We start from the raw sequence: 130,134 nt of genomic DNA, 5'->3' as shown, positions 1-130,134 counted from the left end.
TGACTCGAGAGACGTTACGATGACAGGGTGTTAACGCACCCTCCTCGAGCCAGTTTCACCTATTTGTATACCGCGTGTTTATTCTTCATCCCTCCTATGAAGAGGAATTTCCTGTAATTTTTTATTGATCGTTAAAGGGAAAATTGGTTGTTGATACATTGTGCAGACAACTAGCGCAAGTTAGCTGACCAGCTCAGAATGAAGTATAAAAATTACGTTTGTACCGTTTGTCCGTATGGAGGTTTATAATGTCCGTTTTTTTTTTGTTACATTTATGCCCAAAGACGTGTTAGGTTGTGTATCCACCCATTCTAACCACTTCAACCAGTTCAGGGTCATGGAGGAGCCAGAGCTTATCCTGGCAAGCAACTGGCACCATGTAGGGTCCACCCTGGACAGGACGCCTGTCCCTCACACGACAAATATGCAAGCACGCACAACCAGGGTCAAGCCAGTTAACCCTGAACTGGGCCAGGGACCATCTGTCTTTGGACTGTGAGAGGAAAAACACACAAAGGCGGGAAGAACATCCAAACTCCACGCAGACAGCATCCCAGGAATTGAAGCCACGGCCCCAGAGCTGCACTACTTAAAGACGGCCAGTTGAAATTAATGATGTAGGGATTTTTCAAGTCTGTAAGGACATGTTAATTACTTCTTTAATTCTGAAGAAGTCTTCATGGTTGATGAGTCAGTGCCTTTGAGGATGCTGAATTCTTAAATTACATCCCTCATTGTACTCTTTATTCCAGACTAAAAAGATTCAGTTCTTTTATCTTTTATCCTGTCAGTATAAAACAATCATCTAAGCCCAAGAATGTATCAGGTTGGTTTTTGCTGGACAGATACCATAGAAACAGCAGCTTTTCTATAACATGGTGAGCAAAAGCACATGCAATATTCTGTTTGATTCATCTTTGACATAAAGAAAAATACACAAGTTACAAGTCCTACTGATTTAAGCTTGAAAACACTGCATTACTACAAAGTGTGAGGCTTAACAAAATTAACTACACTACTACCCTAATAATAGGTCTAATTGGACATTCGTCCCACACAGGTTGTATCATTTTACAAATTTGGTGTAAAGAATTGGGGAGATTAACATATTGATAATTCAATGTCTGTTATTATTGTAATCCTCAACACTTCTAGCTTTAGGTTTCATGAAAATAGCAGCCAAAAACGCAAATTTAGATTAAATTATAAATTAAATTATTCTAGGAGATTATTAAAAGAGGACTTTGATTTATTCTAAATAAATTGAATAAAAACAAAACAGAAGATTTACCCTTTTACATAAATAATCATCTTGTTTAACTCCCACCTATATACATTTTATTAGTAGGCTGCGGAATAGGTATCGTTGTCTTCTTTTCAAAGCAAATAAGGCCATACTGTGCCTAGCTGGTGTTATCTTCTTTAAGTTAATCATGTTGAATGTGTGTAGTGTGGTAGGTGGTCCAGTAGGTGGCGCTCTTCCATCTGGACCAGAATTTCCAAATCAATGGCCCAGTATGCTGTTTGGGGTGACATGAGGACACTGTGCTGTAGGAGGTGCCATCCTTTGGATGAGGTGTTAAACCAAGGCCTTAACTACTTGGTTATTAAAGATCCCATGGCCCTTTTTGATAGAGTGTTAACCTATCAAAACCCTACCTGGGGATGTGTTAACCCCAGTGTCTGCTGTAAAGTACAATATACTCTGGGATTGCAAAATCTAGCCTTGAGTTCCCCCTTAATTCAAATGGAGAAGCAATTTCACACTTCCCTGCCTGATCTATTGAGCAATGGGCCTGTTGTGCATCATCCAGGTGGATGCTGCCCTTCAGAGCTACAGTAGATGTGGGGTCAATGAGTTTCTCCTCTGTTCTGTATATATAATGCTTTGGGATCTTTTGAGATGAAAAGTGGTACAGAAATGCAAGGAATAATATTAATGATAACACTCGTCTTATATTAGAGTCAGCATAACTACACTCACATATTTATAATGGCTATCAAAAGTGTTCACCCCCCCTTGGAATTTGTCACATTTCACTGTGTTACAGTATAGAATCACAATGTACAGTATACATTTGGGTGTTTCTGCTATCAAGGGAAGGCTATAAGAAAATTTCCAAGGCATCACATATCCCCCAAAGCACAGTAAAGTCCACTATGAAGAAATGTAGAAAATATGTCACAGTTGTGAAACAATTTTAAAATTGCTGTTCACTTTTGCCATCCAACCTGAGGGACTTTCAGCAATTTTGCAAAGAAGAATGGGCAAGAATTGCAGTGTCCAATTGTGCAAAGCCGGTAGAAACTTATCCAGGAAGACTCATGACTGTAATTTCTGTCAAATGTGCCTCTACCACATATTGAACTACTACCGTTTGAATACGCCAATATCAAACGGTAGTAGTTCAAGAAGATAGCTGCGTCAGCATGCGTAGGCTGCAAAGGAACAAGTAATGGTCTATTCCATGCTGAAAAGAGAAGAAAAGAAACACAACATTTCGGCTGTGGAGCCTTCTTCGGGTGTGGGTAAGTTACAGTATGTAATCAGTTATTTTCTGTTTTATATTTATAATTAATGTAGGAAGATCTGTAGAATTTTGTCTCCACTTTGACATTCTAGAGTGTTTTGTGTCAATCAATGGCAAAAACTCCCAGTTAAATACATCATGATTCTGTATTGTAACACAACAAAATATAAAAAAGTCTGGGGGGTGTGGTGATACTTGTGATAGCCATTGTAATGCAGGAAATGACAGAGTGTGATCCACTGCTGTCCTGAACCTGAATCTGAACCTTATGAGAAACCAGTGCCTGAAGGCATCTGTTATTTTTTTTGCTGTGCTGGAGCACTAAAGTCCCAGTTTCTTTTCCCCTATAATAAAACCATGGGAACAGAGGCAATTGCAGGTGTGTTTTTGCACAACCCTTTCACTGACATTTGTCACATGGTCACAACTCCATTCCACAGTCTGCAAAAGCTGCACTCATAGGAATTCTCCACAGACAGGTGCGCAGCATCAGAAATGACAACTTCAGTCGGTGTCTTTAGCGTGCACTGTAACGCTGACGGCACCGTCATTTCTGTCTTGCTAAAAATCAAAATCAATTTGGCAAAAGAGAAACATAATTAATTCCACGATGCCTTTCAGTAACATGAGGCATGAACATAAGCGCGCTGTGGATATTTTTTGCCAGATATCTACTGGCTCATGGATTATAGAGCCGAGAGGCTTGAGTTGTTTTTGTAGGATGCTGTACCTGAGGAAGAAAAAGTCTCTGCTAAGCCTACCCAGTTCATATGACCTCTACACTGCACTTTATAAAGTAGGATAATGAAAATACCTGAGAAGTAAACACAGCATTCCCAGCCAGTTCTGATGTCTGCCTTAAGGTGTAACAGTACATAAGAAGATAAGAAAGGATACAAACGATACAGTAGGTCATTCAGCTCATCTAGCTTGTGTGATAGGAGTTAATTGATCCGAGGATCTCATCCAGGCGTTTCTTGAAGGAAGCCGGGGTTTCAGTTTCAATCACCTGGCTGGATATCCTGTTCCACACCACCACACCCCTTTGTGTAAACACATGCCTCTGGTTTCTGGTTTTAAATTCACTTCCATGTAGTCTCCACTTGTGTGCTCTGGTTAGTGTGTCACTGTTTATTCTGAAGAATTTCACTGGCTTTACCTTGTCAATGCAGTTGACAAAGTTTAGAATATTTGTATCAAGTCCATCTTCTCCTTAAGACCATATTAACACACGTTTCTGTAAAAAATCCAGGTTAACAAATATGAGATAGAAAAGACAAAAAGCTGTGGGAAATGCAACTACAGAATTTGATAGATAAGATGACAATGTTTTTTACTTAGAATCGCCAATTATTTTTGTTATACCTTTATAATAGCCTTTAGCGTTTCTTTCACATCTCGGCTCGCAGCTACAAACCTCTCTTGCGCTCACAGTATGCGTAGGCTCCTCTAACCACTCAAAGTGGCTGAAAAACATAAACCTGATTAAGAGTCTGTTACGCAGAAAATTGAATTGAAAGAATAATTCACAAGTCCTATATATTGGTATTTGTTACAGTGACAGTTTGCCTTAGAATTTTCACTTTTAACCTAAATATATATACAATATGTCAAATACAATATGTCAAAGCATCTGGTACATAATAGAATGTGCATTTCAAATCAACGCACATTCTATTAATAGCAGCAGCCATATCACCCTGCAACTCACAACTGGCAGCCCACTGTATCTAAGCAGGTGTGAGTCTGGTCAGTACCTGGACGGGAGACCTCCTGGGAAAAACTAAGGTTGCTGCTAGAAGAGGTGTTAGTGGGGCCAGCAGGGGGCGCTCACCCTGCGGTCTGTGTGGGTCCTAATGCCCCTATAGCGACTGTAAAAAGGTGCCGTCCTTTGGATGAAACATAAAACCGAGGTCCTGACTCTCTGTGGTCATTAAAAATCCCAGGGCATTTCTCAAAAAGAGTAGGGGTGTTATCCCGACGTTCTGGCCAAATTTCCCACTGGTCCTTACCCATCATGGCCTCCTAATAATCCCCATCTATGAACCGGCTTCATCACTCTGTTCTCCTCCAGGCTGATAGCTGATGGTTCTGGCGCACTATCTAGTATCAGCTAGGTGGTGGTGGTGGAGGGGAGTCCCTATTATGTGTAAAGCACTTTGAGTGGAGTGTCCAGAAAAGCACTATACTGTATAAGTATAAGGCCCCCTAGTGGGACTGAAGACACGCTGTTAACAACATTGCTCTCACAGGTGGGATTATTTATTTTGCTTGATAACTCACTACACGTTTCCTTGATCTTTCATTTAGTTGAAGGTTCACGGGGTAGAGGAGGAGTGATAAAGGGACAATACTGTACTGTAACCTCCCTTTGGAAGAGGGTTCATTCATTTTTCATGGTCTGCTAGTTTGAAAGAATCAACCTCTTGGACTGTAGGGGGAGCCAAAATTTAAAAAAAAAACTTTGCTGATCAGAAAATAGCAACTCCTATTCATACTCAAGAGCATTATACTAATTATATACATTTCTGAACAGAAAGAGACAGTTATATAGTGTTACATAAAAATAACCACAAATGTTCCTTTCAACCTAAGTACCAGTATTCTTTTTTCTCAAAGCTCTGTTTTTTATACTGTTCAGACCAAGATGCTTCTAAAACAGTACATGAATCATTCACAATTGCTTTGTGTCCAGAAAAGAGCAACCACATACATTCATAGTCTCAAAGGAATGTCCTGCACTGACAGACTGGAGGAGATTAACTTTTTAGTATTAAAGAAAACTATGAGAAGAACTGATTAGGGTATTCAGAATCCCCACAGGGATTGAGAATGTCCACCCAGGCACGTCTTTAGAATAAATAATGAAACAAGCACTAGATGACACAAACACAGGGAAGTGCATTTAAAATCAATAGCAGGAAGCACCTGAAAGTTGTGGGTGTAGTGAACAACCCGCCAATATCCTGACTTCTTTCGGGCTTGATGAGCTGAATGGTCTCTTGTGTGTACTGTAACTGTTCTTTTGTTATTCATTTTAGCTTGTCTGAAAATGTTCTACAATCAGTGTGAATGGGAGCCTTACACATTCTGGAGTACTGCACACCTTAAACCAACAACTGAAACATTGTGTTTTTCTTTTCAGCATGGAATCAACCTTTACTCGTTCCTTTGCAGCCTACGCATGCTGATGCTTCTGCCTACTTGAACTACTTAAACCAACAATGCCGGGATGTTTCCAGATTGACAGAGGCCAGGAAACAGTCACCTACACCTGGAAGGTTTGGTGACAACTGCTCTGCTCTGTGATGGACTCTGGGCAGCAATAATCTCAATAGCCCAGACCCATGCATGAGGTGAGGTGACAGCTAAGGAAGTAGGAGTGGAAAGACTGCATCACTCAGAACAGAAGCTAGGAGAATTGTGAAACTGGCGCTGTATCAGATAGTTCCCCTATGCATAGAGGAGAAGATATCTGTGAGGCAGACTCCAGTGGACAATGGGACCTTAGTGCTTTCGTTATGAGCACTACCCACATTTCCTTCTCCCTCTTCTTATTTGCACATTTCTTTTAAAGGGAGACATTAAATAAATGTGTAAAACCACATATGACTGAAGATCTTTGGTAGAATTTAGGATGTTTCAGGTAATATTTCTTTTTTGAGATCAGATTTTTCATATTCATTGATATCCTTTAAAGAAGAACATCAGCACGTAAGTTACAAAATCCTTAAGAACATCGAAAAATGTTACTCCCTCCCTCTCTTCTCCCCCACAGTGGTCTCTTCATCCCTCCCCAGACCCCAAGATAATCAAACCCCAGCCAGTCTTTCATTTATTCTAATCACAACATCTCTCCTGAGGAGAATCTGAATATTTGCTCTGGCAGTAGAAAGTTCTAGCATCACTATGTCCACTGTTATGACGACTGTTGCTGTGTCAGCAGGCTATGAGGAGGGAGCCGGCGCTGTGCAGTCATTTTGCCAGTGAGGTAAAGTTCCCCTTGACACCCCTTTATCTGACATCGTGAGCTCTCATTAAGCAGTGGCATGGCTGGATCCAGTGGAATGTTTCTTCAAATCATTCTGGACAATACAGATATCAGGTGACCTCAAGTACGATTAACTTCTGTTTAAACCTCCCAAAACATCAGCATAAAAGTGCCAGGTGTGTTGAGGGTCCAAAGTTTGCATAGAAGATCCGGAAGTTTCGGGAAATTTCTGATTTTGCCAAACACAAAATGGTGAAAGGTGACTGTTAGCTCAATCCACAAACAGTGCTCAATTTTGTCATTGATCTTTTCGGCGAATCTCAGTTCTGTACAGCATTTACTTCAACGCTAAGTTTCAGTCCCTTGGCACATTGGTGTGTTGACCCTCTACAAAACCATGGACAAACTTTCAACCAGGAGTTGAAGATTTCCCCGTCTTGAAGAATTTCACTGTCCTTAAAAAGCAGAGTGCAAGGCATAGTTTTTAAAAAGGTTTGCGTGGGCCAATAGAATTCAATGCAGACCTCATTTGTTCATTCACTGTAAATTGTAATTTCATTACCATTTATACATTTTCTCTGTTTTTAGAGAAGGATTTTGTGTCAGGGGCTGGATTTTAATGTTTGTGGACAACACAAAACGTGACTTCTGCGCTGAGATCCCCTAGATCACATGATATTGTGATACCAGGGTCTGTGGCACACTGTCTCACTGCTCCCACCAAGCAATATTAAAACACACAGACTCCCAGGGTTGTGGGAGCATGGAACAAGCTGCTCTGTCATGCTGTTGAAGCCGACACTTTGGCTTCCTTCAGAAAACAGCTGGATCTGGGATTCAATCAGATGCTATAACTACCAAATGGACCAGATAAGCAGAATGACTTCCTCTCATCTGTAATCATTCTTAACTTTCTTCTAAAACTGGAGACTGAGCTAAGTGCAGCTGAGTGCAGAGTAGCCACCTGCTCTTATAAAGAAGTCTTGCAGTGCTTCATGTTGCACATATGTCTCTTGAGTTTGCATGTCTCCTGCTTGTCCCTTAAAAAAGTGTATCGTTAGCAACTGCTACATGTGGCTTGAGAGCGCCCCAGGTGGAAAATGTACTGCTAATTGAAGAACTGTGTTAGCGGTTGGGTCCTGCAAAATTGCATCTCTGGATTTTACACTCATTTACAGTTGTAGAATTTCAACAAACCCAGACTGTGTGTGTTCAAACAATCATTGCACAATCCTAATGGTTAACATGCATGTGTTCTCTCATTCCCTGGCCGGTACAAGCGATCTTCACTTAATTATTTCAGGGTTGAATTTCTTGGCTTTGGCCACAGAGCCACTGCACCTCCTCCTAGAATTGGATGGATTGGATTGGTTAGGGTTAGGATTAAGCTTTCACCTATAATTTTGTGGGTTTTTTTGTGTTTCGTGTTTTCTCCATATCCAAAAACATTTTTTATGCAGTATATTTCTTTTAGTTGTATATCTTTGGCACATTCTTTGTCTAACAAATTCACTCAGAGTGAAAGGGCTGAATGAGAAGAAAGTGATTTAGGTTCGATGCTTGGCTCAGACTGCCTTCCTCTCTACATTCCATGTACAATGTTTCAGAACACCAGAGTTCGGAGTGTTTCCATCCCATTAAACACTAGCTTTTTTTTGGGATGTGTTTATCTGTGTGGTAGATAGTTTAGAGATGTACTCTTTTAACAAAGCTTTTCAACGTTTCTCATGAAAAGGGATGTGACTCTACTGTACAGAAACCCAAGCGGGTTTTACAGAACTAATTCCTGAACTACTGCCACACAGGTGTTCAAAGAAATTGAAGTAGCTCAAGGAATGCGAGTGGAAAGCAGAACATTGAACAAAAACCACATGCTGAACAAGCACACTTTTCTGCTTATTAAATGACAGCTTTGGAATAAGATAAAATTAAATGATAAACACACATTTGGGGAAATTCGTCAGTAGTTCTGCGCACATCTGTTTTATTTTTTTTTCTATGAAGGAAAGATTGAACGGTTTTGCTCATCCATAATGCCCTTCTCATCTGGGGACAAAAGGCAAAGGTTAGGCCATGTATCTAGAAACAGTCTTTGTTCAAGTCAAATTAATTTTAATTTATTTTATTTGCAGTCACCTGCTTCATATTCTAGGACATATGTGACATATTATTTGCACAGAAAATGCGAAAAAGTGATAGCTGTTCTTTTTATTTAAAAAAAAAATTGAGGAGCTGGGACTCAGAAAAAGACTCTGCACTGATCTGACACAGGTTGGCATTCTTCTCCGGCTATTTTGAGCTGGTACGCTGGTGGTGCCACATATTCTGTCCTGGCACATGTGAGTATCCCTTACAAGAACCGACAGAGGGGGAGCTGGGGGGAGCAGAGAGGGGGGCGAGGGGGGGGTCGCGGGTTGCTTTATTTGTTTGTGACAAAGAGGACAATTGCTCTCCAGAGCAGGACTGAGCACGAGGCAGGCTGCTCTGCGCCAATGATGCCAGCGGGCGCAGCTGGTTCAGGAGCAGAACACACTGGGCACACAGTGTTTGAGGGTGACCTCAACACTTATCTGGTACCTCTCCTCCAGAGAGGCTATCTGGACTCCTTAATCTTACTATTCCTGTGGATAGAGCTGCTTTGTTTCTAAATGTGTTCATTGATGTGGTGCTTATTAGAGATTTATTTAGCAATTAGTGGATGTATCTATTTTGTGGACGGAATGGATACAGTGGTTAGCTGGGGCCCTGGGTTTGATTCCTTGGGTGCTATCTGTGTGGAGTTTGTATGTTCTCCCCATGTTTACGTGGGTTTCCTCCTGGTGCTCTGCTTTATTCCTACAGTCCAAAACATACTGGTAGGTTAATTTGCTCCTGGAAAAATAAAGTGGTTAGAAAATGGATGCGTGCATGTAATTCATTTTCATTGAATGCTCTTGTTTTGCTGTTGTATGTTGCATATTTTTCCATTCCCAGTTCTGCATTATTTCAAACGTCTTGCACATTCACCTAGTACCAGTTTCTCCAGTCCTTTTCCTGAAGCCCCAAGTCCAGTTAATCTGAAATCACTAATTTCTTAAAAATCAGAATCACTGCGGGGTATGGAGCAAGTCGACACATAACCTGTTCATTTCTAAATTAGGAAAGTTCTAGTCCTCGTTGGCTGAATGGGACTCGGACTGTGGTCCTATTTTATTTCTATAAAACTTAATTCAACAAATCCCTGCCTAATTGAATATAATTTTGCATTTCTTTAGAAATAGCTCCTATTACACCTGCTGCACTGGGTCTCCAGGAGAAAGGTTGGACACAAAGGTCCGGCCTTGTAAAAAGAAAAAGATACAAAGTAAGTTGAATCCATATTCAAGTTTACTGGACCTGAGTTTCTCACATTTTCAGACTTTTCCCTTGAGTCTGTCACAGGTCCAGGATTGCTAGCATGCATTCCTTCAGTTGGGTTGACTGGAGTATCTTGCTCAATGGGAGCAGCATACTGTAGCATAGAGGCAGCCCACAGCTCAAAGGGTAGTGGCATAGCATAGAGGATTGGTCTTTGGGTTTATAATAGGTGAGTTCTAACAGACAGGAAAAGTGAAGCTTGCTACAGGCAACATAGCTCATTCTGCGCTTATTTACTATGCCATGGGACAATAATTGAACTTGCTTTTGTCTTTCTTTTCTCATTCAGAGAATAAAGGCAGCCTACAGGGCAGTGCCATAGCACAGAGGATTGGTCTTTGGGTTCATTAAGCGGTGGGTTGGAGGTTCAAGTCCCGGCTGTTGAACCCTCAGTGCAGTATTTTACCTCAGTTTTTCCAGTCCATGAGGAAATGGGGACCAGCCCTTTTATTCTGGGGGTAATTCCTGCGATGGACTGGTGTCCTATCCAGGAAGGAAGGGGGAGTAATGTGCACTGTAGTCCACAGACACCACCATAAGCCCGATGAGCTGATGGTCTTGGATACGAAAAGAATTACCCTGTTCAAGAGTGACACAGCATTGTCAACAGCAGATACTTAAACCCACAACCTTTCAGTTGAGAATCCACAGCAGAGATAAAAAATGGATAAGTGATTAGTGCTCTGGCCTTCCCTCTAGAAGGTTGTAGGTTCAAACTCCATATAGCACACTGCTATTGCTCCTTCTTGAGAAAAATATTTCCAAAAGGTTGTTTTTGGAAAATGCCATCTAGTCTAAATGGATACAAACCTAAGTGGGTTTGTAAAATACTGTCAATCCTGCCAAATAAACAAATGAACATTGCTGACCCCGATACAGTTGTCCGAAAATGTCCGCATCTTGTACCTTTTTTTTTTCTCTCCAAAGAGAAATGAATTGAAGGGGAGCCACGAAACCTTTAAATTGACCACAAAGAGGGGACTGTTTTAATCAGAAACATGGTCCATTCGTATTGTCCCATTCAATCACAACAAAGCTCTCTTCTGTACATGCAAAGCCTACTCACTGAAAACAAAGGGCGTAATGATTCGCTCTTCAGTTTTGTGTATCAAAACAAATTCAGACCAGGGCCAGTAACAGACAGTGCCCACTTCTGTTGTAAGTTTTACTTACTTATCATGAATTCCTGTAGCATGGCCGCAAATTTTAGCTATACCTAAATTCATACGCAGCTTGGTCTTTTCTTGGTGTTACAAGAGATTTGTACTTGTATCATCCGTTTCAATGATCTGTGAAACAAGTCAGCTGTGGACATTCTTTAGTGGTCCATCGCCGCTTAACATTATTAATTTCATTATCTGTTGAGCAGGCGAAGCTGACAGGGAAGAAAAGGCTCGGCGCAGAATAAAATTATATTTGTATATTCAATAGGAGGGAGAAAACAGAACGCAAAAAAACACACCACTTGTACACAAAGCCTCATTAAAATATGTATTGAGCTGGAGTGAATATCTGAGTTCTAACAGACAGCAAAAGTGCAGCTTGCTAATGGCAACACGGTTCATTTCTGCGCTTATTTACTATGCCCTGGGACAATAATTGAACTTGCTTTTGTCTTTCTTTTCTCATTCAGAGAATAAAGGCGGCCCACAGGGTAGTGGAGAGCCCTGCCGAAGCAAGTCGCTTATTAAAATTCAATGGGTCTTTAGCCAGCATCCCACAGCCACGCATGGTGCCTGAACACTCTATTCTTCTATAGGTCTCACATGAACTTGACCCACTGCAAAAAAAAAAGGATCTATTCAGATTAGATCATTTTTCTCTTCACTTTGTGCCTCAAAGTTGCCTGAATGATACTATACAGCATGGCGGCCTTGTGTATTTTCAACATATCTTGGAAAGTTACGGCTGGAGAAATATTTAACAGCTTAAGGTTAGCTTAAATCATTTTGCAATACTGGGTTATACTGCTCACTAACGTGCCTGTATTTGTACAGAAGGCAATGTACACAGACGCTGCTCAGCCCAGTGAAGAGGTGTCCGATGGAGGGGGAGCTCTGACACTGCCGCTGCATACAAATGTAGGAAAAATTTTGAAATGAATGACAGCAAAGGTACAGAAGGAGAAAGCAGAGGAGTTAATGCACTGATGAGAAAATAATTGAGCTGTGCATTATCTACCAGCTTAGAACAACGAGACTAGGTACGAATGCAAATATTAGCTAGGGAGGAAAGTGAGTGTAACAGAGATGGTCCACAGTCACTGAATAAAATGTGCGACAGAAAGGCGATCACAATGTTGTTTGGATGACAATATCCTACAGCAGCGGCCTGATAATTAAGGGACACGATCAGCCTGTGTAAAAGCACATAGGATTACAGAATCCATGAGCACTGTTTACTGCCAACCCTCCAGTACGTACTAGAACATCCACCTTCTTATCACTTCTTCCAGTTCAGAGTCAGGTAGGAGCAATGGGCGCAAGGCAGGGTACATCCTGGACAGGACGCCAGTCCATAGCAGGGCACACATAGACACCAACATGCTCCCACCAGGGCCAGTTTTCCCAGAAGCCAATTAACCCACCAGCACGTCTTCAGACTGTGGGAGGAAACCAGAGCACCCGGAGGAAACCCACACGAACAGGGAGAACATACAGGCTCCACACAGACAGCACCCGAGGGCCGCAGTGCTGCTTGGCAGCAATGCTAACCGCTCTGCCCCCATGCCGCCCGTTGCACTAGAACAATTTGTTATAAAATGAAAATGGCTGGAGATAACGTTGGATCAATTATTCAAGGCCTGCCCTGATGTTTTGTGGCTTTTTAAAAGAGGAACTAAAAGTGTGGTGCACTTCCTTTGTAGCCTCTGCAGATGACCCGTAAATCTATTATCATGAGTATGTTTCATTTCAGCATGGTACTTTTAATTTGATGCCGAAGCACGGCTAATTACTGGCAGAGCCTTGTAAAAGAGAGAAGTGGTTCTGAATTAATGGACGTGTGCGTTACTGGAACTGCACTGATGGGCTCAGTCAAAGGGTCTGAGTTGTTCTGCTGTCTTCCGTACAAGGCCTGCTGTCTTTCTTTATTCAAAAGATACTTTCACCAAACCGTTAATAAAGTTTGAAAGAGAAATATTGCGCAGGGCATTAAAATTAGAATACATTTTAAAATACTGGAAGGCAACAAGAGTTAGTTTGATTATTTCTCAAAAGGGCGGTGCACACACTGCAGCACAAAAAAAACATCACACCAAAAATATTCAGATTAGATCATTGTCTCTTATCTTTCTCCTATTCTCATTCCAGGTAAATCAGAAATGGTGTTGTGAAAGAAATTTCAAAGTTATTTTTGTCTTGGCTAAATAGTCTTGCAATAAAGTGACATCACCAAAATTAGTTTGTTATTCTATTGCTAATACGCGTGTCTTCTGACCTTCATTATTGTTTCTCCCTCCAAAAAATAAACCACTCACTAATGACAGAAATTTAGAATTCAATCATATAAATAGGCTTTGTTATTTTGGGATTGAAATGGTCTTTTTGAATTTCTGATTGTGTTCTTTTTTGTCTTATTTATAATTTGAATGGCGTGTAATGTTTTTGAACAAAACAATACAAACCGTGCTTTTAAAGCAAAAAAAAAAGTGATTTTTACCTTTGCCTAGTTTTAAAGCGAGTTCGAAAGTTGAAATGGAACATCTTGGAAACAAAATATTTACTTTTGCATAGTAATTGTTGCTATTTTTGTCAGTTGTGCCTTTTATAGAGATGCTGTCTTTTTTACCCCTCCCAGAAGCAGAAGCACGAACTCCCCCCCTGCCTTCGATTGCCCAATCGAGCGCCAGTAGAGCACCACCTTCTCCGGCAGGCCTTATCTGAGCTCAGCTGGCGGTCATATCGGCTGCCGCCTCCCAGTCGTGTATGAACTCCCTCTGCCACACTTCCCTTTTCTCCGTGCGCTTCGGCAGGAAATGATCGCCGCAATGTGATCCAAGCAGCAGCCGGTTATTTCAGCAATTATCTCGAGAGCATGGTGCAGAATACGCAGCAAGCCAAGGCCTGCCTGGGTGACTTTAGGGTTTGGAACTGCAGACTCTATAATAGAGCAGACAGAGACCTCCCCGGGGGCGGCGAAGCGCGCTGCAAAGCAAAAAGAAACGACGTCTCCTCTCCATTCCAAGAAGAGTCAGGATGACAAATGTTACGCGCACGTTTCGTGCCATTCGCTTGCGCCAACGAGAAAAAGAAGGAAACACATTTTGATTCAGGAGGGTTTTTGGGAGGCATTCAGGCAGCTTGGTTTTAATTTTTCATTTCGTTTAACGTTGAAAGCTAAAAGTCCTCAGAAATGATCTGGTAACTGCGTTATTTCAGAAAGATATTTAAATAAACACATCGAACCACCTAAAAGAAGTGAAGTTCAACAACAACTAGGTGGTGTTTCAAATTATTATTTGCTTATTACCGTTAACATCATTTGAAATAAGTTATGAAAGGCAAACTTACTTCGCTCTGTATTTTTAGGTAATCAATAAAAAACACAGTCTGTAGAACTACTGAAATTTGGTTTTCACTTTCCCTTAACCAGTTGTTCCTAACCCTGGCCTTGGAGGAATAGATATTGTATCTTTCCAAATGTAATAAAAAACTATAGCTGGTATCTTACTAGTTGTATACCAGGAAATGAGAAGTTATCCACACGTCAGTGATGCAACTCTTCCAACAGTCACTCAAGACAGAGGTAGTACCCATGGGCTGGAGATTTGTTCATATCAGAAAGGTGACAGAGCCAAGTAATTACACATGAATACTTCTGATTCATGTTACAAATGAAACAATTAGAACAAAATTAAAGGATAATCTATATGGAAAAATGGGGAAAGTGGCAGCATGCATTTAGAAAAGGTATGTCTTGCTTCTCATATAAAAATAACCACAGCAGAAGCAGCAAATGAAAGTCAAAAAGCTTTAGATAAAATGTAAGAATGGGTAAAGACATGGCAGATTATATGTAGTGTAGACAAGTGCAGAATACTACATGCAAACAGTAAAAACGTAATCTACAAAACACAAAATGGGCATCACTGACATCAACGAAGCTGGAACTTATGTTGACACATTATTTACAGTTTGTGTGGGGAAGCAAATTAAACAGCAAGCAAAAATGTATGAACAGGATACATGTGTTTTCCCAAAGGGTGATGGGAGTGTGGAACAATCTACCCAGGCTTGATGTTGAAGCCTGCACCCTGGTTTCTTTTCAAGAACCAATCGGATGAAATCCCTGTTTCAGTTAGCTTCTAAAGACCGAACAGGCGAGATGGGCTAGATGGCCTCATGTCCATTCTAACTTTTCTTCTGTTCTTAACACTGTGTTAAGATCTGGTTTTTAGTCCAGCCCAGTTCTAAATCACAGGTGGACTGCTTCCAGTTTTGTTGCATATTTGTACATTTTCTATCAGCTCTGAAAAGGGCCAATGGGATTTGTAATCGGTATCAGCCCTGTACCAATTTTTATCTTTCATTCACATGTTTTATCTTTCATTCACCTGTAAGTGAGTGGAGTGTCCACAAAAGAACTAAATAAGTATAAGCAATTATTTTTTATTACGTTGCTTGATGTAACCAATCGGACCTCTGCAGAAGGAAAAAAGCTCATTGCTGGAGTGTCTGATACAGATCAAGTCCAGCCAATGGCCAGCAAGTTGAGGAGTCAGTAGCCTTGAAGCTGGGCATTTGTGACACTCAGGACTGACTGAAGAAACAAGTTAAATACAAGTCTAAAGCAGACCTACTCACAGATATACAAAAGCAGATCAATGAAGTCATCAGTTGGCCTTGGTGATGTAGAGCTCAAATTAGAATTATAAGCTAACAGATACAGAGTTCCTCCAGGACCAAGGATGGGAACCACTATCCTTTACAGCCTTGTCTATGACTCCCTGAATCCTCCTGCTTCTGTGCATCCTATGTGGGCTGTACGCGGTTTATAAAAAGGCTTTTGAGAGTAGCAGCGGAAGATACATTTGTAACCTCATTTTGCTCTCTGAAAAAAACCTTCAATAAGATTTAACTAATTTCAAAATTCCACTGAGCTGCAATGTGACTTCCCATGTATATCTAGTGTAATTTAGTGATACAGTGTATATATTTACAGATGCACAAATATATATACAAACCTGAAGAAGACTCCACAGCTGAAACGTTGTGTTTTCTCTCTTCTCTTTTCAGCATCGAATAAACCTATTACTTGTTCATATATACAGTATATAAGAATCACACACTGTATATTTACAGATGCGCACACATTTCTACAGTATATAAGAATCACATACTGTATATTTACAGATTTAGACAGATTTCTACAGTATATAAGAATCATATTGTATATTTACAGGTTCAGACACATATCTACAGCATATAGGAATCCAGTAATAGAGCCTCATAGTGCAGGCTGGTCCTACTGGGACGCATACATACCCATGCTTGACAAGTGGGATTACAGGACTAGCTGACTGACAGTAGTCCACTCCCAAGTGGCAGTTCACAAGAAACCTGATGGACGCAAGCTTGCAAGGTGACTAGAGTGTAGGCTGGTGGCCACACAGCAGCCAGCACTGAGCTGTGCCCTGTGCCTGTTATCGTGTCTTCATCGAGAGCCCCTTGCCTCTTCTTCAATCAGCTTGGCCTGCGTGCGCGAGAAGAGGCAAATTTTGGGAGCACTTGTTTCAGAGAACACGTGTGCACTGTACGCTTCCCTCTCTCAGTGGTACAAGGGCAATCTGTGATTCCAAAAACTAGGTGGGGGGGTCTAACAAAAATAACTGGTCATGCCAAAAGAATATTTAAAAATAATTCTACAGTGAGGTTAAAAGCCGAATTGTGTCTGGACAGGTTCTGCGGTTGGCGTGAAACTGCGGCCCTCGGTGGAGCTCATTCCCACAGACAACAGCAAACGGGTGTTGTATCTATTCCTGTTCTTTTCATTATTATTCCATGACACAGAAGCAAATGTAGGACAGCGTCCTCTTAGAATTTGAAAAAAAAAAATCCATCTAAGCAAATCAGATCCAGTCCCTTTCATACAGGAGGATTCAGATTGAAAAATCTGCCTGGGCCTTCATCATTCATTAACTTGGATAAATTAGAGTTCAGTTACCGCAGCTGGGCTCTTCGTTTCTGTGAGGTTGAGCATTTCAATTTCTGATAATGAAACATGAAAATCAGCATTGAACCACAGAGCACAGATGAAACGCCTTAGATCATATTACTGTCTCCCGGATGGGACATACCACTTGATTTCCCATCATTTACATATTGGTGTCCATTTTATTTTGTATAATGTTGTGTTACATTTGTTTTGTTTGGAACCCTTGGAGTGACTTTAGCTAAAAGGCTTTTAATTTACAGTAGGAATTCTCCTCTCCAAAGGAAATAAGCTTGTCAGCACCTTGGTGATTTTTTTTAACAGCTGTTTTGTCTTGATTGAAAGTTTGTTAAAGGGGTGAGGCTATTTAAAACCTACAGTATTTACACAGTACTGGGTGGAGTGGCTTCTTAAACTTGACTAAGTCATTTGAGATGTGCCACTGTACAGACCTGGGCCATGTATTTCATAACACAGCCTTGCTGCGCACAGACCGAGCTGTGTAGAGTTTTGTGTACTTGCACAATAACAAGAAAACAATCATAAGTGGGAGGAACGTTGTCAACCCATCACACTTATCAGGGTCAAGCAGAGTTCACACTCAACTTCCTTCGTGCTTATTTTAGACATGGTTTTTTTTAAGAAGCCGCACTGCACCAGCAAAAAACGAGTCCTCCCACAGGAATCTACAGAGTGGAGGGATGTCATAACTCAAGGAATTTTAAGAAATGATGCCTCTCAAGGTATTAGACCAGAAGAAAGGCAAAGGAAACACCCACTTAGACTATACTGATTTATTGGTTTTCTTGGTGCCAATTGATCTGACTGTTTTATCCAGCTGTTTCTTGAAAGATCGACACCTTTGCTGAACACCTTTGTCCCTAACTCATAATCTCTTTTATTTAAAGAAGTCTAGTTCTTAGTCCTAAAAGCACTACTGTCTTTGTTTTTTTGTTTTTCTGTGGTATGATATTACCTGTTCAGGACTAAATAGCTACAGTTTCTCTAGTTTGCTGGGGTAGAACATTGTTGTATGCCTGGGAATTAATATTTTTTGCAGCAGGGTGACCAAAACAGCACACAACAATCTCCATGTGGCCTTACTAATGGAGTTTAACTCCCACCTTACTTCATGCTTCATTCAAAGTGTCTGTCATGAATATGGTACCTAACGGATCTTTTCTGTTCATCTTGAACTCTCCTCTTTTTCTCTACAGGTGCCATTTGTCCCTTCTGTTTGAGTCAGAAATGTCAGGAAAGTGAGCGGAGTGGTGGTGCAGTGGTCAGCACTGCTGCTTTGTAATGCTGGGAGCCTGAGTTCAATTCAAGACTCGGGGTGCTGTCTGTGTGGAGTTTACACTGTATATGTTCCCCTGCCGCTTCAAATTCCTCCCACAGTTTAAAGACACACTGGTAGGTTAATTGGATTCTGGAAAAAGTAACCCTGTTGTGAGTGTGTGTGTCTGTGTGTGCCCTGTGATGGACTAGCATCCCATCCAGTGTGTATCCCACCTTGTGCCTGTTGCTTTCTGGGATAGGCTCCTGCTCCCCTTCAACTCTGTAGTGGATAGAGAAGTTAGAAAACGGATGGATGGATGTTGGAAAAGCAAGAACCTGCAGATACTGTATGCCTGTAATTTTGCTGTTCACATTACTACCCTCCTCATAAAGAAGCCAAGAAATTAAAGATGATTCTCACCAAAAAAAAAGCAAAAAAAAAGTTTTTTTTGTCTTCTTTTCTGCTGCTGGTGCATATTATAAAAGCAAAAAAGAAGAAATTCACAAACAGCTCAGGCTGTATGAAGTTTAGAGGAAGCGTGGCCATTTTGCTATTTTTATCTATATGAACACTCAGAATAAAAGGCCTCTACAACACTTGTCTAGTAGAAAGACCTAAGAAGTGGATTGTGTGTCATGAGGTTTTCAAACAAGGACTATCTTTTAAAGCTCCATGACAGGAGGCCGGAGGGCTGGGAGGTGGCCCGAGAGTGCTCTCACCCAGCTGAGCTATGATTAATCTTACTGAGGAAACAGAGCTCTTGAGCAATGGTCAAATCCATCATCATACCAAAGCAGATGTTCTGTGGGCTAGTTTGTTTAGAACAGTAATACTCTGCTTAGCCAGTGTCTGAACTTGCATTTATTGGCTCCTATTGGTCGATGACTGTAATGGGGACAAATCCCTGTAACAACTCAGATACAGCTGGGATTCTGACAACACTGGATCAGGAGACAAAGCAGTTCTGGGTAGGGAAGTGTGTAAGGAGACCTGACCCTGTGAACTGACACACAAGTTGAGTGTGATATGATTCACAAAGGAGACTAGGTGTATACATATTCTAAGTAAACATATCCCTTCTCCTGTGAAGAGTTCATCAGTATTGTTAATGTACTGTAGGCACATTTCTTCTGTTATTTATGCCCTATACATTTCATGACATGTACTGGAGGACAACTGAATGCAAACAACAGCTCTCAAGTACATACATTACCTCAGTGCACAATAAACCTTCTTGAGGGAGCAGACCGGCAGGGATTTGAGTTGTGGAATTAGGCTGTGCTGCTAGGTTTTGGGGATGCACAGAAGAGAATTGAACTCCAAATAACTAACCCTTGGTAGGCATCACCCTGGAGCCTGGCCTTCTTAAAAAACACATTGTCATTAATACTCTGAAGGGTTGGGTGCAAAGTGTGGGCCAGCATTCCTTATGGTGCAGAGAATGTTTGACATTCCCCAGCTCTCATGGTCACTATGAATGAGTCATTTGATTTTCTTCTGGGCCAGACTAGACACAGGGGTCCACTTATAGGCAAGAAGAGTTAGACAGTTCAAGGGTTTTGTCTGCTTCTTAGCTGCATAAAAAGATGTCTTGTTTTAATTCTTTGTTTCAAATCATAGGTCCTAGATGACCCCAGTAGAAAACCTATATTCAATGTTCATAGTTGTCTCCTGCTACAGTATACTGTATGTGCAAAATTGTCTGCTTGGTTGTCGTGAGCTGTTTTCTGCCTTTGCAGGTTCTTCGGCATTCTTAATAGCGCAGTTACAAAATCTGTAGCACACCTGGGGTCACTCAGGGGTGCGATGCTTTTGCAGATGAGACACACCCCTCAGCTTTGCAACAAACCTAAGCAAATCTTCAGTCACAAATTTCACAGCAGCTGACTTTGGTCAGTATATGACTGAATGGAGTATAAATGCTGTTTATCCTTATTATTTACTATATAGGAGAAAATGATAGAACTTCTTCAACCTCCGTGTTTTTAAATGAAACATATAGAAATGATCATTTAAATATTATATATTGAAAAATATAGCGAAGAGCTGTGAGCTATAAAAAGTTGAGACGGTCAACACAGTCAAAATGTCTGCTGCTCAGTCCCATTACACTTTGAAATGCACACAAAAATATGATGACTGGCACTCGACAGGTAAGCAGATATATAGGGTGTCTACTTTTTCCTCAGCAATGACTGTTTAAGGGTTGTGTCTTTTTTTAAGAGTATCTTCACCATGCTGGTTGTAAAAAAGATATGATTTTTGAACAGGTAAAAGGAACGGAAAGGTAGACTACAGCACAGCATCATAACAAACAGACAGCCCAGAGTTAAATTACCTTGTCAACTGATCTTTCCCAGAGACTTTGAATTTGAAAATAAGGTATATAAACATTTGTCGAAGTTCAAGTAGGTGGCTGCGTCAGCACGTGTGGGCTGCGAAGGAACAAGTTAAGGTTTATTCCATGCTGTAAAGAGAAGAAAATAAAAACAACGTTCAGGCTGTGGACCCTTCCAGGACAGCCGGATCAAAACCTGAAGAAGGCTCCATAGCCAAAACATGTTTCTTTTCTTCTCTTTTCAGCATGGAATAAACCTTTACTTGTTCCTAAACATTTGTCTACTGCCTTACAGCATGATAGGGACCTTAGAACAGAGATAAATGGAAAATTTTCAAGAGTAAAAGCTGACCATCTTATTGAACACTTAACTGTTATTTACAAAGGACTTACTTTTCCATAGGCTGTTTGTTCTTGGTTTACAAAAGCAATCAGTGGTCATCTATGCTCAGCATACATAAAGAAGAAATGGTTCAATTATCACTATTATTACTATCATTATTTTAGCTATTTTGTTTACTAAAAAAAAAAACATTTTCTTGTTTTGAGACAAATATTACAAAATTGTAACGTTTACCAACATCTTTTTTGCCTGTTCTGGATGTTGCCTGTATCTGGTTCTATTGTGTGTGGTGGAAGAGAACTTTATTTCTTGGCTTAGAGAAAAGAGCTCTGATGCTTGAAATTGTCAGGGATCAGACAGAACAGAAAAAGGTGACATTCTCCAGTCTTAGGGGTTGCCAATGCTGCTCTTCCATTTCACTGTCATAAAATTATAACTACAAAAATGGGTTTTTAAGGATCCCAAATGATTGCGGCTATGCTCATTGCTTGCACCTGGAATTTTTGAGTCTTTTTAAAAAATTGGGCATAAAAGAATTTGGGCTAAAATAAAGTAAAAAATGAAGTCCTCACAAAATGAGAGAGGATTCTTTTTTTACGTCACATCTCCTGTTTGGGAATGCTCTACACTCTATTATAAAAAGCTTTCCATCCGATATTGATTCCACACTCAGAAATGGTATTGCAGATATAGCAGACGACCTCTCATCATATTAACATAAAGTTGTAAGTTAATTTGAAAACAGGTTTAACATCATAATAAATGATTGTTATAAATATTACTTAGCTTAATAATCCGATTCTCTCATTGTTTCTAAAGGCCGTTTAATTCTTTAATGTACTCCTGTAATTTGCAGGACTCTTTGTGGCTAAATGCCAGGAATTTCTTCTGCTAGGATGTGAAGCCGATATGCAGAAAACGAAAACATTAGAAACCGTGCTGCATCCTGTTTCTATAAGGACGTTTACTTGATTTATGATGGCAAAAAGAGAAAGACGACTGGAAAACGCACCTCATCTGTTTGCACAAATGTAATGCGTAAGTATGGTGCATAACGTCCCACCATACATTTTTATAACAAAGGTTTTGCAATTACAGCACATACTGAATACAGCATATTTTACATACTTAAACATGTAGTAAGACTTTAAATATACGACGGCTGGTGTGTGTAATTGCGTAGCGTGAAGACGTAGTATTTTGCTTTCTTTTCAACCTGTATGGATGCAAAACAGGAACATCAGCTATCGGCAGTCTCGCCTTTCTCTCTGTCCAGTTGTAAATTCAGTTTGTGACTGGTGCTGAAACCGAGGCTGCAACGTCATGCAAAAACTCAAAACCTCACCCAGATAGGAGAGATCGAGAGAGCAGGGCGAGAGGCGCAAACAGATTGGAGCGGCGGAGAGGACGAAACTGTAAGTACTGTATCTGCTTTTATTGTAACTTTTCTACGTTATACGGAAAAGAGAGGCCGTTGGGAGCGCGTTTCCGAGGCTTTTTAATGTTGACACGAAATGCCGGCGAGGCGGCGGCGGCGGCGCGATAGCCTCTGCGCCGTTGAATACGGGAACCGGTTTAAAAAAAAACGCATTAAAACACGGTTTGCGGAAGAGCAGGTCAAATGTCTCTAAAATATGGCGGAGCTGGAGTGGAAGAGCCCCCAACTCCTAATGTTTTACTTCACAGCGTTGCCTTTCTCCGGGGCTGCCGTGGCCGCATACTGAACTTCTGAGCTCTGAAAACGTGAAGATGAACCCCCGCCTGGGTGGCAGGAGGCTTGGGGAAATGGCGTTGTGTTGTGTTTTAGCCTGTGACAGCGGAGAAGTTCAAACGGAAATGGAAAAGTTGTCGAGATTGTAGTTCACATTACGAATTCTTTTGGTGTCTCCGGTTTCTAGTCACAATAAAACCCAGCTAAGGAGGCCCGTTTTAGAGTTGGAAGATCTGATTGCTAGCTTTGTGAATCGGAGGAAAGCGACCAAGTGGCAGATGAAGCGTTATTTTACCGGGGTGCGCGTTTTACAAGCTTGTTGTAAGCAAAGCACTCATTTGGTGTGATGTTCCTGATAACGTGCCCCGCCTAGTTCACAACTGAGTGGGGATAAGGCGAGGCGTCCTCAAGGGGGATCTTTGAGTTTTTCGTCCAAATGTCACTTGATTATCCCTCACGAAGACACACGTACGAACAAATAGTCATTTAAGGACTTAAACTAAAACTGGCAAGAGAGCCTCGAACAAACCCGATCTCTTGAAAAGGGCGAAATCTTTATCAGTTGGATGCATTTCCTTAAAATCGTCGATTCCGTTTTTTTTTCCTGACACAAAGAGGCGTTTTCCTTTGCCCTAGGAATGATGTGTGGCATGAAAGAATATTGCGCTAAATGTATGCAACGGTTTGTTATTTTCTGATTTGATTAAACATCTTGGGTGGTCGTCAGGAGTTTTTATGCATCGTAGAACAATTTAGTCCCATGTGGCCCAGCTTTAAGCCATCAGCAGACTCGTACCCTGAATTTAATAGGCCTTAGTTTTCGTAGGAGTCTAGTTTTACACGAGTTTCATGGAGCTGTGACTAAACTTTAGTTACACTGCCATTTTCGCTGTACAGCACGCTGTATTTTATCCCACCGAGCAAGTGAGTTTCTTGAATTTGAGTTTTATTGTATGCATCTGTACAAGTATGTGCAGACATCGAAGAAGAGATATTACAATTACCACTCTTTGTCAGTCTTGGATTTTGAACACCCCCCTACGTTATATGTTGAGCATGTACTCTCTTTTCCCCAGCATACTGATTCTGGCTGATGGAGAATGCAAAATACTGTATAACCTCTCTCTAAGTGAACTGTTTTTGTTGTGTGGGTGGGATTGATGTTGGATAAAGTCTGCGGAGATATTTTGATGTATTGGTGAGCAAGGTTTTCCTTGAAATGTTACCTGCGCCATTACAATTTTCCCAAGTTCCAGAAGTTTGGTGGTGTTAAAATACAGATCTGCGCATGGCTTGTCTTTGTGTCTGACCGTGAAAGTGGCATCGCTGGTTACCGCTTCTCCATGGTCTTCTTTCTCCATGTGTTGCAACAGAAAGCATACTCAGGTCTTGCCTTTGGGAAGGGAAATGGTCCTCGTCTTTATTTCTCCACTCAGGGATCTGCTGCTGTCTGCATGCATGCTAGTAATTCTCTGTTAGCTTGTCTGATGTTTTGTGACACTCCTGCACTGAGCTGCTTTTCTCAAAATCCAGTACCAGGAAATGTGCAGGGAACGCAAATTAATATTTGCCTCCTTAATGCAGCACACATGCAATTTCCCTTGTCTCTTCCTGTAATTCGGCATTGGGAAGGCATATCAGATGCCATTTAGGTTAGGACACTCCGTCAGCAGTGCAGATAGCAATCAAGAAGCAACAGCTGTGGGATAGCATACCGCTCTGCAACAAGTAGGAATGATCTATAAAGGTGCACAACAAGCTCCCCCTCCTGTTTTAAAGAGAATCTGCTGAAGAGCCGGGCGTCCTCCTTGGAGAGCAATAAAACAAACCGATCGGGATTCAGAAGGTCTTTTTGGACGTCCGAGTGTCCCGTCTCCCGAAACTCTATACTGCGAGTGCAGAAGGCATCCCCCGGCCTTCAGCAGAATCGGGGCAGGTTGGATACGTTGGATTACATAAGGGCACCTTGAGCAATTTGGGCTGTCGTTTGCACAAGCAAGTCAGCGTGTCGTTTGGCACACGCGTGTCTGTGGTTCTCCTTTGTCCGTGAAGAAATGCAGCGGCAGCAGCAGCTTGAGTGGGGGCCCCTGGTACCGATTGAAGCGTAGAAAGGAAAAGAAAGAATTATTGATTCGTCTTTATTTTCTTAAAAGGCTTAGGAGAGCGCATTGTGGCGCGTTTGCTGGCTGATGGCCCAATGGAATGTTACCCTGCGGTCTGTCCCACCTTCTGTGTAAAAGGACGTCACTGAGCGAGCACACCGTGCCAGTGCGACCTCCTCGTGTCCTGTATGAGGTTCAGGAAGGAACTCTGTGCTTTGGCGTGTCCGCATGTCTCTGTGCTTTCCGCAGAATGCCGCCAATGGGACTGCTTTGCGGAGCTGTTGGACTCGATGGGGAAGTGGTGTCTTGTCTGTGTTCGAACCCCCTTTTGAAATACGATTTATTATTAAAGTCGTTATGGAACAATTTAGGGATCATTCCGCACTGCCTGCTCAGCAACTGATTGTAAAGGAACCTGCAGCCCAGGGGAATGGTAATGGAACGGTCCACATTTTCAAGATGAAGATGGTTAGGACATAGTGTATCTAAGAATATATTTGAGCAGTGTGCTGTGCATTATTATAGTAAGATCCACTGCACCTAGCAGAACTCGCCTCTCCCTTTAATGAGAAGCCCTGGGTGGTTGTTACTTAAATAACCAGACATAAAGCATCGGAACTGCCATGACGTAGATAAATGTTCTCTGTACTGATTAAGATGAATAGTTTGTCTTTTCAAGTCTCAAAGGACATCATGGTACTGGCCAGTAAACTCTTGTGAGACCTGATCATATTAAAATTTATGCAATGTGCTAGATTAAGGACCACTTAATGAAGGGCTTCTAGTGAGAAGTGGTGATTTAAGCAAGGGAAACATCTAGGATTGCCTATACGTGTGAAGTCCAGGCCCGGTACAGAAATTCTGAATTCCTGTTGCTGAAGAGAGCAGGAATATGGCCTTAGCTGTTGCATCTCACAGGGACTGTCTTATTGAATGTTTCGCTCGTACAGCACTTCCTCTTTAAGGGGCATGCACATTTCTGTGCAAGACTTTTTAGGCCAATGCATTTCACAGCCACCTTCAATAAAGCCGATTTATCATTCTGTTCTTTCTCCATCTGACTTCAAGTTTGAAATATCAGTGTTCTCAGTTTTGAGGATGTTTTGTTTTTTTGTCCCTGTGTGTTCCCATGGCGCTACAAATCCAATACTAGTTTCTTTAATAAGATTGCAGAAGTGAAACATTTTTAATCTTGATTATTTTGTTTCTATGTGTTTGTCATGAACCTTTGAGTGCGGGGCACAAAATATATTCAGTGTAGGAGGCATAAGATTCTGAAATACGTTTTTGTTGGACACTGTTAAAGGGTGCTTTATGTAAATACCTGCTCAGAAGTCGGAAGGCTGAAAAATAGTTTTTAATTCTTTCTCATATTGCTCAGATTACTCATCAAAAGGTTCCATTTTTCTTTACAGTACTGCATGTCACATCAGGAACCTGGGGGGAATTGTATTGTACTGTACTTCCTTACAGAAGGAGTCAGAAACATGAGACATAGTGACTCGCAGAGAATATGACCATTTCGTTCTTGATGCGCCTTTGATCACAATATTAAAATACAAAAAAAGCAGTCTTGGGTGTTTCCTCCCACGCTGGGTGTTGTTACATTTGGGAACCCACTGGAATCACTCGAGCTCATGTGATGAAGACAGCGGAAGGGACGTGCGCTGTTGTATTTGAGAATGTGATCTCTTTCCTGTGTGTGACCATGCTCTTTGTGGAACTCTGTGTACAATAAGGGGAACCTAGTAACAGCTGAAAGATTCTGGCTCCTCAGCTTAAACAAATACAATAGGATTGCAGGCTCAGTGACTGTGCAGTATACCTTTACAGATAATTCTCTCCACTCTTTCTTTCTTTAGGGTTTTTTGGGGTTGTTTATCTGTGTCTTCCAGGCAGCTGTGAAACTGATTTTTTTTTGTGTGCCAGAACTAAAGAGTAGGGTGCAGTGTCATCGCTGTCCTTTACAGATAATGGTGAGCCATATGCAAATATGACTGCAAATATGACCTTTCCATGTTAAGATCGCACTTGACAAATGATGTTGAGTCTTTTTAGGTACAGACAAAAAAACAAACTTAAGCAAAACTGGTGATGACACTTGACACGAGTGGCAAATATCCACTTTTGTTTGGAGCGATTCTTGCAATCCAGCTTAAGGATTTTACTGTGGTGTGCATGTTGGACTTTTCTTATAGATAACAAGTAGGTTTGACGCAGACAGGCCCTGGAAGAGATCACCTTGCCTCAGTGTTTTGTACAGCGCTAACTACAGATGTGAGAACGGACGTGGTGAAGTATGTATCTGCTTCAATGCAGATTCACCTAATTGAGGTCTTCTGTGTCTTTCCTTCTTATCTTGAAATCCTCAGAGGAGTTCGAGCTTCACACTCCCCCCTACCCAGTCTGTTTTTTTGCAAATATCCATAATAAAGTTAAGGTTCAGATGTATTTTGGTTCAAAAACATGTTTCTCTCTGCCTCTCTAGTGCTTCTGCCAGTAAAAACCATTGATGGGTATGATTCCTATAAAGACAACATCTGTCATGTCTTTAGAATTGCAGTTAAGTGGGAGCTGGTATACGAGAAGTATTTATTTTCTATCAAGTGCTGATTAATTATTGCTTTTAGTTCCACTGGCTTTTCTGTGGGAGCAGCTCCTTGAATTAGCATATATCAGTTCCAGTTCTGAAATGGGGGACATTTGCTAATCAATTGCAAAGGATTCATCATAACGGTTTGCATTAGGTAGCAAGTTTAATTAGATTTAGCTTTGCCTGCTATACCTAAAGTTGTGCTTCACTCAAGCTATCTTTTCTTAAAACAGAGTTAGTTCCCTCAAGCAGGTAGTCCGAAACAAAATCGAATATAGATTGGTAAATGAGTGGTTTTGTCGGCAGTGATGGTCCGTGGAAATGTATTCAACCTCAAAGATATTAAATTCCAAATATATTTAGTGCTGCCAGGGTAACACTTTTAGAGAAGTACCTTTTATCTTCCTGGTTGTCTTTCAGGCTTGTGTTACAGTGCATCAGATCAGAGCATAATGAAGCAAATAAACAGCGTATTTGCATTTTAAAGAGTGCCGATGTTCAGGAGCTTTGACATCGGAGTAGCAGGGTGTAGGATACAAAATGACGTGGAGGCTGAAGAGCGAAGGCTTTACAGTAAGTAACTCGCAATACACCCCATCTCTTTCAGGCTGAGAAGAGAAAGAAAGGCTTCCTCTCGGACATCTTTAAGTCCCGCAGTATGAAAATCTTCAAATCGTGCCGTCCTTTTTAACCCTGCCTTGCCTTCTTCCAAAGATTGTCGCGTTTTTGTTTTAGCTGCTTCATAATGGAATTTTCCCTGCAGGTATTTAGTAATCAGTCCTTTCGAATTTTTATCTATACTTCTGTTAAATGGGAGCGAATGACCTTGTTACTAAAGCGAGAGTTGTTTGCTTTTTACTGCCCTGCCGGGTGGGACTCGCTTGCCATTTGTCCCATGATTGCAGTGCTTTAGAACAGAAGTTCCTTTTGTCAGTGGGTTCTGTATTAATAAAGATATTTCTTATGGCTGGTCAGTAATCTAATATACCATGACACTCTTCTTGAGCTCCAGGGCATCGTGGGCTGACTGACAGAGTGGCAGCATTTCAGTAACCTTTCCTGCGTCTGCTGCCTGTCGGAGATAAGAGGGCGTGTTTGTCGTAAAACTGTCACGTGTGTGTATACAGTATGTTGCCCGAACAGTTACCAAACTCAAAAAGTTCAAAGAGTCTCCATCTCGAATAACAAATAAAAAAAAAAACTGGTGCCCGAGCCAAAGCCATCGTTCCACTGCGAGCCGTCCGATTTGCATACACCACCACAGTGCCCAGATTCACCTCCCACACCAACAGCAACAGAAAGATTGAAGAAATCCAGCCCTTCTCTTCCCGTCTTTTTTTTTTCTTGTCAAGAAGGAAACAAAAAAACACTTCTGCTCGACTGTTTGTTCTTCTTGTTCTTGACTTGGTTCTTTGTGGTTCTTCGTGTTCTACACGGCTCCTGTGTTGATGCACCGGCGCACAGCCCCAGTTCTGTTCATCGCAGGGCTTTCCTGGAATGGATTCTCTGAAAGGAAGCACTGAGGAGTTAGAGCCGCTGTGTTTCCAACAAGTGGACTTCAAAGCCACATCAGCAGGCAAGCTTCTCATAAAGACTGCTACAGCTCGCTGCCACCATTTCACTACCGGACACAGCCATTCAATACAGGCAGTGAAGAACAGCAACCGCCAAGTGCTGTTGGATGTCGATGGGACATTTTGGAGTAATTATAAAGCACCTGGTGTTTTTAGTGCTTATAATGAGTGGGCTACAGAGCTTAGGCAATTAAACAATTAAAGTGTGTAACTTCTTTTTGATTATAAATGATTTGTGGTACCAGAATTTCTCACTCTCTGTGCCCTCTGACCTTTGAGAAAAGGCATTTCTATTCCTTAGTCAAATTATTTTGTGATACACTTAGACAGTTAAATTCCCTGATGTATACCGATGAGTGTAGTTAATCCCGTTGGTATGGACATTAGGGTCTATTGAAGGTTTTTTTTTTAAAAAGCATCATATTCACTTCCTGCTTCACCCACTGTACTGTATTTAGAAATTCAGTAGAAATAGAAAGGAGTACAACAATTTCCTAATTTTTTTTTTTATCGTGCAATGATGACGGCACAAATTGTTGTGAATCGTATAGCTTCAAGTATAGAATAAACTTACAGGTTTTCCAAACACGTACCTGACTGCTTCTGGTGTACTAGAGCTTGGAAGAGTGTCTTAACTTTAGCATTTCGCTAGTGAAGAAAGAGATGATCACTCTGTGTTCCCCCAGCTTTCTGACTGCCTTGAGTGATAAGAATACACAAGGTTACAAACAAGAGGAGGCCATTTGGCCAATATAGCTCATTTGCGTGAAGGTAGCTAATTGATCCATGTTTCACTCTTAATTCGAGAGAAGTCAATTGAGTTGACTTTTTGTCAGTGCTTTTGAGAATCCAGATTACTTGTATAATGTTCTTTCATTGTTTTCCCTGTTTAAAACTAACAAAGGTTCAGTAGTTGTAGGACATTTCGTTCTTCTTTTGAGAATTGCTTAAAAAAATGAAAACGCTAACTTAAACACCAGGCTTTTTGAGACGGCTTTTTAAGCTCAGCCTTTAATCTCTTGCATTTCTTGTCATTTTTCTTTGTCATTTGCACACAAATGGCCTATGTCAGGGTGTTTTCCCAGCCTTAAATTGTCATTTTGTTTTTACTTTGCAGCATCTATGGGTTTTCCTAACTCCCCTGTTTTGCTAATTTTACTGGTCTACTAGCTATACCAGAACCTAAAGTATGGATATACAACAAAAGCAGTAATGGCACTAATACAGATCCCTGTGGTACTCCACTAATTGTCACCCCAACCTTGAATATTCATCCCATATCTGAACCGTTTTAATGAATAGCTTCCATCCAAAGATACTGTACAATATCTTGATTGCCTGCCTCCTCGTAACTGACAATCTGCCTTGAGGACCTTCATCTGTAACCTTATGAAAATCTAAATATCTCTTCATTCAGACACCTCCAACAAGTTAAGAGCTCCATTCATTCATTCATTTATAACTTCTTCTGTTCAGGGTTACAATTACCTCTTCTAAAACCCCAGAACCCTATGCCATCAAGATGATCTACTCTTTCCATAGCCCTCCATGTAATAAGAACAGGACTTCAGGAGTTCAGTTTTGTCACCATGTCTACGGATGGGTGGAACATTTAGCATTTTCCAGTCAGTAGGGATTTCCCAAAGTGATGTTGCATCTGAACTTCTGCTGAAGTTGAGAACATTTTTGTTATTCAAAAAGACATATGCTCTTAGTTCAGTTTTTAGCAAGCGTTTGGAAGGATGAGTGATGAGTGGGTGGTTCTCTGATTTTCATTTGGCACAAGTTTAAGACCCACTACATTTCCAATATCCTTGCTGGAATATCAGGAGCTGGCACGAGCGACTTCTCCTCCCTCTAAAATGCTGTAGCAGGCGTGTCCCAGCAATTTTATCTGAGATTTGAACATTTCCCCCACGCTCTGAAGCTTTAACACATTTCTTTGTTTTGGTCACAGATTGACCAGTGGAGTTAAACCTATACAGCAAGATGGATTATTATTTTTTATATTGATGACAGTCCTTCAGGTTATTTGACCTAAACTATCTAATACAAGAATTCTGTTTGATAATTAATTATAAGAAGCCTTTGCTGCGATAAAAAGTGATGGAATCTCAAACGTAGATTTTGAGCATTTATAGGTCACATAAATCATGTGCTGTTAGTGTTTGTTAAACTGTTTTAATAGCATTTGTAAGCTTGTAAGCATAATCTTACATTTTTCAGTGTAGAATTGTGAAGCCTTTACTATGAAAGGAGTCCGCATGTCATCTGACTTAGTTTACGGGTGGAATAGAGGTCGATCAGGTACTGAGAGAGTTGTTAGTATCACTTTCAGGGATACTTGTAGGCTGTGTGTGTACGCCCTGTGCCATGGGCGAGGAGTGAACATCTGTAGTATCTCCTCTCTCTCTTAATTCGTGCATACAGCAAACAGGATTATTTGTCTAGGGCCACGTGGTTAACCTTAAGTGACGTGGGTTTACTGATGTGACTTGTCTAACAAGTTAAAGAACACAAGAACCGAACACCTTGATAAGTCCAGAGTCATTTGTGTGGCGTCTCTCTTAAGGGTTCCTTCAGAGCAGGCAGTGGAAAGAGGGACTCCCCTTGCTCCCTGCCCACCGGACCTGGGAGCTTGCTCACTGCCCAGTTCCAACGAAGAGCACGTCTGATGCGCCTGGCCGTGAAAGCACCTGTGCTCATCTGACGTTTTGGTGAAATGATAGCAGGGCCGTCGTTTTTGATGTGTAGAGTGTTTACCAGCAACTGTGCGTCAACTGCAGAGGACACTGTACTGTGGAACAGGACCTACCCGCGGAGACTTCCTTATGCGGGAAACAGTTCAATTTGCATCACCTAGAATTTATTGTTTAAAAAAAACTTGTCAAAACATGGAATTATAAAAATGGAATGAAGAAAAATACAATTGTATATGGAGATGTGCAATCCTTTTTTCACTATTCCTAGGAGAAAAGGGTAAAAGGTTCGGTAAACCCTGCCTGTTGTCAGAATATTAAAATTATATTTTGTGTTACACTGTCGCCACGTTCTTGGTTACATTTGATTAGGCTATTCAACTCCACAGTGAAGTGCAGATGAGAGAACTTGTACCTGCTGCTTTTTAAAGAATTCATGGGGAGAAATGAATATTACTGAAATCGTTCCTTAAGGGACTAAAAACTCATGATGAAATGCGGGACTGTCTTTTAGCCGTTCACAGTGACTGACTAAACTTTTTTTTCAGAAAGTAATTAAAGATTATAAGCCTTTTTTCTTTATTTACCTTTTTTAGAGGGAAATTAACTTCTGCATTGTTCCCGAGCAAGTAACTCTTGCATAAAAACCCTCCTGTGGCACTTGGTCACGTGCTGCTTGTTGAATTGAGAAAAAGAAGTAGAATCTTTAACCTACATTATCAGTGGTTCCCAAAAAGTAAAATAGTTAAATGACTAAGCTTTGCCAATACTTAAAATTATATCAAAGGCGGTTACGGGTTATGTAGTTCATTCTGCAGACAAAGGAGTTATGATACTTCCTGAATGCTATATTGCCCTGAAGGAGTTGTACAAGAGCAGTGCTGGATTATACCATGTTTACTCTTCTGTTTCTCTATCTGATCCATCAGCTCCTCTTAAAAGCTGGCCAGTCAAATGATTTCACTTGTCCCTGGTCATTTGTGGGTTTTTTTTTTAATGATGCAATCGTTGATGGTAGCTTCATTTTTGTTTTCTTTCTGCTGTTTGGTTAGTGCAGCTGTAGGGGCCAGACGAAATGAGGGAGGGGAAACGGGCTTTGAGAAAAAGAAACAATCTCGAGATCGGAGAGAGCTTGTCTCTTTTGCTTCACTGGAGAGGTTTCTGTCCGATCCGAAGCTTCTAAAACCTGCGCGATTTCCCCCCCTCCCATGTGGGCATCTGCTGCTGTCTGGAAGGAGCCACACCTCGAGGAGCAGCAGAGTGTGGTCAGTCCTGTAGCACAGGTATGGCTGGCTGAGAGTGGGGAGGAGAGGTGAGGAGAGCTGTCCCGCTGTGTCCTATCACCCGTCTCGACCTGTGATGTTTGATTTTTTTTTTAACTTCTTCATGCGGGGGGTGATCCATGCCGAGGAAGTGCTTTTGATAACACTGATAACGCATAATAGTCGGACTTCTTCCCAGTTCCTTGCTGGAGTGTGGAAACGCGGGATGAGATGTCTCCGTTTATTTTTCGAGGACCGACGATATTGCGTAGAGGCCGGGTTATTTCAGCTCTTACTGTAAAGGAAACCGTTGAGCTGTTTACAGTGTTTTGGTTTTACTTTTAGAGTCTCCACCTATCTTTTATCTATTACCTACCCGCCCAATTTGTAATCGTGAAATGTGTATCATTTCACAACTCGGCTCGCAGCTACGAACCCTGCATACACACCCACTGGGGAAGCGTGGGCAGACTCCGCCGGGCTGCCTGCCTCAGGGCCACCGCCTTTTCTCACAGCCTGCAGCCGGGCCACTCGCGAGCCCCTTTCCAGTCAGCATGAGGCGGCCGCAGAGCGCGGTTCATTGTAACTGTAGCAGAATGCAAGACGGAACGAGTCGGGCAGCTTCGGAGAGGAATACTGTGTGGTGCTCTGGGTCAGGGTTTTTCAAGTCCCATTGTTTTATGGTGGTAGTTCGATATTTTGTAATGAAACACTTCTTTACCTGTCAGAGGGTTTGTGATATCAGATTTGACAGCCCTGAAAAGCAGGGCTCTCCTGTAAACCATCATTTAAAGCTAATCTGCTGTTGTCTAGTGAGCTAGGTGTGTGATTCCCCACTCAGGAACGAGTCTGCGGACATTAAGAGAGCTGCAGACTTGGTGGATTGAAGTAAAGATTTCCAAGTTTTCCGGACTTAACCTGTGTCCAGGTTTCAAAGCAGTTTAAATAGTCATATTAGGAGCACGCAGCTGAAAGTGGGTATGCCTTTCCCCCCCCAAACTAGTAATGACGCCTGTTGCTGACTGTGCATATACTAAAACTTTCTTTTAAGCACACGGTAGACATACATCCAACAGAATCGTTACATTTGAACTCAAACATTTAACTCTTTGAAAGTGCATTTCATCTCATTTTTCTGTTTGTCTTTAAAGTAGCTCCAGTGCATTTGCATAGCAGCTGTTTTAAGTGGTATACAGTTATTTACTGGAATCCCCAATATAAGCCCAAAGACTTAAGGTTAAAGATACTCTTTTCACTGTCATCATGTCTGCAGTGTATTTTGCTTTACAAGTAGTTTTTCGTCTGCTGTGCCAAGCTAATGATTCTAAAGAAAAAAGACAGCTGTTGCAATAGCTTAGTTCTCCCAGTGCCTGCTGATCAGTCTGCTAAACTTTTATTTTCATTGCTTTCTTTCTGACTTTATTATATCAGATGATGTGCGACTGCAGTGCAATCTAAAAACAAGAGGAACAGAGAAAGCTTGGGCTGAATATTTCTCTCTAGCCCCAGGCTACACAGAGTGGTGAAGAAATACATCTGTGACTTTCAAACGGGATAGGGAGGCACTAGCAGCCCAACATGAAAGCAGGAGAAAATATCTCCCAAAAACTGGGAGGGCAGCAGTAAACAGTGCCAGTAGCTGGTACTGTACATGCCATAAGTCCATCCTCTCTGCAGGTGTACTGGAGTTATGTCGTGTGCCTTACTTTCCTTAGGGTCTGATTGGACACATCTCGTTAGTCCTCGATTGTAAAGCCAAGGGAGTCCGAAGCAAGAAAATAATAGAAATATACATTGATGCAAAATATACCAAATGATTTTTTGGGGGCTGCCTTTCTTTGGTCTGGTTTTAAAATGCAGTTAATATAAACACTTAAAAATCATGTCCTGTAGTACTGTAAATAGTTCTTTTTAGGAGCTGACTTTGTATGGATTTGTTTTAAACATAACAGTTTAAAAGATGCCCGTGTATGTCTTGCTTGTCAGTTTTCGGATGGCTGCACACGTGATTATTTCAGCATCGCTGTCTCATTGTTCCGGAGGAATGGATACTGTGGCCCTGCTGCAGCAGGTACAGGTTTTAGTGACAAGAAACATTCAGGGTTTGTGATCTGCTTTGGTAAAAAGGCCTCCTCTTCCGCTCTCTATTTTGATTTTACTAACCAGAAGGCCAAAGGCCTCTAGTTCATAGATGCAGTATTGATCCCCATTCAGAGCTCAGTTCTTCCTGCTGTTTTCTGTGACAATTACATTTCAAGCGTCCTTAGTTTTAAACTTTCTATCATCAGGGTAGAATATGAAGAAAAAAAGGTTCGAGATGCTTAGTTGGGTACTGTGCATTGGATTAGTCTTCTGCAGAATTTATTGAAAGCTGTCACGCCAGACTTTCTTTTTGGGCTTTTGAGTTGTGTTGGCGTGCTGAGTATTTCAATTACTCCTAATTAGAATTTACTTTTTGCAAACTAACATTAGCTGTGTCAGCTCGTGTGGTTACATGCCAGAAATGTCTTGATGGTACCAAATAAAGCAATTTAGGGATTTTAGAAGTAGAATGAACTAGCTTGTTTAATTATGTAAGTAGCAACACTACGAAACCACATTTTTTCAAATTAATTGATTTGAGCAAAATGGGAAGAATATATTTTTTTTTCAGCAAAACAGTTTCCGAACACACCTGCTGAAAGATACAGCATTTATTTGTCCCACTTTTATATTTGTCAGGTAGATATGTAACAGTGAGCATATGCTTGATCATTGGTGGCCCATCCAGCCTTCTGCTCAGCCTGGAGATAAGCATCTCTGTGTCAACCTTGTAGCAGGTGAAGAGCTGCAACAGTGCAGAGCTCAGTGTGATGAGTTGTTAATTGTAAAAACCTGTCACCCAGGGCCACTAAATTGGTTGTTCCAAGAAAATGGAAGTGTAAAGGTTGAATAACTTAATAACTTACTGATTACAGTATGTGAATCCGGTACTACTTCCAGTGGCTGTTGTGCTCTAATTACTAGCTGCGTTTGTGAGATAAACCACTATTATTCCTATAGGGTTTTTACATTTATATTCCCCCGGGTATCGCCTCGTTAAGAGATGCTTGGCTCATAACCTAACCAACCTTGATGAGGAAGTAGAGTTCTCCAAGGCATATTTGATCTTTTAATCCTTACACAGCCTTGTGGGCGCAGTCAGTTGGGTGAAAGAAGTGGCCAACTATCCAATGTTCAGCTGATCTGAATGTTTGGTTATCTGCGTAGTTAAAATCAAAATTGATCACAAAGCCGAGACTGTACACAACACAGAGCTGTTGAAAGAGAAATTGCTGTTCGTGGAATGGGAACGCGAGGCTGGTAGAATTACATTCGGGCTGTACAGGAACCGTCTTGTACGCACAAGCTCAGCTATGAAAGGTATTCTTCTTGGAAATGTAGGAATTGTAGGATCTACAACATGGACTAAAAGCACGCTTGTGTTAAGCAAAATCAACTTTCAGGATGTCTTCTACCGGGAAATCCTTTAATATTACTCATAGCATTAACAAGGCTGGCAGCCCAAATGTAGATACCCTGCTTATGTAAGATACACATAGTCAAAGTAGTTGTTTGTCACATGCGGTATATCTGATGTGGCACTCTCCCCCGATGAAGGCTTGAAGTAAATAATGAATCGGAAGAAATGGGTGCCTTGTGGGTGCAGTCTGTTTCTTTATTAGAACTAACGTGACGCTTTTACTTTGGAAGAGCATTATCAGAATTGAACGCATTTGAAAAAGAACAGCATACTGTATATGAAGATCTACTCGGACACCATCGTCTATAGATCTTAACCCACAATATGCGGAAGAGCTGTGTTATTTTAGAGACTTCAGGGAGACAGACCGCTGACATTCATTACCGTCACAGTGGGGAAACGCGGTAGTGCAGAGGCATGGGCGGAATCACAGCTAGCAAGCATTTCCTGCTGCCTGACCCCTCGTCCCCATTTTGGCCGGGTTTCTCAGCAGAATGCAACGCTGGGTTCATCTGACATCAGAACTGCATCGCTTCCTGTTCTACATGTATCTGGTTGTCAAGGCCAGCTAAGTTGTTGGTTTTTTTTTAAATCTGCTTGAGCTTGGGTAGGGAAGAAGATGTGGATAACTGAACCTCAACACGTTGAGGTTTCTTTCTGGTTTTGTCCAGCTTTTGTATTTGGTGTTGTAGCAGGACAAGCTATTTGCAGGAAATCTCAGACATGAAGAAAAGTTTTAAGAAACATGCTCATGAAATTCTAGTGCTTCAAGCATTAAGGTTTACGTGGAATATTTTTTTTATGTATATCCTTGATGTAGTACGCTACACCAGTGTAAGAGACTTCCTGAAACTTATTGAACTGTCAGTGTCTGGCTACAGCTTTCATTAGCCACTACACTGTAGTTGCAGTTGCATAACGTGTCATAATTTTGTCAGAGTCGTATCTATAGCTCTACTCTCTAAGTCTAGTTTTACTCAGTTGTACAAAACCAAACTCCTCCGACATCACGAAACACGGAAGACGAGGAGCCTTCTCCTCCTCCGGCTCCGATTCCAGTGCTCCAGTGTGTCTGCTGCACACTGCTCTTCCCTGTTTCTTCCAAGTCTCTGCTGGAGTGGCCTGCACTGCCCTGACTTGTTGAGGAAGTAACCTGACGAGAGCAGCAGCGCATCGGTTTTAATGATTCAGTGTGTCTGAACAAGAAGTGAAATACACTGGTGACCCGCCCTTGGCAGATTCCTATGTAAAAGGAGGAGAGAGCGACATTCAAGATAAAGAAATGACAGACTGTTAATTTACTGGTTTTGCAGTTCCATTTGCTGGAAATCCCTTGTTTTAATAGATGCCCAAGCATTCACGTTTTCAGACTGGGTCTGCTTCACAGCTAAAGAGATAACAAATTAGTCTGCTTCACCTCCTAGCTCCTGTGAGTTGACTTCTGTGGACAGTTGTACCCGTATACATTGTAAAAATGCCAAGTTGGATTAGCAGTGAAGATCTGGAGTTTTTTTGGGGTCAGTAAATATATTGTGCAGAACATTGCGACATCACCAAGTCTGGGAGTAGTATCGTATTAATGTATTGTGTTATTCTCTCCTTAATTTTCTATTTAAGCATCATGAATAAACTAGTAAACTGTGGAAGAGACAAATGTATGTAGAATATCCCTTGCATTGTGCTTTTATGAACTGTCACCCAGACAGTTCAGGATAGGGCTGTTTTTACAATACAAAAGTCCTGTTGTCTTTACTGGATCTCATCAAATGGTAATCATTATGGAGTTCAAGTTACAAAAAGGAATGTAAGTCATTTAAATTAATCTTTACATTAGTTATTGATTTGTAGAAAAAATTACAGCCGACACCCAATAGTATTTGCATAACACTGACTTTTTTAAATGGTTTGAGATGTTGGGAGACAAAGTCATTGGTTTGATGATGGTTGATAAGGTGAAGGGCTCTTGTATGGGTCTGTATGGTCAGTGTTAACATCTTGTAGTCGCTGTGTATTGGGGTTCACTTGACTGGTGGCTCTCTGGGTAAGAGGGACTGCTGACAGAGATGGTTGTAAAGGCTTTTCTTTCCGGGTGAGTTTCCATTCTGTAATTTTCACTTCCTTCAGCCACTGTGCGCCTCCTTCCTTTTGCACTTCCAGACGATTGAAGCAATACAGGCATTACCTCAGAAACACCTCGGCTGCGTGACATCGCACTGTGCTAAAGATATCGGTAAAATCACTTCTCCGGCAGTTCTAGGCATGTTTTTTGCTTGAACAGTCTCTGGTAAAGCATTTTAAGCCAAGTAAATAGCAAACGGTCACCCACCACAGCAGTTTTAACTACTACAGTTACTAATTGTGTACAATTACTGCACAGGCATTTTAGCGATTCAGGGTTAACTCTAGAGTGTTATATTTAAATAACTTGGTTTTGAAATATTCATCCAAAGCAGGGGAAAAGCCCTTCATCCTTATAGAATTATTCACGTTCTTGTTTCTCATTTGTGGGTGGTTAGTCTTAGTCTGGGAAAGCCAAAGTCCACAGTCACCCAGAAATCACCAGTTTGTATAAGCCTGAAACTCCTAAGTCTTGATCAGTTCCCTTAGGCAATTGGTACAGTTAAATCAGGAAAGACCACTTGTGGTATTCACATTTGAAATCATTATGCTCCACTCTTGGTCCTAAGGTCTCCAAAGTATGTTAGCAAAGAAATTACCTCTTTAAATGGTCAATACAGATTTTTCCCAGTGTCTAGAAATGTGGTGCCACAGTAAATCGACTGGATTGGGGCTTTCTACGACCATCCTTGTTTTAAGTGGTGGAAAAATGATTTCAAAAAGTATGCATTTCTGATCTAGGGTTTAACAACTTTGCAGCAATAAAAAATTAAACATATCCCTCATTCTTCAGGGCTAGCCAGAGGAACATTTAAAATCTCATTTTTGGTTTCTTTGAGACAAAGCAGTAACAATGTGTTCTTGCTGCCTACATGACCTGCTCAAAGAAAAGTCCGTTTTTTTTTTTCATTTATAAGAGCCAGTTCAGCTGAAGTTTTCTAGACACTAAGTTTTAAAGTCTGTAGTGTTATTATCTACAATTCTGCTCATCGTGGGTAACCTTCCTACGGAAGGGCTGTTCAGTAACATCCCTGTATTGCACAGGTCCCCTGGTAAAGGCAGGAATTAAACACTCTGACACGTAACAAAGGGAAAGAAAATTCATAGCTGAAACTTAAACACACAAGTCTTCATTGTGCTATCCATTGAAACCTCTCCAGAGTTAGTGTAATCCAGCCTCTGCCATTTCAAATGGTGTGTGCAGAACATGAACCTTTCATTTAACAATTATTTTTCTGTTTAAATACATCCATGCCTGTTGTCACTGTAGGCAGATGAGGCCGATGTCATAATGAACGGCAGCCTGGTTCCTGCCTCGTGCTTTTTTGAGGTCCTTTGGAGGGGTGACTCACTGCAGTTTCATTGCAGGCCCTTTGCCTGAAACACTTGTGAACATCCCTTTTTTTTTTCTGATCCTTTTCATATAAAGATTGCCTTATATTGGTGCTGCCATGCTCTTTTCTCTTCGATCAAATTACTCATTTGCTGTAAATTGATATTTCTTGGAATCCCAGTGAACCGTTTAAGAATGCTCATGTTCTTTGTCACAGTGTGGTGACTGCATTTTCTGTTACCTGTGAAATGATTCCTATACCTTAGAAAACCAGATGACTAGATTTTTTTTTCCCCCTCAGATGCTATAGAAGCATCATTGGGAATACCGACTTTTTTTGTCTTTCATCTTCCAAGCGTCTTTTCAAAATCTTAATATTGAGTTATGATGTGACACTGCACTATTGTCGATTGTTTTCATGTGGCTTTTTCTGTGATTGTCTTGTCACAGAAGCTTTATGAATTATGCAGTTTTGTAGCAAAGACATTTCATGGAGAGCCCATTCAAAACCAGATCAGATCTCCGTTTCGGTTTGACGTGTCATGATACCTGATGCCGGTGTGAACTTCTTCATGCGTTACGTTGATGTGGCAGTTGTGTACAGAGCTTTCTTTCTGTTCCTGCAGTAGCAGGGAGACCTATAGAAGAAATAGTGTTGTTTTTACACCTGTCACTTTTGTCCTTTCAAAAGATACCTGGGATACCCTCAGAAGTTTTGTTAAAATCAGACTGTAGCGCAGTCTGTGATCTTATATATTCTACTGTTTTTACTCACTTGCTTGTTTCACTTTTTCTTCCACACGATTCGGCAGACTCCGTGCAGGTTGTCACCGGGCAGGGACCAAGGATTGACCCGGCCCTGGAAGCAGCCTAATTACCGTGTAAGAGTGTGTTTACGAAGCAAGGCAGCTCAGAGGCCTGCTGCTGTCCAGCCATGATCTGTCTAGGTGACAAGGGATGCCTGAGCTCAAGTAACGAGTGGCAGTTCAGTCAGAGTGTTTGTGAAAAGATGGGAAACCACAGGGCAAGAGTGCTAGAGGTGGCGGCCTTGTGCTTGCCATCAAGTCAAATCAGTTCCTCCATGTTTGTGTGGTTGGCGTTGTTGTAGGCAGTATAGTCGAGGGTCTGTCAGTAGGCACAGATATAATGACTAGGATTAAGCTGTAAATGTACAGATGAACTTAGACACTCTTTTTCTGTGAAATTTTGTTTATAGGACTTTGAAATAATTGAACAGTGGTTTATAGCAGCCTATCCATTTGATACAATGTTGAGGGACACTGACCCATACTTTTTTTTGGGTGGGGAATGACTGTACCAGGTGGCCTCACACAGCCGTTCAGTGCACACGTATACCTGCGAGACTTGACAGAATGCTTTTGCAGCTTGTTTTCATTTAATGCAGGCTAAACTCCGAGCAGGCTGTGTGGAACTCGAGGGCTCCCGCGCCCCGCGCCAGTCCAAATTCACGCCGCAGCTGCTGAGCAGAGGCAGGAGCTGTTGACCCAGGTGCCTGACTCGCATTCTTCAAAGAGGAATTCCATTCCCGCAGGCCCCCCTCCCTTCCGCAGGGACTGGGCCAGTTTGACAGAAGACCACATGCTTTGGGGGACTGTGTAAACACTCTGGAGAAAACCAATCAGGAGCTTGGTCGGAAAGCCCAATACCTAATAAGTCTGCCCAGCCTCTAGCTTCAGGTTGTTGTTTTTTTTATTTTCCCTTGCTGGGACAAAATCCTTATCGTCTATAATCGTATTATTGTAGAGATACCGTGTTACTCATGTTTTCTGAGTGAGCATTAAAAATTTTCTCCATCGAATGCAAAAACCCATAAAATCAGATAGTGTAATAGATTCCACCCTAAGGACTTTACAGATGTGAGGACTGCATTCTTTCTAATTATCAGGATTCTGTTCACAGCAAATATCACAGTAAAGGATAGGCAGACAGATGAACATATGCACCATAAAAGCGCAATTGTTCAGGTGTGCAGAAAGTAAAAGCTGTTTGTATTCTTTAGAGTTTGTTCTGGTAAACATATGGGAGGAAACCAGAAGGTTAACTGGCTCTGGAATTAGTATGCACATGTTTGTGTCTGTGTCTGCCAGGCAGTGGACTTTTGTCCAATCCAGGGTGTACCCTGCCTTCACCCGTTGCTTGCTGGGGTGGGCCCCAGCTCCCCTACAGCACTGAATGGCATGAAGTGGTTGGAAAACAGATGGATGGATATGTCTGTGAAAAAGAAGGGAACAGTTCCGAATGGTTAATGTCCTATATTTTAGTACATCCTAGCTTCTAAAACTGTGGCTTTATCCATACAGAAGTTCCAAATCGCCCATAATGGAAAATATCAAGACCGTGTTTGTTAGAGATTTTTCTTCAGCTTTTATGACAGGAACAGCTACTCCCATATTTCTTCTCATGCTGTTCTGTGAACATTCTCTAGTGCTCAGTTCCAGCTTATTTGAAGCCTTTAAGCACAATGTCTTGTTACTAGGGATATTGTTTCCTTTTAACTGAAAGCAGGCAGCAGAAAAGAAAAACATACTGAAGCAAGAGAAGCCCCACCTGCATGGTCACAGGGAGCGAGGTCTAAGGAGAGATTTGAGTGGACATGCAGTACAATGGAAAGCAGCTGTAAAGTTTCTGAGTGATGGTTTCTATTTAAATAAGCTCCATGCACTCCCAGTTCAAGTAGTCCAAATACTAGTAGTAAACTCCCCTCCATGGTAACAATTCCCTTCTCCTGCCAAGTCAAGATTTTGAAATACCTTTGAGGCAACCGCACATATTATTTCTGTAGCAGAGTCTCCATATACTATCAAATTATGATCAGACACAAAACGTAAATGCCTGATTTTTTTTCTAAATACAGAATTGTTCCATGTGATATGCAAATTAATAAATTAAGTACCTCTTTTGTGTGGATCGACAGCAAAATGCTTCATGCAGTTGTATTGTTGCTTTCTAAAATCTGACCATATAGTAGTTCCTCTGATTTTGCTCTGCCCTGGATGTTGTTTTTGTAAATTACATTTTTCACGAGTCCCTCACCTTGCAGTCGCTCCCTGTTGCCCAGGCCCACTCTTGTTCGTACAGCTCGTTAAGACTTTCCGTCTCCCTCGTTTGTTACACCTGAGCTGAACACGATCCGAAGGCCACTGTGATCGCAGCCGCTTCTCCGTGACGGCTGGGTTGGTGTGTTTTTTTAAACAGAGAAAAAGGTCAGGGCCCCTGCCACTGAGCGGGGGCTCGGGGTGGAATGGGATTGACAGATCAGCTCACGAGAGCTCCAGGAGCCCCAAAACGCGGGGTTTCACCGCGGGGCTTGTGCGAGAGGACCGGGGGCCGGAGAGCCTTCCGAGCCTGTCAGCCTGAGTGACGGGCCCTGGGCGACTGCGCCGGGCGGCACGGAGAGGAGCGCTGTGTGCGAGTGAGTAATTGTTTGACTCATTGCTTGGAAACTTGCGAGCTGCGTTATCGGGGGTGGTTGTATTTTTTTTTTTTTGATGAGAAGAAAAACATGCACATGCAAGAACAGCCTTATGAGAATCACTTCGAACACAGAATAAAAGTGTTGGTGGCAGTTTCTGCGAAGAGACCAGAGTGTGGCAACGCAGTGCGGTGTATAGAATATGTCCCTTCTTTAACGGAACCTCTGACGCTCTTGTTCAGAGACGTGCCTCCCTTCTCCCTCTTAACCTGCTTTCTGCAAATTGCAGGCTAGTTATTCTAAAGTTCTCGAATACAAAATCTGAAACCAGCTTGGGCATTTTCTTCTCGGTCGTTCAAAGAGCCACTCGTTCCAGAGCCGTGCCATACTGGGGGCGAAAGATGGATTTGGACCTGTTTGAGGTTTTTTTTTTCTGCATCCATCTACGGAGTCAGTGGGGTGTTGGCTCAGCTCAGATCAGGGTTTTTCCAAACCGTTTAAAGGTTGTTGTGAAAAAGGGGTGTTACGTAATGTTTGGAAAGCAGATGTTTGCTTCATATTGGTTCCAGACGCTCTGTGTGGCTCTAATTGAAATGGAATTACTGGCGCGCAGTACCGTGTCTGACCTTGCACTTGATTCTTGCATGGTAAGCCAAGTGGGATGTTCATGTACCCCTGCTGCAGCGTTACTGGGGGAGCCCAGAGTGCTGTCATACAGCTGAGGCCACTTAGCATCCACACCCAGGTTGCAAAAGCAGCATTGTGTCTTGAAATGGTGCAACTCCCAAAACCGTCATTTACAAGTTGGTTACATAAAAATGCTGAATTATCACAGGGCAGTGTAAATGATATGGCCAATTTCAATACTTGTTTTTTTTATATCTTCGGATTATAATTTATGTTCCGGGGTTACTTAACTTTCGCTGAGGTACTGTTAGCAGAATATGATTTGTCATATCCTGCTTTAGGCTGTTTTGAAAATGTCATGCTTTTTAGGACTTTCGGAATGAGATGGATAGATCTCTGCCGCATCTCGGTAATCTCAGCATGAGAGAGTTTTAGTGTAATTTGTACAACTGAGGTAATGGAGACTGTTTTTACTTTCAATATAACATTTACTAGAAATGGGTTGTACTGCATATGTGTAACTAAGGCTGTAGTAAGAGAAGAGATATGAGAGACATGAGAAGAGAAAATTGTAGCAAATAACAAATACTGTACTAACAGGGCATTACAGTGGGAGATGCAGTGCAAAGGTGTATTAATTGTTACTGTCCTGGGCCTGAGTTTACGGTTGTGGATTTTTTGATCCCATGGTAAGAGCCTTACAGTGACTACTGAGATTCACACAGTCTTATAGCTTGAAGTAAACTCTATCCTTTTCCTAATGTATTTAAAAAAAATAATCTCGGAGAGCGTGGAGACTGTTGTTTGCATTACTTTCATGTTTTAGTGGGAGTAACTAGATCTTACTGAAAGCTGGGCTCAGGAATGACGGCCGACAAACAGACGAGCTGTGGCTCTGAAGAAAACGCGGAGCTACTCGCTGACAGCATATTTAAGAGAGGAAGACACAATTTTGTAAATCACTGTTTTGCTCAAACTCTCATAATAAGCAGACGGCTGTTATTTGGCGCGAGTGTTGTTCTGTTGCTGTTGCACTTTGGAATAGCAGAAGTGAAGGGAATTGAAACGCAGCTGCTCCTGGTCAGGAGACCATGACTGACTAGCTCAAGGCCTGTCTGTTTGTCCTGTGCGTGAAGCAGTGCCTACATGTCCTAGGCTGCTTATGTTCAGAATGGAAGAGTCAAGTGCCAAGGAGCGTTGAATGCAGAGTGCTGAACTGTCGGCATGATTCTCGGCACAGAGTCTAGTATCACAAGGAAGAGTATCGGGCAAAAGCCTGATCTGAATCAACAGAGAGCCTTGCCTGTCAGTAGTGCACAACAGTAGATGATTTTGATGGACTACTTGATTGTCCCAGTCTTAATTCAAGGTGTGTAATTAGTCCATGGTAGGAATTTCTGTTTTATTTTAAAGACTGACGATGAGCAATTCTGAATGAAACAATGCATGTATCCACCCAGGAAGCAATTTCTGATTAAGGCGCTGGTGTAAACGGCGAAATGTGTTTTTTTTTTTTTGCTTGTGAATCAGTCTTTCCAAATCAACAGAGGCAGATTATAAACCGCTGGAGAGAAGAGATTCACCTTATGGTAAATTCCAGATTACTGTGTGTCTGGTGCTTTGGTTTCCTAGCTGTGCTGTCACATGCAGAATTCGAACAGGCAGTACCCTTGATGATAAGATGGGGATCCCCAGTCTTGGCCCTGGAGGGGCCCGTGTGTCGACGGTTTTTCTGTCCAGCTAGGCTTATAACAACCCGAATAAACTCGGCACAGGTTTGTGGCCCATATCCAGATATTTCTATGGCTAGGTGTTCAGGCACAGCTGTGTTGCATATTTCCATAACTGCGTTATGGGTTAGGTTGGGGCCAGACCCTCTAATTAATACAGCCTTTTCTCTTCTTGAAATGCTTAAGGCCATCTTGCTAGGACACTAGAGTTAGAACTTAATTCATGTAGATCCTCATGCATAGCTGTGGCATGTAAGTAGCTTACAGCACCGTGAATCAAAGGCCAAATTAAGTTTTAGGAAAAAGTGTATTTCTCACAGTTTTAAACAGATGCAGATACCCAAGGAAAAATGTATTTTTTCCTAACAGGATGCATGAAATTATCACCAGGAAACACGGAGTAAAGCCATAGCTGTCCTACTCTTCATTAAGTTTCATGAAGAGGAAGTTTTTGTGACTCTTTATATTCGAGCACATGACTTCCCTGACTCCCAGTTTGATCAAGCTAGCTACCCATTTCAAAATGGAATTAACTGTGTACACAGTGTACCACTGTGTGTACCACAATTCCTTTTGGTGTGGTGAAGGATTAAAGAATTAAGGTAGGAAAGATCAATTTATGGGTGAAAAAAGTTGTAGTGATGAATGATTAATAGAACCACACATTTCTTCACCGAAAACTTTGCTTTTGTTTTTCCTCAGCCACTAAAAGGCTTGTTGACAGCTGCAGTAGCAGTGTGGGATTAATCGTATGTTCAGAGAGCACGAGCAATAATCTTGCCGCGAGACTAAATGAATTGTCTTTAATGGTGGAGACTATTGCGGAAGATGTTATTACCGTCGCCCCCAGAAGTCTGCAAATAATGAAAGTGGTGCTTAAAAAAAGTTGTTACTTCGTGGCAAAGAATAAGATTTGTACAGTACCAGCTTATCTTGAGAAGATAAGCAGTTGACTCTGGTTAGTTATCAGAAGTCTAAACTCTCATAATGTTGTTAATAACGTATCATTTGATGTAATATGTATTCTTTTGCCCACATTCTGGTTGGTAGTTGTTGGTTTGTGACCATGTTTAGATTATTCATTGAGTTTTCAAATCAAGTCATTTGACCATGCTATTCTTATTTTTGATTAAGAACACAGCAGAAAGCAGTAGATTCGGTTTTGAGCGTCAGCATATGCTGTTGACTTTGTCAATTATTTAGGCTAGATTTTTTTTTTTGCTTTTATTTTTCACACCGCATGTTGAGATCAGCTGCATATGAAGCCTTACAGGGTTATTTATTTGATATTTGTCTCTCGTTTAATTAGAGCGAGCTAGTCTGCAGCTCGCTCTCTCCGGCTCTGTGCGCCTTTCTCTTCTCTGTGAGGAAAGGAAGTCCCCCCGTTATTTGCAAAGCAACAAGCTGCTGGGCTCCGTGTTTCATTCCCCTCCGCCAATATGAAAAATTGATGGGCCCACCGCAGGAGGGGGAGGCGAGTCCATAGGTCAGGCTGGCACGGCTCTGCCGGGCGAAGCAGCTGAGAGAGCTTAGCTCAAGATGCCGCTCTCAGGCTGAGCTCCCAGCCAGGCTGTAATGAGCTGCCTCGAGCAGCAAGAGGCTCATTCATTAGCGAGGCCAGTATGACGGTATTAATCCATTAACAGTAGGGTAGACCTCCTTGTAGTAGACCCACCGCGTGCTCCGCTGAAGATCTTTCGACTTTACATTTGGCCCTTTCTTCCCCACATGGGTTTCTGGCATCTTCTGCTCCATGGCCTGACCTTTGCATTACCTGCGTGGTTAGGAAGGCCCATTAAAGTGTGCCTTAGCTGTTCCTTTCTGCTTCGCCGATAAAGAAGAACTTGAGCTTGCAGGTGAGTGTTTAGAAGAGGCAGGGGGCCGCACTGCAAATAGGTGATGCTCGGTCCGTTTGGGACCAAGATGCCTGTGGTGCCACGGTAATTGGTAGCTTCATTAAAGCAACTTTAATGGAAGCAGGTCTTGTAGGCGTAAGTCTCTCCCTTCTGTAATAATAACCGTTTTTTTCCCCTCTGTTTGACTATGAATTTTTACTTCCACCCAGAAGAAGAGTTTAATTCTAGTCCTCCTTTGTGCAAAAGACTTAACATTTTCTCCTTTGTTTCCCTTGAAGATTTCCTTGAGCTTAAGGGTGTAGGACAGTAGTTTATCATATTTAAGTCATTATATAATACTATATAAAAAACTTAGTATTATTCTATAAATATTAAGTTACTTCCTGGTACTCCTTGCCACTAGACCCAAGTCTTAAAGCTTTGCTTCCCTTTCCTCACTTGTACACAGGCAGTCATGTACTGCAGTACAACCTGGAGATAGAGAGTTGGGTAGGAGTAAAACAGAGCATGCTCCTGCATTAATAATGAAGGACCAAAAGCAGGAATAATCCGAGATGCTTTCTTCTGCAACAGCATTGTGGGTGTGCCAGTTCTGCATTGATTTCAACCCAGGTGACTGAAGCCTGGCAGGAAAATTGCTCCCGTACAACAGCTGGAATCTTTTCCAGGCTCTGCTCTTCAGCTCAGGGAAGGCACAGAGATGCTCAATCAGAACAATTTATCTTCTAGTCTGGCATAATCTACTGTAACAGCGTGAGGGGTATGCTGCGAGAATTGGTACTGCAGTAACCCCAGGCAGGGTTGCTTGAATCCCTAAGAATAGGTTAGCGCTTCCAGTCTTAGCACGAGGATTTGTGTGTGGGGGTGTTTGGTAGCGTGTGCTCACTGTTCTCCTTCGACAATTTAGAAATGCATTGACTCTTCTGAATTCAATAACAGATGTCACAGTGTGGCAGCTAATGAAGTATAAATCTTTTTCTGTGGGCTCTAGAAAATGTACACGCCTCTTGCTGTGCAGTATTTTTCCCTAGTTGTGGAATAAGCCCATCATTCTGCTTTATATGTACATGCTGATTTGATTTACACAGCATTTTCTGCAATAAATATCACGTTGTTCTCCTCCTTTAGTGATTGCCTTGAAATCAGCTTCCTACAGTTTATGGTATGTTGGAGACTAATGAGGTGACAGACTTCAACATAAATGTTCTTTTAGCTGGTATAGGGACAGTGCAGCCACATCTCACGCTTCATGTGTTTTGTGGAACTCTTCTATGACTGGGAACAGAGACACTTCCAATCCATTGAAAATCAAGCGATTAATCTTCCTTGACCAAGCTAAACAGAGTCTTTCTGTTCTTATCTAGATATTTTGCATCATGTATGTTTCAAAATCAGTGACTTCATCCAGTTAGGTCAAGATGAAACTTACTTTGTGCTGTGTTTTGCTAAAACAGAGGATGTTTAAAGAACTTGGCTTAAACTCTTTAAAAACAGTCCAGATGGACACGATAATTAGTTTTTGCGTAGCTAAATGTCATTGAGCAGAGTATAACAATGATTAGATTTTCCTGTATCCTGCACTGTACACTGAAGTAACACTCTCATGTCCCACATGCTATCTTTCAGCATATTTCTTCAAACTAAGATATTCATTTTGTTTTTTGAATAGATCAAGTAGCATTAAAGGTGTGAATATAATGCAAACCGTCCCTTTTGCAGTAGTTGTCTATAAAAGGTTTGGTATGGTTACAGTTAATATAGTACAGACAGAATGTAGAGAAAATACCACCACTTCCAAAAAAAAGATTTACACTATTTTATTAATCATCATCATAGTACTGTAATTTGAATTTTGTTTCTCAATTTAGAATCTGCTTTTATTTTTTGTCACATGGCCACCCAATTGTGTGTTTTTCATGCATCAGCTCAAGACTTAGAAACCTTACAGCTTCAACTTTAGCGCGTCTCGTCCCTGGCAGCAGCGTTCCAGAGGTTCAGAGAAATGCATCCCTCACCTACAGCCTACAAGTGCCCAGATAGCTACCGGTGTCACTGTGTCTCGGGGAGCCAGTAGAGCCCTTGCCCACTTATCCCATTCCGCCCTCAGCAGCGATCATCCAGTTGGGAAGGTTGGGGCTCTGGCGTACCCCACAACAATATAGGTGAAACTGTCTTGTCCTCAAGTACTTTTGTCCTTGTTCATTACAGTGTTACCTGCTAATGCCAAGGCATTCTGTAACGCACTTAGTTAAGGCTGTATTTCACTCACATTTCACAAAGCTCAGCAGAACACCCAAGAGTCAGCTGAGTTTGACAGTTTCTGTAGCAACACCAGCTCTGCAGAGCTTGGCTTCGTCTTGGCTTTAACTTGATAACGCTCTGATCTCGCTGCAGTTCACAGCAATGTGCTTTTCAGCTTTAATTAAAAGAATCTTCCATCTACTTCCAGATTACATTTAAGTCAAAAGCCACCACATTGACAGATCTGTGAGTTTGCCGTTTTTTGGCTACACTCTGCCTTCTCTATTTTCCTAAAGTATCAGAATGCTGAATGTGGTTTGTGCTTGTAATTTGACCATTTCTCCTTTTCCACAGTGAGTATCGCCCTCTGACATTCCTAATCTCGCAGCCCTCATTATTAGGGTATAATAGAGACCCAGAACTGGATTAGCCGCGTGTTTTTCTTCTCTCAAACACATCATTAATCACCTGACCTTCTCGCACAGATAAACCTGTTCGGATCATTTATCCGACGTATTGGGAAGCAGCATCTCTTCACCTCTGCTGCCGGGTTGAGACAACTGCAAGGTTCAGCATGATCACAGCTGCAGTGCACTGGATGCTCATGCCATGTCTGATAAAAGGCTCTACTGTACTGCCTTTGAACGCCTCATAGCCCAGCTGTAGCGCTGCTTCACTTGGAACACAAAGATCCTGAATTGCTGTCTTTTTTTTTCCCCAACCCTTGACTAAGGGAGACTACATTTTTCTTAACCTTACTCGACCCGTGTCCTCAACTTGAGAAAGAGGACCTTAGGAGGAACTACGTTAATCCCTGCTTTAAACCTAAGGAGGGTCATGCTTTAAAGGGGTCTAAACAAAGACCATAGACCTTTTTTTTTTTGTTAACTGACCTACATTTCTGTGTTAAGTGGTATTCTGGGACAGCCAGCAGCCACAGGGCATGTGCACTTATTTCCTTTATTCTATTGGAAGCCAGTGCAGAAAGGTTTTCTATTTTAATGTTGCTCTGTGGAACATAACTTGGAGTGGTTCTTGATTGTTCTTGGCATATGAAATATGACCTCTGGGCAGTCCCCCTTTTTTTCCAGAGTTGAAGAGCAGATTCGTTTGAAAATTACTACTGGTCTTGTGTGGAGGTTTAATTGGAATTTCTGTAACATTGGCACGGACATAAAATGAAAGATTTTCTCTGCCACTGAAGATTTTTATGCCCTGACCTTTTATGAGGCTGAGCTGGGGCCCTTGGACATGACTGTCAAGATACTCGTAAATACCAGTGGTTCTAGAATTATTGGTCAGTTGCACATGCACATGAACTGTTTGCTTTTCGTTATTTCTGATCTGTTAATGGGGCTTACAGTTCCTCAATTTACTCACGTTTTGAAACAGAAGCATTACTTCCTGTCAGGTCTTATCTCCAAATACACTGCGGCCAAAGAAAGTTTGATGGATCACTTGTTTGTTACCATAATACATTTGAAGGAAGCTGAGTAATTCTTTCACAGAAATTTAGCATGCACTAATTTAAATGTGCCACAAAGATGTGATTTTGCAAAAGTTCATTAAAAAATTAGGAGACTTTTAAAAAAATCAACCTTCTTAAATGTAGCTTTTTTATTTTTTGATAAAAACTATCCCTATCAATGCCAGTTTGTGCAGAACATGCACGATTCCAGGTAAAAAAGTCTTTTTAGCTTTGAACGCATTGAAAACGTCAGTCTTGTGAACTTCTTCAGAATTGGTAGTGAGACATAAATTGAAACCTTTAATTGAAACAGGAAGTGCTTTAAAAAAGACCAAGGGGTGGCACATTTTTGCTTTATAGGAGTGAGAGTCTGGAAAAAGCTACAGGCTTTTTTCAAGAAATGGCTGGATTAGATCTTCAGATCAGTTAGCTTATAAAAACACTAGAAATTGTACTTATACTGTATTTAAGGCCAATGTTGATATTTCTAGTGTCTATTGAAAGTGTAGCATTGGCACTCCGAACAAATCATTATTTATGAGGCATGTCTTTGTTTTTTGAGTGTTCAAGGATGTTCACTCTATGAAGGTGACTTTCATACATGCCTAGAGATTAATAGTTAAGACTCCGTCTGGCTTTGTTTTAAAATAAGCAAATGAGTACAATCCTCCAAACTTCCCTGTCTTTTCAACACAAAAAGGTTGTAAAACAAAGTATATAAATGTAGTATAGATCTAATTTTACCCTTCTGTAGGTGAAGTGCAAGATAACAGCACTTGCATTACAATCGAAACATTTGGATTTTGGCCCCAGCCTCCAGTCACCTTCCTGTTCTTCAGACATGAGTTGCTTTGTTCTTTGTTCAGAGCTCAGGTGAAAAAAAACTTACACCCAGTATTTTGCAGATCACCTGCATTTGTAATACAGTGCATTCACATTTCTTAATTGACATCTCTTCTGTTCGATTGTTTGTGTTTTTTTTATTTCTTTCTCTTGGCTACCAAGCCTCCGCTAACACAAAGCCAAGAACAGCAGCAGTAAGGATGCGCTCTCCGCATCTGCGGCAAAGCGCTGAGACAAAGACAGAGCAGGGATTCATTAGGAGAAGCCGGCTCTGGTGAAGACCGCCGGCAAAGCCGCCTTCCACCCCGAGTAAAGATACGCAGGAGCGAGCAGGTGTCCTTCTCCGCTCAGAGCGGGGAGACCCTACAGGAAAAGCAGCCGCGTTTTCTCTGGAACCTTGAAATGTTTCTGCTTTTGTTCCACAGAAAACACTTTAAAGTGTTGAGCTTTTTTTGTTCCACAGTAAACACTTTAAAAGAAGACCTTTTTTTATTTTAAGGAACCCAGAAGGATGTGGATCATCTCATTTAAGAGTATACAGAACCTTCCGGAGCTTTTAGTAGGAGGAGACCTGCTTTCTGTGGGTTCATGCGCACATTGTCGTCCACTGAAAAAACAAGTTGGGTTTATTGGATTTAAAGAATTTTCTTTACTTCAGATGGTTTCAGAATGTAGTTCTAGCAGTATATTTTTTGTTAGGGGCCCTCATAAAATTAGTCTCTATTATTGTTATATGTACTTGATTTTTTTTTTCATTCATTGAAAAAAGCTTGAAAAGCTTTTTTCAAGCATATGGTGAAATAGAACATCAAGTGGAAAAGCATCCCAGATCAAGTAGCGCATGTTATTCCTGCAGTCACTCTTTAAATCGGCGTGTAACCCTGTCTGTACTTTTTAAAATCTGGCAGGTTTCCTCCCACTGATTAAAGTAGTTTCAGAGCTTTTTACTCTTGGCAGTTGTGTAAGGAAATCTCAAACCTTGTTCCATCTGCTGATAAGCTTGAGAAAGCCCTTCCCTCCCTAATCTCTTTTCTCCCCAGTACCCTGCAAATGTTCAGCATGTCGTGGCTTTACTGCTCAATATCGCCCTTGGTATTAACTTAAACACAAAAAAATAACTAGGTCTCCTTTTTCATGCGTCTGCTGATCATTTCTTACAGCCCTCGTAGGAAAACGTTCTGCCAGACAATGCATGGCAGCCAGGTTAGTCAGGTCTTTAAAGAGCTTCTGATGCGCTGATCAATTCCACACTCTTTTTCCATGCATTTCTTTGTGGCGAGGGAAGGCTTCCAAGCATTTATGTGCACAAGTTATTTTGTGCTGGTAAGCTTAGTAATAAAAGCAAAAACCTGCCAGAGCTCAACAGCCTCTGCATTTAGAAATCTCTCCACCAAGCCCGGTCTCTTCACTGTAGCAGAGAGAAGCAGGATGAAGAAGGGGAGGCCTCAGGGAACAGCAGCTGCTGTAAACGCACCTTGACGTTCCGACTGTTTTGCATGTTATTGTGTTGTTTGCCTCTAGAATTGTGTAGTGTACTGAGGATTACTTGCAGCTACAGTACACAGAAGCTGTTTGAACTTCCGCTATGGATCTATTTCTACACATGGTCACTTTCTTCTGTTCTTTTAATAAACTTCGAGTGTTACAGTGACGGTGAACTGGTTGTAATCCGTTTCACTTTCTCTGTACCAGTGCAGTGTTGATTAGTGGGGAAAAAAACTATCCATATTCAGAAGCTGTACCTGGGCACTGTTGTGTTGTGTTTAAGCAGAGCAGAAGTTAAATGGAAAGATAAGGGTGAACTGTTGGAATTAAGCACAGACCAAGGTGCTAAAATTCATATGCAGTTCACAGATACAAGAGCTCAGTGCGTCGAGGCTGCAGTGTTTGGTGCTTCCTGCCTGCTTCCGTTGAAGCAGCAGTTAAGGTGTTAATGTAGGCCTCTTACTCCGAGCTGAAATGAAAGAAACTGACTCTGGCGAGCAATTATTTCGTAAGTGTTCTGCAGTGTACCAAAGCCAACCTGTATTATAAACAGTTTCCTTTGGCAAGATAGTGAAGTTGATACTTTTGAGAGCTGTTTTTAGGTTTTTCTGAAAGGGCTAATCTGTGTTTTGTTAATGGATCTTGCAGAGTTACTAATCGGTATTGTGCAACTAGACTGTTAAATGCCTCATGAATTGAGTGATTTCCTGAGCACTCCGTTAATTTTTCTTATTTTGCAGAGTTGTGTACATGGTCCCAAAGAGTGAAATTTTAATTCATGTGACTGCTGTTTTTCACCCTCTCGGTGAGAAACACGAGTTGACTGTGAGTTTCAAAAGTTAGTTAAGAGCCGTCCCAACAGTACAGGGCTTTACAGGTTGCTTCAGTATAATTCTAAAACATTTATACTATCTAAAACACCAAGATTCTTTATAGTGGAGTTTAAAATAAGCTATGGGCTAACTGATCAAAACAGTTTTTTTGCTGCGAGACTGGAATGAGGTGCATGTTTTTAACAATTTTAAAACTTGTGTTTTTTTTGTCTGTAACACACCCTAAAGGTAAATCACTGATGTCACATAGTTGACCTACTTAGTAGTGTTTTATTTCTTAAGAGTTTGCAACTCCAGTGTGGGTGCAACTGTTTTGAGCAGTGATTTCACAATTACTTTTTAACAATTAGACCAATGGATTCAGGCCGAACAATGGTGCAATCATTGGCCCTAATTATTTGAGAATACATATTTAGCAGATCTGCAGTAGCCTTCCCAGAGTACTGAAAATGACAGCTGGCCAGTAGGGTTCTTGCATCACTATCAACTGCTCTTGACTGCGAACACGATACCAGAGTGGCATTTCTGAGCCCACCGCCCTTGCTCAAGGCAGATCGCTAATTTCACTGAAGTGGAAAGATGACACCTTACCTTGGGTCTGCCCTGTCTCTCCCAAGACACCTCTCAGCGTCACAGCTCAGTGGGCCACTTCCTGATGAACGGTTTTAGAAAAGCCAAGATGTTAGAAATGCAGCAGCTCAAGGCGTGGCTGGCTGGCTGGCTGGTTGGTTGGTTGTTTTAAGCCAGTGTTATTTTAGAATATGTGCATACGTTGTAATTTTTTTTGTACTTTTGTTCAGCAGCGGCATCATAAGCTAAATATTTTCAGCGTGCTTTCCCTTTGACTTGTATCAGCCCTTTACCCATGTGTGTTGTCTTTGTGTTAGGAGTACTTCTGTTTTTATTGCAATTGAAGTCTCAATTCTTGTGCATTCGTACTGTTTGGTTGTTCAGTTCTGCTTTCTGTGCTGTTGAGGAGAACTTTCTTTTTGTTTTCGTTGTGTACGGAGTTTTTTTTATTTTTGTTTCGTTGTGTAGGAGTGCACTGGGAGATGGCAGAAAGAGCTCTAAGGGGAGATCGTGTTTCACCTTCTGTTTTTTTTTTTAAGCAGACTCCTGGCACTGTAAAATGCACAGAATCACACACCTGCACACCGCTGCTGCTGGTGCTTCTTAGCAACTGGATGGGAGGGGCAGAAAAAATAATGGTAGTTTCACCACAGTCCCCAGCTCTGTAGAATGCTGTCGCATTAAGAACTGGATTGCATGTGTTGTGTCAAAATGACTGGGATTCTGTATTGGAGTCTCGTAGGACAGGCAGCATCATGAACCTGCACTGTTCGGAATAGTCTTGCATGATGGAACACCTATTCCTACCAAGCCTTTTAATAAATTTTGGTCATTATGATTACTTAAATATTGTTTCCCTTGTGAATAATCAATTACTTTTCATTTCTCTCTTGCCTGAGATGTACTTAAACCACTTGCAGTAAATGACAGTTTTAAGGTGTCTCTTTCCTCGACAAGCGTCTGCGTCTGTGTTAAACCTGAAATTGAGCTATTAATGATGTTTTTTCTTACTTTAGGTTCCTCCTTTATACCGCCCTGTATCTTTTAATTTAGTTAATTTATAGGACTTGAAACGTTTTGTCCATATCGGCGCAAACCCCAATTGCTATTATCTGCGTTCTGTGAGAAAACCCCACCATATCCTGTTAGAGTGACACCTGTTTCATGAGCTGAAAGGGGTTCAAAGCTATTCAGCACTATTAAGCAGAATGAACACAATTCCCACACAGGAGCTAAAAACATGGTCGCAGACTGTATGGTTACCGTCTCTAATTTCTACACGCAGAAAGCTCAGTCACTTAATTGTAGCTAAAACTGAACTCTTTCAGTAGCTGTATGCTTTTGGATTGCGGAAGAGTGGTGGTGATCTTTTCACGCACTGCAGAGTGCGAGATCTGGGGTGGGGTGAGGAGTGCTGTGCTGACTGTGCTCTGGATGTGCTGTCTGTTCCCAGAGCTTTCCCCGAGCTCCTCTGGGACTGACGCTTGAGAAGTCTCGTAGAAGCAGCAGTGTTATGTTTAATACAGGGTCTTAGTGTTCGGCACTGCATCTTCACAGGATGTATCTGAATGGCTTGTTCTCTGAGCTTCTCCTGGTTTTAACTTTGTGCCTCAGCTTAGAAGGTGCTGCCATGTAGGAGGTGGCCTTCTGAATGTAAATGTAGTCTTTTTCCTTTTTATTGTAAATCCATTTGATCTTTTTATTCCCCCCTCCCCCGACCTACAGCCAACTGCTAGGTTACCGTTAATGAGGGGGGGTGCAGAAAAAAGATTCTTAATTTCTGTTATCATATCCCCCCCCCCCCCCCCCCCGCTCATCTGGATGTCAGCCTAATGATCATGAGCAGGATGAAAGAGGAAGTGAAAATTGCTTTGGAGTTGAGGCTCTTTCAGGGCTGTGTGGGCAGTATGGAGGGGTGTGTGCTACGTATATGTGTAAGGTCTGAGATCGGCCTTGGTGTGGTCTGCCACAATACGTGGAGTCTTTTGTACTGAAACCTCTCTTACGGTGATGGTTAATTGAATTTTTCATTAGGAAAAATGCGTATTATGTGGAGTTCTTACCCCACAGATTTTGTAAACTTTTTGGAGTACCGATGCAGTACTTTCTGGTTCTTTTTCTGTACGTGGTAGAAACAGCATGAAAAATGTCACTATCAAGAGTCAAACATTTAGACATTATTGCTTTGCCCATTTCAAAGGCTCAGGTGCTTTTACACCTTTGAATGAAGAAACAGGGCTCTGGGAATGTTTGTCTTCCTCATAATGCACAGTGGTGACTAATTTAGGGTGTCGGGTATCCCAGCTGGGCGAGGATGTTAAATTCTACAACTGAAGCCTGGTGGCATCACTGGTTTTCAATTTACTTCTTTTGGAATGGTACCTTGATGCTTTTTGTTTAAGTAAATTTAGTAGGAAGTTTAAATACCAGTAAGTATCTTTGTAGAGTTGAAAGAATAAGCACTTGCAAAGAGGAAGTCACTGAGGGGAACAGTGAAACACAAACCAACACCCATCTGAAAAGAAATGCAGCTGTGGAGGTGTTGGACATCTGACTGTCATTATCCTGCAGAAGCCGGCAGATCATACGGCTTCAGTTCGGGTGCATTCTGATCAAAGATTTTCTGATTGTTTCCATGCTTCAGTAGCCTGGCCGAGCTGTATAACATTTCTCTAGCTTCTATTCTCGTGCAACCCACTCTCCCATTTTAGTCGTAAAAAAAAATTTAAAAAGTTGGTTTCAGCTGGAAGAAATTTAATTGCATTGCATAAAACAGGAGTGAAATAAGAAGTAGCTTATTACTAAAGCGTGTGGTATCTGTGCAAGAAATTAATTACATTTGCAAGGTGTATGATTTAAATTAGTCATATCAGAGCATTTTAAGAGTTCCATTTAACGAATATACATTAGTTACATGTATTACTGTGCATGTCTGTTTTCCACAGTCTTTAATTCCAGTGTCTCACTAGCCTGGAGCTGGAATTGATCATGCAATTGAAGCGGGTTTTAGTTTCTGTATGGCAGGTCCATTTATTCATTTTCAAACCACCTTGTCCAATTCGGGGTCACAGGGGATCCCTATCCTGGCAAGCAAGGGGTTCAAGGCAGGGTACACCCTGGACAGGGGGACGCCAGTCCATCACAGACATGCACACACTCACTTGCCAGTTTTCCCAGAACCCAATGAACCTACCAGAATGTCTTTGCACTGAGAGACGGAGCACCCAGAGGAAAGCTTGTGAACACAGGAAGAACACACAAACTCCACACAGAGAGCACCCCAGGAATTGCACCCAGGGCCCCAGAAAGACATTGTTGTTTAGTGACAAGACTGTAGACTGTCAGGTGTTTGTGAAGTGTCAGCTTGTTCAATTATCGGTTACCTGTTAATATTTCCATTTTTTTCTCTTTTTTTTTTCCAGTTGTGTTGACGTTGATAACTGAAGTGCTGCATGATGCGTGAATACAAGTTAGTAGTCCTTGGTTCAGGAGGTGTTGGCAAATCTGCTCTGGTAAGTATTTTCTAACACCTGTTTTTTTTTAAGCTCTTCCCTGAATTGTATTGACTCAGATCTGCCTTGTATGGAGGTAACAGCTCGTAGATATGCTCAAAATGAGGGAAGGAGAAATGAAAATACACAGGCAATAGTGCAGATCTCACAATGAGAATTCAGTCATAGTGGTCTAGCAACCAGAAACGCCCTATCGAGAAGAATGTTTCTCAGAGGTTTGTGTAGGGAGCTTCGGGGTTTTCCTCAGCTTCGGAAAATAAACAAGCCATGATTGTGCCGAGCGTCGTTTTTTCTGTCTGGGAGCCTCGAGTCCCCAGGGACCTCTGGAGAGATGCTCCACAGAGGTCACTACAGGGTTGTGAGAATCTTACACATTTGTTTTCTTTCCCCCCCCCTTCCACTCTTCCCAGCACACAAGGGAAATACTAGTTTTTCTTCTGTGGCGCCTTCACACTGGGCTGCTATTCAGTTTCCTGATGGCAGAGGACAGGAAAAATCGCACCACAGGGAAAACACCTCAGTGGAGGCTGTTCTCAAGATGCACTCGGTGCAGGTGCTTACGTAACAGGGTGCATTTCACTCCTCTTTGCTTCAGCTGGAGAGAAAATGTACTCCTGCTGAAAACGGTTATGTAGTAAGCCCACACCTTTTTGTACATCACCCCTTGTTATCCTGCATATCCAAATATTTTTATACCCGTCTATTAGCAATACTTGGTTGTTGAAATGCATTACAAAAATGTAGTACTCCTCCATTTGTGTTCTTTTAAACTTTTTTCTAATTTTATTTCTTCCCTCATTATTTCATTATGTTGGGCCTTTTCTTTAATGATGGACCCAATGATGCCTTAGTTTTATTTTTAGTGGACTCCAGCCTTGTATACCTGATAGGATGTGGGAGTGGTGTGGCAGGTTTTTTTCCTATCCTACATTCAGTATCATACAGTCACAGTAAATAAGAAAGTAACTTCTCGGTGCTGTTGCAAATGAGCAGTGTGAAAGGAAAATGTTCTTGGTATATTCAGAAATGACAGGAGTGTGCTCTCTGTCCTTTGAGTGTAAGGGAAACGATCTGTGGACATTTCCCTTCTTAAATCGCTGGGTGCACTTGACAAGTGCACTGTATCCTTTTAATTTACAATCTTCTGTATTGTAAATACAAGTATGCCTACTGCCCTGTCTCTCTCACACCTGAAGAAGGCTCCACGGCCGAAACGTTGTGTTCTCTTTCTTCTTTTTTTCAGCATGGAATAAACCTATTACTTGTTCCTTTGCAGCCTACGCATGCTGACGCAGCTACCCACCTAATCTTCTGTATTGATGCTTTGAAACCTACTAAAGAAACTTGAACATAGATATAACAGTAGTGAACAAACATAATAGTATTTTAATTAATTTTTAATGAATTATGTTTCTATTTCTATTATGTATCTAAGACCATTAACAGCACATTAAATTATAAGGTTACAAAAGAGAGGTAATTTGGCACAACTAGGTTATTTGCTAGTAGCTAATTGATCCAGTGATCTCATATCTTCTTTTCTTGAATGAAGCCAGCATTCTGCATTTGTGTAAATTACGTGTTATTTGCCAGATGTTTTCCCGACTTAAGCATGACTAGTTTGCTAGGCAATTCTAGTAAATTCTCGTAGTTCTCAGATGTGAGTACCAGACGGACACATACACATGTGCACAACTGTCAGTTCCTATAGCTTCCCAGGGTCAATCAAGCATTACAATTATCATCAAAGTGACAGTAGGATGCTTCTGTCTATAACCAAGTGTACTCTGTTTATTGGTTAAGTGGAATCAAAGCCAGGTTAGCCTCCTCAGAATTGGTGTGAGATACATAGGTTTGGTACAGTGTGAAAAGGAGATGGTATTGTCCAAGTACTACATTTCTTTGCTTGTCGAACTGCTGTATAACCAGCATTTATCAAAACAACATTCTGGGTTCAAGAATGCTTTGTTGAAAGTAGGGAAGCTCTCACGTCTCCCCTGACAGTCTTAAGGCGTGTCACAGGCATGAGACAGAACAGTTCCCCTTACCTGCTCCCCCTCTCTCCCCACGCTGCAGTGTGCTGCTCTGTTTTTGTGCAGCTCCAAAGCATTGCGTGTCCAGAACTGGCTTGATAAATCGAGAAACAATTACGTTTACTGTAGCAGATAACCCTGTTGGACAGTGCAGATGTGTGCTTTCATTGTGAGGTTTATATTAACAGTCTGAGTATGTTCATATCAGATATATGCAGCTGCATGTTTTTCACAAAGAAAAATTGGCTTCTTCCTTTTCAGTTATGAAACCTGTAGGTAATTACTTTTTTTATATTCATAGTTAAGCTAAATGGCTCAAAATATTTTAGCTATCATTTGATCTCCTTATGAAACAAATTTTTTTTTCAAGTTTATGCAGTAGCAAGGTTCTTCATGAAAATGTCAAATAACCAGTGATGGTTACCACACCATATTATCATTAAACGGAAGCCACATACTGTGCTGGTATCGAAAAGATTCTAAATTACATACATTCATGGAGACCACATCCTGTTCAGCTCAAGGAAAATATGGATGCTTAGTGTTCTGTGGAATACTTGGTTTAATTCTACACAATCTAGATTCCCATTCCACTATGTAATTATACCTAATATGATCGTGTTTCCTTGTATTTTGAGGTCTAAAATTTTTTTGACAAGAAAATCTAAAGCTTCACAACATTTGCAACTCAGTACTCCAGATCCGAACAGTCTAAGCACTGCAAAAATCAATGGTGAATGTTTTTGCTGACCGCTTTTCTGTTATTTCATATAATGAATGTTTTTCTAATATGACATGTTTAATTTTCAAATGATACTGGAGATTGTAAATATGAAAAAGAAATGACCTCCAGGCAGATCTCCAGTGAGGTTTAAAGCAACAAACCATTTCTCCTCTCTGGTGCTATGAACTCTTTGCATGACTGGAATGTGGCTGTAACCATTTTACCATACCGTATTTCAGATGAATTGTTGATTTTAACTAACCAGATCACAGTGAATACAATTAATTCACATTCAAACACAGCAACTTTACTGCAGCAAATGCTCTCTCTTGTTTTGGTAGAGGTAGGCAGCCTCTGTTGAATAAGGACTATAATAATGCCAGCTAATAAACTGCAATAAGAAGTCAGGATTGTTTATAGAACATGTGATCTTTGGCAGATTTGGCAGAAAGCCCTTGGGTGTCAAAGAATATCTCCTCGTGACATGGACACTGTTAAAATCTGACAAAACTTTTTGCACATCGTAAGATTGATTTCATTTAGTGCTAAAGGCAAATACTGTACATGTGCAAAATTAATTTTGAAATATGAAAGCTTTTTTTTATTTTGGCTCATTCTGGTACTTTTATTTTGGTATTTGGTATTATTACAGGAAATGTTTGGTGCGTTTTATTGCTTTTCTAAGATCATTTGTCAGGTTTTAAAGTTATTTGAGAATATTAACACTGGAACTCCTTTTGCATTAGACTGCTATGCTTGATAATGCATGGGATTTGTGTCTCTAGAGAGCGGGAAAGCCACATCAAAGGATACTGTGTTCTCTTGCTTTCATTTTTTTTCATCCTGTGAGGGAAAAGAAAAGGATGAAATATGTCCAGCAAGTTAGCTAATTTTAGTCTTACAAACTTTTTTTCAGCAAGTCTGCTAGTTCATCTCTTCTTACCCTGCGCAGCATGGAAACCCCTTTCAAGTTGCTAGGTAACTGTTAAACAATTACTGCAAGGTAAAAATGCTTCCTAACATCACTGGAGCATGTTATTCTCGGTACATCAATCAGAAAAGCAACATAAAGCACCTGTGAATTTAGTATAACTGATTCATATGCAGCTGAAAAGCTAAGAGGTGGAGAAACAAGCACATGATTGTAAAGTATGTGTGATTGCATCCCTGTAAGAACTAAAGACTGAGATTAATAAAGCAGCAATCCATTTTTCTGGGGAATCCACATTGACTCGTGGTCAATTTTTTTTATTCACTGTCCTCTACTCCTGCCAAAATGAAACCTGAAGCAAGCTGGAAGTAGACCCAAAACAGTTTACACACTTTCAAGATTAAAAACATCATGACTTTTAGTTTAGAAAGAAATGTTGTTTTCATTCTGTAGATAGCCCTATGTGATCTGTTTGTCAGAAGTTACTCTTTTGTGTGGACATTTTCACACATTTTTTCCCTATAAGACACCCACACACCTTTGCCGCATGCTTTGTGAAAATGTTTCAAAGTCCCATTACCCAGTTTGACATGGGTCTGACTTGAGTTTGTTTTACATTACAGTTCTGCTGATCATAAAATAGTCATTTAAAAAATGTTACTTAAGGCTTCAATAAATCTAAGTTTGCTTGAATCTCTTTTTCAAATGTGAACCAGTGCTCTCTCCCCGTGCTGCATGGCTGAAGGCACTGGATTTGCTGCATCCTCACAACCTGAAATACTTGGATTTGTTATGTTAGTCACTTTTCCCAAAATCTGCTGCAATGTATGTATTAAATATGTGAGAATTGAGAAGAGCAGAGCAGCAGTGATTTTAGTCTTCTCCAGAATCCCATTGAGTAGTGTTCCCCTTATCAGAACCAACATCTGCTGGTATAATCATCGAGTATGATAAGTCATTATAATACAATGAACACCTGTGTAGCAAAGCAATAAAACTCTTGCAGCCTTGTTGTTTTCTATCTTACAGCACACACAGTTCTGAGATGTGTGTTGGAGAAATTGCACAACTGTAGCAATAGAAAAGAATATTTTTAAACAGGGGTCTGTGTTGCCCTGATATTGCTCATTGAAGCTGAACTTTGAATTTTTGTGGCATGTAATGAAGGAAAATCGGAGAGCTATTAGAAAGAAAAGGCAATTCTCCATTTAAATTAAATATTTTTTTTCCCTCATTCAGAAATTCAGCTTTCTGCAAGTCAATGCCAAACGGCACTAATGGCAATGGAGTCATAAATTAACTTTGAGCTACCTCAGAGCTGGAGAAAATGCACCTGACTTTCAGTGATTAAATGGATCAGTCTTAATTGCAGAATGTGACTTTGAAGATTTAAAGTACGGCTATGAGGTGGAAGGTTGACAGGGAGTGATAGTTCAGACAGATGCAATAAAAGGTCCACAATATTTGGTCCAGGGTCAAAATGAACACGGTAGTAAGTAGATGCATAAGTGCTTGTGTTGAAGATGAACATGGTTGATCTACATTTGTGGCAATAATATTGTCAATTGTTTGGGTTTTTTTCAGAGAAGTTACTTCTGCAAAAATAAAACCAATATCTTAATTCTTGCCATTTCATTACCAGTACATGACTTGGTGGTTGAGCGTTTTAGTAGAAATCTGCAGACCTTTTTTATACTAAACTGTAAATTTGGAAAAAGAGATTCAAATAAAAATGTACAGTAGGTTTAGACATTCATATTGAATATCTGAGTATTGTATATTTTACTTTTAAACTGTAGCTTGCAGATTTATTTTAAGCTTAAATCCTTGTACTACATGTTACCAGTTTGCTCTTTTCTCCACAAATATAAGAAACAGCTGCGTGCTTATTTTAGAGACATTTTATTCCTTGTGAATAAAATAAACATAATTGCTAACCCATTAAGAAAAGAGGTTAGAGAAATGTCCTCTGTAATTAACTCCTAATACAGCAGGCTTTTATTTGATCTGCCTACAGCATCAGTTAGAAATGTGTAATACACAGCGTGCCCTCTCCAGTCAAACTAATAATGCCCTGCCCTGATTGCAGTCTGCTATGATTTAGAAAACTGGACATCTTTTCTTTTAAAAGTTGTTCTTTTTTGTTGCAGGAGAGTTTCTAAAATTTTGCTATTAGGCCGTTGCATAGTACATGTAGAGGAAAGACCAAGCGCAGCAGGCTGCCTTCCAGAACTTCATTTAAAATGCAGTTGTTCTCATTGGCAGAAAGGTATGCTGAGTGCGTGCCTGGCAGCGGACACTTTTAAGATGCAGTGAAGGCCCGCACCGTTTTTATTGCAGTGGCAGGCCGCTTGATGGATGACGAAGGCAGCAGGAATCTTTTACAAGGCTGACGCGAAGTTCCCTTCTGCACCCAGGCTGAGGCTTATCCAGCAGATGCAGGCTGCTGAGTTGTAGTTCTGACAGGCAGCCAGGCACGTGTAGCAGGGCAATAAATATTTCAGAGGAGAGATCGTTTCACAGGGCAGCTCGATCACTTTGCTAACGGGACGACAGCCGAAGCCGTTTGCCCCATAGCGGTGTTTTTCCCATTTCTTTCCCTAGATGAATTCCAGCTATCTTTCCGAAAGTGTATGTATGGGGGGAAAAATAAAACAAGATTTTGCTTTATGGATTTAATGTTTAAGCCTACTTATTGAGTTTACATTAATTATTTTTTAAAAGGTTTGGAATATGCATTGCTCATTTTGTGTACCACTACTTAAGCGTGAAATGACGCAAATGGAAACTAAAGGGAGCTGAATTTGGAACGGACAATAGGAGTCACTTCTTTACACAAATGGTTATTAGAATCCCAACCAGCTTTCCAGCCATGTTGTTGAAGCTGATACTCCTTCAGAAAATGGCGGGGTGTGATGTTTGGATCAGTTAGCTTCTAGCAGTCCAACATGCTAGGTGGGCTGAAAGGTCTCCTGTGACTTGTGACCTTACTTTGAGTAATATAGTTTATAGTTTAACATGTTATCTATGCGTTTCTTTAACAGTTCATGCTTCGATCCTTCACACAGACAGGTTCTTTATACACATGGGTAATTGACACAGCTTGGTTAACTTCCAACATATCAGGAGAGCAGTGAAGATTTGTACAATGATAATGCCTCTTATTCTGCTTAATGAGACTTTTAAAAATAAATGTATAAAAAGTATGTTCTGGATATATAATAAATTAACTTTTCGTACTTTGACCTAAGTATTTTTTCCCTAGCGTCTCAGTGTAACAGAAATGTTAAAAGCTACGTATTTTGGCTTCTGTTCTTATTTTCTTTCTCCCTGGCGGTATCTGTCTCTTGTGCTTGGAAAGACCCGTGAGACGTTTTTGTGTTTTCGGTCTGGAGCAGGTTCTTTCCTACTCTGTGGTCCTCAAGCAGCTCTGAAACACTCATTTGCCGTTCAGCATGGAGTTGTCACTGTTGTGCAGCACAAAGTGCTGAAGTGTTTAATTCTGAATTAAACGCTTATTAACTTATTAATTCAACACAGTATTCTGAAACATTCCCAGGCCACTTTCAGAGGATTAAATGTTTGTGTCGTATGCAAAAATAGTAGAAAAAATAACTGTGCGACTTGCTAATAAGAAATAAAGGCAGTTTTACGTGAAGGGGGTCTGGCCCTGAATGTCTGGGGATGTCCGGGGATATCCCAGTCAGGATTGTGGGTCTGCAAACAGCTACACAAAATAGTCTGTCTCCAGCGTGGTAGATGTTTGCTGCACAGCCCAGACGTTCCCACAGTACCTGTTGTGTATCGAGTCAAACCACAGCCCTTAACACTGTTCCTCACCTTTTGAAGGGCATACGATTTGAATGCAATTAATGCCAAGCATTTGAGCCTTTCAGATATTTAAGACAGGCATATGAATAATCGATTCTCATTGTTTAAGCTTTTGAATTTAGTTCTAACATTTATTGAAGCTATGTCAGTGCTGCTAATATAAATTTATTGTATGTCAGGCACTGCAGAAAAACAAATGCCATGCCCAGGAGAGTGGCATTAACTGTGTTACAGGTGAGGGCACAAAAGACAGGGGTGGCAGTAAATAATTGCAAGATGATTGGTTAAGATGTGAAGTGATTTTAAGTTCAGATAAAACTACGTGCAGCAACTTAACATAGTCCCACTTTGCGCCTTATATCCAGTGTTTGTGAGGAGAATGTAGGTAGATCAGGGGGTTGGCGACTGTGTGCCGCCTCCAGGACTGAAGCACACACATTCATTGTGTGGGCTGTAGTGTCAGGTTTCGCCTCGGGTTTTTCTCCCGCACTAATGACACCACATTATTCTTGTCTTTTAGACGGGAATTAACATGTTTTAATGGGGAAGCAGGATTGTGTGCCCAAATGTAAGCAGTAACCCATCCAATTGCTCTTCCATGGTAGCTCTTTGACACATTGCACTAGCTGCTCCATATGCTAAAGTGATTCTCGGTGGTTGTCTGTGGCTTAGAAGACTTCAGTTTAACATTTTCAACTTCGCATCAGTGTCTAATTGCATTGAAACTCGCGTAGCCCACGCTCGTTAGCAGATGGAGTTTAAGCTCATATGTGGGCTTCATCAATTTCAGTGCCAGTGTCGGTTTTTCGAGGTAGGGAGTGGTGTGGGGGTCTCCCTTGGAGTTAAGAGACGATGCTGTGATTTTTCAGAAAGTGTCATCGAAGCATCTCTAGAGAATGTGAAACATGCTCAGGGCATGAAAAGAGCACATCCACTCTCCTTCATCAAAGCTTACCTGCTTTAATTCATCTTTATGAATCATTAGCTTTCATCATTCTGTTGTTTGTAAATTGTTTTGTTTTTCTTCTTTGACTGCATAATGTAGAAAGAAAAGCATTCTAGACCCGACTCCTAGCATTAAGGGCTTCTAAAACCGCATTGGCAACTGCAATAGCTCTGATCTAAGTGTACACTATGTTGTACTGTAAATTACACCCTGACGACAGGCACCGGCTGATTAGATTAGGTCAGATTTGTTCATGTTTGAGACCTTATCACAGTAATCGGGCTTACACCCATGGTAACTGCACAAAGGACCTGGACAACTGGAAAATCAAAGAAAGAAAGGACAGGTTTAAGAACCTGCATCAAAACTGCTATGAAGAAACCCCTGAAGTACAAATGACCAGGTATAATGGAACAGTCTCTGAACAGACGTAGCAGAACAGGGTTTGTCACCTTAAGCAGTCTGTGGGATATGAAATAAATGCCATCTTTATTCTGCTCGCTATTCAGATTAAAGAGGAAATATAATGACGAGTACATTCTGATTCTTTAAGTGGGGGTGGAGGAGGACAGGGTCTTATGGCCTTTCTCAGGTTGTTAAATTGTTCTTATCTTCGTATTACATTCATTGCTTACCCATCTTGAAGTTAAGTTATAAAACATCTGTGTTATAACCCACTTCCATCGTAAACAGTGTTTTTAGAAAACTGAAAGTAAAAAATGTTCCACGTTTCCACTTTAAGCAGATCAAATGATGTATCACACCGCCCTCTTTCCCTCCATTTTTCCTTTCTTGTGAGTGGCTGCTTTTGTATCTTTTTGTGCATTCTGTTCATGTCAAATTTGTTCTAAAAAAAGGTACATCACTGAGGCAGGACACTTAATGGAACAAGGATATTAATCTGCAACAGCTGAAATGACTGTCTCCTAAAGGGATCTGTATTGCGAGAACAGCCTCCTCGTTTGTGAACGTTGTCAGCTCCCTGTTTCTTGTCTGAAGGTTTCTTTTATGTTCCTGTTTTTTTTAAACTCCAGATTACAGACTTTTTTTTGACAAGGAGATCCATATGACGGTGAAGCCCTGTGAATGATCACATGAGCTAATTGATCCAGATAGTTTCCCAATCCAGCCCCATACAGGAAAACTGTAATCTCCTCGCATTTCCCAGACCAAAAACTCATTCCCGGCTCCCAGCTGATAGCCTCTGCCCCTTTAATTTGTTACATTGTGACTAGCCCATGTTTAGGTGTCAGGAGCATGTAACGCAGTGTAGACTGCTCCTGCCTAAATTTTAAACCGAACCTGAGCAAGAGACCATTAAAATGTTTTTTTCAGGCGCTGTTGCCTTTTCCCAGTTTTTCTGGGTAAAATGTAAAGAAGTCTGCATGCGTTTTTATCCACTTCTCCAGTCCCTGCATTTATTAATATCTGTTGAAGTGTAATGTTAAAAATCTAGCAGTCTTGTTGCATGATGGCAAAGAAAAGAAACTCGCGGTTTAAATCTACCGCAGAGATTCAGGGCGGCTGATCAAAGGAAGGGTTTCACACTGGTTGAGCTTCATGGCCTGGTCATTGTGAGCTTCAGCCCAGGTCATGTCAGTAATTCAGCGCTGATGTCAGCCAAGGTCTTCACTCTTCTTGTGACACAGTGACTTGCAGTGACATCCGGGAGAGATACCACTCATCCATTCAGTGCCACCTCTCCTGTAAAGGCTTTGTGAGGCCTGTCGTAGGACAAGTAGCTCTGATGGGTCGTTAGCTCAGAGGAGTACATCTGCTCATCCTCATTCTCATAGTTTGCGTAGAGGAGTCATAACTGTGATCTGGAGCAACCGGCAATAACAAATTGGATGAATTTAGAAAAATCACATTTTTTCCAAACTTATAAGAGTGTAAGTACGAATTCTTTGTCCCCCGACTAGCTCTGTTGGTAGAGCATGAAACTCATAATCTTAGGATAGTGGGTTCGTGTCCCACATCAAGGCCTGGCAATCTGCTTCCGTATCCTGCCGTGAAAGTGACAGGGGAAGTGTCCGTAGGGTCGCCATGAGTCGATACCGACTCAACTCTACTAAAGGCACTCAACCACCAGCCATTAATTCTTTTGGAAAAGACTTCATAGTCTCCGACAGCAAAGTTAACTTTCATTGGTGATGTGGAAAATGATAGGATTTTTAAGAGTAATGATTAATTTCACATATTTAAAAAAACAGCACTTTTTGGGTCCAGTATAGCAGTTCACCTCACAAATATTTTTTAAACAGAATAAATATTTTTTTTAACAGAAAAGTTGCATTTTTCCTGTGTAAATTTCAAGATTTAGAATACATTATGACTATTAAAGACATTTAAGTCTTCTTCATCTGTTTGAGTGATAATCTCTTCATCACCACTTAGCAATTAATTTTGTATCTGTTAAAACTAAAATTATAGCACTGGTTTGTAGAAACAAATTTTAGTGTTTGGTTTTTCACAGTCTTCAACCTATGTCTATGAGTCTCTCTCCCAGTTTGACCGACGAAGGTTTTTCTGTGTACTGTATATATTGTTGAAGGATTAAAACCTTTTAATAAAGATAAAGGCATGTTTTCCCTCCAGTTCTGCTCCTGCTTTCCAGTCAGTGCAAGGATGTCAGAGCCATCTTAAAGCAATGAATTTCAAAAGCTGGGTTTTTAAGTTGCTGAACCCACAATATATAAACATTAAATCTTAGCAAGCATGAAAAACCCTCAATGATTTCATTTCCCATGTGCTGGACATGTTAAAAAAAAAACTGCGGTTTTGTCATTACTTAATAAATCTCATTCAATTGCACAAACTTTAGCCATAATTCCAGCTAGTGCATTTCTTTCTGAAGTATTTTTCAAGCAGTTCTGCAGTGTTCCTTGTCAGGGTTTTAAATGTCAGGTAAAATGTAATACTAATTCCCATTCTAATTTTTATATAGTTTTCCATTAGAACAACAACATTTTCAGCAGCATTGTTAATTTAAAATTAATTTAAAGGCCTTTCAGGGCAGTGAAAGTAAAAACTGAAGCCTCCTCATCTGCTTCTTAAACTAAGTTTCTGTAGCAACACTGTGACTTGTAGCAGCTTGCTGTATGTGGTTCAAGCTGTCCTTTTGCTGACTTCACCAACAGAATGGTTTTTAACTTTAGCTAAAATATCTTAATAAACTACCTGAATAAACAGTTTGTCTGCATTATTCTGGTGTTTCGTCTGATTAACTTGTTTTCAGTGGTACATACTGTAACTATTCATCAGAGATCTTTTCAGAATATCTTATTCTGAGTAAATTTACAGAATGAAAAATTATTACAGCTTTATATTGATAAATCACATTTTCTATGTGACATGTGTTAAGCCAGTATATATACAACAGTCCCATATGCTGTTTTTCATATTGTCTTTGGCTTTCTGTGAAATTGTTGACAGGGATAATTTCAACAGTCCAGTTCGGAAGGGAATTCTTTTTGACCTTTGCAGCTTTGCATTCACATACGAAAGCAGCACATATGAGATCAGCATGTAACATTTTATAAGATTTGTATCTGTCTCTTAAGTTCTGCTTTTACTTATCCAAGTGAATTAAAATGCTACTCCAAAATTAGATGATTTATACAATTAATTATCCCAGTGTTGTATTTTTGTATTTTTTTTCAATGTTTAATTTTTATATAACGTTTATTGGCATTTCTGCATTGTGAAAGTTTTTAGCTGCAAGCAGGGGGTTCTGTGGTGTACCTTAAAAGAGTTTAAGGTAACAGACTGGAGTTTTCCGTTTGTTTTGAATGTGTTTTAAAGATTCTTACCAAGACTTCTCTTTTTGTTTTCCTTTCAGACTGTACAGTTTGTCCAAGGAATTTTTGTTGAAAAATATGATCCCACAATAGAAGACTCCTACAGAAAGGCAAGTGCAATTTAAGTGTGGTCTGTGTATCAGTCGTTTGTATTTGCAAGTATTCTCAAAGATGGAAGGTCAAAAGTTAGTCAACTTTCCACATTCACCGTTGCAGTGCAGCTAATGATCTAAACAAAAAACTACCTTTATATTTTAAATCTGCTGTGATGATTCTTATACCAATATTTAGTACAATGTTTACCTTTTGTGCACAACGTAACTATGGTTACAGGATATTGCAAAGAAATTGATTTCACTGTATTTTTCGTCTGGTGACAGAAGATACTGATTCTTACCTGCTACTGAAGTTAATAAGCATGTTCTGAAATCAAAATGGTGCTTGGTATTTTAACTGTTGTTTTGCTGCATATTTTAATGTACATTTAATAAAAAATTGAGGGTAGACCAAACAGTTCTTGTGGAATTTCTAGGGAAGCAGGTTTCTTATGTTGAAACAGTGTCCTGAACCTGCTCTCGGGCCTTTATTTGCCTTTATTAGATGAAGCCTCCAGAATCAAGTTTAAAATGAGCTCCATAGCAGACAAACAGTATGTGAGAGGCTGTGCCTTTTATTATCCTCAGAGAGGCATCATTAGTTGCAGTAACAGACAACTGATTCAAAACCGCCCTGTCTGTATCACTTCTACTGACCCTCATTATTTACCACTTCATTGAAGCTTTATTTAGCTTTAAGCAGATCTTTGTTCTTAAAAGATAGATTAAATGGCTTGTTTTGAGAAGGGAAAAAAACACCTTTTAATCAGATGTCGACACCGTTTTAGTATGTTGCTAACTTTTTTTCTAATCTCTTTTAGCAAGTTGAAGTAGATGGACAGCAGTGTATGCTTGAAATTCTGGATACAGCAGGAACGGTAAGAGAGAGGGGAAAAGAGCTGCTTGTTTGATGGAAATGGGATCAGGCTGTAGTGACTGCAGTGTCCAGAAAGTCACAGGGCCGGAGTTTTTGAAGTGGAAGTCGAGACACATGAAGTTTGGAAATTGGCAGATGTCTTGGGGATGCTGGGAGCAATTTCTGACAGTGGGCGGAAGAGGAAACCTGGCCAGAGATCTGTAGAACTGTGAAGGAAGAAGTCCTGATCATTTCCTGTTCCCTTTTGTTGATGGACATTTCCTGGCAAGGGGACAGACAGCATGTCAGATGGGAGAGCGCGATATTAAAGCTAGTGCACATTACCTGTATATCATGTCTGCACTAAGGCTTTGAGTAGTGTCATTAAGGCAGAGCATTTCTGCTACTGGCACAAAAGGGATCTCTCTGTTATAAGGGCAGGTCTGCACATTTGTCAAATAGGACATAGTGGTGGAGATAATGATGATGAGTTTTGACTGAAAAATGATGATACCTAAACAGGATTTATTACTTTTATTCTGCCTGTCTTTGTTGTTGAATCTCGGCTCCTCATAAACTAAAGTCCTTTATTCCTTGTTTTACCTTAAGTCAATCAGTAGGAGGTTAATAAACTGGAAAGGAGTTTCAGATCTATGTTTTCTAAGAAGTGTTAGTTTGTCGCTTCCTAATTACAGTAACTAGTAATGAGTAGAATAAATTTGTGGGCCAATGTTTGCTGTTAACGTTGAAATCTGTAAAACAAAATTCACTGAACGCTAAGGTGCTCTTCTGCTAATGAAGTATCTTATTAGCTGTGTATTTTGCCTGTCTGTGCCTGTATGGCAAACAGCATGAAGCTGAGTAACAGAATGCTTCCCTTGGGAGCTGCACTACCCCTACAAGCTCTCTATTACACACAGACGTTGGGTTGCTCTTGACTCTCTGCTTTCTTCCACAGGAACAATTCACAGCAATGAGGGACCTGTACATGAAGAATGGCCAAGGGTTTGCATTAGTATATTCTATAACCGCACAGTCCACGTTTAATGACCTACAGGACTTGAGAGAACAGATCCTTCGAGTCAAAGACACTGACGATGTGAGTCATTGCCTGGAAAGGCCTTGTCCTCAAGCTATTCAGTACCTGAGAAAAGGAAGAAGTGATTCTGGTTAATGTTCTGTATTAAGAGGCTTCCTGTTTGATCTCCCAGCACAGTGGCCAAGTCCATTCTAGTCCTTTTAGAAAGGCAAATTAATTATTCCCTCTGTTCAACAGCTAGTAACATCAGTTCTGATAAAAAAAAAACTGTAAACTCTTTTTAGGTTCATTTTAATTTTTAGTTTTTATTTTGGAGTGCATATTTGCCTCATAAAATAAAAAAATCTAATTAAACATTCCTTTGTATTTTTTAACTAATATGTAAAGTCTATTGTGTGGTTGCCAACAGAAATAGACCCTGTGAAGCTGTAACATTGCCCATTGTCCAGTTAAAACGCAGATGAGCTGAAAGTGTTTCATAACAGGAAGAGGGTGGAATAGTTGTCAGTTCAGTTCAGTCTATTTTTGTCTTCCCTCTTACAGATGCATTTCACTGAAAGCAAATGATATCAAGACATCTGTAAAGATGAAAACTGGGTTGCAGTTTTTGTACTTTGTTGGTAAAGCAATAAAGTGGGTTAGCCATGTTCAATAACGTGCACGCCCTTAGAAATTGCAGCACATATACATCATATGTTTGGTACGATGAGCCAGAATATTACATAGTTTAACCTTGCATTTGATTTCCTTTGTGGTGGGGTGTTGTCCTGTGCAGCATGACTGTGAACATTTTTCACCACATGAGTTTCCTTTCCCATATCAGCTGTACCAGTAAATAGAACCCGTTGAGTGTGTTTTGCCAACAAACCTTTTATCACTTTAAAGGCACTATTATTGATTTTGTTTTCAGGGAATTTTCTGTTTCTTGGGTTGACACCCACAGAACATCAAAATAAACGTAGGGGAGGCTCTCCTGGGTGGCGCTACCAACAGGTCACTCCCCCAGAGCGCCTGTTGAGCCCCGTGACCCAGAGGTCACTAGACTGAGCCCAGGTCACGTCACTCAGCCACTGCGACTGGGATTCCTCATGTGACTGCGCAGGGCTGATAGGTTAGGGCTGGGATCAGTCAGCCTTCAGGTAAACAGTAACTCCTGTGACTGCCAGTAGCCTGGCGCCCCCAGAGACGCACTTCTTCAGTCAGTACTAACCCTCCTGTCAGGGGCTGTGGGGTCTGCAGTACGTCAAATGGCAAAAGACCTGCTTGGGCGTGTAGAAGCAGCATGTCTGCATGTCTCGTTCTCTACCAAGCAGATCAAGGAGTTGCTGCCGTCCGTTTTAAGACCTGGCTCTCCGGCAATTCCAAAATGGCTTCCCGAAATGGGAGGGGTTGTATTCTACAGGATCTTGCACTGTTCTCAAAATCTATATTAAAACACAGCAGTAATGCAGACATCCTGTGGCACAAATATTAGAAACGGAAGCACAACCGACATTTTGACATTGCTGATATTTCTGAATGAGTTGCGCACACTGTGGAAGCAGTGGCCCTGGAAAGTTGTGTACAGCTTTGAAGATAATATTGGCTAGTGTCTCTTTGAATTACAAGACAGGCATAGTCAAGCCTGGAGATACAAAACTTAGGGACTGCCACCAAAAAAAATGGTTTAAGCTTGTGTAAATGTACCCATTTTTCTTATATATTGCTGTTTAGAGTAACAAACGTCTGTGTTATCTTTTTTTGATTAAATCAGAAGTGCTTCCATGCTTAGTTTGCTCTGATATGACTTTTTCTGTACTCTTCTGCTCAGAGGAAAAGAGGGGTTTGGCTTGCTGTTCTTAATTCCGCATCCGAACTGAAACTATCCAAAACCAAAGTAATCATTAAAATTGTAATGGCCAGTAGTAATCAGCTATTATAATGCCACTTCTGCACTGCCATAAGACAGCAGGTTAAAATTGCTAGTTAATATCTGTTCACATGAAGGAGTCACTGTTTTAATCCATATGCTTATAATTTCGGTGAATCTTTTGCAGCACTTGTACTAGTTGGGTCCTATCACTGAGATAGTAAATTATACTTGAGAGTTCTGTTTTATTACTTTGATAACTTGTAATCAGCAGTCCACTTTGCATGTACAGTGGTTTAGGGATCACAGTTTTCATACCGTCTTGTGTTTTCACATGACAAAGTGAGGTAAATAGCAGGAGGCTGTTTTCAAGCAGGGTGGCCAATGAATTATTGTGCTAAGGCAAAGTCTTGTGTAGCGAACCACCAGGAGTGACTGAATTCCACAGCTAACAATAACTTTCTTGTGATGGACAATGAAGGCCTAAGAATTAGTACTATTGTCCTGCATCCTCACCTTTTTCATTTGAAAGCAGGAGGCAACAGGGAATGTTGGTTAGGCATCTGGATCACCACAGGGTCATGGGTTTCCTGCTTCAGTGCAGTCATTGCAGTTTTGCTCTTGACTAAGGTGCTCCACTGCAATTTGCAGTCTACCTGTCTAATAATGGGTGCCAGATGGTGATCAGATCCTGACTGCTAATGCAGAGGTGAAGCAAAAAAAGAGCTTATTCAATCTGGATGACCTTTTTACAGTTTGTGTATTTCTTTTAGTTTGATATATATCAATATGAATATTGGGGGAATTGTTAAGACCAAGATGACAGGAAAATTAAAAAATACAAGTTGAACTAGGACAGTGTCTGGGATGGACTTCCATACTGTTTTGTAGTGCTGCCACGATGCCTCTTTGCCTTATTTTCTATTCCACGTGCTTTCAGTTTCATTTTTTCTTTTGTGTTGAATAACATGCTTTTATATGTCTGTTGTACTCACAAGTGTTATTTATTGGTGGTGTTTCAGGTGCCAATGATCCTGGTTGGCAACAAGTGTGATTTGGAAGACGAGCGAGTGGTGGGCAAGGAACAGGGACAAAACCTGGCCCGACAGTGGAGCAACTGCGCCTTCCTAGAATCTTCGGCAAAGTCCAAGATTAATGTTAATGAGGTGAGGCCTGATTGAGATAGGGTTCTCATTTCCTCCATCATTTTCTTTTTGAGCCTAGAAAGTAAAGGCTTGCACGTTTTACAGTTCCGTCAAGGATACTGGTAAAATTGTACAGTAACAGAAGTCTTTGCGTTTCACCTTATCTCTTCCGACTTTGTTCTGCGTGAGGCTGAACGTTCTTTTTGATTTTGGACTGATTCGTGGATGGTTGTAATTGGACCAAGTTGTGATCATATCAGGTTCATGTTAAAATAAGGCTCACTATTGTTTGCATGTGGCACCACAGGGACTGGCCTACGGTTCTGTGTGGCTTCCATTGTCTCTCAGCGACGTCCCTTGAGCGAGCTTGAGTCATCTTCGTCCGCGCATAGAAGACGTTTGTTATAAAGGCGTGTTTCGTGCCGCAGGACTGAACTGTCAGTTCTTTTCGTTTGTGAATGTGTTTTGGCAAGGGAGGAAGGCTTATGGGACATTTCACTTGCTGTTTGCAAGCCCGACAGTAAAAACAATGTATTTGACTGCCCCCTAGTTTGTCATTTGATCATTTCTGTTGACCTGTTTAATATCATACTGATGCACATCACAAATAATTCATCGTTGCTTGTGAGACCTGCTTTCTCCAGATACAATCAGCACAGGCTTCACAAGTGTTGTCCCTACCAGTGTATCAGGAGGTAGTTGGTCATCTGGAAACTTGGGGAATGTGGAGTTTACACTTTGTTGAGTCCAGGTTAATGTTCTTAAGCCAGGTTCATGCTGTGTTCTGATCTCTCTGTTATTAGAGAGCGAAAAGCCTCTTAAGGTTGTCTCATCTCCTTCTGACATCTGCCAGGACTAGGAAAACAAACCTGGTCTTGGCAGGTGTTGAGGTCAGTCCTCCAGGGTTCACTGGATCAGCATTGATCTGGCAAAGAGGACCTTGCGAGGTAGCGATATGGTGTGGCACTATACATGTAAGCGATGATGACAACCTGTTTGCCTTTCCCAGCATGTGCAGTGTGCCGGTTTAAAACATTTAACTACAGGGTAGTGGATTAGCTCAAAGCAAACATTGTCCAAGATGCAATGACACAGAATAGCAGAAACTACAGGATTAATGGACTTTTCTGGAGGAAAAACCTATAGTGCATATGCCTTTGAACACCTGCACATTTGACAATGAGAGATGGCCAGTTCTCTAAAAGCAACAATAGACTTTATTTTTAAAAAAATCTAAAAAGTGCTGGATTTGATGCTCAGGTAAGAAATAAAGGAAATCTGAAATCTAAAGTGTTTCTGGTGAAGCATATGGATCTCCATATGGAAGCAATTTTATCAGAGAACTTCCATGAGTGATGTCAGTCAAAATCGTGCATTGGCCATAACAGTAGACTGTTCTGGATTCCACAGTGGTTGATAAAATCTTCAGAACAACTATGGAAGTATATTTTTGTGAGATTAGTACCTAATCTCTCCCAGAGTGACTTCTGTGTGATAAAACCTTCTATGTAAATTCAGACCTCCAGATGAATGGTTCCTCGAATAGTATATCCTTTGCTCAAGTTGAAGTTCCTTTAAGCTGGAATAAAGGGATCATTTCTTTTTTTTTTTTGCCAGTGATTTTTGCCCTTCGTGGAGTTTCAGGCCAGTAATGCACTCTAACATGAAAAAGAAACCTATCCCTTTATATGTGTATTTTTAAAAAGCAGAGATACGATTTAAATCTTTTTGGCATCATTTAAATTATTTGATCATGCATAACAGACCATGATACACTTGAGTTACATTGCTGCATAAGTATAAAATCACCAAATTAGTGAAAGTAGATTTGGGTACTGTTGATGAGGCAGTTTAACCTGTTAAATGTTAAGCTTTTGAAAATTAAGAAAAAAACACAGAAAGGTACCCATATGCCTGTGTATCAGTCAAATGGTGTCTCAGTGCCACCGATGTGTTGAAGGCTGGACTGAGCCAGCATCCTGCTACTCACAGTCTGGGGTGTCCACAGCCCGTCAGTGATCTGGGAAACCACGGGTCCAGGTACCTCGCGAGATTCAATACATCATCACGCTCTGTTGCTCTGTTTTTGTCATCATTTTCGCACCACGGGATGTACTGCATCTGAAACGCCATCGCAGCAAGTGATTGACAGTGATCCGACCGCACAGCACTGTATTGACCTGGACCTCATTAGCTGGCCTTCCTGCAGACATGAAACCGTTCCAGGAAGAGACTGTAAGGCATTATGTGTCTTGCGTAGCATCCAGTTTCTTGCCGTACTTGAGTGCCATTGAGCATGTGTGGGATGAGCTGGAACAACATGGCATAGTCGAGTAGAGATCGGCGAACAGGCACAAGGTTTTTAAAATCCCACAAGACCACACGTGCAACCTGATGTAAAGCGTGCATCATGGCTGTTCAGCCTGTATTGCTTCCAGAGGTGGTCGTACACTCTAGTTGCCTTTACCTTTCATAGTAGACCCCTGCTGATCGGCCCTGCTGCTGACAAATGTTAATCAACATCAACTTTGTTCAATAAAATGTTAATATACTAAATACATTTATTTTTTACTGATATTTCGTTAAATTTGTTGCACTAATATTTTTCATTCAACAGTTATATTTGCAGGGGCAGTGTGTATTAGTTGTTATGACTCTGGACTCTAAACTGGAAGGTTGTTGCTTTAAATGTATGCTATGACACCACTTGAGCAAAGAACTTTGTCCCGAATTGCACTTTTCCTTCCAGCTGTATACATGGGTGCTAGTATTGCTGGAGAGTAATCCTGCACTAGCCTGGAATTCCATGCGGTGAGGAGTCGTATACAATACTGAGTCTTAACTAAAGAAACTGGGATGAGCCTCTAGACTCTGGCATAGGGAAAAACTATTAAATGTAAACTATGTGCACCTTTGTGTATTTTCTGCAAATTAGGAAATTTTCTTTTGCTTATAAGAATTTAATGGTAGCTTTGTTGAGAGTCTTTAATGAGATAAGAGGACTTCGGGCTGTCAGCAACATTGTCAGTTTAAATACAGATGATGTTCAGAATACACAAGATCACTTGGTAATGGACAGATCCTTATTTACTATGGATTACTTGCTGTATGAGGGTGTAATTACAAATATGCATTGCAAGCCCTTACCCTAAGTGAGAATTCACCTCTTATATCTTTATATATCTCTTACCTAGGTAGTATTTAAATATAAATGCTCTTGTTTACAGATCTTCTATGACCTGGTTCGACAAATCAACAGGAAAACCCCAGCACCTGGGAAAGCACGCAAAAAGTCAAATTGCCAGCTGCTTTAATACACAGGTGTACTGTAGCTCTGAGCCAGGTGAGTGCAGAATAATTGTGCTGCTTTACTGTCAGACAGGTGCTATGTGAGCATGTGGCACATTGTCATCACACCAGACCCTTTAGAATGTCAGATAGCTATACGTCTATAGTGAGTCTACAAAAATACTTAGTGTAACAGTCGTAATTGTGAATTGTACATCTAAATATTACAGCTGGTGTTTTGACAGTTGAGGATCACTTTTCTGCCTCTGCTGGTTGCAATGCCATGTGTTCAGGGGGCTCCTGAAGCCTGGAGAGCATGTTTTTGGTCCTGTCATTTTCAATTCTGGAAGTGACCACAGTGCTGGACTGCCACTCTGGAAGGGTTACTGAGAAACCTAAGTATTGTGTGTCAAATACTGTGTACTAAAATCCCGTTACACCCTCCAGAAAGCCCAGCGATACAAGGTTGTCATGAATTTCAATTTTGTTTCTTGACATAAAATGTGTTACATCTATGCTAATTCTATGACAGATTGTATGTGGCCTTAGGGCATCAACAGCTGACCGTGCTGATTTTTTTTTTTGTCAATGAATTGGAATTTTTTAAAGCTCTGTCAGATTAAAAGCAAATCTTTGAAGTTTGATAGATCTCTGCTCAGGCGACTTTAAGAATGGGAAACTGTTTTCTCCTATTAAAAGAGTAATCATCCTGTGTTTTTCTTTCCTCGGGTGACCTGTATGTGCTGCCAAAGTTAAGTCCCAAGTGTTTGTTTAAATGGAACACAAATCCCTGCCCACTTCTAGGCCTGCAAGCCTTTAAGGATGCAGTGTTTTGGCGAGACGCTGAGAAAACGTCTGGCATCTCAGCAGCTTATACAGCTCCTCTCTTCACAATTCATGAAAAGAAATGCAAAAAATCAACATTTTTTGAAGGGCCTAGTGTCACCCTTGGGGCATCATTCACTTACCGTTGTAAAAACATTGATGTGCAACGAAGACCAGCTTGGAAATACAATTTTCTACAAAGCTTATCCATTACATCCATATACTCCTTATAGTATTTGGTCAATCATGTGCATTCTTTAGCATTGCAGTGCTCAAATATGAACTCCCCACATTAATTCTCCTTTGCCTTCCATTGCAGGTCTGATAAACTGCTGTCTTTTGCAGCAGTGCCAGCATTCCAACTTTACTAAACCTAACATCGAATGGACTTTCCTGCGTGGTGATGCCCTTTAACAAAATGGATTAAAAGCTACTACGTCAGTTTTTGCACATAGATAACTGTAATCACTCTCCAGTATCGCAAGAAAGAGATTTTTTTCTTATATATATTCTAACCGTATGCAACTGAAAAAGATCCAGAGCCTACACACAGTATTATTTGCTAACGGAGACGCCCTCCTTCAACCAATGTTGTAAATGTAAGAAACTGATGTATAACTATACTGTATACATTGCCCGCATTTGCGTTGGCAGGTATAACGATGTAATATTTATAAGCACCACTATTTTAGCAAAAGAAAGAGAAAGTCCAAAGAGCTCCCATATAACCTATTTCATACAGTTAACTTTGCTCCTTTGGTATTTTGTATCTTTTTTTCCCTTGTATTTTCTTCTATTTTTTTCTTTTTTTTTAAAGATTTACTAGATTGTTTGGTTCTACCAAAATGCTTTATTGCAACAGCTATTAATATGATTTTATCTTAGGAAAACCTGTGGAAGCAGTGATTTCTGTGTATGGAAAAAATATCTAATGGTTTTCTGTCACTATTACATTGTCTTTAGCCTAAGATGTTGCCTTCAAATATCTGTTAGTTTTCAGGAGAAACCAACTGAAACCATGTCAACCTTTTATTCTGTGTATGTTGTTTGTTTACATAGGGAACAATGTTAATAGATGTTTGTACAGTGGGGATCTACAACAGGAAGACTATATTTTAAAATGAGGGTTTTTTTTAAGGAAATAAAAATGACCGTTTCATTTGTTAGTCATTCTTCATGCTTCTGCCCCTGTAGATTCTCACTGTATTCCCCTTGCTTGCTCATGCATATGTTGTAATTGAGGAAAAAAAACAACCAAATATTCAATCCCGTTAGTAAATTGCCTGTTAGTGATTGTTTTCACCTGTGTAATATTTGGGTTGAGATGTTTCTTGGTGGACAAGTACTGTGGATGTCAGTAGTGAATGTGGGAACTAATTTTAATCAAGTGTAATTGGTTACAGGGCGCAAGTTGCAGTGCGTAACTTTTGCTGATTTATTTAAGAATGCCTTGTTGCTTTGTATGCATTAACTCCTGGATGTAAAGATCATGTGTATATGTCCAATACAAGAGCCACAGTATTTGTAATGCAACATCTGCTTTGGGGTGGCCAAATGTAAACTAAAAAGCCTTAATTAAAGTGGTGCAATTTTGTATAACCTAGCATCTGTAGTTCAATAAATTGGATTGCCATGCAAGGGCTTGCAGTAAAGATGATCTGCCACTTGAATGTTTTGTGTATTGTTTTAACAGTGCTAGTAAATAAATATTGGTTTAACTTTTTTAAATGTAATGCTTGTGTGCATTCTGGAATGACCAACAGGCACTTCAGTTTAAGTCAAGATCTTGCTGCTCATGAACAGGTAAGAGTGAGTCATCCTGTACATAAAAGTTTGAAAACCTCTTCAGATTTAACCTTTCCATGGTTCATTTATCATGTCCTGAACAATTTCCAGTTAAGCACAAAAATAATATAAATAGTGGTGTTTAGATCTTAAGTGCTCCATTTTGCATTATAGAACTAATTTATGAATCTAGTATGTCACCACAGTGTTCCATAAGTATTTCACGGTGGGTAGCTGCATCAGCATGCGTAGGCTGCAAAGGAACAAGTAACAGGTTTATTCCATGCTGAAAAGAAAAGAAACACAATGTTTCGGCTGTGGAGCATGTGTGGGGTGCTTACACCCAAAGAAGGCTCCACAGCTGAAACTTTGTGTATCCTTTCTTCTCTTTTCAGCATGGACTAAACTTATGACTTGTTCCTTATAAGTATTTTATGTTTGCCATCTCATCTTGAACATGGTGTTTTTAGGTCAGAATGCAAAGACATATGTCATGTACAAAATGTATTACGGTAAGCTTTATCTTGCCTTGCTTTAGTTGTGTATCAAATCCTTTTGATGTGGTTGTGTATATTTTATGGCAGTTCTAGCCAAGTCTTTTGTTTTATAATTTTGAACTAAAGGTATGAGGACTTTGAACATAAGGCCCAAAACCAGTATTATGTAAATGTTTTTTCATTTTGACGTTGGTTGACTTAAGCCATCACTTAATTATCATTCATGTTTGATGGTTTTAAAGTATTGATTGCAAGTCATTATAAGTTCCAATTTTTAGTAGTTTTAAAACCTAGAAGTACGTGACTTACCATCACTGATCTTAGCATCAGTCTGCCAAAAACGAAACTTCTGGGTTTGTCTGCGAGTATGTTTTTGATGCCTCTGTCCTTTCTCACGCCAACTACATTCTTTCCTTTGACTCAGTTATTCTCTTTGTAAAAAATATTAAAACGAAGTACGGAATAACAAATGGTTTAATATCTTTCTGTTAACAACAGAAGAGCAAAATAATTCCTTTTAATTTACATTTATTTCAGAGGTAATTTAACTTTATAGTCACACAAACATGTTACATTTTGTTTCCAAGAAGATTGTCTAAACTGGCACTGACTCATCCAATGTCATCCATGTAAAAACAGGCAACAGATTTAGATTTTCAGAAACAAAGTTAGAATTGAAATAAGTCCATTCAGCCTATCTAGACAATCTGGTTGCTAGTAGCTAATTGATCCAAAGATCTCATCCACCTGTTACTAAAGATGGAGCATCCTTATTTAATAATAATAATTGCTTACACTTATATAGCACTTTTCTGGACACTCCACTCAAAGCGCTTGACAGGTAATGGGGACTCCCCTCCACCACCACCAATGTGCAGCATCCACCTGGATGATGCGACGGCAGCCATAGTGCGCCAGAACACTCACCACACATCAGCTATCAGTGGGGAGGAGAGCAGAGTAATGAAGCCAGTTCATAGAGGGGGATTATAAGGAGGCCATGATTGGTAAGGGCCAATGGGAAATTTGGCCAGGACACTGAGGTTACACCCCTACTCTTTTCGAGAAACGCCCTGGGATTTTTAATGACCACAGAGAGTCAGGACCTCGGTTTTACGTCTCTTCCGAAGGACAGTGCCCGTTTACAGTATAGTGTCCCCGTCACTATACTGGGGCATTAGGACCCACATGGACCGCATGGTGAGCGCCCCCTGCTGGCCCCACTAACACCTCTTCCAGCAGCAACCTTAGTTTCACAAAGTGTTGTGGGAAGTCTGGATACAGTTCTTCTATCCGCTGCCTAGTTCTTAATCCAAATACACACATTTTCTTGAATGCCTGTTACTTATAATTTCAGAATCTATATCAGAACTTCTGAACATATTTAATATTGGGATGGAATACCTTCAAGGAACATCTGATTGCTGCTTCAGGGGGTGGGGGGTCAGTAGGTGGCGCACTTTCCTCTAGACCAGTATGGGGATACTACACAATGCTGTAAGGTACTGTGGACATTAAACTGATGTCTTGACTAGTCATTGAAGAATCCGTGGCAGAGCTTGTCAGAAAAGGAGTGTAAACCCTTCTGTCTTGGCATCCTGAACTTGCACAGACAGCCTCCCTAAAGTTCCCCTGTAATTCAAATGGTGAATCACTTTCTCTCTTCTTCAAAGTATCTGTGTGGTGGAACTGCCGCCTGTCAAGTAGGTGGGAGATGCACTTTGGTGCTGGATGTACTGTAGGGACCCCTCCTATGTTTGAAATATGCTATACAGTATATGAAAAGGGTTTGTGTGACAACCCATCTTTTCTTAATCTACCCTGCTTAATAGCTAGAATCTTATTGCTGTATAGATCACCTAGTTCAGTTTTAGTTTCCATACCCATACATATAACAGAAGTATGACTTATTGGTCTATAATTATTCAGCTCAGTTTAGTCACCTTGTTAGGGATGACAGGATGGGCCTTGTGAGCAATTTTCCAGTCAGTGGGTATTGCCCCTTTCCTCTGTGGCTGTTGGAAGAGTTACCAGCCTGTGAGTCACATCTCTCATTTCAAAAGTACAATTTATCGAATACATTCAGGCCCCAGAGATTTTAAGTACTGCTTACACTCTCTTCTTGTGAATACCATTTAACATGGAACTTCCTTTGCTCAGCCTGAGGCATGAGGTCAAATTCTTCCTCACTGAATACCTGAGTGAAACATTTGTTTAATTAGATGAGTCATTTCCCTTCAGTGTCTAATTGGTGTCCATTTCACCTTATGAGGAACTTTCCTTTTTCTTTGACTGTTCTTGTGCTGTTAAAATACAGTGAATGACCGTTTTAATTTATGAACCTCCTCTTGGTTATATTTGTATTGAGATGTGATTCAAAAGGAATCCGATCGCATGACTTGTGTGAGCTCAGACGTGTCTGAAACTCGGTTCCAATGGGGATCTGCTCTTCCCGTGCTGAGCAAGCGCTCCTCGACGACTCAGCGGGTGGCTTTCTTTAGTGTCTCCGGGTGTTGTAGCGCCCCCAACTGGCAGTTCTGTCATTCAGCCTTTGGGAGGAGCCAGCCGTCTGTTTTCAATGCTAGCTTATCGTCCCATTTGGGGAAATTCATTTTACTGCACATATACCCCACCCATCTACTCCCACCACCACCGTGGTAACGGATAAACCGCACTTGGGAAAAATATCAAAGATATTAATTATACATGAAGCCTACTTCAACCCCTCGCCAAATGTTCCGACTATAGTCCTGAAAGTTGTGTATTGGTATGGAAACACGTTTTCTTTCAATTTATATCATTTGGAACATTTCCAGTGAGTAGAGTATTTCCACCAAGAATTACTTTAGAAAGCACGAATTCCCTAATGTATAATGTTTTAGATTGATTTAATTTATACTGAAATGAAATTAAAGCTTATTTATATGTAAAAAAAACAGCCGTGAAATGTAGTTGGATGCTATTGCAGTCAATTACACCATCTGGATTTACACCGAATGATTCAGGTAAATCGGCGTCTTACTTTTTTCCTCATTATTTTCTCGATGGGGGGTCTATTTTTAGTTCTATTCAATTATTTTAATCACAAACCACCCCTCTGTTGATTGGTATCTTATTCTGCACCTACAGAATTACTTTTCTTAACGCTCTTTAATCTTTCTTTGCATCTCGAAATGCGTAAGGTAAACAAAATTGGACTGCAAAAATGCAAAACGCACTCAGCACTTTTCCCCTCTTTGATTTGTCTAGTAATCCCTTTACCGAAGGCTGCTACCATAAAAATCTGAGAAACACAGCCGAAAATCAAATACACCCAGCACTGTTGTGGCGTGTGGCTAGGATGTTTGGTAATAAGGGACTGCGAACTATGCATATGTCCATTTCTGCTTTACTCGATACTTCGTGTAGCTTATTCCTAGGTATTACCCTTTCCGATCTCATTCCTCTGGCAATGCTGGAGTCGCCAAATGAATCTAATTGAAAAAATTCTTAATCAGTCTGAATCCTCTTAAGAACACGGAGCTGACAAATCAATTCATTAAACAGTCTGCAACTGTGTGCTGGAGCCTGCATTGCTGGCAGACAGCAGATGTGTCTCTTCAGATGAGATGGAGAGCCTGTTGCTGTGTATCGGTCCCAAAGACGAGCTGAGCGGGGTTGGGTGTTACTCCCCCTCTAAACAGAGAGCAAAAAGGCCGGTGAAGCATGTCTGTACACTTCTTGCGCAACGTGACATCCTGAAATAGGTTTTGCTCGTAGGAGTCGTGTTCTATTTTGAGTTGGAAGAATAAAGGATTGTGTCTGGGTTATTTTGTTTTGTTTTTAAACTAGGACAATAGCCTTGTTCAGAAAATGAGTGCCCACAAAGAGTGACATACTGTATTAACCTTTCTACTAAACAGTGGTACATGCTTATAAACATTATTACATTCATGCAGCCATTCAGTGTATCGTTTATCATCGCGTTCACCATCACATTTCAAGATAAACTTATGTAAGTTTACAGAATAAATGTATTTTGTGGAGGAAAAGTTGAAAATCGGCATTTCAGTGTAGCCTAAATATTTATTTTCTGAAGAAATGTTCTCAAAACTGCCATCACAGAAGTTTAAAAAGATTCCCCCTCCCCACTCCCCCCATCCATTATTAGCCAAATGGAAATGTCAAAATGGATTGGTACCTTCCTAAAGGGGGAATGACAAATGCACAACAAGACAATTTTGGACATGTTAGTGTTAACCGTAGTGTTAATGCGTGCGCAGCTACAGGCTTAGGAGCTGCGAAGGAATGAGTCCGTGCTGAAAAGGTTAAAAAAAAAAGCACAGAACTCCCGAAACGTCACAGGAAGACTCCACACCTGGAACATTGTGTTTTTCTTCTCTATTTTCACTTTACAGAGCTTTAATGAATCCTGTTTGTATTTGTGTGTGTGTGTGTGTGTTATTTATTAGATTGTCTTCGTTAGCCTCTACATGCAACGTTGTGCCTGCCTAGTTGTAGAGCTGGCTTCGTCTACAGAAGTTTCACATTACTTCTTTCCACCCACCCTTTTCATACAATGACTTAACCCCGTGTGTGTATCGGAGGACAACATGACAGCGTGTGCATGGACTTCATGCAGTTTGCCAGCGCAAACGTGTTTCTTAGAAATAACTCCGCATACCGTTCGTGCCTACTGTGACAATAGGAACACTTGAATCTCATGCTTTTCAGCACTGAAGTCTAACAGAAAACTACACCTTCAGATGAGACGTAAAACCGAGGTCCTGACTCTCTGTGGTCATTAAAAATCCCAGGGCGTTCCTCGAAAAGACTAGGGGTGTAACACCGGCGTCCTGGCCAAATTTCCCATTGGCCCTTACAAATCATGGCCTCCTAATAATCCCCATCTATGAATTGGCTTCATTACTCTGCTCTCCTCCCCACTGATAGCTGGTGTGTGGTGAGCGTTCTGGCGCACTATGGCTGCCGTCGCATCATCCAGGTGGGTGCTGCACATTGGTGGTGGTGGAGGGGAGTCCCCATTACCTGTAAAGCGCTTTGAGTGGAGTGTCCAGAAAAGCGCTATATAAGTGTAAGGAATTATTATTATTATTATTATTATTATTATTATTATTATTACACGTTAAAGCACTGTGGCCAAAAGACAGCACTTCAGGGGCAATCGTGTAACTTGTGTGCGTGCTGACTTGCCACGAGCAATGATTTGAAGGCTACAGCTGTCCTGAAAGGGGTCTAGCAAATTGTAACGGAAGGCCACTGTGAATCTCTACAGTAGGACCCGATGTCTACTGTATTCTGAATCAGACACCCACCTCTGTCCTTAAACCAAGAACAGGATTTTCTTCTTTCTCCCAGCGCTTCTGGATCTTTTTTAACATTTGTTGATCACCGAATAGTAACCTAATTATAAGACGAAGTAATTGTAGATTTTGACCGTGATGTCTGGATGTAGTCTACATGCCGTACAAATTGTAAAAATCTTCCTGGGACATTCCCTAAGTCTGTTATTGCTTGATATGAAAGGTGCAGAATAGGGTTTCTTGAATTTATCACCATTTGGTGCGAACCCTCGAAAAGAAGTTAAGCAATTTGATCTGGAAAAAAATAATAAACCGTATGTGTATTGTGAATTATTTTTTATTCATATGTTTTAAACAGTTCATCACTATCGGGGAAAGAGTCCTACTGGTCCAAAAAACTTATTACACTTTCTCATTAAATACTTTTATTAGTTAATTAATCTTAAAACTTATCACTAAGGACTTAAATAATTTAATTTTGGGATAAGGTTTCTGGGTCTTTATTATTACTGTCACTATTACTCATTTTGTCAGTACAATGTAAGAAATTACTTTTTTTTACTGAGGCCCTCAACGGCACTAGAGGAGTGAAAATGGATGGGTAGTAGTTCGTGTTTCAACTACTAGGTGGCGCTCTGATGTCTGCAGGCCTAGCGGACTCCTCGGTGCACCCTCTTTACCACAACTGACGAGGCATCCTACACGCTCTCCGATTTCACCGATCGGCCAGCCCACCGGTAAAATATTCAGACAGCAACTTTTTTCGAGATATTCCGTGTTGTTGTGACCGTAGAGAACGAAAAGTAAAGATGGTTCTATAAATTCATCCTTTCTTAAGTTAAGAAGGAAGACCTGGTCTTGAGGGTAAACCGTTCTTGAGTTAGAAATCGACTACTTCTGGACTCGGCAGAAGCCCCCTGGCCGAGCGGGAAGAAGGAGTGGAAAGCCGCTCTGTCAACTACTGAGTATTCCGATATAAATGCTGCAGCGATGGAGTGGTAAGATTTTGCATATTCTCTTCTTCCCGACATAGTTGTGGCAAGTTTTTAATGGTTATTATACCCGTGTTCTGCACTGTACCGTAGCAGTGTGGAGACATGTGGCATGCCAGTTTTGGAGGGTAGGCCGCGGGGTACAACACTAGTGAAACACATCTCACCTGTTACAGTGGGCTGTGGGACGGGTACCCGACGTTGATTTGTGAACATTTGTGATGTACATGAGTGGAAATGGATTCGATACCCGGCCCTCCAGGCGCCCATGATTTTAACACATTGAATTGAACAGTTATTTCTTCATTTTAAGATCGATATATTGGACTTTTAATATAAGGATGTAGGCAGAGCTAATTCAAAGAGTGTACATTATATAAGGTATTTAGCAACTCCACTATATAATGCGTTTAATGTCACATCAGCTTTTTACTTTGCTGTTGGACAGTAGCAGACCGAGAACGCCTAGACAAAATATGTCTAGGGTCCTGGTATTATTGTCCTCTTCTGACATGCTAAACAAACTAAATCTTTTTAGTCTTGAACAGAAAAGATAACGACCGAACCTGATTGAGATATTCCGAATCCCCAGAGGTACAGCCACAGTCAACCTTGTGGGCCTCTTCAGAATAAGTCCTGAAATGAATCGACGGCCACAACGTAAGGGGAAAACAGGAGACACTTCTGTACGCCGAGGGTTGTGGGAGCCTGGAACGTACTGCCCAGTTGTTAAAGCTGATCCCTGCTGAGGCTTCTGCCCAGACAGCAGCATGATCCTCTGATCAGTTAGTTACTAGCTACCAGATGGGCTGGATGGGCTCAGTGACCTTCCCTCGTTGGCCGGCTTAATGTTCTTATGTCATTTATCACACCCTTTCCTTGTCCCCAGCGAAGACCCTCCTCCCCGAGCTGCGGTGTCAGAAGTAAACTAGCAATAACTTGCTCTTAACGGCGGGAGATGCAGTTCTGTTCTTGCCTAACATTAACAACAGCAAGATAAAACACCATAGATCTTATTCAAAAAAGACACCTGACGGCATGCATTTGGAAATGCATGTGTTGCCGAAGGGGATCTGCCGCGAGGGGTTTGGGAGGAACGAGGGGGGCTGACGTTTCTGCCTGTCTCAGGGGCTGCAATGACCTGATGTCGCCGGTGGTCCGGGAGGCGGAGGTGACGCGCGCGGCCCGCCGGAGGAGCCTGAAGAAGAAGGTGGCCTGTATCCTTTCCCTGTGTCCCCCCGGCTCCCTGTTCCGCTGCTGGCGGGAAACGCGCGGCGTGGGCCCAGGGAGACAGCCGAGAAACACCCCGATGCTGCCTTTTCCTGCTGGACACTAGAGTGCAGGATACAGGCAGAGCCAGCAGTGTGCTGTCTCCAGCTTTTTGTGACGCTCTGCGTGAGAATCAAAAATGCAACGGATAGCTGTGTGAATCCGAGATAGTGCATGGTCTGCATGAACGGAGAACTTGTTAGTGAACGGAAAACAGGATCACAAAGGGAGAGCAAGCACAGTTCTGACCCGTTGGCTCGTTCTGCACAAGCGTCCTGGATCGACTTGTCAGATTTGTTTGTATGGGACGCCGAAATAGGAGCAGCAGAGAATGATGTCAAATCAGTAAGGAGTTACAAAAGGACTTAGACCAGGGGTGCCCAGCCTTTTTTAATGTAAGATCTGCTTTTTCATTTGCCAGTCCAGCACGATCTGCCAGTGTGAATTTGAAGCTCTGATATAGGAAAAAACAGACTGTGGCCACATCAGTACAATAACGATACCCATCGCTAAAATTTTAGAAAAAGAAATCTCCTACCTTAATGAGAGCATTGGCACTGAGACGCTTACTTGAGAACACTTGTTGTAATTTTTTTTTTTTGAACGTCTTGACACTGCTGATCATGTCGATGACATTTTTATTTTGTCCCTGCAGCTCGACGTTCAGCTCATTCAGCAGTCCAGTCAAGTCGGAGCTCCTATAGCCTTTTTTTCCCAGTGTCAGCCAGCACTCAGGGAAGAGACTTTTACAACCCGTTCGACAAGGGTTAAACACACACTAGGGCAGTCAAATGAATGACATTACATGCACAGATCTGAATAAATTTTTAGGCTATCGAAAAAAGTAAATAGTCAAATAACCCATTTATTATTTGCCAGATATTCTTGTGATCGATCCACTGGTTGGGCACCCCTGACTTAGACAGATGCCTGACTTGGAATTTAAGGTAAGTGGTTTCGGAGTGCTAGGTGGTGATGGCAGGATTATACATTTTCAGTGCAGGGTGAGAGGTAGCGAAAATAATTTAGGTATTAATGAGGGAGCAGTAGAGATCGCTTATGTGGAAGCGTGTAGACTTTGAGGGAAATCCTAAGGATTTGCCGTATATTGGTCGATAACTCTTAAAGACCTTTTGTACTACACTGGAAGGCTCTGCACTGGGTTGGAAGACGCCCACGGTGGTCGGGAATGGAGCTCAAGGGTCTCGCAGCTCTGTGCGGCTCTGACAGCCAGGGGAAGTGGAGTGGCAGAGTCCGCTGCCCGCCTGCCCTCTTCTTGGCCGCGCTCCTGCAAGCTGTGGGACGTCCTGCGGGGACGACGACGCAGGGTTCCGCGGCTGGGCCGGGCCCGGCCCTCAGCCCAGACTGGGTTTTCCTTGACTCAGGATTCCAGTTCCCTCTCCCAGCAGCGAGAGCCCCAGCACTGCCGCCATGACCACCACCCCTGCCAGGTCCCTCCTGCGCACGCCGGGCTCCCTCCTCAAGAGGTCCTGTAAGTCCCTCGAGCCTCTACACTCTCGTCTGTCCGGAATGGTGACATCGATCGTGTGTGTCGGGAGTGGGAAGACGATGCTCTGCCCAAGTTCATTTTTTAAAAAAATTCATATAAGGTTTTATTTGACGTTGACAGCTAAACTAAATACCAAGCAGGAGAGGCATAGGAAACATAAGGAAACTCTAGTGTCTGTTTCAGGCCCTTCTTTACATCTAAATTTGACCTGCCCGTCACAGAGACCTGTTCCATTTAAATTCTGAAGCATGATCAAATTTAAAAGGACATCATCCTCGAATATCTGCACTTTTCTTCTCAAAGTTGAAAGGGACTCTGGGTCGTCAGTAGCAGATACGTCCCACACTCAAGCCCCAGATGTCTGGGACAGTGTTCTGCCTCTTCTCCGTGTCTCCAGCCTGTGTGTGTCTTCTTAAGAGTAACGGGGCTGCTAGGATGGAACTTCTACCGTTTTAAGCATCGTTAGTCTGAAACGGCCCCGCCATTCAACGACAATAACACCAGTCCTGTTTGTGCAGTCACTCCCAGGAGTGCTTTGAGGAATCCAGATGTGTCCGCCATCTTGGGAACCGGGGGGAGATCCCCTCGTTATATCCAGACGCCGAGTCGCCTCAGCAGTTTCGCGGCGGTAAGGAGGCGCCGTTTCTTTTCGTTTTAGACGACAAGTCTTCTGTTGCTTTCTGCCAAACTGACCAAGGGTACCTTTGAAAGCAGTTAAAGGAAAACCTTTCTGCTTTTTAAGAAATGTTTCCCCCACATGCTAGTTATTGTCAGATTTCTGTTTTTTTCTTGTCCATAAACAAGTAATGACTCGGTTGAAAAGGTGCACGCTCGCACATTAAGTGGTTCACTTTTAAGTTTTGAAGGAGATAAAGAAAAAAAGGAGGACTTGGGAAAGCTGCGATGCCGTGCAAAGAGAAGGTGAAAACTACCTAGAGAAAACTCCCTCCATCCAGTGGGCGTCATAGTTACACGTCCAGTTACTGACCTGGAAGCAGAAGCTGTGAAAAGGTGTCCTCATAGCTCTCTCTCTTTTAAAACACAGAACCTGGATGACAGCGACTGGACCAACACGCTGTACGTGTCCCCCCAGCAGACCGCCACAGGAGAGGTGAGCTTCACAGAGGACGTCACCATGAGTGCTGTCCTGCTGAAGGAAGAAGACCCTGGAGAGGCAGGTGAGGACAGCAGGGATTATCCAGGATGATTAGGAACATTAGGAGGCCTATTTACTCAGCTGTGTTCTGAAAACTCCATGTCCATCCACCGTTTATGTCCCTGATGGTTACCTAGCATATGTGGACTTGGTCCTCCCCTGCATGAAGGTGTCCAGTGTTCTCCAGGGAGCAGGTCAGCCATGATCTCAGCTGTAAGTGTGGCAGGTTTCTACTGCTCCACGGCACAGATGTGTTGAGATGAGCCCAGCCATCTTTAGAACCTCTCTGTGAACATGGGATTACAGGGTGTCCTGGATTGAAGACACCCCACACCCCTGAGACAAGGAAGAATCAACTGTGAGCTGTCAAACTGTTTCCTGCCACCCCTGTGGCAGGTGTGTGCAGCTTTGATCTTGGAAAGTCGCAGGTTCCTGTTAGTTTTAACACCATCCAAGCTCATACCTTTAGTTTTGGTTTGTTGGATGGAATGAATCTTTTTATCCTGCACATCCTAAACGTTTCCATGCTCATAGATACAGTTACTGTATCTACAGAGTGCTGTTTACCCACTAGTGCTATATCTTTGAAGCTAGACTTTATGGTGTGATACTGGTCTAAAGTTGGACTGATGTGCTTTAATAAACAGAGCCTTGTGTTCTCCTTAGTGCTGAACAGTGTCTCTCTGCACTGAGCAGTGAGAGAGGCATGCAACAGTAAGTAATGGGAAGGGTTCAACGCTGAAGTACAGTTTTGCCATGTGCAAAAATTTATTTTTTAAATTGCTGCTAAAGTGCTATCAGTGACAAAATTGTACTGTGATCAGTACTTTTTCTTTGTATTGGAACAAGGCACTTGTCCATAAAAAGTAATTCTTAGATTTGTGTAGAGCAGTTAACCTGTCACAGCTGTTCTCTTTCAATTATTAGTCAGCGGGTCAGCGTATTCTTTTGTTCTGAAATCTGAAAATCTTTCTATGCAGTTAATGTCTTGTCTTTGAAAACTGCCTCCTGGTTTTATTAAAATGCTGACATTGTGATTGGTAATAAAGCAGGGTATTACACTCTTTTTTCCTACAATTCCTCCTGTTGCCACCTTTGGATTCTTATAAGTAATGTCTTTTTTTATCTCTGTCTCACACAGCGTCTATGAGCCTGTTCCCTGACTTCCTGCAGTCGTATCTGAGGCACTCATCCAGTGCTATCTTCGACCTGCTGGAGGAGTATGAGGCCATCTGCGGAGAGCAGGTACGTCCGTCTGTCTAGTATCAGGAAGTCTCTTATTCCTAGAAGGGGCTGTAGGAAGACCCAGCCCATCCTTGACGGTGCGCCAGTCCACCTCTGGGCTCACACGCACGCCAGCTCAGTTTAGGGACGTCGGTGAACGTAGCCAGCTGCTGTTTGTGGGGGGTGGGAGGGAACCGGCGCACCTGGGTGAAAACCCTTGGTTGACATGGGTCAAGCAGGGAGGTGCCACATAGTTGTGCTGCAATCTGGGTTTGAACCCAGAACTCAAGACATTTTGAGGCTGACATACCTCCATGCAGAAGATTCCTAAATGATGCCAAACCTCAGTGAATATACTTGTAGCAACATGGAAAGCGAAACAAATGACTCCGAATGATTTCCACACAACCCCCAGACTCAAGTGTTCTGGTAAAGTCATCAGTGTCACTAGTCAGAGTCCATTGGTGCCCATCTGGTTAGTCCTTCTTCTTCAGACGTCCTGCTTCAGAATTCATTGCAGGCTGTGTGCTGCTGTCTTGGGTGATGTCCCCACTAGGTGCTGTGTGTAACATTCTCGCTGTGCACGATATATGAGGACCTAAAATGTTGAGATCTACATTTCATGTTTTAAAAAACTGCCAAATAACTAAGCTGTGGCAATGATTTACCCTATTAAGTGATTTAACTACTGTTAATACAAACTAATATTTCTGTTCCTTTTTCTATTATTTATTGGCTTAGTGATAGTGTAGATAACGCATCTTACAGTTGTTTCTTTGAAGGAAAATGAAAAACCAAGATCAGTAACAGCAGCGTTCCCCATCTCCGCTGGGACTTGCGCTCTGTTAGTGTGATGGGTCGCCCTAAAACCGCCTGAGTGTTATATGTGAATTATATACACTTGCAATTTCTTGCAGCTCTGCTCTTCGAGGGCTCAAGTAGCTCCTTTGCTTAATTTAACAATTTAAGTTGATCGTACATAAGCTGTTCTAGGTTTTTAGAAGTAGATGGTTTAGTGTTAAACTCTAAAACCTGCGGGACAGGGGCTCTCTAGGAGCAGGGCTGGAGACTCCTGGGTGAGTAACACTGAGAGTGTTGGACAGTCCGGGGGCGAACTGTGAAGTCTGAGAGGAGACAGTGCCTGGCTGCTGTGTTGAGCCCAGTGTGGCGGGGGGGGTGCTAACAGCTCGGGGCTCTCCCCAGGTGCGCATGCTGCAGAAGATCGTCCTGAGAGCCGCACCGGGGCAGAACAAGTTTTCCAAGACGGCCAGCATGCTGTGGCTGCTGCAGCAGGAGATGGTGACCTGGCGCCTGTTAACCTCGCTCTACAGGTAGGCCTGTTTGGAGAAGAAAGCCAGCAGTGTGCTAGCAGTGGCTTCAGAGTCTTTTTGGGCTGGTAACGTTTTGGCATACACTGGCACTCAATTTCATCGTTATCCAAAGCAGAAGATTGTCCTAGATGATGTGTATGTAATTGATGCACTTTTTGGCTGTTTTTTCCATAAGCTCATGAGTACTGTTTCTTTAGATCTGTTAGTGACAAGTCCTCAGTGATTTGTTTTTGTCCTGTCTCGGTATTTAACCGTGCCAGGCAGTAGCTAATCTTTAACACTGCCTGCCAAGGGTTAACATTAATCACTGGGGAGCTGGGTGTAAAAACTGGTTATGGTCACTCACAGAAGCAGCGTTGGCTTTAAGAACTACAATTCCCATAAAACACACTTGGCAACTTCCTGACAGCATCTACATCACAGTCCCTATGCTTCCTGGCTGTGGTGACGTCTAGCTGGTCAGTACTGGCAGCTTCATAGGTAGTCGGTGGTGGACGCAGAAGGAAGTCGCATGGTGTCTCTTTGTAAATGTCTAAAAAATGAGAAAAAAAAGAGTTTCCAGATGTATTTACAAGTTGGGAGTACTGCAAGATGGTAGCAAGGGTCCCACCACTCACCTTGTCCATTCCCCCCATTTAAAACTTTTCATGTACTACAACACCTCTAAGCACAGCAAAACATATTGTTTTACATCACAATTGCAATGTACTTAAGTCACAGCAAACATACACCTGTAACCTATCAGCTTAACACATCTAGCTAACAGTTCAGTGTTTGTCTCTGACACTGCACAGCCCCTTAATACACCTTTTACAAAGTTGAAACAAAAATAAACACTTGAACCTTAAAAAATGAGACAGTGACACTGCTAAACATAAAACTATAGGCATTTAGAAGTCCTATTATTTCAAGTTTACTGGTCTTACTTAAGAAGCTAGAAAAAATCGTGGGAAGGTTTCCAGAAGTACTCACAGGTCAGGAGTACTGCAAGCTGCAGGATCTCACAACTCGCCTGAACGTGGGCCTTATTCCTGACTCCTGTGCCATCGAATCATCACCTGCTTACACATCCATCTGACGATAATCGAAGTACACGGCATCACCTGTGCAAAGTTAGGAGCCGGAGAGACCTCAGTGACTTAGAAAGAGGGGGACTGTTGGCGTTTGACAGGACTTTAGTGACCGAAGCAGCTCAGCTTGCTGATGATTCAAGAGCAGCGGCGTCTAAGGAAACACACTCTAGGATTCTGGTTATCTGTATTTTAATTCAAAGTAAAACACAAGTCGGGTGTCTGCAGTCACTGACTGCAAATGTCAAGCTGGGACGCGAGCATCCCGTTTCATCCAAAACTGTCCCCTGAGAACTTCATAGAGTGGGATGCCATCGTTGGCTGGCAGTACACATATTCCAGACTCGGGCAAACTTTACACCCCAGTGCATACAAGCCTCACTGACGGCACATGGTGGCTAAATGACCTCTTAATTAATTTGACATCGCTGTTTCCATTTTTTCTCCACTCCCTGCACTACTGTGATACATTTAGTCATGTGATACTGCCTCAGCTTGTTTATGTCAAGGAGCTGAAGCTGGTCAGGGTGCGATTGGCTGAAGGCTAAGTCCTTGGCCTTTGCCGTTTGCCCTCAGATTGAGTACCTCTGAAGGCCAACAGTGTTTGACTCAGCAGCTGCCTCCAATGTGCTGTCTTTTGCCTCCTTCTTCAGGGACAGAATCCAGTCGGCTCTGGAGGATGATATCATGATTGATGTTTCTGTAAGTGGAGCTCAAGTGAATTTGTACTTTTGTGTGAGTTCTGCAACTAGGAGAGGATGGAGTTTTCAGAGCCACATCGCCAGCGCTCCAAATTACTGTTTCCTGCTTATTGGAAATTTGTGTTTAGTTTAATTGTCTAGATGTTTAGCTAATTTTTTAACTTTAAAAAGATCCTTTCTCCTGAGCAAAGCTTTGACATGGTGTATTGTGGCACTGCAAACTCGCACAGACTAAATCCTTTCTAAGATGCAAAGACAATCTGTTATGATAACCCTTGCTCAAGTCTGTGAAGTCATCTGTCCAGTCATTTTGTCTTGACCTTGAAGATATGAAAAAGACGTCTTAAAGTCAACTAATGAGAGGAGTTCCCTCCTTTTCAACTGTTAACACACTACCTGATGCTGCTCCTTAAAGAGCCGTTACCAGCATAATACCTTCAGTTTCTCCTGCCTTCTTTCAGTGTGACGCGAGATGAAAGTTACAGGCTGCTCTTTGTGGATACTGTAATAACAGCCAACCTGTCATTTTAAATGGAGCCACAGGATGATAATTAGTTTCTTGGTGATGTGTTAAAAATGCTTACTCTCAAAATGCACACACTTGGGTGTGATGAGTGTGTTTACAAAGGGCCTCACAGTGCCGGGTGGTGGCTGGGTGTTTGGTAGCAGTCTTGGGAGCCTGCCCAAGAAAAGGGTTTATGGTACAACCTGCAAGATATCTAAAATAAAGCCTCCTGCACTGTCTAGTATCGCCATTGTGGGCTTTTGTGTGTTCCGATCCCTGGAGTCACCCCCATCTCGCCCCCCATCTGTGCGCATGTGTTTTGTTCCAGGCTCCGAACGAGAGTGAGAAGCTGCTCATGGAACACCTGTTTCAGAGGGATTCTATGGTGCGCCAGAGCCAGGTACTGGTCCTCCTGTGTCCCTGGGTTGACACACTTCTCACTGAAATGAGCAGCACTTCTGATTCATCAGTGCATTGGTAGAAGAACCGCTGAAGATTACAGAATGTGAGCGAGATCCTTCCAAAAGTTCAGCTCTGTAAAGCGTACAGCATGAGGCAGAAATAGGACAGCTTTATTCCTGATTCCACCCAACAGCACAAACATTTCTGCCTGTGCTCCTGTCCTTGTCCCCAAAATAAGATATTTAATGTCTCTGTGCTTGAGGTCATGGGAGAGGACACATGGAACCTCTCATCAACCGGGTCATAATATTGGCTTCTGTCCCAGATGTTTGTGCACAATTCCAATGTGTGAGAAACTATGTGTGATAGAATTTGAGGGTTTGTGATAGCTGGTTGTTTTGTAGTTTGATGTGTTCTTCACTATTATGTGGAAATTCTGGCATTGGTCACTTATACAGTCATGGATGAAGCCTGTCTGTCAAATCCTGGTGAAATGTATGATTTTTGTACGTTTTTATTTCTAGCTTGTCGTGGACTGGCTGGAGAGTATCGCCAAAGATGAAATAGGGGATTTTTCCGATAACATAGAGTTCTACGCAAAATCAGTATATTGGTAAGCGACGCTCGCGTTCATTTTCATCACACGGTGTCTCCCACTGCCTAAGATCCGAATCCTTTTGAGTAGCTCAATCCGTGTGTTTAGTGACGTTCTTGTTGAGGGATGAATTGAAATTTTCCCGTATCACTTGAGTGTATTTTGAAATGTGTAGCAAGAACATTTTTGTGTTCCTAAACAGGATATTTCCAGGACACTGGAAAATGTTTTGTTTTTTTAGGAAAAGGAATGATTGTTCAAAAATCAGAAGGTTTGTTCTTTTTTGAACTCTTAGCCCAGTCTTTGCATCTGCACTGTCAGCGGACTGGAATCTGCAGCTTTTGTTTCTCTGATTCCCCCCTTGAGCCCTTGAGTGAGTGGCAGTGCTAGTATTCATCTCACGCTGTGTTGACCGTGGAAAGGGCCTTGAATGATTTGATTTATTTTGGTAACAGTGGACATCGTGAAACACACAAGTGGTATCTGTGTTCCTGTCTCCCAGGGAGAATACCTTGCACACGCTGAAGCTGAGGAGGACGACAGCCAACACTGGGTTCAGCCGACCCCTGGTTACCGAGCTGGTGAGGCCCGTTGTGGACAGAGAGGGGTCTCTGGATGAGCCTGTGCTTCAGGCTGTACGGGAGGAGGAACATCAGAGGACTCCCCCCCCCCAAGAGAGCGCTGACTAAGCCCGCACAAGACCAGAAAGGGCTCTGGCGGCTAGCAATGAGCGCCAAGCGAACCCTGGAACAGGCCAATCCTCTCCGTTGTGTGCTGATTTAACATCATTGCGCCATGTGTGAGAGAGGAATCGAATGCTGTTTTCGGCTTAGTTTTGTTTCTTTATGTAGAGATATCAAGATCAGTTTTGTGACTTCTCATAAAATTTCAGTCCAGCTGAATATTTTCAAATGTTGGCACATTTCTCTACCGTAAATGTTAAATTGCACACTTCTTTTTTGCTGAGCTGCGCAAATGAAACATGACAATATATAAACCTAGTTTTTACATTCTTTTGACGTATGTACCTGAGCAAAGTTCCATTCGCTTTAATATAGCCTCTTTGCTAATTTTGGCATTTGAGTTGGCCTGGTGAAGTCGTTGCCCGAGTGTGCCATTACTCAGTAGCCCGGCACTGATCTTACGACAGAGGGGCATGGGCTGGAGGAGGACGACAGTGGTTTTTCTTACTGCTGTGTGTCTCAAGGACCCAGATGCCCCACTGAGACAGAAGAGGCCCCTGGCGGACCTTGACCGCGAAGACGACGCCAGGCTGCTGAAGTACCTCTTCACTCTGGTGCGGGCTGGCATGACCGACGAGGTGAATTCACACCGCCGCCACCTCAGTTCACACCGCGCCGCTTTGCACCGTTGTGCAGCTGTAAGAAAATAGCTTTTTAATAGCAGTTTCTATTAGTGTGTTGTTCTGCATGTATACACAAAGCCAACTTGATGTAAAAAAACTTGGCACGGTCTTTTCACAGGTTTTTAAAATAATTTCAGAAACGCCACTTATTTTTACTTTGCCCCCCCCCCCCCCGCCCAATGTTTCGCAATAGCCAACTGTGTGTTTTACACATCTCGCACATCTCGGTTCTCAGTTACTGTACAAACCCCACAACCACACGCAAGGGAGAATAAGTGTAGGAAGACTCCCCCGGCCCACCCGCCTTCGAGCTGCTTGTCTTGAACACGCATGGGCACCGCGGACCGGTGTTGGAGGTTCAGCGCTGATCGGAGGGGGGGCGCCTTCCTCACCGGCAGCGCCTCGTGTCTGCAAGTGCCTGGGACGCCACAGGCAGTCGCAGTTTTACTGGCCAGGTCCCACTGTAACCTCGGCTATGCTTATTGTACACTGTTACGTGTGCAATCCCAGTCACAGTTGGCTAGTGACGTCACCCAGGCTCGAACCCCCAACACCAGGGTCACAGAGCTCAACCTGCGCTCAGGCGTGTGCCTTTGCTGGATGAGCCACATGCCGTTCTCTTTATTTTTCACCACCTCCATATTATTTGGTGTGTTTGCGGAACATATTCAGGTGTAAAACCATCCTTATTTATTTTCAGGATTGATTCTAGGGGGACCTCAACAAGATAAAGTTACTCCTCAAAAGCAAAATCTGTCAGGTATAATATATATTTGAACTAGACCCCAGTAAGATTTACAGGGGAAACTGCTCTAACCTAGGCCATCTTCCCAAACGATCTGAGACATTTGACTGTGAAGCTGAGCCTCTCCTTGCTGTGGGTGGCATTTGGAAAGGGCAGGGTGACCCCTGGACAAAGGAGGTTGTGTATTGACGTTCCCTGTGATGTGGTTTGCTTGAAGGCACAGCGTCTGTGTAAGCGCTGCGGTCAGGCCTGGAGAGCGGCCACGCTGGAGGGCTGGAAACTCTACCACGATCCCAACATCGGTGGAGGTATAACCGGATCTCAATGTTCCCTGCGCCGAATGTGGATTACAGTACATCCAAGTTTCTTTAATCAACTTCAGTATCCCTGCTGGGAGGTCTTTCATTGACCAGACCAGCCTTTAAAAGCTCAGAGACCTTGTCACTTCTCGTGACTTTCAAGCTTTATGCAGAACAGATACGTTTAAGATGAGAACTGAAGGCTCGTCCACCTGTAGTTTGACATTTCAGTACATAGCCACTCCATGACTATCAAACATTTTGTATAATGTACTAAGAAGTATTTAAAGTGCTAGTAATCCTGCTGGATTCAAACCTCCTTTGCTGGGTTTTTAACGCCTCTCGATTTCAAATGTTAGCAGTTGCTAACATGTTAGTGGTGATGTTGGGCAGGAAGACTTATGAGGCTGTTTCTCGGGGAATGTGAAAATGAAGCGAGCTCTAGAGGCGGCAGCCCACCCTGTCACATTCGGGTGTGGGCCGCGGCCGTGCGATCCCTGATCCGTCGTGCCCCGCGGGGTGCGGGGGTGTGCGTGTGTGTCGCAGGGCTGGAGCTGCAGCCGGTGGAGGGGAACCCGCAGCGCTGCGTGTGGAAGGCCTGCTGCTGGAGGATGGCCGAAGAGGTAGGGCCTGCTCGCGCAGTCCACTTGCCGTCCCACCGGCCACAGAGCTTGAGGACCCAGTCTCAGACGCTTGTTCCCCCCCCCCCCCCCACCACCACCCGACTCAATATTTGAAAGAGTAACAGACATGTGAGAAAGGGGAAAGAGTAAAGAGTAAAAAGTCGGCAAGGCTGGGTCCCTGCAAGAAGGGTGCCATTATCGTTTCGCTCAAGTCAGTGCGCAGTATTTTGTGCAATGGGATGACATGAAGTTTAATTTTTAGACAAGCGTCGATTTTTTTTAGTTTGTTTGTTTTTTGCACTGGAAACTGAAGGGACCATAGCCCCCAGTAAAAGGAGTCTGGGAGGCAGTATGTTGTCCATATTCCTCCCAGAACTGACCTCTCGCCTCTGGACCGGACTGCCTGCCGGTGAATCTCCACAGCTGGAGTAGGAGGTGCAGTGCTGATTTAATAGCTAAGATATTCAGAAACACTTGAACTTCAGCGTGGAGTAAACGGTGTATAATAACATGTTCTGTGCCTCCCTGGAACTTCTGCTCCTGTGGGACAGACCACCAGGTCAGACTGACTTTCTCAGCGTTCTCTCTAAATAACACCTTTTACATACCCTTTAATTGCTTTTATATGGATAATGTAAAAGGTTATTCTGTATTTTGTACATTTTACATTTTTTCTTAATCTGATTTTTAACTGAAATCTGCCCCCAGAGTGTCACCGCATAACAGACTTTGCTTAATTTCTTCCTTGTAATGACTCTCCTGGAGGGACTCTTTCCAGGAGTCCAGTATTAAGTCAGTAAATGTGTAATTGCATGTAATCTTTTACTTGGCACATTAGCATTTTTTAATTTATCGTCTGCACCCTGTTATCTGTCACAGGAGAGATTCAACAGATATGAACGAGCGATCTACGCTGCTCTGAGTGGAAATCTTAAACAGGTACTTTCTTTTTTTCAGCCTGGGAACAAATTATACAAATTTGTGTTTATAGCTGTTAAACCACTGAAATGCATCGCGTATGTTGCTATTTGTTGCCATTTCTGTTTCTTTCTAAGAATGGGGTCATGCTCTTAAAGTGAATTCCAGCTCAATTAAAAAATGACTTGTTATACTTTACTGACTGTGAAATTCCTTATTCCTTCATAAGAAATCCAAGAGTACTCTTAACTGAAACGTTTATACATGTTCTCCCCCGGTAGTTGTCAGTTTTATGGAGAAACAATATATATAGAGGAATGTTTCCTATAAGAACAAATAATATGTGGTGTTAGCAACTGAAGGAACATGCAACAGTCCTTTATCTGATGAAGCTCTGTTGGCTGAAATTTCTTTTAAAGAGTAAAATGAATCTTTTAAAGTAGGGTGTGTGGGAGTTTGCATTTCTTCATTTAGACCTTGCTATACAAATCTCAACAGAATGCTTCTACCATCTTCCACGTGTGACACGTTACAATTAAAATTTTTGGACGTGCGGTTTAGGATTAAAAGGGTGTAGGCAGTAAAGAAGCAGGGCCAAATTCAGAAAGAGCCTTCTGCCAGGGCTGTTCTACTGTCCTTTCTGTTCAAAATGAAAAGTCCTAATGTTCCAAAATGTAAAAAACCAGCCTCTCGTGAGACTTAAATTGGCAACTTGAAAAATTATGTATGCGATGCTTTACAACCTTATTGTTCATTGTTTTGTAATTAAGAAAAGGTGTTAATTATTTGAATACAGCCCAGCAAGAGCACCGAGTTCTGCTTAATTTTCAAGACACATTTTATAATAAGTGTTCTACTGGAAACTTGGGGGGTTTTCACAGAAGACGGTAATTTTATCCGCTGAGCTGGTCTTCGCGAAGCTGCTGGAAGCGTGCCGCTGACTTGACCGCCTCTCCCCCTCTGCTGTGCAGCTGCTCCCCGTCTGCGAGACGTGGGAGGACATGGTGTGGGCCTACTTCAGAGTGATGGTGGACACGCTGGTGGAGCAGGAGATCCGCTCCTTGGGCACGTCCAGCGACGAACTGGAGGAGCTGCCCAGAGAGTACCTGGAGGCCAAGTAAGACAACCTGCACCTGCTGCAGGCCATCAGTCCTGGGGCGCACAGTGATCACAGTCCAGGGGCTGTTCTGCAAAGATATAAGAAAGTATGGTCTGGCACTCATTCTTTGATGTCTTACCATCAGTGGTAATCCTTTTCCATTTCAACTCCCTGCCTCATGGCTGATGGTTAAACTCCTTTCCTTGTCTTTGGTGGTTATGGCCGTTAAGCATTGCCCTTCTCTAACCTTCTTCATCTGAGCAATTGGGAATGTGGGTTTCACTTCTCTCTGCTTGACAGTCCCCTCCTGTGCAAGGACTGTCAGTCTGTGTGGAGTCGGATGATAGCTTGGTGACCATGTCTGGGTGTGAACTGCTGTGTAGACAGGGTAGCTTCTCACGCCACATGCTTGGCAAATCAAACAAAAAGGCACTGAAATAAGCCCACCTGTCAGACATTTCTCACTTTCCATCCAGAGACTGATCTTAAATGTACGTCTTATTTTTGTAGTTGGACCATGGAGAAGGTGTTTGAGGAGCTACAGGCAACAGAGTCAAAGGTGAGTGCTCTTGTTCTTATTAGGGTGTAATGAAATAAAGCCTGAATTGAAGATCCTTCCTGATGTTTTGGCTGGAGGTATACTGAGCCAAGTGAAGGTGCTGTTATGTTTTCCATTGCTTATCTGCTGCACTGTGGGGAAAAGTCTCAACAGGGCTAACTTTTAGCATGTTGTCGGATAATAGCGGTCTATAACGAAGAGCAAACCAATGTGCCACTGACACAAATGTCAGAATAGCAACATAAGGATAACTTTGTAAGTGCTTATGAAAAGCATAGTAGGAATGGAGTCTGTATTTGTGGATTTCATCGACATAAGACAACCCTCAGGACCAGTAATGTCCCTTATATTTTAGAAAGTTAGCTCTTCAGACGTTAGACATGGTACTATCAACTTCCATGTATATATGTTCCCCTTGTGTGCTTAATGTTTGTCTAGTCCAGTGGTTTTCAAACTACGTGGAGCGCCGCCAGGTGGTACGCCATATGACCCTGGAACTTTGTTGTGTGCACTGAAAAATCGGGACGGGTTTTCATATTTTCTATTTTAATACGTGTCGAATACGCAGCCTACATACTGTGATACAGCGCGCGCTAATACTTGAGTGGACACAAGAGCTACTATGTAATTCTATACCGTTGCATAGGAATGCGTGCTACGAATGTAAGTGACCAGTTGTATTTAAAAAAAGTTATCTCCAGCAAATAGGGATGTAGGAGAATGTGCGTGATTTTGGAACACCGCCAATCTTGTAAGTACAGGAAAGCATACAAATGCGTGCTACAAACGCTGGCAATCTTGTGAGCACAGGAAAGAGTGATAGATAACAGAAAAATATTTAAGGACTGTTCTAGGTTAATTTGAGAAAAATACACCAAGCGTCTCTATTTCGCTCCCATGCACATGAAATAAAAACTTCTTTTAACTTCTGACATGGACTTCTGAAACGGAAACGGGAAAAAATGCAAGCTTGCGGATTGCTAAAGCAGGTAAGCCCCACACTTTTTTTTAAGAGCATTATTATGGCTTAAAAGAGCTGAAACGTATTATGTGTGGAGAAAAAGCTGCTAAACAGCTCGACCTGCTGCCCCCTCCGAAAGACACTGTCACTCATAGAATTATTGATATGGCGGATGATGTCAAAAGTACGCTGATAGAGCGCGTTAAGATGAGCAGATGCTTTTCACTGCAATTAGAGGAGTCTGTAGATGTCGTCGATTTGGGCAATTTGCTCATTTGCGTTGGATACAAGTTTGAGGGTACGTCCCATGAGGACTTTCTGTTCTGTAAGCCGCTACCAACAGGAACTACAGGAGAGCACATATTTCAGCTTCTGAATAAATTTGTCTAAGAGAATGGCGTCGACTGGATAAAGTGCGTCAGAGTTTGTACAGACGGTGCTAGAGCAATGACAAGCCGACACAGCGGTGTAGTTGCACGAATTAGAGAGGTTGCTCCAGAAATGAATGGACGCATTGCAACATCCACCACGAGACCTTTGTCTTCGAGAAAATGCCTGACGATTTAAAATCTGCTAGACTCTGTTGTGAATTGTATCAAGGCTTGAAAAATGAATTCACATCTGCTTTGCTCGACTAAACAGGCTCACCCCACTCAAAATAGTGCTTTTTTATTGTTTATTTTTAATTGTTGTTGTTCCTGTTTTTTTTCTGTAAAGTGCTTTGAGATGCCACCTATAATCACACTATATCAATTAAAATGTCTTATTATAATATTTATTATATGTGTATGTGAGTGTGTGCGCGCATGCATGCTCATATTGGTCAATGAGAATTTCTGGGGTTCCTATGAGAAGATGACTTGTACAGTAGGTGGTACTTGGATGCTTTGGTTTGATCAGGAATGGTACTTGGTCCAAAAAGTTTGAGAACCACTGGTCTAATCTAAGTCTTTATTAAGATGCACTTCTTACATGCAGGATGTACTTCCTGTACAAATGTGAATGGTGTTGTTATCTGCAGAGAGTACTGGACGAAACGAAAGAACACTACCACATCATTCAGAAGTTCATCATCCTGGGAGATCTGGACGGTACGTTCAAGGTTAAATTCTCAGCCTTGTTGTATAGAAGAAACTGGCCCATTTCTGAATGCCCAGAGGGCGCAGAGAAGGATCACAGCAAACACACATTGGGACAATATTTGACTTTTTGCTTTACTTTTAAATGATATAACCAGTGGTTATTCACATCCATGAGTCAGAAATGAGGGGTTACATTACATCACACTCTTGAGCAGAAAGAGAGAGGATGTCAGCACAGTAAATTATTGAAAACCGACCTCTCGTTTAGAGAACAAATATTCTAGTTCACTAAAGATGTTTTTCCTTTGCTTTGCTGGAATACTTGGATTGCACATCACCCTAGGTTGATAGATTAAAATGTTGTCTCTCCGAATAGATGATTTGTTTAAACGTCTTATGTCTGTTCATTTGTAAACTGATCTTAAGCTTTACTACTCAAGACCCTATCTTTATTGATGCAGCCTGAATGGAAACCAGTGTAGGTCAGATTGTTTATTGGTGCGAAAATGGGGTTTTTAGTCCACAGCGCGTTCTGCTCCGCGAGTGTGCAGTAACGGGATGTGACGTGTGTGCTGTGCACAGGTTTGCTCGAGGAGTTGAGTGAGTGGCTCGGTCAGGAGAGCCCAGCCCTGCCCTCTCATCTGCTGCGCTTCATGAGTCACCTGGTCCTCTTCTACCGCAGCCTGGGCATGCAGCTCAAGGTAGGCCGAGACCCGGGGAACGATGCGCCTCAGCACATGAAACGTTGCCTCCTCCTGTCCCTGTTCTTCTCTCCTTCCTTCTCTGGGGTCGGAAAACACATTTTTGTCTAACCCTGCTTTCATAGTGCGTGGTGAACTGAGGGTAAATCTCCCCCAGTGTTTCATGGAAGGTCTTACTTTTTCACGCCTTCGTGTGGTTGAGCTCTCGAAGAATTAGCCAAGTATTACATCTGGTTCTTGAGTTCCAGAAGTAAACATTTTAATCTCCATGTTTTTTAGGAGGAGGTTGCTATAGAGGTCCTGAAGGCTTATATCCAGGTAGGTCAAATTAATAATCCAGCTATAGACTTATAAGGGAAGCATACAGGACACTACTTCTATTCAGCTGTGTGGATTCTTTGTGGTGAGTGCTAAACTGTTTGTTCTCTTTCTCTCTCCAGCTTTTAATCAAAGAGAAACACACAGACCTGATTGCCTTCTATGTCAGTCACTTGCCTCAGGATATGGCGGTGGCTCAGTACGCTCAATTCCTGGAGTCTGTTACCGAGACGGAGCAGCGTAAACACTGCTTGGACCTGGCCAGGGAAGCAGGTGAGGAGAGGGGATGCTCTTCTGCCTGTGAGCAGGGTGGACTGACATGCTTTCTGTCATCTGGAGTTTTCCTTTTGTGTGTACACTCACACACTTCACCAGGGGTAGCTCACTGACTTGATAGAGTTTTTAACCAAGTTAAAAGCTCTCTTCTGCCATTGCGAGTTATATTTCTGGTTGTCTTTCTTTTCTTCTTTTAAATAATGGTGGTATCTGCCAGTTTCAGCATACAAGCACAATGTTTGTTGCAACTGGAAAACATTTTGACTGTGACGTTTTGTTGAAAGTTACTTCTTTATATGTTAGCATCAATGCAGTCTAAAGACAAATCAGCTTTGATTGTGTTGGCCTCACTACACAGATAACGAGACCAACAATTAGGTAATTAGACATATGGATTAAAATAAATCTGAAGGTTTTAGAAAGTGATAAAAGAAAATTCAATCTTCAGCTAATTCTCACCAAGTACACTTGACGTATGTGCTCATCAGGGATTAGCGCTGAAGCTGATGTAGTTTTGGACTTAGACACTGATAACGGTCAGGACATAAAGCTCTCTGTTGTCCATAGTCATAATATATTACTTCTTAATTTCTGCTCTCCTGGAGTTTTGTTATTGAGATGTTCTTTGTTCTTTTCATATTGAGGTGCCCATTTTTCTGTTAAGTGCCCTGGACTGATTTTCTTTACTTCAGCAAATGCTTTTGTACAGTGAATGAAAACTACTTTGCCTGTTCCTCGGTGCATTAATGCCCTCCCACCTGTTCTAATGTGCTTTCTTGTGCCACGTTGATTCAGTAATTAATCCGGTATAATTGTATTGATCTCGAATCACCAGAAATTTGGAGGAAAAAAAGAAAAACTAAGGTTTTTTTCTGGCCTCAGCCAGCAAATTATGAAATATACTCTGACATACAAATGTAAAAAAATCACTGATTTGTCTTGCACTGTATGACTGTTTGATGTCTTTACTATTAACAGGCCTCGAAGTGGCAGCTGTAACCAAAACTGTGGTGGAGAACATTCGTGAAAGAGACACGGAGGACTTCACTCACCACGATCTGACGCTCGCCCTGTACATGGGCACCTCTGAGGTGTGTGAGGACGGCTGGCTCACTGCCCGTAGGGTGTGGGTTTTTGTTTCTGGTAACTGGTACCTGGTTTTTCTGGTGACATAACAGGAAACCCCCTTGCATTAAAAAGCAGCAGACCAGAGGTGATTCTTTCAAAGAAGAATTCAGTCCGCACATAATCCATGTCTAAGCCCTCTTATTCACTCACACCTTTTTCATTTTTTTAAAGAGATTTTTAGTGATAGAGTCCGATGCAAAAAGATTGTCACATACAGGTCATTTCTCCCGTGGCGTTTTAGGCTTTTCTGGTACCAGCTGGATCTAGCGCGTTTCCCGCTGTCGTTTTCTCTGGGGGGGCTCGGAGTGGGCAGTGGAGGCCGCGGCGAGGCAGGGGCTGAGCGGTTGTTTCTCTCTCTCGTTGTCATTCAGGAGGACATGCGGAAGATTGACGTGATCGACTGGCTGGTGTTTGACTCCTCGCAGAGGGCCGAGGCGCTCAAGCAGAGCAACGCCATCATGAGGAAGTTCCTGGGTGAGTCCGGAGCGCGGCACAGGGGCAGACAGAGGAACCAGAGACAAGGGGAAAGGAAAGTGCCACCCCGAAGAGAACCTGCTTCCCCTTATCACTCGGCGTGCTTCTTCACTTTTAAAGGCGATCCCCACAAGAGTTTTTGTTCCTTTTGTTACAACAGATTTTTTTGTTAAAGATAAATATGGTAATCCTTGTTTAACTTTGAGGAACTCTGTCCAACCACTGCCTGTGACACACTGTTGGCTTCTTCCTTATTGAACACCAAAGTGAAATCCTCATTTAGGATATTTCACTTCATCCACAATGGTTCTTTTGCTGTTGTGGAACTGGCAGAACTCCATGACAGCGTTACTATTCTCTTAGTCACCTGATAGCTGTAACGTCATGGGTTTTTCATAGCACCAGATTGTTTACAGAGATAGTTTTTGTCGTGCTGCAACAACTTTTCAATTAGTCTTTCTAATGACGTTGGATGGGTCAATGCTGAATTCTCTGGCAAAGTCATGTTAGTTCCTGCCAGCTACATTCCCAGAGTGCTCTTTCTTTGTCACTGAGTAGGAGCGTTGCTGGAGTGGTATTAAAATTGGTGAACCTCAAGTTTGTATGAAAACTTACATGTACAGTACCTGTTTAGCATCATATGTGTTTTTCGCTTTAGGAAATAAGAAGTGTAAAAGGGATTTGCGAACTCTTAATATCCTCTTAATATACTCTTTAAGTTAATTGGTATTTCATAATTATAAGTGAAAATACATATTTAATTTCTATTTTTTCTTGTAAAGAGTTTATATAATTGCTTTTCTCTGAAACTGTGTGCAGAGCTGGGTTTTCCACCTGTAACCACATATTCCAGGATCAGTCAAGGCTAACGATCGTGAAGTAAAAGAAGGAAGTGTGAGAACCGAGAAAGAGGATGAAAGTCTTTCTCCATTAATGCCCCTTTCTCCCTAACAGGCTCAAAGAAGCACGACGCTGCCAAAGAGGTCTTTGCCAAGATCCCCGAGGACTCCATCAGAGAAATACACAGGCAGTGGGAAGAGCAAGGCCTGGACATGCCCCTCCCTGCCGAGGACGAGAACGCCATTCGGGAGCACCTGTGCATACGTGCTTACCTGGTGAGAGGCCCGGCCCCTCATCACTCTGAAGAGTCCATTCTGGAGACACTCGGAGACTTTTCTCTTTAGTCGCTTGATGACCTTTTTTAAATTCTCACATGGGCTTCTGCCTCACAGTCCAGTATAGCTTGGTGTGATTTCAAGGTCTCATTTTGGAGAGCCTGAATTGTTAAATAACAGATGTTCAGATCCACAGTGGTCTGTTAAGGCTGCAACAACTAACTGACAGTTGCTTGATCTGATGAGCAGCCAGCGTGCAAAATCAGAAGGCAACAGCTTGACTTTTTGTTGATCTAAGATACGGAGTCTAGTCAGACAACTGTTTCAAATGCGAACTTGGTCGACATGCAAATGGGACCATTTAGGAGACATTTCCATGGGCACATTTGACTGGCTGACCCTTTTGTGCAGTCCTTTGACCTGTGGTCTTAAATCTGTGGGAAGAAAATCAAAGAACATTTAATTAGCCAGCAGTGATATCGCCCTACAACTCACAACTGGCTACCCACTGAAGTGTGAGCTTGGTCGGTACCTGGATGAGAGACCTCCTGGGAAAGCTAAGGTTGCTGTTGGAAGAGGTGTTAGTGGGGCCAGTAGTAGGTGTTCAACATGTGGTCTAAGTGGGTCCTAATGCCTCAGTATAGTGACACGGACACTGTACTGTACAAAAGCACCGTCCTAAGCATTGTTAAAATCCCAGGGCGTTTTTTGAAATGAGTAGGGGAGTTACCCTTGCGTCCAGGCCAAATTATTCATGGAATTATTATTATTAATTACATTCCCAGCCTGCTTGAATCACAAAAGTATCAGTGCAGCCTATCATGACTGAAGGCTGCAAAATATGATTTTAACGCCCTCTGCTGTTCCTTCTGTTTTCTTTGTGTTTCATCGTGTCTGTGTGTTGTTCCCTCAGGAAGCTCACGAGGCATTCAATGAGTGGTTCAAACACATGAACGCACCACCTCAGAAACCCACCCTCTCCTCACAGGCCAAATACACAGAGACCGTGGCTCATGAGATGAAGGAGGCGGAATACAAGGTGATTTTTTTTCTTATTTTGACAGCTAAGTGATTTTTCCAGTTATGTTAAACATAATTTATAATGACACTTATGCTGGAGAGAGCAGCGGTCTGTGTTTGTGAACCCAATGGCAGGCTAAGGAAACACAGTCAAGGGGAACAGGCAACATGGTAAATACAAGTAGGCAGACACAATCCAGAGTTGTCATCATCCAGCCAAGCAAGATTCAAATCCATAACACTGCAGAAAATCTGAAGCAGTCAAAACAAAGAGCTCCAAGTAAAGCCAAGGCAGATCATAAATAACCTGCTCCACCTGAGACGGTTGTGGTTGTAAATGTAGCAGAGGTGGAGCAGGCTTCCTGTATGATCACACAACCACGAGATTCGGCTGAGTACAGACTCCACCAGTCGCTGTGGCAATGCTAACTTATTTTACAGCGCTCCAGCAGAGGCAAACATGACAGAATTAGTATGAATTAAGCCAAGACGAACTTAACAGAAAAATCAGTCTACAGACTGATGCACGTAGAGTATTTGCTTGGGTGGCTCAGTCACAGAGATGGCCGTTCAGACTTCAGGTTGGGCTGCAGAGCTCCCATCACTGGTTCTGATCACTTTATTAGCCGAGTGAGTTCCCAACCCCAGCAGTCAGCCATAAGGGTGGATCAACAGTAAACACTTTGGCTTGCCGGCCATCCTTGAGTTCACAGTGTTGTTGGTCAGAGGACCATCAATCTTATTTCTGATGCCTGGAGCTCTTACATGGAAACTGGGGGGGTTGGGGCAAACCAGGTACCCTAAGAAGTACAAATTCAATTCTATCACGTTTTAAGGGACAGTTAAAAGAAAAAAAATAGGCAGGTCTAGTTTTAAAGAAGACGGAAATGCTTGTCCTCATACTGCTCGTCTTTCATTGTTACAAAGCTAGTGCTTGCTGCTTTGTGATGGATGGAAAAGCATCAGAGTGGTACAGGGCAGGACATAAAGCCTTAGGCACTGATGAAGTCTTCTTCACTTCAGATGGAGTACAAGAACTGGAAGGAGTGTCTGGAAGCGCTGACAGAAGATGTGAAAGAACGAATCTACAACGTGCTGCTGTTTGTCGACGGGGGCTGGATGGTGGATGTCCGGGAGGTGAGTGACTCCTTTTCCGTTTCTGGGGCAGGTCAGACACCTGCGCATGGCTCTCGGCCGACCCTTTTCTCTTCTAATGCGGGTAACCGTGAGGTACTTTAAAAGTCGTTTCCGAGCAGACGTTGCACTCTCCGCATCCGTGTTAAAAAAAAAAGGAGGATTGACTATCCTTCTCTCTAGAGGGGCCCTGCGTTGTGATGCCCAGCCCTGCTTAAATATCCGACACACGGACAGGTGTTGTTTTGGGATGTTTGTGTGAAAGGCTGCAGCGGCTTCTAATTAAAACAAAAAAAAAGCAGTCCGCACCTCGCCACAGATGGAGAGAGTGACTGGGGAGACGTGGTAGTAGAGGCAGCCTGTAACTCCTGGGATGCGCTGCCTGTTGGGGGGAGAGCTTGAGCTGGTTTCTTGCGTGAGCAGGATGCCGAGGAGGACCCCGAGCGCTCGCACCAGATGACTCTGCTGCGGCGGCTGTGCCTGCCCATGATGTGCTTCCTGCTGCAGACCGTCCTGCACAGCACCAGGCTGCACCAGGAGAGCCTGCGCCTGGCTGACATCATCGCCTCCGAGCAGCACAGGCTGTACCAGGTGAGCCGGCCCGTCTGACTGCCCTCGGGCTGCGAGGGATAAACCAGACACTCGGAAAGCTATTAGATATGCAGTTCCCTGCATTTCAGGCAATTAGTATGCTCAGCCTCTGCTCCTCAAAACAGATCATCCATGAGCTTGTGCTGAGGACCTTTTACCTGTACTTAGCTGAATGAATACTATTTCATTGACTGCAAAGAGCACACGAGACAGTACTGAGTAAACCGCCTCCCTTTAACACCACTAAGACCCCGGCACACATCCTTAATGCATTTGCAAGCTCACCTCTTTCTCTTGAAATACCGAAGTTCAATCCCAAGGGGTATAGCAACCACTGCACTAGTTCGCCCCAGTAAGCATCAGGTTCATTTATTCAGTTGGGTCTGTTAATCCGTAAACTGCAGGAGGTGCTCAGTGGACCACAGCTCAAATGATGTTATTAATCTGGCTTCCACTGTACAGCATGACCGTGAGCTGACTTGCTTTCAGCAATGCAAACCTCAGAACAGCGTCTTGGCTTGCTTTGCAAAAAAATAAAAGACCCTAGCTGAATCCTACACGCTGTCATCTAAGTAAAGGCATTGGCTGTACAGTACTTTGTACAAGAAACTGAACCGATAACGTACAGCATCCTCTTGCAATACAGTGTTGCACATAATGTTGCCCCAAGCTTGCTCGTCGGTTTAAAGGGCAGCACTGTCAGTAACAGTATGTGCATCCAGTCATCAGCCTCAGCCAGGTGCAGTTTAATACAACTGCGGTGCTGACACAAGTGTGTGCGATTTGTAGGATGGTTTTCAAGGCTTTGCATGTTGATGGCAAGAAAAAACTTTCTCACTTGATCTCAGATGTCCTCTCAAAACCATCATCGATCTACAAATTGACTCTTATATACCATCCATTATTCTAATTCGCTTTTTCCAAATCAGGGGTGGGGGATGTCCTATTGCGGCAAGCAGTGGGTGCAAGGCAGGGGACGCCCTAGACGGGACGCCAGTACATTACAGGGCTGGTTTTCCAGAAGCCAGTTAACCTACCAGAATGTCTTGGGACCGTGGGAGGAAACCCACACGAACACAGGGAAAATGTACAAACTCCATGCAGAGAGCACAGATAAGAGAACTGAAAGATGTTGTTTCCGAATGTTTGTGTTAAAAGCTCTAGAGGCTTCTAATAAAAAAAACAAATCAGTACCTCATCACAAACGGAAATTAAACCAAGGCTCCAGCGCTGCAAGGCAGCAGTGCAGACCTGTGTGCCACTGTGATTCTATTACAGTCTTTCAGTAATTCATCAAGTGATTAGAACGAAGAGTCTTCTGTATGTGGTGTTTTGGAAGGAAAAGCTCATTGCCTTGCAGGTGGGTGTATTGGGGTCCCTACAGGTGGTAGTGGAAAGCAAATTGACCTCGTGTCCTCTGTATCTGTGCTGGGGCGCTGAGCCACATTGCGTGTTTCTGTTTCCCCCTGCCAGGTCTTTTCCAAGGAAGAACTGCAGAAGCTCTTACAGAAGTTGCGGGAATCTTCCCTGCTCCTGCTGGACCAAGGCCTAGATCCGCTGGGATATGAGATCCAGTCTTAAATTGTTTGCATTTATTTTTTTTTTCTTTCCTAATGTTTTTTAACTGTATGAAAAATAGTCATCAAGCCATGTCTTCATTTTCTATTGAATAAAGGTGTTGACCAATGTAAAAAGGCTGCAATTTACTGAGATTGAAACAACCGTTGTTTAAGATGCTCACACAATGTTTTAATTTTCAGCTTCTTTTGTTTTGGTACCCTGAATCTAGTTTTCTGTATTTTCTGTAAACAAAGCCCCAGACTACATAAGCCCAGCTCTGCTACTCCGAAAGGCTGAACTATCAAGGTCATTTTTCCCTGTATAGGCCTTTGTGTGTTGGTTATTAACCAGGTAATTTGTAGATGTATACTTTACTATTCATGGCATTTGCTGCTTTTCACCTTCTAACATATTTAAAGTTTTAGGTTTCGTGCTTTTTTCTTCTTTTTCATTTACATAGAAGTTCCATTTGTTTTAATTAAGGGAGATAAAATTTTTTTAAGAACTTTTCCATGAACAGTGATGGATGACTTGGGTGCTATCCTTCAAGTTCACCGTAAGACACCGAGGCAGCCATCGTATGACTGATTCTCGGTATTGATTTTGGATTTTTTATTGGTTGTCGGTGGGCTTTTCTCAGAGGACTGGGTGCTGGAGCCAGCAGGTTCTTCAGGGCTGTATTTCTCCAGTCAGCACAGCAGAGGCCTTCCCTAGAACACCCTGTCTCAGTAGCTATCCTGAGCTCTACCTCAGTGACCGAGCCTCACTGTCAGCTTGCTGTTCCCTCCTGGTATTAGTCAATGCCGAATGTCCAAGGAAGTGCTGGGAACGAACTTATCCTTTAAGTTAGTTACAGGATACGTTAGTGTACAAGCTGGTTTAAAGTCATTGTAAGACTACTTGTTTGAAACCATGTTAAAAATGAATTCGAAATAAATGGTAAATTACTAGATTTACACAACATACATGGGAAAGATGCACCAGCCCACTTATCTTCACCTCTTAACGGTTGGTTAAAATTTGTCCCAACTGTTCAATTACAAATTACAAAACTACATATTACTATTACATTGTAGTAGTCATAGTTGAATTACAAACTATGTCATATATATAATTTATTTGTGTGATGAAATACAAAAGTCTCTGTGTGTTAGAATCTCTTGAGCGATGGTCCTGGAGTCCCGACTGAGAGGAATAACTTCAGGGTTCGTGGTGCTGTTGGGGAGATGTTAGTGACTTTGAGTGCTGCTGTTGATGCAGTCAAAGCCTTGCTGCATGGGGCTTCCATTGTAGCTGTATTTTATTTTAGGGTCTTCAGGTGGGAGCTTGTCGAGGAAACTTGTACCATTGAAGGATAAAGGCTACAGGTGAGGGGAGTTTGTGTGGAGTGGAGACGGTGTCATTTTTTTTTTGCTCTCTTGCATTTTGTTCGTAGGAAAAATTAAAATAAGGATCAAAGATCACGGGAAAAAAGCAATGTCAGTGCGTCTCTGCTGATGAGGGTTTCGGTACGTTATACGGAGTTTGTGCAGACCGGGAGTTGCCATACCGAGCTCTTACTCTCTTACTGCCGATCTCGGGACGCTAGTGGGCGCCAGAGAGCACTGACGTGGCGATCTTCTGAGCGGCGCAGTCTCTGCTAGCGAGCGTCGCTTTGTGTGATGTCACCTCCGAGTGTGGGAGCCTCATTTGCTGGGGGAGAGCCGAGTCTCTGAACGCGGCGGTCGCTTAGGTAGCGGGGCTGAGGCGATGCAGACCGGGCTGCGGTACGGGTGTGTAAGGGATAATTTTGGACTGGAGTACGTAGGGGTGTGAAGGGAAGAATCGCCTTTTTCCCCCCAATGAAAGGGCCAGCGGTTTCGTTTTTAAAAATGTTCTGCGCTACCATGGATGTTAAGTAAATTTGTACGTGTTGATTTAGTGGTATCCAGGCACAGGACCCAACGATGGCTGCTCGTTTATCAAGCCTTTTAGGAAACGGTCGGATCGTGACTGGACTGCTGGTCAACCTGCTGTCGTCCATCTGCATCGTCTTCATCAACAAATGGATTTATGTGCATTATGGTTTCCCAAACATGACTCTAACGTTAATTCATTTCGTTGTGACATGGCTAGGGCTTTACGTGTGCCAGAAAATGGACATATTCGCTCCAAAAAGTCTCCAGCCCACCAAAATCCTCTTGCTGGCATTAAGTTTTTGTGGATTCGTCGTTTTCACTAATCTTTCCCTTCAAAACAACACCATAGGCACTTACCAGCTTGCCAAAGCCATGACGACACCCGTTATAATCGTCATTCAAACGGTGTATTACAAGAAAACATTTTCCACTAAGATAAAGTTGACTTTGGTAAGTACCACAAATCCACAAACAGACGGCAGCCAACTGCCTCGAAGAGGTCTCTACTTGTAGGAGTGCCATTAGCGCTTTCTTTTTATCTTACAAGTATTTTGTCGGACTGTAAAACTTACGAGTCACATGTCTGGTTATATGCATTAAATTTCCCCGGACGTATGACTCACTAAAGACTTTTATCTTTGCGAAGCAAATAAGAGCGGCTGTCAAAATAAGGAAGTAGGTTAAATCTCGTTTTGAACTGAGCGAGGAGGTTTATTTTTTAACTGCCTTCCTGTGATAGGAGCAGGTTGCCTGGATTCTGGGATGACAGGTTCCAGCTTCTGCGGCAGGAAGTTTAATTCGGTATCGGACAGGCGCTCTCAGAGCTGGCCATCATACACACCGAGTCACTATATTTAAAGTGTGAGTCATTGACACCACTCTGTTACATACTTGTACTTTTATTCGCACCATGGCTTAATTTTAGGTGATGTTCTAAACGTTTAATTTGTTGTTACACCCTCGCCCGCGTCCAAGTACTCAAATTGGCAGTATTGTTAGATTTACATCTGATTTCGAAACAATTTGACAGTTCATTTAAATAAGAAAATAATATATTTTTATTATTACACTAGTTCTGAATGATTAAGATTGTCCCTTTTAAATACTGTAAAATAGCTTTTACTGCCAGGAGATTAATAAACGTCTCAAAGACCACCTGACAAACATGAGTTAGATATACTAAATCCAGTGCCCCATCCAGTCCTCTATACTGTACATAAGAGCACCTCGACTGCAAGAAAGTGTTTAGTCTCAAAAGCCTTACCTTCCTACAGCAGGACATTGAGAATTACCCAAGAAATATGACCTGCAGTTTCAAACCAAAAACAGGAGCTAGATCAGGGGTTTTCCAGTAAGGGCATTCACTTACTGGAGAGGTGGGTGTTTTCTAGGGTTCGTGCACCTGAACTCTCAGTTCCATAGGTGGTCTAATTAACTGCACGATTGTAATACTTGCATCCAGACTTTCAAAGTATTTTTTTATAGGTAAATGTTCCTTTGCTGGCCAATGTACTGAGTAATTAACCGTAAAATCCTATACAGTATATGCCTAATTTAGCAAATCATTTAGGAAATTGTTTAATTGAGGGTCCAAATAGGAACCTCGCTAACCCCCTGACCTAGATCTCCTCAAAAGCCAGCCTCTGCAGCACTGGACTTAAATAGCTGTTTTGAGGGTATGTTTTTTTTTTCCAATTTCGCTTAAAGCTGAAGCACAGAAGCAATGTGACTTGACCAATGTGGTCTCTGCTGTTTTAGTCTGGTTTTTAATTCGGCCTAAAGCCAGCCATGCTCAGCTCGTGAACTGGCAGTGAGGGCCGTGAGAGTGTCTGGTCTTCGAAGTCCAATTACCCCCCCCAGCCCCACCCGTACAGATCTGACGGCCATTGCGACTGCTTTCTTCTTGGTGTTGCAGATCCCCATCACTCTGGGCGTGATCCTGAACTCCTATTACGATGTGAGGTTCAACGTCCTGGGAATGGTCTTTGCTACGCTGGGAGTCCTCGTTACCTCCCTGTATCAAGTGGTGAGCGCGCCGCCCTCCCTCAGTACTGGCAGCGTGACTTGGAGACGGGGTGGTGGCCTGTTGCCCGTGTCCGTCCCTGCCGCGCCGCCCCTCGCTCACCCCTCTGCACTGGCTGTCTCTCCCTGTGTCTCTCGCAGTGGGTAGGCGCCAAGCAGCAGGAGCTGCAGGTGAACTCCATGCAGCTGCTCTATTACCAGGCCCCCATGTCGTCGCTCTTCCTGCTCACCCTGGTGCCCTTCTTCGAACCCCTGACTGGGACGGGGGGTATATACGGCCCGTGGTCCTTCACTGCACTGGTAGGTCCTCTCCTCACCCCCCCTCATTTTGTAGACCAGGGTTGGGAACTTTTTTTTTTTCTAACAAATGCCTCTCTGTGGAATATCCCCAGTTGATTCCTAAAATCACATTGAAGGCTATAACTCTTAGAAATCCTGCTGCTACTAATAATGAAGCATTCACAGCAGAAATGCAGGCTGTTTGCCCATAAGCCCGCAGGTGAATAGTCAGCCCCAACTTTCTCTGCAAACTCCCAAGACTTCATCCTGCTGCCTTCACAGAGAACTTTTGTATCATTTGAGTACTGAGGGGGAAAATGAGCAAAAGAAACTAGATGAGTTTTCATAGAAGCTGGACTATCAATAACTCGTGTTTAGGTCTGATTGTAAAGAGCAGCAGAATCCTGCAGCAAAACAGGCTGTGTCGCATTAAGTGGGTTTTTTTCATCTCCACCACACTTGTTGAATGGAACAAATTCAGTCGACAGAGGATCACAGTGTGTTAACTGTTAACAGTGGGCAGAGGAACTGTTAGGACCATTAAAAGAGCAGAAATGAGCACTTTGTGTCACTGTAGGTTGGAGAACTGAGTCCAGTGCATGGCCACACTTAGGTTTTGAAAAGTTGCCATGGCAAGTCACACTGAATCTCAGTAGTCCATAGTACCTTAGAAATCAGCAGCAGCCAAGCAGTTAGTAGAATCCACAAGTATACTGAAATCACGAAGAAGAAAAATACTTGCATACACTGGGCTAAGAAGAGTTAGTGGCTCTGAGCAGCCAGGTACAGTTCTTAGAACAAGTTTGTGTATCCCCTGTTTTGTTACATATTCTGATATATTTTAGCCTATAATGTAATATCTTTTTCAGTCATGATCCGATTAAACGTATAACACAAAGACGTGTTAATTAACAAATGTTGATGCAACAGTAAATATTCTTGTGTGAATACCAATGTGAACTCGTAGGTTCAGTGACTGGCGGCTGGCTCTTTCTTGAACGGCAGTGACTTGAGCTGAATGTTTCCTGTAACTGTTTATCAGACTCGCACATCGACCCCTTCTTCCTTACAGAATTGCTTCAAATCGGCATTTGACATATGAGGGTTCCTCTGCATGAACAGCTTGCTTCAGGACATACCATAACATTGCAGTTAGGGTTAAGGACTTGCTCAGTGCAAAATGTCTTCTTCAGCGATTCCGTCGCAGATCTGCATATATGATTAGGATCATTGTCTTGCTGCATGACCCACTTTTGGCACAGCTGCAGCTGAAGGATAGATAGCCTGACATTCTCCTCCAGAATTTGCTGATACAATGTTGAATTCATAATTGCATCAAGGTTGGTAAGACATCCGAATCCTGAGGCAGCAAAGCAGAGCCAAGACCTGAAACTCCCAGCACCGTGCTTGACTGTAGGCATTGACTTTTGGAAAGTAGTGTCTGGTTTTCACCACACAAAACAGTTCTTATTATGGCCAAAAGTCTAGTTTTGATCTGTCTGTCCAGAGAATATTCTTCCAGTAGTCCTGTGGATTGTCTATATGCTATTTCGTAAACTTAAGGTGGGAGGTGGGAGTTCTTTTTAAATGAGAGGCCTTCAGATCCTTAGATTCAACTCTCAGGTTCTTTGTGCCGTTCTGGATGACTCCCTGGGAGATTATGACAGAAATGCTGGTCCTAAGTAAAGTAACTGTGGTCTTGAATATGTTTTGTAGACTATCTGACAGGGGATAGATGGAGCCCCGGATGTTTAGAAATGGAAACCCTCTCTAGACTGATGAGCATCAGCTACTCATCATCATCTTTTTTGGGTCATGGCATGACGTGTTTCCACTAACCTGTGTCTTGATCACCAAACTCACAACATTTCGGACCGTTATATGGGACAAGGCTGCCCCACCTCAGTGCTAGTTTATTGGTTACCCAAAAGTGTAATCACCGGGTGTTAATTACCCCCTTTATTGTATAAAATAGGGGTTCACTTAGTATATGACTCACTGCTTCTTAATTATTCAAAAAACATTATCTATCAAAAACATTGAATTGGTCACATAAATCCTTTTGGATATTTAAAATAAGAGCCATTTTGGCTAATCATGGTAATTTCAATGCCCTGCATTATGTTGAAAGTTCACAAACTTGTTGCTGTAGAAGCCTAGAAGGTTTAGAGGGATGAGAGGTCAGAGCTGCTGGCAGAGGCCGAGGTCCTTTCACGTGAAAAGCCGAGCACCCTAACGGATGTGCAGTTCTTATCAGGAATCCTATTTCGAGCCGCTGCCGCTGCCTTGTTTCTTGTTAACGGCCACTGCCATGCTTGTGATGCGTCAACACGCGTACCCGTCTTCCATGCACGAGAGAAAGGAACACGTTGAGGCCCAGGAGGCTACACTGAGATGACTGGTCTTTGAGATAAGCAGTGTTTCATCATGGAAGGCAGCGACTTGTAGGACGCAGGTGTGATACTGCGACACAGTACTCCTTGAAGATGTAGTCTGTTTTTTGTTTTGTGTCCAATTTCCTCTTTTAGGAGATTTTGAAACTCACTCTTTTCCAATCACGGGTAAATCTCTTGGTCCTCTTTGAAAGATTACTCTGCTGTCAGGAAGCCTAAAGTGTGTATAAGTCTAGACACTTGCCGAGGTTTGTGTGTACAAGGCTGTGGGACAGTTAAAAACCTTGCTCGTTGCTCATTGTGTTTGTGAGCTCCTGCCACCCCTGTAGTGTCACAGCCTTGTATTGAAGTGTCTCTTCAGCAGGATGTGCTGCCTGTTTCATGAGTCCAGGCTGAACATGTTCAACACTATCAGCTCACAATCTTTCTGGCTGTTTTGTGCCTGACATTTCATCTTATTGGCGGGATCGGAGTTTTAACCTGAACAATGAATGAAACTGTCCAATTTCTTTTTTTTTTAGTTGGAGTGATGTGTTGTGCGCCTTTTCGCTTTTTTCCAGGGAATGGTGCTGCTGTCTGGAATCATTGCCTTTCTGGTGAATTTGTCCATTTACTGGATCATTGGGAACACCTCACCAGTAACGTATCCTTCTCTCGTTCATGTCAGGGATAGCGAAATAAATCCGATGTTTGTCTTGCAACTGCTTCATCATACTGACACCTTTTGTCTGTTTTCACTGCTCCTAAAATGAAATAGGACGTGCACAGCACTGCAGCAAACGAGTAAACAGTTAAGTGTCAGGACAAGGTCAATAAGCTTTCAGGCCTCTTTTTGTCACATTTAAAACCTTTAGTTATTTATCTTCAGAACTGTGCCTTTTTTTAAAAGATCCCAGTCAACAGAGCCTTTGCGTTTACCAGTGTCGAAACTTTGTTTCTGAACATACTGGTACAAGTGTAGAATATGAAAATCAGTTCAAATAACAGTGCACAGTTGCATTCAGAAACTGTGCTTATAATAGAGTCCTTAATTCTAAATATAATGACCTCCAAAGAAATATTTTAACTACTGATGAGAGAGTGTACAAGTAAAACTTTACATAAAGTGTTATACTGTATCTAACATTGTGCCAGCAAAGACCTGGAAAGGTTAAATACAGAAATTCAATAAGTAAACTCTGTATTAGTTTGGTCGTTAAAAAATAATTAGTCTGTACATATCACTTAATTCCAAAGGTATATATTAATGTAAATAATTTTAATGTAAGCTTCATGTGCCGTAACACTCTGCTATACCTGATGCATAATCAGTTTAGCTGTCATCTTTAAAATTTGGTCATGTGTTACTGTCTAATCTATTGCTTAAGGCATGACGTTGCTTTTTTTAAGCTATCAAGTTATGTTCGGAGACCTTGTTTCATTTTAAACAAGGTCTAAAATGAAGATCATGTGTGCCCTTGTCATCCGGAATAGAACTCCAGAATGTTACATCTTTTAATTAAAAGAAGTTTGTTCTGGTGAACATTACCCTAATAATGGCTAAGTGCAACGTGACACAAGAAAAAGGAGATCATATTGACCATGACTAGAATCTCTTGTTTATTCAGAGATCTTCAGTTGCTTGGAGCACAAGACGTCTGTGTTTTTACAGTGCAAAGGACAAAAACATGTGTCTGTCAATATAAAAGACTACACAATTGTATTACCCGCAGTCACTATAAAAGACCAATCTAAAACAGAAATAAGAACTGTCTGATTCTCAGGATGTAACACAGATCACATATCCTCTGGTTTTAAGCCTTAACGTATCTTTGCAGCTACAACATGTTCGGCCACTTTAAGTTTTGTATTACCTTGCTGGGAGGCTACGTTTTGTTTCAGGATCCCTTGTCCCTAAATCAGGGCTTTGGGATCATGTGCACCCTGCTGGGGATCCTGTCCTACACACACTTTAAAATCACGGAGCAGGAAGAGACCAAGAGCAAGCTGGTCCAGAGACCCTGACCTCTCTGCATGCCCAGCAGTCGGGGGTATAAATGCCGCAAGCGAAGCTGCCTAGACTGACCAACTCCTGGAACCTAAATGCGAAACTGTGTCACAGTCTGAAACGATAGATTCATATGCTGATCTGAAACTGAGCAGCAGTCCAATAACGATAAAGGAAGTGAGCACAATTCTTTATTTTTACAGCCCAAAGGAAGCTGTGGAAGGGATGTAATTTGTGGTAGAATATCTAATGATCAAAGAATATTCTTCACTGAGAATCTGTTGTTTGCAGACATGGTACAAGTACAAAGAGGCATCCGAACAGAATAATTACAATAGATAAAAGCAAGATGTACTGTACATTTGTTTTTATTATTTAATGTTTGCAAGCCTTTTTCATATGGTGTATTCTACAATAAAAGGTTTTTCAATAAATATCATTTTTTTGGATTCAGATATTCTAGGATTGCTCAAAAACAGTAGATGTACAGTGGCTTCCACAAGCATTTATCCTGTTACCAAAGATGTCCTGTTCTGATTTACAGATGATCTACACAGTTGTTAAAGAGCACAAAATTTGAACGGTGAAACTGAACATTTTTATGGATGAAGAAGTTGAATGTCCGCAAAAGCATGAAGAAAATGAAAAACTTAGTGTTAAACGTAATTTTAATTGTTTATGTCAATAAGCACAATAAGTCAATACCCAGTGAAGTCACCTTTGGCAGTAATTTACAGCTGTAGTTGCTTTTGGGGTAAGACTACAAATTTTGCTTACCGGAATGGTGCTGTTTCTACCCATGCATCACAGCAAACTTGCTCAAGCGCTAACAGAGTGGTTTGGATGAGACAGCAGTTTTCAGATCTTGCCACAGATGTTCTCTCGCATTTCAAGTCACAATTTTGAAGGACATTGTCGAAATCCTACAAGAAGAAAGTGAATGTCCTTCCTGACTGAGTGGACATTCGCTCTCTTCTTGTAGGGTTTTGCCCAGTCTTCTTGTAATGCCACACCTACAGCTCTGGATCATTGTCTTCCTAAAAGGTGAATTTTCATCCCATTTCATTTATGTTTTTAGTAAGCCGAAGGAGGATTTCCCCGCAAAATTACATGTACTTTTTGCTACATCCATCCATTTTTCTAACAGCTTTACCCAGTACAGGGTGTGGGTAAAACGGGGCCTATTCCAGTAAGCAAAGGGCGCGAGGCAATCATATCACAGGGCAGAGAGACACAAACACACTCACACCATTCACCCCAGGGCCAACTAACCCATGAGTCTATATCCTTGGACAGTGGGAGGAAAAACAGGCAAGCAGGGGGAAGAAACACACACACACTTCCCACAGAGAGCACCCCAGGAATTGGGCCCAGGCCCCAGCACTGTGAGGTAGCAATGGTAACCACTGTGCCACACTGCTGCCCTGCTCCATCCATCTCCTCGATAAAACTGAAAACTCTTAGCTTTGTGCTAAGCCACACTTTTGTGTCTAGAACCAAAACGTTCTTTAAAATTTCTCAGACCCTAAAACATTTTTGGCACATATCTGCGGTATTGTTTAAATACATCATGGAATACTAAACACAGGATCTGAGGTGAGTTTTGCACTCTGCTAGACATGCCAGCTTTGTGGAGTAACCAGGATATTTTTGACCTCTCATCTCAGCCTGTAGTTCTTTCAAAGTCGCTGCTGTGGCATCCTTAAACTTACATTCCTCCTCGCCCAGCTGCTACATTTGGAGAGGAAGCCTGATCTAGGCAGTTTCTGGATGGTTTGATAAGCCATCCACATGGTCAGAAGTTCCAGTTTCTGAAATTTTGTTTCAACCCTTCTCATTTATTATCAGTATAATGTTCAAGCCATTTTTCAACTTATTGAATGCCTGTTTTATCCTTTCCATTCCTATTTACAGTACACTGAATATGTAATGTCTTCTTTACTTTTGGCCATTTATCAAGCATCCAACGCCAGTTGCACACAAAGAGGAGCAGAGCCACAGTGTCATATGATTTTGATTCCTCTTAATTGGAGAAACGCTCCTAGCTACCATGGTCAAAAATGCCAGCAGATCTTCACTGGTCTAAAGTAGTCTTTGTGTAAACGGGGGCGAAATCGAGTCGCTTCAAAGTAGGACCTTACGCAATCTATCTGTAGGGCTGGAATTTTAGGGATTGCTGAATTCACTAATTTGAAAAGAAGTCCCAAAAAAACATTGCTGTTGTTTTCTGTCACAAAGCCATAGCAATAAAAAATGAACATAAAAGTTTTGATGTGGGTTTCAAGGTCCAATATAAACCAGATGGCATCTCAAGTTATGGCTTTTTTTTTCAAATTACAAAATGGTCATTATTAAAACCACAACTATCGTGCTATACTCCATAAATTTAATGACAAAAGAATATTGTCAAGTATCGGTCTTGAAGTATAGGCCAAACTACAGTATTTCCACAAATTAGAATGCACTCAAGATCCATAAAATACAAAATGCTTCATTAATTTTTTCATCCATTCATCCACTAACCGTTTCATCCAATTCAGGGTCACGGTAGAGTTGGAAAACTATCTTGGTAATCAAGGAGTGAAAGGTGGGGTATACCCTGGATGGGACGCCAGTCCATCTCAGGGCAAATAGACAACTAACCTACTGTAGGAGGAAACTGAAGCACCTGGAGAAAACCCGCTTGAACACAGGGAAAACATGCAAACTCCACACAGACAGCACCTAAAGTCTGGTTTTGAACCCAGGGCTCCAGTGCTGTGAGAGCACATTACCGTGGCTACTCATCTGAAAATAGTTTTCCTGTGTTAAGTGTGAGTAGAAAAACTAAGGTTAATTGAAATTTATGTATTTACTGTAAATGTAAAACATTGTGTAAATGAGGTAAGAGGTTTAAGGATTTTTAAAATTAATATTATAGTGGCACAGTGGTTATCATTGCTGTGTCACGGCACTGGGGACCTGGGTTCAATTCCTCTCTGTGTGGAGTTTGTATGTTCTCTCCATGTTCGCCTGTGTTTCCTCCCACAGTCCAAGAACATACTGGTAGTTTAGTTGTCTTCTGGGAAAATTGGCCCTGGTGTGTCTGTGTGTGCCCTGTGATGGACTTGGGTCCCATACAAAATATACTTTGCCTTTCTGTGTGTTGCTTCCTGTATTGGAAAAAGCAGTTGAAAAGGATGGAAGAAACAATATTAAGTACAATTTGAATAGTACCTGAAGGGAGAGGTGTATTTTGAAGTATGTTCTAAGCCATTTTGTAAATTTCTCAAAGCTTTTTAGAAAAGTGTAATTTCAGCTAAGAATTTGTAACTTCCCATGAAATGTAGAGGCTTGAGGGGGAAAAAAAAGAACTAGTTCAAGTAGATAGAGGCTGCACTGTTCTGTCGGGTAGCTGTTTCTTCGGCCTGCTCGGTTCCTAGCTGTTGAGTCGCTGACTCTCCCCTGAGGTTTGAGAAATGCTGTGGTTTTGGGGCACAGGTAAAGACGAAGAGTGTTGCTGTTGTGATCTGAGTTTGTTCACACTGGGCCAGTGTTTCCCCTGACATGAACTCATTCACACTGCTCCAGACTGAGACGAGCCCTACAATGGAGTCCATTCTGTACTGTTGTTCTGTTACTTGTCTTTTTAAAAATAAAGCTTGAACTCATTTCCTTAATAATTTCAGCAATTATAAACAAATGGAACTAACACTTAAAAAAAACGTTTTTTTTCCTGTTACGGTTTTAGTTTTTCTTTTGTTCTTTTTAACAATTCTGAACATTTGAAATACCTTGTAATGCCATATTTGTGCTTTTGCGTGCTATTTCAGTGAAAATGTGTCAGTTGCCCAGAGACAAGGGTGGACAATATTAGATCTGTGGCCAGGAATGTTAGGTTTCTTAACTGGATTTCTAATGGGGCACGTTTCATTGAGAAAAGCATCTTTAACGGCCACCTTAGAGTGGGTTTTACCTAAATTCCAGACTGTGTGCATGTCTTCTGTGATATTTCTGCAGTCCTTGGAGAAAATCTTTTGTGTCATTGAAAAACTTCACAATCAGTGTAGCTCACAATTATTTCTGCATTCTCTGATAGATAAGCCATAAAATTGTAGAAATTACAAAATCCATTTGACCAGCCAGACTTTTCTAATTAGGGTTACCACACATCCGGTAATTTCCGGACATGTGCTCTTTAGTTCTGAAAGCTCCATCCATCTCAAAACTTGACATGTTCAGGATTTTTACCTTGTTCTTTTTTTCCCCAAAGTATTTAGATTCAAAATAGTTCTTGGGATTTAGAGAGTGTTGCCCAGAGACTGTGTGTTGATGATAGTCGTAGGCTTGTCTAGTTCACTGCCCCATTCATTTTCCACCTCAACTGATACACACTTTAATACCTACTGATACAAATACCACCTGGACACCCCACACACACACCTGTCAACAGGCGTCCTCTGGTCTGAATGTTCAAAATGGTAGCCCTGAATAAAATAATCAAAACTAAAAGTACCATTTTTTTTCTATATACAGTATTATAACCTTTATATGGATTTCTGTATAGTTCTAGTGATGTAAAAATGCATGCACATGGCTGTCAGGACTGTGTTTAACTTAAGGAAGGTAAATTTTATCCAAAACACATGACTTGACCAGAGGTACTGTCTCCATGGAACATGTCTAAACATGTTCAGCATTGAGAATCATAAATGAAGTACTATGTTTTCAGGAGTAAACTGACTCGTGACCCATGACTCGCCAGCAGAAGTTCCTTTCCTGGAACAGTTCTGAAAGGGGTTAGAAAAAAATACTCCAGAACATACAGAGGGAGGGATGTAAATGTTTATTTGTGAACAGGTGAACTCTGATTAAGGGTGAACTGAATACCAGACCTCGAAAACATGACAACTTCCCTACTTTTTTGTTTTACAACGACACTTGACGACTGACCAACACATGCTCTGTGACATCCTACAGTTCCTGCCTCAGACTGCAGCTGTCAAAGTAAATACTCATTGCCTGCTGCAAAATTGTTAGAATTCTGTTAGGAGCTATTTTCGGCACTAGCTTTATTAAAAAGCGAATTAAAATAGGACTATTGGGGAAAAAAACAGGCAGGATGCCAAAAGTCGAAGGTGTGAAGAAGGGAAGAAGAGACTAAGACTAAATTAACAAGTCGAAAGTCGCATATTCAGGAAGAGACAGTCCCTCTTCCTGTGAACCGCAAAGCACGAAGCGCACGCGCACAACTTGCGCCGGGACTTGGCCTGCTTGTGACGTCACTGCCCTGAGAAGCGCGGCGCTGTGACGTGCGTGCGCATACGGAACTGATGATTAAAAAAAACGCGTTGTGCAAAAAAGTGAAGTTTTGGGTTCCGATATAAAACTAAATTTAGTGCTCATTCTTAATGACGCCAATAACGGCCGTCAATTTCAGCATGATGCCCATGCTGCAAAACCTGACGGTGCCTTTGTGGTTTTCTGAGTTGTGAGCGCTGGTAGTGGCGCTTTCAGCACCATTGGAGTAAAGTCTGATGTTGCAGTGGTACCGGACGTTGTTTACAGATATTGTTATTGAATCGTTTTTCTCTTTCTGGTGGAAATAACCTACTCGAGTGAAGTGAGCTCTTTCATTCTGACAACAGGCGGTTGTATCATACGTGCTGCAGCCCAGGCCTACGAAGCCTGGGAGTTTCCTGCAAGGCAATGTCCGGGAAAGAAGTTGACACCAACGAAGTGCAAGACCAGGTAATATGGAGAGCGAATGTGAAGTGCAATTTAATTTTCCGCAGTAGTTTTATTTTCTGTCGAGGACCGTGTAACAATTCTTGCTCTCCGTGCATTTAAAAAAAAACGCATGTGTCCTGCTGAAAAGTTGTGTACAGAAGTTATCCATTGTTTGCACCACTGAGCCCGCTCTTCTTGTTTTCTTGTGCGCTGATTTCGATCGCCTCACGCTTTTATAATATACTCGTTTTTAAACGTTAAGAACCTGACGTTGCGGTTATAAAACCCGTCACGTGTTGGGAGGACCACGTGACCAAGCGCGGAACAGCGACGTTTCCCGTTTTGGCGACTTGAACTTTAATTATGTCGGAAAAGCTGCACCAAAGCGGTTGAAACAACGACACTTAGCGTCTACTTGGTATGGCCTTGTAACATTTTATAAGTCAGGTACTTATACCTGACTTATAAAAGTCAGGGCCCCCCTTTATTCTTTTTTTCTCTTTATCTAACAAACACCGCCGTGGCCCTTTTAATCTCGCCGGCGATGCGAGACGCTGAGAAGAGCGATTAGCCTCCAGGGTCGTGCGGCCGGGGCATGTCGGGGCACATCTGGCCGCTGTGCGGCGGCCGTGAGTGAGTGAGTCAGCACTTGCGCGCCAGTCATGCTGCGACATGTCCGGCCCTCGGCGCCCATAGGCTGTCTCGGAGCGGCATCAGCCAGGCCGGCGGGTCTAGCCCCGACATGTCCGGGCCAGGCTTTTTAAATGCGCTCGCCACCGGGGGAGCGCCTCCGCAGCGCCGAGAGACCAGCCACTGAGCACTTTATGTACAGTGAATAACTCCTATGAAATTCATATTTATTTTTCGTGCATCGGAAAGGTAAGGTTATTTGGGCCCGGCCTGTTTTAGCTTTTAACAGTTGTTGGAAACCCTCACTGGTTGTTGTTGTACGGCTCTTTGAGACGGGGTACTGTGGATGGTTTAATATAAAATAAGTTACTTTAGTGTCTTATTTGGTGTCATTTTGTGTGCTGCAATAGGTGAAGCGTATGTCGCAGCTGTGTCGTGTTGCTGGTTCGATTATTCCTAATATGTGTGAAAATACTAAGCCTGACTTTTCAAATCCAGGACCTGCAGAGCCGGTGTTTCTGCGATGTTCATTCCATCTGGGCTCTTAACTAACCGGCTACTGGTTTAACTGGATCAGAGCGCTTCTCCCAGCTCTTCAGGTGCTGCTGCTGCTGGTTCTGAGACTGGCTTTCCACACCTGCACACCAAGGCCAGGATTGGCGACCCTTGTTGAAGTGGACAAGGCGGCGTCTCTTTTTAAAAGCTTGTTCCCATCGTTTTTACTGTTTTCTTCTTCTCCGTTGCAGATGACTGACGGAATGGCAACTGCTAACTGCTTAAGCAGTTCACAGATAAATGGGACAGATAATGAAAAGCTTGTAAGTCATTTCCTTGGCCTTTTGTCACGCATTTTGAAATAATGTTCCAACCCGGGAGAATAACTAAATGTGAATTGCTCTATATGCAGGTAAAACCAAAAACAAAACTGCACACTTTGCTACAGCATGCTGGAGCCGATAAAGATATTTTCACAATGAAGGAGGTAAGTACTTGTCTACTGGTATGTAGTTTGATACAGTGCTA

At 42.0% G+C, this 130,134-nt stretch overlaps 4 protein-coding genes across 7 annotated transcripts in view; all 4 read left to right on the top strand.

Moving 5' to 3' along the window:
• The first annotated feature begins 21,695 nt into the window (after positions 1-21,695).
• Positions 21,696-81,606, top strand: LOC148829363 (ras-related protein Rap-1b). 2 transcript variants are annotated; one of them, XM_088923532.1, is made up of 9 exons: positions 21,696-22,068; positions 22,307-22,445; positions 58,433-58,522; positions 70,829-70,897; positions 71,704-71,760; positions 72,697-72,837; positions 75,649-75,792; positions 78,999-79,114; positions 80,204-81,606. In XM_088923532.1, exons 3-8 carry the CDS (start codon positions 58,463-58,465, stop codon positions 79,083-79,085), a joined length of 558 nt encoding a protein of 185 aa, XP_088779658.1. In that variant the 5' UTR covers positions 21,696-22,068; positions 22,307-22,445; positions 58,433-58,462; the 3' UTR covers positions 79,086-79,114; positions 80,204-81,606. The 2 variants fall into 2 exon arrangements, with proteins under 2 accessions (XP_088779658.1, XP_088779659.1); XM_088923533.1 differs by having other exon boundaries at positions 22,011-22,445.
• A 6,567-nt stretch (positions 81,607-88,173) lies between these two features.
• Positions 88,174-114,327, top strand: nup107 (nucleoporin 107). 2 transcript variants are annotated; one of them, XM_088923001.1, is made up of 28 exons: positions 88,174-88,467; positions 89,590-89,678; positions 91,124-91,222; positions 91,759-91,868; positions 92,286-92,418; positions 93,538-93,641; positions 94,824-94,951; positions 96,675-96,723; positions 97,556-97,627; positions 98,154-98,242; positions 98,727-98,805; positions 99,432-99,545; positions 100,553-100,643; positions 101,181-101,257; positions 102,137-102,196; positions 103,147-103,292; positions 103,785-103,833; positions 105,816-105,885; positions 106,459-106,577; positions 106,857-106,895; positions 107,018-107,168; positions 108,150-108,262; positions 108,671-108,773; positions 109,728-109,888; positions 110,802-110,927; positions 111,932-112,045; positions 112,466-112,633; positions 114,107-114,327. In XM_088923001.1, the coding sequence occupies exons 1-28, from the start codon at positions 88,460-88,462 to the stop codon at positions 114,212-114,214; spliced, it is 2,769 nt and encodes a 922-aa protein (XP_088779127.1). In that variant the 5' UTR covers positions 88,174-88,459; the 3' UTR covers positions 114,215-114,327. The 2 variants fall into 2 exon arrangements, with proteins under 2 accessions (XP_088779127.1, XP_088779126.1); XM_088923000.1 differs by lacking the exon at positions 88,174-88,467 and having other exon boundaries at positions 89,046-89,678.
• A 1,573-nt stretch (positions 114,328-115,900) lies between these two features.
• slc35e3 (solute carrier family 35 member E3) lies at positions 115,901-123,224 on the top strand. The gene is made up of 5 exons (XM_088924370.1): positions 115,901-116,541; positions 118,007-118,117; positions 118,255-118,413; positions 121,346-121,428; positions 122,603-123,224. The coding sequence occupies exons 1-5, from the start codon at positions 116,140-116,142 to the stop codon at positions 122,787-122,789; spliced, it is 942 nt and encodes a 313-aa protein (XP_088780496.1). The 5' UTR covers positions 115,901-116,139; the 3' UTR covers positions 122,790-123,224.
• Positions 123,225-128,044: 4,820 nt separating this feature from the next.
• Positions 128,045-130,134, top strand: part of mdm2 (MDM2 proto-oncogene) — a 15,353-nt gene continuing 13,263 nt past the window's right edge. Inside the window, exons 1-3 of one of the 2 annotated variants that reach the window (XM_088922997.1) lie at positions 128,045-128,502; positions 129,858-129,929; positions 130,019-130,093. In XM_088922997.1, coding sequence (XP_088779123.1) covers positions 128,461-128,502; positions 129,858-129,929; positions 130,019-130,093 — 189 coding nt within the window. In that variant the 5' untranslated portion in view covers positions 128,045-128,460. Of the gene's footprint in view, positions 128,503-129,237; positions 129,361-129,857; positions 129,930-130,018; positions 130,094-130,134 lie in introns of those variants that run through there. The other variant, XM_088922998.1, reaches the window with a different exon arrangement.

This window comes from Atractosteus spatula, chromosome 8 (genome assembly GCF_055471065.1).
Source record: "Atractosteus spatula isolate fAtrSpa1 chromosome 8, fAtrSpa1.hap1, whole genome shotgun sequence".
Taxonomy (NCBI): Eukaryota; Metazoa; Chordata; class Actinopteri; order Semionotiformes; family Lepisosteidae; genus Atractosteus; species Atractosteus spatula.
The sequence above is the reverse complement of the archived record's forward strand: the minus strand, read 5'-3'. Positions and strand labels throughout refer to the sequence as shown.

Excerpts from the sequence above, each read along its gene's own strand:
- LOC148829363 (XM_088923532.1), top strand. The coding sequence starts at position 58,463 with ATGATGCGTGAATACAAGTTAGTAGTCCTTGGTTCAGGAGGTGTTGGC. Across the intron at positions 70,898-71,703 it reads TAGAAGACTCCTACAGAAAG|CAAGTTGAAGTAGATGGACA; the intron begins GCAAGTGCAATT and ends AATCTCTTTTAG. Across the intron at positions 71,761-72,696 it reads TTCTGGATACAGCAGGAACG|GAACAATTCACAGCAATGAG; the intron begins GTAAGAGAGAGG and ends TTTCTTCCACAG.
- nup107 (XM_088923000.1), top strand. The coding sequence starts at position 89,516 with ATGTGTTGCCGAAGGGGATCTGCCGCGAGGGGTTTGGGAGGAACGAGG. Across the intron at positions 105,886-106,458 it reads CATCCTGGGAGATCTGGACG|GTTTGCTCGAGGAGTTGAGT; the intron begins GTACGTTCAAGG and ends TGCTGTGCACAG. Across the intron at positions 108,263-108,670 it reads TGTACATGGGCACCTCTGAG|GAGGACATGCGGAAGATTGA; the intron begins GTGTGTGAGGAC and ends GTTGTCATTCAG.
- slc35e3 (XM_088924370.1), top strand. The coding sequence starts at position 116,140 with ATGGCTGCTCGTTTATCAAGCCTTTTAGGAAACGGTCGGATCGTGACT. Across the intron at positions 118,118-118,254 it reads TTACCTCCCTGTATCAAGTG|TGGGTAGGCGCCAAGCAGCA; the intron begins GTGAGCGCGCCG and ends TGTCTCTCGCAG. Across the intron at positions 118,414-121,345 it reads CGTGGTCCTTCACTGCACTG|GGAATGGTGCTGCTGTCTGG; the intron begins GTAGGTCCTCTC and ends GCTTTTTTCCAG.